The sequence below is a fragment of the Brassica napus genome, chromosome C4 (assembly GCF_020379485.1).
Source record: "Brassica napus cultivar Da-Ae chromosome C4, Da-Ae, whole genome shotgun sequence".
Taxonomy (NCBI): Eukaryota; Viridiplantae; Streptophyta; class Magnoliopsida; order Brassicales; family Brassicaceae; genus Brassica; species Brassica napus.
In genome coordinates, this window is record NC_063447.1 from 2830120 (window position 1) to 2967525 (window position 137406).

Below are 137406 nucleotides of genomic sequence, written 5' to 3' on the forward strand. Positions count from 1 at the left end.
ATGAGAACAGTATTTATAAATAGAAGCTAAGAAAATTCATAGCAAGGTAGTGAGCAAAAGTATGTTGCTAACATGAGCAAATTAAAATCCAAACAAAACGGGAAACAAACATCTTTGGCAGTTCAAACAAAACATAGTGTGCAATCTTTATGAATAAAAGCTAAGTACATTCGTAGCAATTTATTATGGAGTGCATTGTTGCTAATATTAGTATGCCAAAATCCAAATATAAATATGGATAATTCTGGAGAAAAGGAGGATGGCTTACCATGTCTTCTCCACCTGTATTGTCTGTCCGTCACCCTCATGGACTTCTTCAGCCTCACGATTGGGTATTGAAACTTGAAACATTTACATGAATAAAAAAATTTAAAAAATAAAAACGAGCAAATAGAGAAATTAGGGCATACTTGATCCTCGTGTCTTTATCAGATACGTGTTGTGGCAAGATGAACTCATCCATATATTTTATCTTCTCCGCGTGTTGTGGCAAGATGCGAGGATTGTGAGATGTTGGGAGAATGACTGCGCACAGCAATGCAAGTAGGGCATACTTGATCCTCGTGTCTTTATCAGATACGGTCTTCTTCTTTAGCAAGGTAATTACATAGCTAACCGGGACTTCTGTAACCGGGATTTCTGTTACACGGTCACTAAACTGTATAGCTTACAATACTTTATTTAACGCGCTACCATATCTAACAAATCTTCGACACCAATATTTGCTAACTAATTTAATATTTTAACACAGGACCAGTGCAAAGTTTTTTTTAGTTTGTCAATAACTTTTTTAGCATATGCAATAATCTTCTGATATACATGCTAAAAATTCTAGAATATCTATTTAACAATCTTTTTAGCGGTTATTACTTTTTAAAGCTCGTTACCTTAGATTTTTGTTTGCTAACCTAAACCCCACATCAGGGAAAACAACACGCTAACTTTTTGCTAAATTTGCTTGATTTACCTAAAGGTATTCCACCGAAAACATACCGGAGATAGGAAAACGCGACAGAGAGAATCTGGCTTTGACAATAGCTTGATTCAGCACAGACGAAATCAAAAACAATGCTTCAGAACATCAAACTCAGAACCAATCGAATCAAACAAATAAAAGCAAACGAAAGTCTCAAATCCTTGCATGCAAATCAAAAGCTTGAAGATGATCACTACAAGAAAACAGCGATATACTAAGGGAAAAAATCGTCGGTATGTCGTCGGAATAACGTTATTCCGACGACATACCGACGAAACAAGTTCTCGGAAATAACTCCTCGGAATTTCTTTTTTCCTCGGAATTTTCCGACGGAATTCCGAGGAAACAAATTTTCGAGGACATTCCGAGGACCACTAGTTCGTCGGAAAGCTCCTCGGAATATATCGAGGGAGAACGTCGACGGGATATTTCCTCGGAACTTCGTCGATCGATGCGTTTTTGGACATATATCCATCGATCGATCCGTTTATAAAAAAACGTTCGGAATATTCCGAAGAACATTTCCCTCGGTGTAAAAGGATCGATCGATGGTTATATGTCCAAAAACGCATCGATCGATCGAGTATATCAAGTGTTCCTCGGAATTTCCTCGGTATTTCATTTCCTCGGAATGTAAAAAATATTATTTTTTAAAAAAAAATAAAATTTTTGAAATTTAAATTCGAAAATATAAGATTAAAATTAAAATTGAAATCATATTAATTAATATTCAAAGTTTCACAAATAAAAATAAAACATTCTGAGTTTTTGGAAAAAAAAAAAACTACGGGTCTGGCACGTCCGGGAACACCTCGTTCGGGTACATCATCTCCATCATTTGCTGGTTTAGCCCTCCTCTGTGCCTCATAGCCCGCCTGTTGAGCCGCCATCTGGGTCTCCAACAAAGATATGCGATCATCCTTACCATGTTTGACCCCGTACCACCACGACCACGACGCTGTCGAGGCCGGGTCTGATCATCAGGAGACCTGTAAATTAAAAAAAATATATTTCATAAATATAGAAATATATAAATTATTTTTTTTATAGAAAAATCCCAAATAATAGTTTTTAATCATTCTAAAAAGATTTATAGATATTAAAAATATTTAATAAATATATAAAAATAGTTCTAATAAATAAAAAATAGTTTTAATAAATAAAAAATTTATATAATATAAATATATATATATTTTTTTTAAAAAACAAATCCCAAATAATAGTTTTTAATCACAAAAAAAGTTTTATAGATATTAAAAATGTTTTGTAAAATCCAAAAAATCGAATTTATATACAAAAAACATTTTGTAAAATCCAAAAAATTGAATTTATATACAAAAATCGTTTTGTAAAATACAAAAATCGATTTTATATACAAAAATCGATTTTATAAATACAAAAAAGATAAAAAAAATTATAAAAAAATTCTAAATCAATTCAACAAAACAAATTATTCAACCAAATCACAATTCTAAACCTATTATACAACCAAATCACAATCCTAACCAATCACCCTAACAAAAATCTATCAAAACTACACAAAAACCTAACAAATAGAACCTAAGAGAGTGAGATAGAGTCCTTACATGATTTGTGTAAGAGAAGGGGGAGATCGCCGGAGATATCGTCGGAATTCAGGGGGAAATCGCCGGAGAGCAGAGAGGAGTCGCGCATAGGAAGAAGAGAGAAATGGGGAAGAAGAAGCGGCTCATGGTTATAAAACCTAGGGTCCGACGGATACTACCCGTCGGAATTCCGTCGGAATTCTAATTTCAATTTTCGCGAAATATTTGCCCGGTAAAATGAAAATATTCCGAGGAAATACCGAGGAACTAGTGTTTGAGATTTCAAAACATCAATTTTTTTTTGCCGTATTTCATTTCTTATACAATTGTAATGCATACCATTGAGGATTCTTTGTATAGATGAGCATAAACCATGAAATAACAAATTTCAAAACGAATTGAAAGTATTCCCTTTACCGTTCATTAAAGTGTATAAGTGTTTCTCTTATGTTGTGGGATTTCGTTCATACAATCGGAAAAGTGTTTATTATAGGGTAAGGAACAAATTTTTGACTTCATAATGAACGCAAGACACTTAATAATGGTTATATAGGTGTTATTCAAACCGCAAAACGTTGTTTTCGGTTTAAAAACCCTATTTCCTCGGAATTTCCTCGGAATATTCCGAGGAAATACCGAGGAACTAGTGTTTGGGGTTTCAAAACATCAATTTTTTTTATCTCATTTCTTATACAATTGTAATGCATACCATTGAGGATTCTTTGTATAGATGAGCATACACCATGAAATAACAAATTTCAAAATGAATTGAAAGTATTCCCTTTACCGTTCATTAAAGTGTATAAGTGTTTCTCTTATGTTGTGGGATTTCGTTCATACAATCGGAAAAGTGTTTATTATAGGGTAAGGAACAAATTTTTGACTTCATAATGAACGTAAGACACTTAATAAGGGTTATATAGGTGTTATTCAAACCGCAAAACGTTGTTTTCGGTTTAAAAACCCTATTTCCTCGGAATTTCCTCGGAATATTCCGAGGAAATTCCGAGGAAACCTTTTCTTCCTTGGAATTTCCTTGGAATATTCCGAGGAAATACCGAGGAACTAGTGTTTGGGATTTCAAAACATCATTTTTTTTTATAAACGGATCGATCGATGGATATATGTTCAAAAACGCATCGATCGATCGAGTATATCAAATGTTCCTCGGAATTTCCTCGGAATATTCCGAGGCTTTTCCGAGGAAACAAGGTTTTGGGTAACAAAGTGATCGATCGATCCCAAAATGGATCGATCGATCACTAAGATGGACCAAAGCGTAACAATGTGATCGATCGATTAGATTATCCCATCGATCGATGTGGATATCCAATAGATCGAATGAACAAAATCTCGAACGTTTTTTTTATAAACGGATCGATCGATGGATATATGTCCAAAAATGCATCGATCGATCACTAATATTGACCAAAGCGTAACAATGTGATCGATCGATTAGATTATCCGATCGATCGATGTGGATATCCAATAGATCGAATGAACAAAATCTCAAACGTTTTTTTTTAAACGGTTTGATCGATGGATATATGTTCAAAAACACATCGATCGATCGAGTATATCAAGTGTTCCTCAGAATTTTCTCGGTATTTAAAAAAAAAAAAAAAATCAATTGTAGTCTGTTTCCGAGTCATCATCGTCGGAATTTCCTCGGAATTTTGTAAAATCCCCCAACGGCTCTCCAACGGCTATAATATTTCCTTGGAATTTATCGGTTTTTTCCGAGGAACACATTTTTCCTCGGTATTTCATAAGAATATTCCGACGGATTGATATTTCCTCGGAATTCCGTCGGTATATTCCGAGGAAATTCCGAGGAAACCAAATTTTGGGTTTCCTCGGAATATCCTCGGAAATTCCTTGGGAAATTCCGAGGATTTCATTTTCCGTCGGAATGTCCGTCAGTATACCGATGTTTTCTTGTAGTGGATTGAACCCTAACAGAGAGGGCAGGATGAAACAAATTGATCTAAGATTTTGATCCGATTGAAACCTTTCTAAAAGACCCTGTTCTAAAACTCGGCCGCCTAGCCGCCTAGGCGTTACGCGTCACTTTTCCGCCCCGATTTATGCCAAATCGGTTTAAAAAATCGGATATCCGATTTTTTTCCGTCTAGACCGCCTAAATGACCGCCTAGCCGCCTAAATGACCGCCTAGCCGCCTAATCTATTTTTTTTATTATTTATTATTTTTTTTATTTTTAATAATATTTTTATTTATTTATTTGATCTAAAATTTTATAAATATCATTTATATTCATAATTTTGATGAAAATTACACTATACTAAGTTTATATATTCTATTTGTGTGTTTTATACAATCTTAAACATGAAAATGTATTAATGTTATACACAATTAAAGATTAACATGTTTTATAACATAGTAAACCATCTAAAAATTATGCCCCGCATAATTTCCGATTAATCCCCGATTTTCTCTTTAGGCCCTAGGCCCAACCCGACCGCCCGATTAGCGCCTAGCGCGTTCCCGAACAGGGCTAAAAGATAAGCGAGGTTGATTTAGAGAAACTTAAAAAAAAAAAAAAAAAAAAAAAAAAACAGACAAGACATTGCCGAAGACAAACCTGATATACTGGGTGAAAACCTCACCAGATTGATCAAGCATGGGAAATAACGCAATTCCCTCTCTCTGAAAAATAATAGAGGGAAGAAAGAGAGATAGATCCATTGCTTTTCCCCTAATTACTTTTTATTTCATTTAGCTTATGACCTATTATCACCGGTTTTGTCGTGATCTCTTTTATATCGACTTAAGGTTAGTTTTGACATTTTTTCTATGTTGGATCCCCACAACTTTTGTGTCATAGACATTTGCCTAATTAGCGTATATGTCTTGTGTGTATATGTCTTGTGTGTACGGTGCAATTTCTCAAAAATCTATTCAACATAAAGAAAGCTAATGGGGTCTCTCACGTGTCCATGTTCACATCCATGGACGAGCTTTGCTTTTGGATTATCTCCTTTTTTTTTTTTTTGAACTTAACTTTCTTATATAAAATGCAGAAGAAAAAAATAAAATAATACAAGCCCATAAGCCATGGTGTTGTGTTTTCTCCTTTCCATTTTCACTAAGGACCAACTTTAGAACCCCAAAAGAGACCGATCAGAAGTGAAAGCATTTGATGGTGTTAATCTAGAAAAAAGAGCTGTTAGATTACAGATTACAAATCATGTTGTGACTTGTATCTATTTTTTCGAGTAAGAAGTAGTCTTATTTGAATGAAACAAGTTTGTTGCGTACGGATTTCACATACATATATGTGATCTTTACTTTCACGCATCAGTGTGTAATAAGAAAATATCATCTATTAGTTATAAAATGATTAGTTTGTTATCATGGACATTTCTACCTTTTATATTGTGGATGAATACAATTTTGTTGCTTATGATTCAATAGTAGCATATATATAGATGCATGTGGAGAATGCATGTGATTGCGCATACAAATTTGTCTTCTTGTTGATAAACTAAGAAGCAGCTCGAGATTTTAAAACTGTATAGCTAGTAGCTACTCCAACTCAAACGATCTATGTCTCTATATATAGAATAGAGCCTTGGGCACATGAACCGTAGTCTAGTCCCCATATATTAAGGAATGAAATATCAACTCCACGGAGAATAAACATACATCCAAGACAATGTGATAATTGATAAACATATAAGCTAAAAGTTTCAATTTACTAAACAAGAATAACGAACGTGAAAACGTAACATCTAGTTTAGTTCAAAGAGGACTGATATAGAGTAATCAATTTTGAGTGAAGGGAACATGTCGTTCTTTTAGAAAGGCGCTTGTGAATTATTAAAGTTAAAAAGAAGAAGAGGTGCACGAAATTAACGACGGAGATCTAGACGAAGCATCGTTCACACACCTAGTTAGTGACATCACTGTGTCAATCATCTTTGATAAATCTTTTAGCTGTACTCCACTAGGCCTGGGCATAAAATCCGGAACCCGAAATCCGAACCGAACCCGAACCGAAAAACCCGACCCGTTATCCGACCCGAAACGTAAAAATACCCGAACGGGTTTTTTAGGGTGGTACAAAAAATATCCGAACCCGAAGTGTTATTAACCGAACCCGAACGGGTAACCCGAAAAATCTGAAATTAATAGTCAATATAAATATTTTGAAGTATATATAAGTATTCTAATTATTAAATTTAACATTTGTGGTAATATTATATATAATAATAAATACTAAAATTCTAATAAATGATTTAAGTACACAATTAGTTATAAATATGTATTTTATAATTGGCTCATTGAAATAAAAAGTCTACTCTCTATAAGGCAATACATATTGTTTATAAATGATGTTTGTTTTCATGCTTGATTTAACATTTTATTGTTATTTTATCAATTTTATATGTGATAAATTAATTTTTATTTAATTTAGATGTTTTTCTTTATGTTTTACTTCAAAAAATTTGTTTTTTACTTTGGTTATATCCGAACCGAACCGATATAACCCGAATCCGTACGATTTATGATTACTTTATGGGTTTTATGATGCAATACAATTACCGAACTCGAAGTGTTATTATCCGAACCCGACCCGTACTAATAAAATTTTAGTACGGGACCTAGAAGCGTAAACCCGAAAATCCGAAAAACCCGATCCGAATGCCAACGGGTACCCGAACGCCCAGGCCTAAGTATCTCGTTCCCAATGTAATGTCTCTTTCGTCGCGATCGTGTAGAAGCTGCAGGTTGTCCGTGAACCCTAATTTATGAACTGTACCTCCGACAAAGTTTCTTTCTATTTATAGGATGTTTTGTGTTTTTTTAACCATATTAAGAAGAAGATCTAACTTCTGACTTTTCCTTATATTCCGATGGGACAAAATAATAGTACTCGACAATATTAAATGTAATAAAATGCATGAAAGTAACAAAGAATATATGAGTTTGTTAAGGTCATATAGATCTTAAATGTATTATTCGAACGTGAAAATTAATATTAACTGTTGAATACGAAGTCTATGACTGTTGGTTCCTGAATGACGTTTTTCTTGTTTTTAAGTAATTAGATTAAATCTTTTGTGTATAATCGTATATGATACTTTGAACGATTTAACATTAAATATTTTGTTTGTACATCATAAATTTTACATTACGTCACAAAATAGCAATAATCTTATTATACACAAATTTGTTTATATTTGGTGGATGACAAAGTAAAAAACAAGAAATAATATAATAGTGATATATGATAACAATAATCTTATTATACACATACTCAGGGGCGGATGTAGAGCATGAGCAACGGGGGCACATGCCCCCCATCTACTTTTGAAATTTCTTAACAATAAGTTTGATATTTGTACAAGTGCCCCCGATCTTAAAAAAAAAATATATAGTGTAAAATTGTGTGTGCCTCCAGCTAGTTGTGATCCTAGATCCGCCCCTGCACATACTTAACTGTTGTTGCAGTTGTAGAAAAAAAAATTTGTTTCAAAATATGTGTCGTTTTAGAGTTTCAATGCAAAATTTATTAATAATTTTTTTTTACTTTATTTTTCAATTGATTAAAATATGGTTGCGTGTTTATTTTATTAATTTGTGTATATAAACTTCTGGAATGACAATTAAAATGAAAAGGAGATAATATTTATTTATAAGATATTTGGTGGATGTCAAAGTTAAAAACAAGAAATAATATAATAGTGATATATGATATATCAGTATCATCAACATTTGTAGGGAAGCACAAATCGTTACTCACGGGTGACGGGTCCATCAGTATAAAAACTAGGGAAACTTGATTAAGCATATGTATTTACTTCACATACTCTTTTGATGTATTCGAGTATTAAAAGTACGTATTTTCGTCTTAAAACTCTACACTCAAAATACAGGAAAAGTATTCAAAAATATACATTTCTTTTTAAATAAGATAAAGGCTACGTCAAGGGGATCCTTTGTCTCCTTATTTATTTATAATGTGTACTGAGGCTTTAATTGTGAATTTTAAGAAGGCGGAGAGGGAGAAACAATTAACCGGTATGAAAGTAGCGAGAGCTTGTCCGACAATCTCTCATTTGCTATTTGCCGACGATAGCCTTTTCTTTTATAAGGCGAATAGAGAAGAATGTCAAACTATTCTCAGGATTTTAAAAGAGTATGAGGCTGTTTCAGGGCAACAGATTAGTTTTCAAAAATCTTCAATTCAATTTGGACACAAGATTGTAGAGTCCAGTCGGCAAGAGTTGAGAGATATTTTGGGTATTCAGAATCTAGGAGGAATGGGATCTTATCTTGGGTTACCCGAAATCCTTGGGGGATCTAAAGTTCAAGTGTTTGGATTTGTTCAAGAACGCTTGAACAATAGGGTTAGTGGATGGACTTTTAGATATTTTACTAAAGGGGGAAAGGAGGTGATCATTAAGTCGGTGGTTACGGCTCTGCCAAATCATGTCATGTCTGTTTATCGATTACCAAAAGCTACAGTTAAAAAATTAACGAGTGCAGTAGCTCAATTTTGGTGGAGTCCAGGAGGGAGCACAAATGGTATGCATTGGAAATCATGGGATAAGTTATGCATCCCTAAGGATAATGGTGGTTTAGGTTTTAAGGATCTTATGGATTTTAACACGGCAATGCTTGGAAAGCAACTGTGGAGGCTGATTGAGAAGCCAAATACTCTTTTCTCGAGAGTTTTTAAAGGACGGTACTATAGGAATGCTTCACCCCTTGAACCGATCCGATCTTATTCTCCGTCATATGGCTGGAGAAGTATGACCTCTGCTAGATCTCTGGTTTGTAAAGGACTAATTAAAAGGGTGGGAACAGGTTCATCTATTTCAGTATGGAATGATCCTTGGATCCCAGCCACTCGCCCGAGACCAGCAAACAAAAATCTTCACAATAGTTACCCAGATCTCACGGTGGATTCCCTCATTAATTTGGAATCCCGAACTTGGAATCTTGAGGCAATTAGGGCTTTGGTGGATCCTCATGATGCACAAATTATTGAAAGTATTCCCTTAAGTAGAAATCCGATGGACGACAGGAATGGATGACATTTCACTAATAATGGAAAATATTCGGTCAAATCTGGATATCAATTGGAACGGGTTTATCCTGATAAGGAAAAACCACCAGAATTTTATGGACCTACAGTGGATAAGTTAAAAGCTTTCTGTTGGGAAGTGCGGTGCCCGCCGAAGTTGAGACATTTCTTATGGCAACTCCTTTCAGGCTGTATAGCGGTAATGAAGAATCTTCAGGGGAGAGGAATACAAGGAGATATTTGTTGTACTCGATGTGGGGACCCGAATGAATCAATAAATCATGTATTTTTTGAATGCCCTCCAGCACGTCAAGTATGGGCATTATCTAAGATACCATCAAATCCAGACCTTTTTCCTACTTGTTCGTTTTTTGGTAACATGGATCATCTCTTTTGGAGAATTACTCCAAAGATGGACGATCACCAATTCGAGTGGATATTATGGTATATATGGAAAGGTCGAAACAATAAGGTGTTTAGTAATCTGGATATGGATCCAAGGGAAACACTTCGATTAGCAGAACTGGAATCGACACTTTGGGCTGAAGCACAGATAGTCACTGATCAAAAAAGGGAGAGCCTGACCAGACACACATTAGAAACTACAGGACGTTGGTGTTTTATAGATGGTTCATGGAAAGAAAATGAACTATTTTCGGGACAAGGATGGTATAGTACCTTACTGGGTTTTGATGGTTTATTAGGGGCAAGGAATGTAAGGGCGTGTCTATCATCTCTTCACTCGGAGGTGGAGGCATTGATTTGGGCAATGGAATGTATGAAGAACTTACGACAGTTTCAGGTTACGTTTGCAACGGATTGTTCTCAATTGGTGAAGATGGTTTCGGAACCAGAAGAATGGCCAGCATTTGAAAGCTACCTGGAAGATATTAAGCTTTTACGAAGAATCTTCCACAACTCAGATATCATCTATGTACCCCGAACAGAGAACCTACGGGCGGATAGCTTGGCACGTAGTGCTAGGAAACAACCGTTTTTCGTCGTTCATATAGATGCGGAGTTGCCGATCTGGTTTACAGAGTCAATATGAGTCTGTAAATGTCTTGTTGTCAAAAAAAAAAAAAAAAAAAAAGATAAAGGCATTTCCGTGACTCAGCGTCACAGGCGGCTCAAAACGACGTCTTCCTCATCTACTTTACTTTTATATTTAATTTTTCATTTACCTTTTAGTTATATACTTTTTAGGCCATGCGCAACGGAAGTTTTTAACTACAAGTACATTTCGGATTAATTCTGGATATTTTGGATTTAAAAAAAAAAAAAATGACCATTCACGAGCCGCTACGTAGTCGTGAGGACCCGCAAATAGCACAAGTATTACGAGCCGCTACGTAGTCGCGAGGACCCGCAGATAGCAAAAGGATTCAAGACTTTCTCAGGATCCGCCACTATCTTCAGCCATTAAAGTTGGAAGCAGAAACTCAGAAGCAAAAAGACGATAAAAAATATTCATCATCATCTATCCCTCTTCTCTGTTCACCCACCGTTCTTCTTCCTTCTTCTCCTCCTTTCCTTTCCTTCATCCACAAGCTTACATCTCAAGCTGAAATCAAATTTCTCTCGAGAAAGTGACACAACAAGAACCCATCCCCAAAGTTGTTCTTACTGAAACGTTACGAAACAGAGCATTACAGCGAAAGGTTGAGACAGGGGAAGCGAAGCGAAGCTCGTCGCAAGTTGGTTTCTTTAATGGATTCAAATACTCAAAACCATCTCTACGACCCGAATCACGTATCTTCTTCTTCCGGGTCGGGTCTTCTTCGCTTTAGATCTGCGCCAAGCTCTGTTCTCGCCGCTTCCGTAGACGACAACGACGAGACTGTGTTCAACTCAAATGAGTTCGAGAACAAGTCTCCTGCTTCATACGCCGCCTCTCCTCCGCCGCAGCAAGAGCCGTCGAGCTTCCTGGGTCTGCCGCCGCACTACCCAAAACAGAGTAACGGGATGATGATGATGAACACGATTGGTTTGGATCAGTTTCTGAGTATGAATAATCATCATCACACGAGACCAGCTGAATCACATCTTCTCCGGCAAAGCAGCTCGCCCGCCGGGATGTTCACAAACCTCTCCGATCAAAACGGTACCGTTTTGGAACAATAAACAATAAAGTTTGACACTTTGGATCCCAAAGTTCACTCTTTTTAATGGCTTCTACTATATTTACAATCGCAGGTTATGGTTACGTTGGTGAAGAAGAAGAAGAGGAAGAGAGTCCATCTCTTCCCAACGGGTTAAGACGCCATAGCAGCCTCTCTTCAAGGCCACCTTCTTCTCTGGGAATGTTCTCTCAGATACCTGAAATAGACTCGGAGAGTGTTCAATTTAGCCATTGGAATGATCCGTCCAGCTTCATTGATAACTTGTCCTCTCTCAAAAGAGAAACAGAGAACGATGGAAAGTTGTTTCACGGAGCTCAGGTAACTATACTCTGGTTTAGTTCTACCAAAACCGGTTTATTTTGGTTCTTGGGACTATTAGACATTACAAACATGCATTGTAGCTGGTTATTAGAGCAATGAATGATAGTTTCAATTATATTATTACAGATAATGTCGCATCGTTTGAGTCTAGCGAAGTCAGCCTCGGACGTGGGTTCAGTGGATAAGTATCTGCAGCTACAAGACTCTGTTCCTTGTAAAGTTAGAGCCAAACGTGGCTGCGCCACACATCCTCGAAGCATTGCTGAACGGGTAAGTTCAACAATACTTAGTTTTGAATCTATGAAGTCTAATAGTTACTTGAAACAAATTATAATGTCACTTGTCAGGTAAGAAGAACGAAGATAAGCGAAAGAATGAGGAAACTACAAGAGCTTGTTCCTAACATGGACAAGGTACACTAGTCCCGATACTTATTGTAATGAGGATTCTCTTGCATTATTAAAGTTTTTTTTTTGGTATCTCTTTGGTTCGATAGCAAACGAACACTTCAGATATGTTGGATTTAGCTGTGGATTACATCAAAGATTTACAAAGACAGTACAAGGTAACCTAGTGATCATCGTGAAACAAAAGAAAGTAAAGGACCGGTTTGTGATTGAAACTTTTTTTATAATGTTGGTTTACACAGATTCTAAACGAGAACAGAGCTAACTGCAAGTGTGTGAACAAGGAGAAGAATTTGATATAGCGCACAACAAGGCTTGTGTATATAGAACTAAGGAAAGCAAAGAGAGAATGGGATAAGATAGACACAATGTAATGTCTGAATATTTTTTAGCCGAAACAGAACAAACTGTCTTATATGTAAGCTCCTAGCAAAAAATGCATTTGCTTTCACCATATTATAAGCAATTATATAGGACTCCAATCATTTCTCTCTCTTTTTGTTTATTACATCCATCAATTATAGTAATATCAGTACTTTCCAAGATTGTTTTAAGCAATTTTCTTTTTTTATCCGGTGAGATGAAGATATAGCTTCTTATGTCACATTTAAAAATCTCACGGCCTAAAAACATCTCCAATAAAATTTTATTTTTTCTTCTATAATTTACATTAAAATAGAGTAATTATTATAAAGTAACTTTTGCTTCAATGATAGTGTTATTCTATAATAAAATTACTCTATTATAGAATAATTTTTTTAAAAAATATTATATTTTTTCTCTATATTTGGAGTGCAAAAATGACATTTTCTATATTTGAGTCTTAAGATCATTGGAGCAAAAATTACTCTATAATAAACTTATTCTATTCTAATATAAATTATAGAAAAAAATAGAGTGTTATGGGAGATAGTTTTAGCACTGACATCATCGTCTCTTTGGAAGTAAAATTAGGTTCCATTTTTTATATCCAAAAATAAGGTTTCATTAAAAATCTACATGATATGAGCAAAATTCTATGACACCACCAAGCCACTAACTCTAGTGAGTAGTGACATTTTATTTCAAAATTTATAGAACCAAGCACAAAGGCCCAACTCATAAACATTGGGGTCCAAAGCGTCTCTCTCTCCATCATAATGGGTGCTTTCCCTCTCTAAATTTGTGTTGGCTCTATTAGCAGACGCACTCCAAAGCAAACGTTGCTTTCTCTTCACTCCAAATAGCTCTGAAGTAATCTTTCTTACTCCCGAAACACACAGAGATACACTCTAACAAAGAAAAAAAGACTTTCTCCAAGAAACAAGAGAGAGAGAGAGAGATTGAAGCTCTAACCAGTTTAACTAAAGCGAGTTGGATAAAGTCGGTCGGTTCTGTGTTGTTACTGAAATTTAACTCGGTTAAGTCCGGTTTACGCGTTAATTTCCCTTCTTATGAATCATCTGAACCAAATGTTCGGAGTTAGCTCCGGCGCTGGGCCGTACCGAGAGTCACCGATGACCGGACTCGAATCGATCAATTTCAGCGACGAAATCCAGCAACTGGCGGCGACGTTACCGCCGGAGAACACCGGTTCCTTCACAGCTCTGCTCGAGATGCCGGCGACTCAGGCCGTGGAGCTTTTCACTTCGTCTTCTCAGGCCGCCGGAAACATCGCTCCTCCTACTCTCCACCCGTTCCGGAGATTGAATCTTCCCCCGGACCTCTCGGTGATCGCTGCAGAGCAAAACGGAAACTTCTCCGGCGAGTCCGTGGCACCTTCGAGCTTCAGCGGTAGAGTCAAGCCCGAGCCTGATGAGACCGATTCATCTCAGCGGTTCGTTTCTCATCCAACGGTGGAGAATCAGAATCGTAACAAGAGGAAAGAACGTGGGAAGAAGAAGGTGATTAATCAAATCAATCCTGATAGCTTGTAACACAAGTCACTAATACCTTTAACTTTTAGGTCAAAAGCTCGATGAAGAAGACCAAGAGCTCTGAAGAAGAAGCAGAGAAGCTTCCGTACGTTCACGTTAGAGCTCGTCGTGGTCAAGCTACTGATAATCATAGCTTAGCAGAACGAGTTAAGTATACTACTACACATCTCTTAAACGTCGTCGTATTAACATCTAGTTAGTGGATATGTTAACTCTTTGATTATAGGCAAGAAGGGAGAAGATAAACGCACGAATGAAGCTGCTACAAGAACTGGTCCCAGGCTGTGACAAGGTTTGTCCCTAGATTAATAAGACTAATTTAGATCTTCATTTGGTGGTCAAAGTCAGAATCTTTCTTTTTATTTACTATATGTTAAAAAGGTCTTTATTTTCCTCATCTTAAAGCGTATTATTCATTGAGCTTGAAGCTTACTCCATAAATGAAGAAAATGGCTTTATTATGTGTGAATGCTAGCTGGATTGTGCCCTTAAGGTTTTTTCGTAGAGGGGACATGTTTTGGTGGATAGATGGAGATCAGAGTGCGTGTTTGGGGTCCATCTTCTGATATTAAGTAGAAAAAAAGTTGCAGGAGGGTGAGTAGTGTAGTATCGTCTCTAATAAGTTTGGTATCTATCAAATAGAGAGAGAGAGAGAGAGAGGAGTGTGGTATAGTCACTAATATTTTGGTTATATGCTTTTGAGTCCTACTATACCTAATTGGTTGGAAGCATGATGTGACACTCTTGCAGACAGCTAACTAATCGATATGTATGTAAATCTTGGAGTTTAGCCAGCCATTATTGGTGGAGGGAGATGATGATGATAAGTGACAACTCCTTAAAACAGTTTGTAAATTGTGTGGGGTTTTGGGACTTGACTGTTTGTTTATGAACAAGAGGTGTTGATGTTCTGGTTCGTTTAATGGAAATGTTACGTTGAAAAGAGTTGAAATTGTAGAAGCCGTTTTACATGTTAGTTAGGACTATGGTTTAATTTTTTTTTATGTTCTGATTTACCAGAAAATGAGCTTTGTGACCTGCAGATTCAGGGCACTGCATTGGTGCTGGATGAAATCATTAACCATGTGCAATCTTTACAGCATCAAGTAGAGGTGGGAGCTTAATAAAACGATAAGCTAAAATAGTCTGCAAGTAAAATTGGTGGGACAATGTCACGTAACTGTGTTCTTCTTATTTTCAGATGCTATCTATGAGACTTGCTGCAGTGAACCCCAGAACCGACTTCAATCTCGACAGCATATTGGCTTCACAAGTAAGTATCTAATTGCAAATAAGTCTCAATGGTCCATGTGATCTTCCTCTACAAAAATTTAAAGATTCAAAAGAAAGATTCTCTCGTTGACCATGTTTCTCCTTTAGGGTACTCTATCTTTCTTTGAGTAACCTTTTTAGTTGTATCACAAAAAGAGAAAATTTTGGTGGTATTTATTGATACAACATTAGTCGACTCTATTATAGACTAGGCTTAAAGAAGTAGATCAACGTAAATAAATACACATCCAGTACACTAGAACACAGAGCCTATTGTTAACGCAATGACTCAAGAAAGGACTCATTAGTCCTCTCAATAATATCACACAAAGATGGGTCAGGATTCAGAAACAAGGACCACCTCCTGTTCTGTTGTCTTTGATGGTGTCTTTTTTGTTATCTTTTGCACAATTATTTTTTTTGTGCGTGGGTCTAAGTCTTAAGTTCTTGTTGCTTCGAGTTTCACCTATCCAATCTGATAATCAGATTTTGTTTCTCTGCAAATAACTTCTTATTAAATGACCTCCTCTTTCTACAGCTTGTAAACCATTTAATAACCAGGTCCCACCAATTTTAAAATCTTGGTCTATTAAGAATCTAAGATAATGTTCAGTAGATGACTAAGAAGAAATCTAGGATGTTGGTAATACAATCATCTCTAACAGAAGTTAAAAGTTGTTTTATCTCTATCTGCAGAACGGTTCTCTAATGGATGGTAGCTTCAACGGAGAGTCTTATCATCAGCTGCAACAGTGGTCTCTCGATGGTTACCACCAACCAGCATGGGGGAGAGAAGAGGATCATCATGAAGGCAATTTCTTGATGGGTTCAGCTACTTTGCACCCAAATCGGGTGAAAATGGAGCTATAAGTTCCAAACTAGTTGACAATGCCTATGTATATATACATATGAGAAATGTATCTCCTGAGGCTAGAAAAAAATGATCATGAACTTACCTTGGCCTTGTATAATTCAGAACGTCTCAACAACTCAGTGAACTCACTGTGACCGCGCAATACGACGTCGTGTCCCAGTATTATCCATTAATGCTCAACCGATTCGTTTTAGAAAATGATGAATCTAGAGCTATTATTGGTAGATAATTACCGAATCTAAACTTGCTGAACCGAAAAATAAATAAAAACCAAACAATAGACCGAGCTGGGTAAGCTTCTAATCAAACCGACGATAACCAAACCAGATCTCTCGGTCCAGGATTCGAGTGAAGTAAACCATTGGTTTGGTATATAACCTGAACACTTCGACGAATCTGTAGATTCCTCATTTTGTTACATCAGAAACCGAAGCGATGCCGCCGTCGTCGACGCAGTCATTGACCGTCGCAGCAGCGAAGACGCTACGAAACCGGATATTCTCCAGGTCCGGATCCACATCCGCCGGCCCGAGCCGCTGGGCCACGCCGGGCCACGAGGAGCGGCCCAAGGGCTACTTCATGAACCGCACTCCTCCGCCGCCGGGGCAGTCGCGCAAATGGGAGGATTGGGAGCTTCCTTGTTACATCACGAGCTTCCTCACGATCGTCATCCTCGGGGTCGGGCTCAACGCCAAACCTGATCTCTCGATCGAGACCTGGGCTCATCAGAAGGCCCTGGAACGTCTCGAGATGGAGAGGCTCGCCGGAGATTCTTCCGATTGAGCATCACCGGAGCTTGATCACGAAGACTTTGGTGGAGAACTTCTTTTGTTATGATGTCGATAATGATGAAATAAGTTTGTCTTTTAACTGTTTCGACGCATTTGCAATTTCTCAAAGTTTATCACTTTTTGATTCGCTCGTTTTGATACAAATATCATCTGCAATTTGATTTGCTCGTTTGCCTATTGATAAAGAAAGTTTCTGTCTTTCCTGATGATATCTGCTTGTCATTTGTGTAACTAGGATTTTAAGAGTGTTCCTCTGTTTTGTAGACATTGGCATGCTTTAAGCATTGCTCGTTAGTATACATGTTTCTGATTGAGCATTTCTCCAAATGGTGGATAGATATGCTTGATCTGGTATGTCTTTTGTTGTGGCGATCACGAAGACTTGGAGATAGTTAGGTCTACCTGAATAGGAACTTCGTTTCTATATCCTCGTTTTGTTGATAATGATGAAATAAAAGTGTCACATTTCTCAAATTTTGGTCTCTTTTGACTTGCTTGTTTTGATCAACATCTGAAATTTGATTGGTGTTTTTTCATATGGTTCAAGTCGCCTATTGATTGCTATCCAGTGCTTCCTGGTGCCTAGCCTGTTCAGATCCATTTTTAGACATGTAAGTTGTTGATGTAGTCTCACAGGCTGATAGTATAGCTGTAACTAGGAGAAGGTTCCTCTGTTTCGCTATTCATGTTATGATTGTAGCTTTGTGCATCGTTCACATATCAGATTGGTAATGCTTTAAAGTGGTTTAGAGCTCTTCTCGCATCAGCCATTGTTAGATGCTGCAATTCACTAGATTTCCGTTTGTTCGGTTTTTTTTGCTTCAGTGTTGGATCCTGGAGTAGAGTTCTCATTGGTATCATCAGCCTTTATTAGATTTCAGTATCTTCAGTTTTGAAATTTACTAGGATTCTACTGCTCATTGCATCAGTGCTAATTGTTTGAACAATTCCGTAAGGGCTAACAGTAAGAATGCATGGGTGTTGAATTGTGAGCGTTTTTTTTTTCTTGCAAATACTGGGCTGTGAATAGCGTGTGAATGTTGATTTTGATCTTTGGAAATAGTTGTGGGGGAACTGGTATCAAATACTTGAATAGGTCTCTAGATTGGAGTTGAGGATACTTAATTTTGAGTAGATAAGGTTTAGAAAACATGACGGCTTACCTCTTTATCTCCGCAGGTTCTCTGGATTGTATTGAATCACTGCCATTTCAAGTAGTTTCCCAAATCTTCTGATTAGTTTCCCCAAGTGTGGTTTGATAGTATCCTCTTTTAATATGCTCTAGTTTAAGCAGTGTGGGTTGCTCAGCGAGAGTGTAATGGTCTAGCATGTTGAAACGATTAGGCTTTTGGTAAATCAATGTAAGAAGACATCACTTCACATAGCGGAGACCCTAGAAGAGTCCACTGTAAAGCCATGTGGGAGAACATGTTCTCTTATCCATGTCCTCTGTACATGCAGATGCTCTTTGGTAAAACTCAGCAATTCATGAAATATTATATGACAATCGTAGTCGCATCACATCGAGAGGGCTACTGCTGTGGTCATTTCCTTCTCTGTGTGTTTGTCTCCCGAGAGTATTGAATAGCACTAGTAAATCAATGTAAGAACTAAGATGACATCACTTCACTCTTCAGTCTCCACACAGTCTTTTTTTTTTTACTGGAGAACCAAAGAAGAGTCTAGTGTAAAGCCATGTTAAGAACCTCTGTTCCTCTTATCTTTTTCCTCGGTACACGCAGATGTTCTGTTGTAAATTGCACCAATTCATGAAAAAACATGATGAACAGTTGTAGTCGTAGTGGTATGTAATTTGAAGTCGGTGTCGGTGGAGTCAGTGAGAACGTTTTGGACGAAAGCGAAAAGTGACTCTTTTGCTAAAAAAGCTACTATTTCGGGTAATGTGACCGGCTATTTCCGGTGGAACAGTCGAGCCACCGACACAACCTTCCATGTTTTCACGACAATGATCACTGTCCGTATCGCACACGATCCACGTTATTATTTATTTAAAGAAAGAAACCATAATTTCGTGACAAAAAAAAAAGAAAGAAACCATAATTTCCCCCACTCGGCTCTCCCATATGTAAGAGAGAAAGTAGCATTATTATTGGCTTAAAGGTAAAGAACAGCAAATCTGAGAGTAGACTTCACTCTTGAGGAGATCAAAGTAACCCGTCTTGAAGAGAGTCATGACTTGAATGTAAAACACACACTTTGCTCTGTTTCTTCACTGGTAAGTCTTCTTTTTCTTTTGCCCTCAATCTTTACTAAGTTGTTGAACTCTCAAGTGACGTCATGGTTGTTCATGCTCTGCTATTGATATCTTTTTGGATACGTCTGAAAATTCACCAAAGTCCCTAATCATGATTATTGGGGATTTTTAGGGTGGGGTTCTTAGTGGAATATAAGAACCCAACTCTTAACTTTTAACTAAAAAACTAAGAACCGGTTCTTAAAACTCTTATTTAAGAGCCGGTTCTTAACTTTTTTAAAAGTTAAGAGACGTGTTCTTATATTTCGCTAAGAACGCTACGTTAAGATCAAGCACCTTGTTCATATACTACTGTAGACTTAAGACAAAACATAGCAAGTCTGATTATGTCCTTCTCGTCCTCCACTATGTTATTTCCTTTTCAGGAACATGAATACATTCAGCTCTTTTTTTAATCATTTTGCTCATCTTTCTTTCTTCTCCGTAGGGTAAAACAGATCTTCTTGGATCGTTTCCTTATGATGAAGGGGAGAACAACCAACAATGTCCAGTCAAAGCGATCGACCAAGAACGGAAGAAAAGATCAGAAGCTGCAGAAGAAGAATAGCCAGAAAAGATTGTCAGAACAAGAGAAACACAAGGACTTAAACGCTAACGAAGATTCTAACAATCTCCCTACAGTAGTAGCTAGTGATTCAACCACACACTCAGATCCATCTGAGGCTTACGAGACCGTAGATGTCCGTTACTTGGATGATGTAACAGAGAGTAAAGAGAAAGATCACAGTGTAAATGGATCCAAAGATGATGATGATGATGAAGAAGAAGAAGTTAAAGATGCTCGGGAAGGTGTCAATGCCGATGTATGGGAAGATGCTTCGAATGGTGCTCTTAGTACTGGAAGCGAGAACGAGTCCCCTGATGTAGTAACAGAGAACAGTGGTGAACACTTTGAGGAAGAGAAGATCAATCATCTCGAGACAAGAATCGGGAGACTTGAAGAGGAGCTTAGAGAAGTTGCCTCACTCGAGATATCTCTCTACTCTGTTGTTCCGGACCATTCTAGCTCCGCGCACAAGCTTCACACGCCAGCTAGGCGTCTTTCCAGAATCTACATCCATGCCTGTAAGCATCTCACTCGTGAAAAGCGTGCTAGGATCGCTACGAACTCTGTTTCTGGTCTTGTTTTGGTTGCCAGATCTTGTGGGAATGATGTTTCAAGGTATAAAAAAAGACTAATGAGTTGAACATTTTCAGCATCTTGATACTCTCTATAAATACATTTTTTTCTTGTTAGGTTGACCTTTTGGTTATCAAACATCATATCTCTAAGGGAGATCATTTCACAAGCCTTTGGTAAGTCGCATGAGTCAAATGGTGATGCAGAGAAGAAAGGTCTCCAAAAGCTTTTGGAGGATTGGCAAGAAACTGAAACGTTTACTACTTCACTCGAGAAAATCGAACACTGGGTCTTCACTAGAATCGTTGAATCTGTTTGGTGGCAGGTATATTAAAAAGATTGAGAGCTTCTTTCTAAGTTTTTGTCTATTGAAGCATCTCTCAGTTTTGCTTCTGCTATCTTTTTAAGGTCTTTACTCCTTATATGCAATCCCCTGAAAGCAACTCATCTGAGAAGCAAGGAGCCTTTTCTATTAGCCTGTGGAACAGTGCTTTCAGAGAAGCTCTGCAACGGCTTTGTCCTGTGAGAGGCGCGGGGCATGAATGTGGCTGCTTACCTGTTTTGGCTAGAATGGTACTAATCAGATACTTTACATTTGTTTATGTTCTTGACAATGGCATATAAGAGTCTTTTTATTATTTGTCTTTTAAAAACAGGTGATGGAGAAGTGTATCAGTAGATTCGATGTAGCTATGTTCAATGCTATTCTGCGGGAGTCAGAACATCAGATTCCAACTGATCCGGTCTCTGATCCTATTCTTGATTCCAACGTTGTGCCTATTCCTGCTGGAGAGTTGAGCTTTGGATCAGGAGCACAACTCAAAAATGCGGTAACCAAAACAAAACAAAGTTCAGTTTCTTTTATAGCCGTTAGATAGTTGACTAATCCAATGTCACTTTATTATCCATTGCAGATTGGTAACTGGTCTAGATGCCTCACTAAAATGTTCGGCATGAACAACAAAGATGACGATGAAAGTGAAGGCAGTGATAGTAGTAAAGCTTTTGTATTGTTAAATGAAATTAGTGATCTTCTTATGCTCCCAAAAGACATGCTAATGGAGAGTTCCATTAGAGAAGAGGTTTGTCTGATACATATGTAATCTTATGGAAAGTTAGTCCATCCCATTCACAAGCTTCATTGAATAGTCTTCATTGATCTTTTGATTTTACAAAACAGATATGTCCATCGATCAATCTTTTATTAATCAAAAGAATACTCTGCAACTTCACTCCTGATGAGTTCTGTCCAGATCATGTACCAGGAGCTGTCCTAGAAGAGCTCAACTCTGCTGACGTATCCAAATGAATTCAAAAGTTAAGATTCTCTTTACTTCTCTTAAACTATTAAACATCTTTTTTTTGTTTATATATTTTCAGAGCGATGGTGATGGGAAGCTGCTATTAGAAGAAAGCTTCCCTTATGCAGCTTCCTCAGTTTCTTACACGCCTCCGTCGACCATGGATGTAGGAGAGAAAGTTTCAAATCTTACAGGGAAAATGTCAAGGAATGTGTCTATGATACAGAGAAAAGGGTACACGAGCGACGAGGAGCTTGAGGAACTGGACTCTCCTCTTACATCCATCGTAGACGATTCAAGTGACTTTACTGATTCAGCGACCTCAAATGAAAGATACAAGCTTCTTAGACAAGTGTGGTTTTAGTTGGGTGATTCATTGGAAACCAAGTTAAAAGTGTAATTAGTTTGTGTGGTTACTATGAACTTATGCCATATCCAGTAACCAAAAAACACAAAATTTTGCCAATTCTAAAAATAAATCTTTACCTAATAACTGAAAATAAAAATCTTTTGACCTATTCAACGGTAAAGACATTGAATATTGTGATATCTGCTAGAGTCAGCAACCACAATAACTTCCTCGAGCTATTAGGATGTTGTCTTGAGTTTCCTCTTCCGGTTCTGGTGTTTGAGTATGCAGAACATGGTGCTATGGATGAGCAAGGAGGTGTTTGTAGTGATAACAGACAACAACAATTGCCTTGGAGTGTTAGGTTGAAGATTACAAAAGAAGTTGCTAATGCTGTGACTTATCTTCACAGTGCGTTTCCGAGGATCATTGTACACAGAGAGATAAAGCAGACCAATGTGTTCTTGGACAAGAACTGGACAGCCAAGCTGTCTGATTTCTCATTCTCTATATCTCTCCCTGATCAGGTAAGTCATGGATTGAAGATAAAGTGATGGGAACAGCTGGATTCATTGATCCGTCTTATTTCTCTACGGGTATAGTGTCTGGATACACTGATGTGTTCAGCTTTGGAATCCTTTCGTTGGTTATTCTGAGTGGTAGACCTGCTGTGTTCGCTGGATCATTCGGATTTTCTGATAGTATTCATGACTATATGAGAGTTTTACATGAGAAAGGAGAGCTGTTCTTGGAGCTAGGTGATGAGTTTGGTGGAAAATCGATGTATACATTTCTTGAGATGGCTTTGAGATGCTGCGAGAAGAGGAAAGAAGACAGACCAAAGATGATTGAAGTGGCGAAAGAGATTAAGCTGATAGAGAAGTCACTAGATGTTGCATCAAGAAAGTATAAAGACAAAGGTGGTAAGAAAGTTTACTTAGCCTAAAGTTAAAATAGTTTATGAAGAAGGAACACATTGTAATAGCTTTTACTATACAGGAATGACAATATATATTTTTTTTTTGGGTTCTTGAATACTTTCAAGAACAATATTGTATATCTACAAGATACTCAGGTGGTGTTATTGGTTAGTGGTCATATAGTAATCAAATGCCTAACATTACTTGGTCTAGGATCTTTCGATCCTCTTTAGTTCCTTGGACACTTCCATCATCTCCGGAACTTCCCCTCTAAGACCGATGCATTTGAGTGAAAGTACGAAAAAAGCTTCCATCCGACATAGCTCTCCTTCTGCAAAGTCACTTTCCAACATAACTGGATCTAAGATCTCAGCGAGTCTACCATCTTCCACAAGCCGAGTCAGAAAATCTGGATGTAGCTCATCGTCCAGACCTGGAGTTCTTCTGCTCAAGAGAACTAACATGAACACTCCAAAGCCGTAGACGTCAACATTCTCTGTGATCATTCCCTTTGACATATGGTTAGGATCTAGGTACCCGTACGTTCCCTCTAGCTTATACTCACGTACAAAAGACTCTCCTTGTGGTATAGTGACGCAGTTGCGGAAATCTCCTAGCTTTGCAACCCCTTTTACATCCAAGAATACGTTACGAGGGTGTACATTCCTATGGATGAATGTCGTCGAAAAGGCGGTGTGAAGGTAGGCTAATGAGTTCGAGATGTCTCTTGCTATCTTTATCCTTTTATTCCATGTCAGTGTTGGATCGATTTGGTGATGAGCGTTCACCGTTATGCTCTCCGCATATTCACATACTAGGGCAGGGCAAGTGAGTTCGAGACAGCATCCCAACAACTTGAGGAAGTTCTTGTGACCACTCACCATTGATGAAACTGATATGTCTCGGCAAATCTTCCTTACAAGACGCCCTCCGTATGCTTTTTTCTTGATCATAACTAGTCTGTTATCATCATTATCGAGTGTTCCTCTGTAGTAATGGTAATCACAATCATCTTTTCCGACAAGATTGCTCTTGTTGAAGTTGTTGGTGGCTTCAAGGATCTGGTCGGGAGAATAAGTTGAGATGGGATTTGTTTTACCGTTGCAACATTTGATGAGCTCTTCTAGTAGGATGCTTCCGTTCTCCAGGAACAATCTTTGTGGTTCATTGACTTTTTGGATCTTCTTTCTCCTCCAACTCATCTGAAATTAAAGTCTGTGAAACAAAGATTAGCTGAAGAAGAAGAATGCTTTCCTTCAGAGAGATGGTTTTGACCTGGAACAAATGTTGTTGACTTTTTTTAAGATCTGAGCTTCAAAACTTACAGTTTTCAGAATAATCTTAAAGTTTTTTTGTGGGCCCATTCTCCAAGTCTTCTTTACAATTAAAAAAACAGAAGAGACAGCTTTTAATAATATTGTAGGATCCACTTATTTTTAAATTTTTTTTTTTTTCTTTTTTTTAAGATAGCTGCCGTTAATGCTGCTCAAACAGCCAATAACATCAATAAGAAAGGCCTCAAAGTTGACTTTGGAGAGAGTTGACTGTTTCTCATTCTATTCTGTAGTAATTTACTAATTTAAAAGCTATAACGAGATTTAAATTTAAGTATTGATAAGTGATCACTAAATGACTTTCTTACCCTCAGACTATCATCGCTTCGGCTCAATCGTATAAAAGGCTAAGTTCTTAAAGGTCAAAAACGTAAATAACACCGAAGCTTCATCTTCCTCATCCTCCTTCTTCTTCCCTTATCTACCGTGAGATGCTTCTTCACCAGTAAAAACAAAAAAGAGACAATGGCGGTTTCTCTCCCTAACTCGTTTCTCCAGATCAATCCATGTGCTCCTTCTCTCGTAATCAAAAAGGTAAATCTCGAAATTTTTCTCTTATTCCTCCAAAAATCACTAAACTTTTTTTCTTTTCCGAATAGCCGGTTAAGGCGGCATCGATTGGCGCTAACCGGGGAAGTAAACCGGCGGTGGTTCAAGTGACGTGCAGGAAGAAGGATATGCACCCAGAGTTTCACGAGGACGCCAAGGTTTACTGCAACGGAGAGCTCGTGATGACCACCGGAGGGACTAAGAAAGAGTACGTAGTCGATGTTTGGTCTGGTAACCATCCGTTTTACCTCGGGAACCGCTCGGCTTTGATGGTTGATGCTGATCAAGTTGAGAAGTTCCGGAAGAGGTTTGCTGGGTTGTCGGAGATTATGGAGATTCCTGTTTTGAAAGGAGAGATCGTGTTGCCCACGAAGAAAAGTAAAGGTGCTGGTAAAGGGAAGAAGAAATGATGAGAACTTTGTAATGTTGAAATGGAGTTTTCTGGTAAAGCTTTGAGCTTGTCTTTGCTTAGGCTGTTTGAATTGTGTATGTTATGTTTTTGTTCTTGAATGCAAATGAATATATTTTATTTTTTAGAATGTGTTTGGTTTATCTTATGTGATCATGGTTCTTGTTTATTGTTTATTGTTACAATGTATATAGCTGGTGATAATCTTATTGCTCTTATAAGGTTATGGCATGGACTAAATGATTAGTGCAAGTGTGGTTGTAGTTGTTGTTATTGCAAATGACACAAAGGATGTGCCATTTGCCACAGCTGGTGATAGTCTTTTATTGCTCTTATTAGGTTTATGGCATGAACTAAATGACTAGTGCAAGTGGGGTTGCTCTAGGGCCCTTTTTCTCAGTCAGATTTTCAGCATTTGAGCATTGTAGTCTCTGCTCAGATTATCAGCCAGAACTCTGTGACGCAGTGTTTTTTTTTTTTTATCATACATATATTCTCAAGATTTAGTGACTTGCAAACCACAAAGCGGCTTTATTAGCACTATATATAGAATTAAAGATTTGCTTAAGATAACATATAAGACAGTTATTGAAAGCTCAAGAGATTCACGGAACTCAAAAGGGTTGTGTTTGTGGCCGGCCATATAATACATTTTTTTTTTTGACAAACTAAACCCTTACAACTTGTATCAATGTCTAATTAAGTTGATCTACAACATGTCAATCAAGCAACAAAGACTAATACTGACACACTCTACTAAACAGGAACGAGCTTGCACCCTGGTGGTTTTGGAGGTATAATCTTCAACCTCATGGGTCTATGAGAATTTTTCTTAAACTGCAAAGGCTTTGGTGGAAGAATCTTCACTCTTAGTGGCTTCTTTGTACTATCCTTAGATTCCAGCACAACCACCGATTGTCTCTTAACGATCACTTTCTTCTGATCAGAAACATTCCGAAGAAACGGATGCTTCAACAACTCCTCAGCGCTTCCTCTCTCATCTGGATTCCTTGCGAAACACGTCTTTAGAAACTGCCTTGCGTCCCAAGGAAGAGACTGTGGAATCTCTGGTGAGTTCCCATTCAACAGTTCAGGCATAAGATCCTCTGAATCCGCAAAAGGCCATGGCGGCTCTCCGGTGTACATCTCCAAAACAACGCAACCTAACGACCACAAATCCAACGCCTTCTCCGCAACACCCTCCTGAACAGACTCCGGAGACATGTAAAGAGGCGTTCCCAAGAAGGGAGAATCAAACTCCCAAAACTCTGACTCCTCTCCAGCTTTTGTAGACATCCCAAAATCAGATATCTTCAACTCATACGTGGATTGCAAGCCACCAACACGACGCGGGAACACAAGGAGATTCTCCGGTTTAAGATCACAATGAACATAACCGTGACCATGAACAGACACAAGTCCTTGAAGAATCAAGAGCGTAAAGTCTCTGATCATCGAGTCAGACAACGTTCTTGTTTCCATGAAAGAAGCTAAACTTCCACACGCTGCGTACTCCATCGACATCTTGTAAACCCTGACTCCATAATCATCGACACCGCTCGACATCGGCCCTAGGGTTTGCACGATTCTAGGGCAGTTTCTAAGTTTAGAAAGTATCCGAAACTCTCTGCGGAGAGACTCGTAGTCGTGAGCGTAGGAGCTTTTCACTGCATGGTACGTAGCATGGCTCCGTGCCGTTAGGTTTTGTTAATCTCATGAGATCGACTGAACCGTACGAGCCTTTTCCTAAGGACTTCATAAACTCCATCGACGGCAATATACTTTTTACTTCACTGCAACCGAAAACCCTAATTGGAATCTGATATTTGGAGTTTGTTGAAGAATGTGTGAAGTGCTTTCGTATTATATCTGGCGCCGATTGAGTAAAATGGAAACTTTAGAGTATGTATGGAAACAAAAAAAGGAAACTGAATAACGCGCATCTTAACTTACATGGAAAATCTTCATCAAATACATTTTAACCGTTGGATCATATGTTCCATGCTAAACTCTTCAGGTTAATTACTATTTACTACTTAAAAAAAAGTCTGTAGGACAAAATACATAATTGGTTAAATCACTTAAATGCTTTATATCTATCAAGTTCAATGTGGCTATTTAGAATTCTTAGACCTTTTTCTTATGTAAATTGGACTACATAATCAATCACTTAATTCATCAAACAAAACAAAAAAACTTACAGTCATATTCATCAGGGCGATCAAGAGTTTGTTTTATTATTCCTAATAAAAGATATATGCATAGCAGGTTCAATAATTCCTCAGCTAGCGCAGTTTCAACCAAATGCATGACCGGTGAATTTGGTATCATAAATCTCGTTATTGTAAAGCTTGTATGGATGCTGAAGCTAATTAAACATCATATACTCTATTCAATATGTTTTTCCCTATATTCTAATGCAACAATGCTCCCAAATAGCTGGTCCCCCAACAGCATTGTAAGATCACATAAAATAAATAATGTAAACCTTTATTTTCTAAGTGATCTTATAATAATGTTCTCAATTTCTTATATTTCGGTTAATTATAAAATCATTTAGGGTTAATATTTTCATCTATCGGTAATAATGTCAAGAATTGAAGTTAATGAATTATCAGAGAATAGTGTCATGATCTACTCTTTATTATGGTTCGATGCAAACTCATGCCATAAAGGAGGGCATAAGGTTAACAAAAAATGTAAACTGGGTCGGGCCAAGATAAAGTATTATATGACCATTCAGACCAGCATAACAATATGAAGCCCAAAGCCAGTGATATGTACGTACAATTATCTATTTATCTCAACAAACAAACAAATATCTCACATGGAAAACTATATTTCAATGTTTTAAACGTAATTATATGCAAATAATATAGTGTATATTTTAAAGACGTCGTTATAAAATTAGTTTGAAGATAGAATATCTTAATGTTTTAGCATAGTTATATAGAAACAGTAATATTATGTTTTGAAGATTTTGTTCAAAAAATGTTTAAAATATAGTGACCTTTTCCTCGAAGGAATAAAGAAAAAGTTAACGTATGAAAAGAAAAGAGAAAAGTATAGAGTTGAATTTTTATATATTCACAACTTGTAATACATTAACATGTTTGTATACCTTCTTCAAGTCAGACTATATGGTTCCCACACGCAACCTCACTCCAAACCTCAAGTTATAACTTTATATATTTTCGTATATTCTTGACTATGCTCTATTTTACATATCCAGTCGTCATACTATAGGGAATTTGTAATATCTTTAAATCACAACTAGATCTTGCCAGCGCGGATATGAATTTTCGGTTTATGGTTATTTATTTAACTAAATGATGTATTTGTAATAGTTGATGTATTATATCACCAAATAAATAATTTTTTTGGCATCTTAAACCATCTATTTATGATGAATATTCGATATCATATACAAAATTGAACAAATAGACGTAATTAGAGAATTATAGACGATATATAAAAACAATGGTTATTAATGTAAAATATGAAAAAATATTATATCATGACTTAGTATGGCATAAAAGATTATAAATTAGTTATACATGTTTAAAGAAAATAAAATGATTTTTAAACTTTTATGAAAAATTTAACATATAAAAAATAGTGATTAATTAGTCATCAAATTGTAAATAATTTTATACTTTTGTTAATAATAAATTATTTATAGTCTTTGTTTTTCGTCAAGATAATTATTAAATGTCCATAACATTAATATGTTAAAAAGTCCATATTATGAAAGCCCGTGTTGTAACCGTTTTTTTCTGGGAAGTGTAACAAAAAAAAATTACCTTTAACTCTTCGTTTTGTTTAAGTTCTGTGTCGGTAAAAGATTAAAAAAAATTTCTCTATCTTTTTCAATGTTCAATTTGAAGCTTATTATGCGAAAATCATACGCAAATATAGGCAATTGGTTGGAATCTCTATATCTTTATATTCTTATAAATTTTAAATTTATTGTTTCTTCTTCTGCAAGGAAATCAATTACCGAAGTAATAGATCAATTGGTTGGAATCAAATCTATTCTTATAATTAGTGTAATTATGGTTACAGTTTCTATATTTAATAGGTACATTAAAGATACGACTTTGAAAATATTCTGTTTTGATTAATAGAAGATATTGGATTTTGAGTTTGTATTTATTGATTTGTTTTTTTATAAAGCTTAGAAAATCAGTGGGATGATTGGTTGGTTGATACATCCTATAAAGAAAATGAAAACTATAGGTGGTTTGACTATTGTACATCGATCGATGCATGATGTAAGTTGACTATATAAAACTTGAGCATGATCATTTCAAACTAAAGTATAGGTACGTTATATGCATTTGTTATATTGTAGTTAATATATTTTGAATATTACATAAGTCAAGTGATTCACGTTTTCGTAAAAATAAAATTCAAGTTCATTATTGGGATGTACTCGTCTGTAATAAGCTACGTTAAATATGATGTATTTTTAGGTTTATTTAATGACATTAAGTTTAAATTTCATTAAGAAAAATTATTAATTTAACTGGAAAAGACAAGCATTAAAATAGGTAGGTTTATTTAATGACATTAAATTTAAATTTGATTAAGTAAAACTCATTAATTTAACTGGAAAAGACAAGCATTAAAATAGATAGTTTAATTTAATTTTCACTGGCATGGAAGTTTCCGTGTAAATAAATTAGAAAACTTATGAGTATTTTTTAATGGTTACTTCTATTTTAATAATATAGATTCCAATATACTGTCGACATGTTATGTAATTGCAATCCTAAACTAAATTTTATAGACTTGATATGAATTTTTAAGTTAAAACAAATCCGAGTAAAGTCAACGATGGCCCTTGGGTTACTGATAGCATCTGATAATTCTGTCGTAGTACCGCCTGTTTTCCCCCAACACAAATCATTATTCTAATGTATTTAAGAATATGATTAAAAAGTCTCAAAATCATAAAAAGTCTTGCATAAAAAATACAATTTAATTACACAACTAAGATCTCTTCAATCTCCCCATCACTTGTTATTAACATATACCTACACCAGTTTCTGTTGCTGTTACATTTCTTTTGTATTCATCGAAACAAACAAACGGATCATTATGAGCTCTGACAGAAACAGTGATCATGTAATCGAACCCGACCGTTTGTTCTGGCAAAACACGGCTTCTTACAATGGCAGCAGCAAGATTTTACTCGTAACCATCGTAGCTTTCTCTATTATTATCATCATCGTCTTTACTTATCATCTATACGAAAGATTCATCCTCCGCCGCCGTAGATCCACCTTCCAAGGCCGCTCTTTCACAGTTGTTACTCAGCCGCCCAAACGTGGCCTCGGCAAAGTTGCCATTGCTTCTCTCCCTACATTTGTGGTTGGAGTCAACGGTGATGACGTACCAGCTACGGAATGTGCGGTGTGCCTAGCCTTGTTGGAGGAGAAAGATACGGCGAGGATGTTACCGAACTGCAAGCATGTTTTCCATATGACATGCGTTGACACATGGCTCACCACACACTCTACTTGCCCCATTTGTAGAACTGAAGTCGAGCCGAGTCAAAGGCTTGAGCCTGAGCCAAGAGAAGGGCCAGTTGGTGACGGTGCATCTTCCTCGGAGTACAAGAGTAGCGGGTCAACGGTTGTGCGGTTAGATTCGTTTCGGAGGATTTTGACAAGGGAAAGATCTTTGGACAGGAACGATCATTCTCGCGTTGACCAAGATCGTGTAGTAGATCTTGAAAGACAATGAATAATAAGTACTCTTGTTCACGTTACAATAGTACTCTTGTTCTTTTATAATTTCAATCTTCTTACTAAAATCTTTTGTATGTTACTGTACAAAATACACATTAGTTCAAAAAGCTAGTGTTTTAACGTGTGAAAAGAAAATAATAAGTGTTGAACTTGTAAAATATAATTCAGACAACTTGAGCCGTGCTAAAGAACTTTCAAAGCATTGGCTTGGGCAGCATTTTTTTTTATGATTGTAGAGCAGCAAATAATATTTACCTTTTATTATTTATGTCTTCAAAATATGGTATTGTGTATATTTTATAAAGTATTACAATAAAGTATTTTTTTATGATTCTAGACCACTATTAATATCCTTAGATCAATTTTTATATTATTATTATAATTGTAAACAAATTGGTGACCGAAAATTAATAGTAAATATTCCATTTGTTTCATATTAAGTGTTATTCTACCAATTTTTTATTATATAAAAAGTGTCACTTTAAAATTTTAATATAAATTTTGATTACTTTCAGCTTAAAATTAAATACAAAGTGCATTAATCTTATAAATATATAGTTCTATTTATCTCAAATATTATTAGTAAATATGTGTAATTAATAGAAACTTAATTACATTTCATTCACTTTCTTAATCTGTGTGAAAAATGTCAAAGTAACATTTATTTAGAAATGAAATGAGTATTGTTTAGAAAAATTCCCTAGAATAGCTATTTTTAAGTTTTTTATCACAAAATAGCCCTCAATGAAAAAATAACCAATTTCTTTTTTGTTAAAGAATAAAAATATATTTATACCCTAGGATTAACTAATCTATACTTAGGGTTTAAAGTTAAGATGTTGAGTTTTGATGATAGGGTTTCAAATTAAAAAAAAAAAAAAATAAAAAAAAAACTATTTTAGTCATTTTCTTTATTGAAAGCTATTTTTCTGACAAAAACTTAAAAATAACTATTTGAGAGAATTGTCATATTGTTTTTAAGTTAAAAGATGATATTTTGTGTGTTACAGTTTTTTTCTTACAATTTAAACATAACAATAACAATAATTTTTTGGCTAAAATTTTATAAAATTTTTATATCATAAAAATATTGTTTCATTGTAAAACAATTTAATAAAAGATTAAAAATATTTGTTTCATGCCTAGGGCATGAAATTTGCCAGGCACGCTCTGCAGACAACTTTGTAATAGTTTTTTCAATGTGTGTCTACATCGACAACTCTTATTTAAGTCAAACTATGTGGTTGCCACACGTTTAAATTTTAATTTTCTTTCTGGCGATAGACATTCTGTTGGAGTTAAACCTTGAAACTCAATACATTCTACATTATTTCTGGTCATATATTGTGATATGTGAATATCGTTTTTGTTGACGAAAACCTATCATCTTTAAATATTACTGAATGCAATATTATTTCATTAAATGTAGCAATTTGTGTACATTGTACTTCTCATCTATTGATCAATAAAACATAGTAACTTTTGATCATTTCTTCTTGCTTTACTGCATAACTTTTCTGTTTTCTAGTTATACAAAGAATCTTTGATTTATTTTACCGTAACATTTTATATCAACTGCAACCCTAACTAAATTGCATAGACTTGATTGGAATTTATAAGTTAAATAAATCTGAGTAAAGTCAACTACGGCCATAGGATTGCTGATAGTATCTGATAAATTCTGTCGAAGTACTGCCTGTTTCCCCCATCCACCAATCATATAGTAAGACTAAAGAATATAATAAGAAGGTGACAAAATCATCAAAATGTTTACGTATCATAATTTAACTACACAGCTAAGATCTCTTCAATCTCCCCCATCACACTTGTTATTAACATATTTGTGTTGCCCCACTTCTTCATACTCATCGAAGAAATAACAAAATATCATCATGAGCTCTGACAACATAAATAATGATCACGGAACCGATCCCGACTTCTGGCAAAACGCGGCTTCTTACCATGGCAGCAGCAAGATTTTAATTGTCATCATCCTTGTTTTCTCTATTTTCATCCTCGTAGTCTGCGCTTATCATCTATACCCAAGATTCGTTCTCCGCGGCGGCCGTAGATCCACCTTCCAAGGCCACTCTCTCACCCTTGTTACTCAGCCGCCCAAACATGGCCTCGACATAGTTGTCATTGATTCTCTTCCTACATTCGTGGTTGGAGTCAACGGTGATCATGACGTCTCGGCGACGACGGAATGTGCGGTGTGTCTAGCCTTGTTGGAAGAGAAAGATACGGCGAGGATGTTACCGAACTGCAAACACGTTTTCCACGTGACATGCGTTGACACATGGCTCGCAACGCACTCCACTTGTCCCATTTGTAGAACTGATGTCGAGCCGAGTCATAGACTTGAGCCTGAGCCAAGAGAAGGGCCAGTTGGTGATGGTGCATCTTCGTCGGATTACAAGAGTGGCGGGTCAACGGTTGTGCGGTTAGATTCGTTTCGGAGGATTTTGACAAGGGAAAGATCTTCGGACAGGAACGATCATTCTCGCGTTGACCAAGATCGTGTATTAGATCTTGAAAGACAATGAATAATAGTACTCTTGCTCACGTACGATATTACTTTTGTTCCTTTATAGTTTTCTGTGCAGAGGTGTATTTCCGTAAGCGTAGGAAGAAGATCAATGCCGTGGGGCTTACGGGTGAAGAAGAGTTGTTGGAAGAAGAGAATGAGAGCAAAGCCTCGGAGGAGAAGAGAGGGTTTGAAGAGGAATAAAATCAGTCGAGCAAAGCCTAGGAGAGAAAGAGAGGCTTTGCGAGTCACGTATCCTTAGTGATACTTATCTATAAATAACAAGAATAAGAGTCATGGGTTTTCCATGTTTTGTGTGACGTAAGAAGTGACGTATGTGTCCTTCAGGTGATCGTTCGTGATCATCGTCGTTATCTTCTTTACGTGTAATCAGTCTCGTACTTGGATCGGAGAAAGTAATAGAAATGTATTATTCAGTAAATGTTGAGTGATACATAGAGTGGTGTGAGTACAAGGTTACGATCTCGTACTTAACAAATTGGTGCGTTTGTGACTCGATCGAAAGCTCGCTGTGTCACCCATGGCGGATTCAAATCCTTTCTCAGATGCTTACAACGTTCGTATTGGAGATCAAGAGCTTGCGTTCATCCGTACGGAGTGAGAACGTTTAGCGAAGAACGCCGAGGAGATGTTGGCTCGTTTTGGTGTGATCGAGAAGCGTCTCGCGACGTCCGATTCTCGTTTTGATGCGATGGATCGTCGTTTCGATCAACTTACGATGATCCTAACGCGTATGGAGAATAACCAGATCACCGATAAGGCACAAGGCAAGGCGGTGGCGTCGCCTAGTGATTCTCCGGGCCCGGCAATGTTTTCGTCTTCACGGTCGGCGCCGGAGCTACATCCATCGGGATTCGGGGTTCCTCCGTCGGTGTTTGAGAATCGTGAGGGCCTACTGAAGAAGCTCGAGATGCCGGTGTTTTCGGGGGAGAATCCTTTTGGTTGGATTGCTCAGGTGGAGCGTTATTTTCGGATTGGGCAGTTTCATGGTTTGGAGAGGTTACAAATGGTCTCGTTGAGCCTTGCAGGTCATGTGTTGAACTGGTTTAACGGGGAGATGGAGCATGATCCTTTTACTGATTGGCATCAGTTTAAGCGGAGGTTGGTTTCTCGTTTCCGTCAGAGGATTGAGGATGAACCAGGCAAACGTTTGTTCTCTATTCGTCAGACGGGGACGATTGCTGAATATGTTAATGAGTTTGGGAAGCTTCGTTCGATTGTTACTGGAGTTGATGAGCAAAATCTGGTTCACGTCTTCTTCAACGGGTTGAAACCAGAAATGCAAGAAGTTATTAAGATGAAAGAACCTAAGGGTCGTCTTACTGAGCATATTGCGGCGGTGATTGGTATGGAGGGGAGTGCTTTCTGCACCTCTATTAGCCTGGCGGTTCAGAGTAAAGGGGGAACGTCTCGTGGTTCTACAACTCAGAGTGCTCAAGGGTTCAGTTCTGCGTCTCAGTCAGGCTTCAAAGGAGGCCATTCCTCTGGTCATGTGACTGGTGGTTCTTTCCGCCCTCGTTTAAAGTATACATCGTCTGAACTGGATGCTATACGCCGTGATAACATCTGTTTTAAGTGTCGGGGACCCTATTCAAAGACTCATGTCTGTCCTAAGAAGGAGTTGCACATTTTAACTGTGATCAATGGCTACGAAGTGGAGATCTTGGATGAGGGTACAATGAGCAATGAGCAGGCCTGGGGGTTAGGTGATGATACAGAACGTATGGAGCTTTCTTTGAATGCTTTTCTCGGCATTGACACTCCTACTACGACTAAACTGATGGGAGTGCTGGGGAATACGAGCGTTGTGGTGCTGATTGATAGTGGGGCCACCCACAACTTTTTGGCTCCTCGAGTGGTTCAAGCAGCGAAGTTACCATTTTCCAACGATCGATGTTTTCAGGTGCTCTTGGGCACATGGGTGACAGTGGAGTCTATGGGTGTCTGTCAGGCAGTTACTTTCTCACTTCAAGACATTTTCTTTACCAGTGATTTCGTGTCTTTGGAGTTGAGTAAAGTGGATGTTGTGTTGGGGATTCAATGGTTGAGGACTTTTAAGAGTGGTCATTTAAACATCAGGGCAAGCTCGTTACCTTGCGTGGAGACTCTTCTTTGCACTGCGTGACGGTTGCGCATCAGGCTCTCATGGTTTCAGAATTTGAGGATGCTTTGGAATTGGGGACTGCAGAGGCGGCAGATACGGTTACGGTTCCGGAGATTCAACGTGTGTTGGCTGAATTTTCGGATGTGTTTGAGGTACATGTGGGTTTACCGCCTATCAGAAACCGCGAGCATGCCATCAACTTACAACCTGGAGTAACAGCGATATCAGTACGACTGTATCGTTACCCGCACGCAAGTAAGGAAGCAATGGAAACAATGGTGACCGAGATGCTTGACAGTGGTATCATACGCTCGCGCAAGAGCCCTTTTTCAAGCCCGGTGCTGTTGGTTCGCAAGAAGGATAAGACGTGGCGTTTTTGTGTTGATTATCGGGCTGTGAACAGAGTTACAATCCCCGATAAATATCTTATTCCGATGATAGATCAACTCTTGGATGAACTCCACGGGGCCTGCGCGTTCTCCAAGATTGACTTGCGTTCCGGGTATCATCAGATTAGGATGCGTAAAGAAGACATTCCTAAGACTGTTTTTCGTATTCATGAAGGCCATTATGAGTTTTTAGTCATGCCTTTCGGCTTGACTAATGCTCCAGCTACTTTTCAGTCATTGATGAATGAGATTTTTCGTCCTCACTTGCGGAAGTTCGTCTTGGTCTCTTTGACGACATCTTGGTCTACAGCTCGTCACTGGAGCAACATAGGGAACATTTGGCTTCAATACTACTATTGTTACGCCAGCATTCCTTGTATGCGAATAAGAAGAAGTGCTCCTTTGGTCAGCGACAGATTGACTACCTTGGTCATATCATCTCAGAATAGGGTGTTTCTACTGACCCGTCCAAGACTGCAGCAATGAGACAATGGCCTACTCCTCGGTTTATTAAGGAACTGCATGGTTTCCTCGGTTAACGGGCTATTATCGCAGCTATGTTAAGAATTATGGCATCATCGCTCGCCCTCTGACGTCGCTTATGCGTAAGGACAGTTCAGTTGGTCACCTGAAGCCCAACGTGCGTTTGACGACTTGAAGCATGCGATGTCAACAACACCAGTTCTGGCCTTACCAGATTTTCTCAAGTATTCATTGTGGAGACCGACGCCTTGGGTTTTGGCTTAGGAGCGGTGCTTATGCAGAACCAACGTCCCATTGCTTATTTTAGCCACAACCTAACACCTCGGGAGCAACTGAAACCCATTTACGAACGCGAGCTCATGGCCATCGTGTTTGCGGTTCTTAAATGGAAGCACTACCTCACTGGTAGGCGCTTTGTGGTCCATACCGATCAGCACAGTCTGAAGTTCTTGCTTGAACAGCGTGAGATATCAATGGAGTACCAGCGCTGGTTAACACGTTTGATGAGATTCCAGTTTGACATTATCTACAAGCCTGGTATTGAAAATAAAGCAGTTGACGGTCTTTCGCGACAGATGCAGGATTCTGTTCTGGAGGCCAGCTCTACATGGTTCGCACTTATGGTTCCGTCTGTTGTGCAACTGCAAGACATCTATGCAGAGATTGAGCAGGATGAGCACATTCAAAACATATTCCTCAAACTGTGGCCGTATCGCCTGATCGTTTTTGCTCAAGGCTCAGACGTCTATGAAGAAGTCGGCTGATCAGCATCGTCGCGGTCTCTCCTTTGAGGTGGGTGATTCGGTATTCCTCAAACTGTGGCCGTATCGCCAGTCTTCTGTGGCCAAACGTCTGTGTCAGAAATAGGCCGCGAAATTCTACAGTCCATTTGAGGTGCTCGAGAGGATTGGGAAGGTGGCTTATCGCCTTAAGTTACCAAAGGTGTCAAAAATTCACCTTGTTTTCCACATATCTCAGCTCAAACCAGTGATTGGTACACCTCCTCAGGTCACCCCCTTACCATAGTCTTTCGCGACTACAGGAGAATTGGTAGTCCGTCCTGAAGCTGTACTCGACACACATTACACGCCATCTGGGTGTTTGAAGGTATTGATACAGTGGACAGGTCTTCCGAATCACGAGTCTACTTGGAATCTTGAGGACAAGCTGCGTTTCGTTGGGCGGGATATTGATACGTTGCAGCAGGTGTATTTCCGTAAGCGTGGGAAGAAGATCAATGTCGTGGGGCTTACGGGTGAAGAAGAGTTGTTGGAAGAAGAGAAGGAGAGCAAAGCCTCGGAGGAGAAGAGAGGGTTTGAAGAGGAAGAAGATAAGTTGAGCAAAGCCTAGAAGAGAAAGAGAGGCTTTGCGAGTCACGTATCCTTAGTGATACTGATATCTTGCATAATTACATTGTTTTTATTATCTTTTCTTTTGCATATTGGTCTTTCGGAATAGCATTGACGCATGTTTAGGTTGCATTTCCATGCATTAGTCATTATCAGGTGCTGGAGTGAGTTTCATGATGAACTATGTGTTCCAAGGAGTGTTTTGATGCCAAAAGAATGAAAATGAGTCGTTGAAGGCTCCTAGCGGCCAGGCGTAGCGGCAAAATCTGGTCGCTACATAAGATAGAGTTGAGGCGCCTTCTACAGCGGCCAGCCGTTCAAGACTTCGAAAAATCTCTCAAGTATCCTAGCGGCCACACGTAGCGGGCATGGCAAGTCGCTACAGCGCAAGCGCCTTCTGCAGCGGCCAGCCGTAGCAACCTCACGAGGTCGCTATGGGTTCAAGACTTCGAAAAAGTATCCTAGCGGCCACACGTAGCGGGCATGGCAAGTCGCTACAGGCGTAGCGACCTCTGGTAGCGACCTTTTCTGGTCGCTACGGAGAAAATATCTATGTTTTTATGGGTCAACCCAGGCTTGTTGGGTTAACCCAGCTCGAGTTTTAGTTTTCTATAACTACTTTTTAGACCAAAATTTGGGAAATGGAGTTTTTTTAAGAAAGAACACAAGAACTCTTTAGAGAGAAAAACTTGAATCTTTAGTTTCTTTTCTTCTTATTCTCTTGAATTTGCTTGCCTATCTTGATTACTAATCATGATTAACACCAAATCATCTTTGATTCTTGGGTTTATCATGAAGAGTAGTGAGTAGTTACCCTTGGATTCATGGGTTAAGGAAGATTAGGGTGATTAAGTGTAGATCTAGGGTGTTTTGTTGTAGATCCTTCTTATTCCTTGCTAGTAGAGTGATCTAAATGCTATTTTAGAGTTGGCCTCTCTAAAGTTGAGCTCTAGACATTTCGTACCTGAAAAGTGTTGATGAAATGTCTGATCCAACTCTCCTAAGCTTTTAACACTCTTTACCAAAGAGATTTGTTGTTAAAGGTGTTAAATGGCTATTAGACTTGATTTTAATGATTGCTTAGATGATATTCAACCAAAGAGATTTGATGCTTGAGTTATCTTGGTGAATGAACATCCATCTAGAGATAGAGTTTGTTTAGGAGTGTGTCTAAGCCTAAGGTCGATAGATTGATTGAAAGGTACCACCTTTAGATTGAAACTTGATCACCCAAGGTCAATTTTCTTAGCCCATGGGTTCTCCCATCTCATAAAACAAAAGAAAGCTTGTTCTTATTTGCATTTTAGTAGTATTTTAGTCCAAAAACATCTTATCACTTGATTGCACTTAGATTAAGTATGAACTTGTATTCTCTTTGATTCAAAATGCTTAGAAATGGATTGACATCTTAAGTACTACTTTGATTTGAAACATTGGACCCGAGAAAAGTCCATATCAGATACTTATCTATAAATAACAAGATTAAGAGTCATGGGTTTTCCATGTTTTGTGTGACGTAAGAAATGATGTATGTGTCCTTCAGGTGATCGTTTGTGATCATCGTCGTTATCTTCTTTACGTGTAATCAGTCTCGTACTTGGATCGGAGAAAGTAATAGAAATGTACTATTCACTAAACGTCGAGTGATACATAGAGTGGTGTGAGTACAAGGTTACGATCTCGTACTTAACATTTTCTTACTAAAATCTTTTGTATGTTACTGTACAAGATACACATTATTGAAAAAGCCGTTGTTGATTAACGTGTGAAAAGAAGAAAATAAAAAGTGTTGAACTTGTAAAATACAATTCAGACAACTTTGTAATATTTTTTCAATGTGTGTCTACATCGAAGACTTATTCAAGTCAAACTATATATGTGCTAGCCAGAAGCTACACGTATACTCACACGTTTACACTTTTAATTTTCTTCCTGATCATGGACATTTCACATTATATTCGAGTCATATATTGGGATAAACTTGAATTTGTTATAAATTAAGCATTGAAATAATCCTCCACTTCTTTACCAAACTCAAGCACAAGAGTTTATGATCATGGACATCTCACTCTTTTGTACACCATAAACAAGAACAAGAGTTTATGATCAAAGAACCATTACATCTTCTTCTTCTTCCTTATAATAAACTATCTCCCTCATATTAGTGTTATTTGCTTTTTACAGGTATTAAATTCTACTCTTATTTAAATTTCTCGATACTATAAATTATAAGTTATTTTATAACACGTTATCAGCACGATCACTCTGCAATTCGGTAAAATTTATTTGTATCATTTATACCCTGTTATAATGGTCGGTATACCGCCTCTACTATTATTTATATCATGTTATAATGGCCGGAATACCGCCTATATTATTTACTAGTAATTTAATTTATTTATTGGTCGGCCGAGCCGCCTTATATCCTGTTTATTATTTATTGGTCGGCCGAGCCGCCTTATATCCTGTTTATTATTTATTGGTCGGCTGAGCCGCCTTATATTCTGTTTATTATTAATTGGTCGGCCGAGCCGCCATATAATTTATTTATTATTCTGCATTGATCGGCTGAGCCGTCGCATGATTTGTTGTCATATAACATAAATATTTCATTGTCATAATTTTTCACTTTTATGAAATTTTATAGATTTGATTGACCGTTTAATACGATATTTTCAGACTAATTTTTGGTGCACTCGATTTAACCCCAACGGTCACAAAGAAAATTTTTCAAAAATTTCCCCTTTCTCCAACGGTCATGAACAGTAATTTTCATCTATAAATACAACTCATTTTCACTCCATTTCATCATCCAAAACATTTCATCTTCTCTCAAAAATTTCAAATCGCTCTCCTCCGATTTTTCATTTCAAGAAAGATGATTCGCGCACTTTTGTTTTTATGTGCCATTTTTATTTGTGTTTCTATTTATGGTTTATTCGTTGGAGAATTTACTCCGAGTGAATTTAAGATGAATATCGGTTTAATTTTATTTACATCGCTTCTCCTTGTAATTTCTTGTATGATTAATGTAAACGGTTTTTAAATTATGAAGTTCATAATAAATGATTCATTTTAAAATTGCGAAATTCTAAAAAATAAATAAATATATATATATATATAGTCATTTTAGACGATGATATATATATATATATATATATATATATATCAACGCTTGTCTATATGTAAGAATAATAGTTATTTTATGAATTAAATTTTGCTTATTATACTTTAATATGCTTCATGATTTAATGGTATTAAGGAAACATACTTTATGATTCATGGTCTAACATCATAAAAGAAATTATTTGTAATCGGTTAGTTTTGTTGTCGATTAGTCTTTGGTCTAATATCATAAAAGAATTTGGATTATATGTTGATATTTACTAATGTAATGGCCATGTTTATATGAGCAAAAATTTAAAGTTTTCAGGATTGTGTATTCTCTCGGAAAGATATGTACAAGTTATCAGCCAATTCAGAAACGTGAACAGCTGAAACTTTCATCGCCGATATACTTCTGTTTATAAGATAAGTATTTTTATGCTTTATATACAAGTTTAACAAACTTGATTAGATAAATCAATTTGCATGAAGTTGGCAGTGATATAAATTTGTTCATTAAATTGATTGATAGGTTAAACTTTGTTAAAAAGCATGAGAGTAATAATATAGTCTATATAATAATTACTATGAAAGTTTTATTTATTTTCTGATATAATAAGACACCTTTGTTAATACATATTTATATATATTTGAAATATTTTGATTTTATTACCATTTATATTGAGGATTTTAAGTTTAAAGCTTGACTCTAAAAGATCCATAAGTTTTGGAAGATAATATATATAAAAAAGGTATTATCACCTGAAGTGATTACCTAAAGCTCATTTTGTATTTTGCATTTAAAGATTACAAGACCTGAAGTCGGTAAATAAAGCCAACTATGTTGGATGTTAAGTTTAAAAGTAAAATTTCTTCAAGAAATTGTTTTATGATGCATATATATTGAAAAAATATCTATTGATAAATCACGTCTAGTTGATTATGATTCATTCTCCTGAAGAGAATATGACATTTAAAAACTCATAAATTGTGGTTTTAGACGTGAGCATAAATGAGGTCAAGGTCCAAAGAGTTTCTTTATAGAACTCATACTCTCACTTAAAGTTGAGAAAATAAACATGGTAATAAAGAAAAGAAATTATGAATTCATCTGAAGATGAAAGAAAATTTATTGTGTGTACAATACAAGGTAGTAAAACTTATAGAATGCTTAAAAAGAGGATATATATGATGCTCCAGAAGTATACATAGTATTACTGCACATAAAAATTTAATTTAAAGTTCTTAAGAATGCAATTTAAAGTTCTTAAGGTATTGTATTTTTATAAGTATCAAAAGTTAAAAGGATCTACGAAAAATACATAACCCATGTAGGATATGTTGTTGATTAAGAAAATGAGATACATTCGAGATTGATAAACCTGTAGTATTATACTCTCGAGGGGAAGAGTTAAAGAATCTCACTTTTTATGATAAGTCAAACATCCAGAAGATTATGTTTACACTAAAACTAAGATTAATGAATTTTTCTCAAAGTAAATCCGTAAGATTTTGAGACACTTATGTTGAGACAATAAGCAAACGAAATGATATATACATTTCAATCAGAAATAATTCTCAAAGCAGTATAAGTATTTTAGAGAAAATATCTACAGCCTCTTATATATTGTACTACACAAAGATTAGTATAATGAAGATAAATGTATAGTAAACTAGAAGTTTACATTTGGCATGAATCAGTTAGACCATTTTGGTTCATTAATAATGCGAATATATACTTAAAGGTCATATGCATAGTCATATAAGAACCAGAAGATTCTTCCGAATGATTTGACATATGTTGCTTACCCATAAGATAAAAGGGTAATATGGTTTTCACCAGCCAAAATAAGATATTGGCATAAATAACGAAGATGTTAGTGGACTGATCACCCACTATGCATTTTTATAATATTGGTGAATTCACTTCTTAAAGTCTTTAACGACTATAGCACATTCACTGAGATAAGTGCTAAACATTTTGAGCAACATTGGATCGCATCAAGCCAATAAATATTCACTAGTTCTCCCCATCATTGGTATAGAATCAGAAACCAATCATTTTCATCTAAGAATGTTGGATGTTGCTCCGCCACAGAGCTTCAAATGAAGATGTGTTTTCAAATGAGGTTGGAAATATATGTTGGATATAAATCTCTATTGACACTTAAGAATCCAGAGCCATCCCCGAAAACTATAAGTAAGGCTATACATGAATTCTAAAAGTGAGTTAGTACTTCCAACATAAGGGGGAGAAAATAAACAGCTGGAAAAGAAAATAAGTTGAAATGAATTATCATTGATCCTCGGGCTAAACACAATGTGAAATAGAAGTCCAAAAGATAATTCATTTCAAAACTTACTAAAGCAGTTGCCAGACACGACCCATATAAATATAGTGATCAAGTCACATATACCAGCTGTAAATGCTCCAATAAGAATAAATGTTCTACAAGAACAATATCAAACTGCTAGTCACGCCTGCAGCGTGGTAGACAGATTGGTTCCAAAGATAAATCCTCGTAAATGAAAAAGGAGCATATATTGATAATGGTCAAAACGAGGCAATATAGTTTTGTATGATCTCCAGAAGAGAAATTAAACATGACTGACGAAAATTCAGGTACCTGAGACAAATGAAGAGATCTCAATAAGTTATGTCATGTATGAAACAAAATGGAACCGATAAGAAAATTGACGTCGATGATATTATACATGCAAAGTAGCAGTTGATATAATAAATGAGAAAGAGGATCATGAAAGAAAGTCTATTGAAAAGTGTACACAAAGAAATGATTGGCCAAATCAGAAAGATGCAATAGACAAAGATATAAACTTCTTGTGAAATAGAGAAGTATTTGGACCAGTAGTCCATACACTAAAAGGTGTAAAACAAGTGAGATGTAAATGAACCGTTGCACACAAAGAAGGATCAATATGAAATTGATTGTGAAGAGACATAATTTCATATGGTAGATGCAACTAGTTTCAAGTTCCTTATAGTCTGGTAATAAAGGAAGAACTTGAATAAAACAATCCACTTGAAAAATGTTAATCCCTGAAAGTATAATCCATGAAGGATTGATGATATCAAAATCATGTTCCCGGGAACTCTGCATATTCGATCGAATTGAAACAAACTATTTTATGGGATATATGAAATATTAACAAATGTATCCATTTGTATTTATCAAGAGATTATAAATCAATAGAATCATGATTTGAATATAATCAAAACTCCTGAAGAGTTATAGAAAAATTATATTTTGAAAGAAAACTCTTGACAATACTATATTGTTTTTATGTATTCTAAACTGTAGATCTAAAACTGAGATGTTATCATAAATATCCTTAAAGTATTTTATTTAAGACGCTCGTATATGTTTGGTTCCGAAATACCATACGTAAGAGTGTTATTTAAGAAAATTATTAATCTTTTTCATTACTGAAAGATGTAATTTCATATGAAAAGAAAGAAAATCATAATAGTAACTTCTATAGTTACAAATGAATAATTCGTATGTACGAGACGAATTTCTATACGATTATATGTAAGAAATTTGGTTTGAAATCCAAATAGACCAATAAACTATTGTCTAAGTCAAAAGAGAATTATGGACAAGAAGTCTAAAGGCCCTAGATATCATAATAGAAATGAATAGAGTTTATTCTCTTAAGCTTAATTCTCTGAAGAGAGTTGATTGGAATGCATATCCTGAAGATATTGTTTCCAGGGAAAGAAATATGATAGTAAGTGTGGTTGTACTCTTTTTCCTTATCATGGTTTTTTTTTATCCCATTGGGTTTTTCCATGACAAGGTTTTAACGAGGCAACAAAGAACATACAAAAGATAGACAACCAAAGAGAATGTTACAATTTGAGAGATGAAAATCTATCATTGTTCTAAAGGTTCTATGACTACTCATTCGAGGGGGAGCTTACGTAGTTGTACTCTTTTTACTTTTACTACGGTTTTTCCCATTGGGTTTTCCATGACTAGGTTTTTAACGAGGCACCACGTAATACAAGATGGATAATCAAGGGGGAGTGTTATAAATTAAGCATTGAAATGATCATCCACTTCTTTACCAAACTCAAGCACTATGATCATCCACTCCTTTACCAACTCAAGCACTATGATCATCTACTCATCAAGCATTATGATCACCCACTCATTTACCAAATTAAGCACCATCTTTGTTATTTTATGTATTGTTGTTCACTATAAATACCATCACTCATCTCACTCTTTTGTACACCATAAACAAGAACAAGAGTTTATAATCAAAGAACCATTACATCTTCTTCTTCTTCTTTATAATAAACTTTCTCCCTCATATTAGTGTTATTTGCTTCCTACGGGTATTAAATTCTACTCTTATTTAAATTTTTCGATACTATAAATTATAAGTTATTTCATAACAGAATTATCATTTTTGTTGACAAAAAATCAAACTTATCATCTTTAAATTTTCCTGAATGCAATCTTATTTCATTGAATGTACCAAATTGTAATGCATGAGGAAGTCATGACTTTACTGGTCCTGCGGTCCACACATATTAGTTTTTTAATCAAACATCAAAAAGTTAAATATATACAGCTATTATATGTTTACATGTATGAATCTATCAGCTTAGGTGAACCGAATCGCACCATCCAAAATAACAAACTCTCCGTATACTGGATTGATGATAGACAATTAAGCCTACGTAACGAGCAACACCTAATACACTTACATCACAATAGGCAATTCAATCTACAACTTTGATATATTCCAAAAAACTTCCAAACCTATACCAATAATACATATAGTCTAAAATTGAATAATAGACCTAAAGTATATAAAAAATTTCTTGGTTCTTGAATAATACATATTGAACAATCCATATTAAGTCAACAAATGTGAATTTTCTAACCCCCTTTATAAGTATAGCTATCTCCTTGCATATTTTTCTTCACCCACCAACTAAAGTTATCAAACCTTTGAAAAAATATCAAAACAAAACATTTTAAAAATCCCTTTATTATTTATATAATACATGAGAAGTTAGTAACCATTTCTGTTCGTTCACTTTCCTTCCACATTCACAATGAGCTCCGACGATAGAGATCATTACTGGTTCAACCATCATGGTCATGGACACCACTCCTTCTGGCCTAACCCTTCTACTTATGACCGCAACAGCAAGATCATGCTCGCAGCAGTCGTCTCTTTATCAGCAGTCATCCTCTTCGTCTTCATTCTCCATCTCTACGCAAGATTCGTTCTCCGCCGCCGCAGAGAGACTTTCCGCGGCCTCCCCGTCGTCGTACGCCACCCTTTTCAGACGCCCAAACGTGGCCTCGACCCGAAGCTCATCGCTTCTCTCCCTAGTTTCACCGTCCGCGACGTGCCGTCGGCTACCGAATGCGCCGTGTGTCTAAGCATGTTGGAGGAGCAAGACACGGCTAGAGAGCTGCCGAGCTGCAAACACGTCTTCCATGTTGATTGTGTTGACAAGTGGCTCACCGCTTGCTCCACGTGTCCTGTTTGTCGGACTGAAGTTCAGCCAAGGCCGAGACTTGAGCCTGAGCCTAGAGAAGGACCAGTCGGTGGTGACGGTGCCTCCTCACCACCGACTGCTCCTCCGTTTTTGGACGAAGTCTCGTCGGTGGAAGCTGCGGCATCTTCTTCATCGGGTGAGAAAACAGCCGTGTCGTCAGTTTCACGATTAGATTCGTTTAGAAAAATCTTGACAAGGGAGAGATCATCGAACAGGATCAACCATTCTTGTGTTGACCAAGAACGTGTACCGGATCATGTATAATGCATATAACTCATACATACGTCGATAAATTTTAATTTTATACACTGTAGGCCTTGAAACTCTGTTTTTTTTCTCTGTGTGGATATTTTTTGTGTAATGGAACAATATTTATATGCTAGTAAAAAGATACATCGTGATACTAAAAAGGGTTAGCTTCAATTCAACAACGATGTGGTTGCTAAAAGTGATGATTGATCATAACAAGGCCTAGAATGATGAAAGGCAACGACCAGATGCTGCTGAAGATCCGTCCCGCTCGGTTAAAATCTGAGGATTCTTGTGCAGTTGTTCCCTGCGTTGAAGTGGTAGCAGCATCCACTATATTTCCATTACTCACCCTCTTACTGAAACATAGACTTCAAGCGCATGAGTCATGAGTGGACTATTTCTCAATTAAACGAACAACGTGTACATTTCAAATGTTCTTTCCACTTATAGTAAGTTCATTTATTCTAAAACCGTAACTAGTGAAACCCATCAACTAAGAATCATTACAAAACATCAGATCTGAATTCAAATTAGGACCAAAACAGCCTGAAACTAACATTAACTTAATTACCTTGAAGGGAGTTTGCATGTTCCTTGACCTGAAAACAAACGAAAGCACCAAACTTTAAAATCGAACTTTATTTTCCATAACAAAAAAAAAAAAAAAACTATACTTTTGCTGTCCCTATTGACCCATATTTAAAAAAGGTGGAAGGTTTACTAGGATTAAGGGAAGTAACAGCTGCACTGTTACTAAAGTTGCAAGCTTCATCTTCCGGACCATTCTTCAGGTAATAGTTATTAAAAACATACGACGCCGTTTTCACTATATCTGACGGATCGTAGCAAGGCCCACCTTGCTGGATCCCGGCGCAGTCGGTGCCACCGGGACCACAAGCCCAGTCGATTGCTGCTTGAAGAGCCGAATCTTCTGCGTTGTTCTTCGCCACGCACCAGAGATCCGTCTCTGACGCCTGTCCATTGAACTGCGCAGTAGTGACGGTGGTGACGAGGGAGAGATGCATTAGGAGGTAGTGGAAGTGAAACTGAGAAGGAGTATAACCAATCATTTTAAGAGGGAGATTTCGAAGTGGAGTTAGAAGTGAGTGATCGGTTATGGAAAGATCTAACAGTTTCTGTAAGAAGAGGAAGACGAAGAGTAAGTGAATCTGAAAGAGGCAGAGTTTTTGGAGTTTTGACTCTTTTACCGGTTATTGAACTCGGTAACTTCCGGTTAAAATCATTTTGTGCCGTTTTAAAACCCTCTGACCCATATACTTAAAATTGAGTCTTTTAACTCCATAAAGGATTTTGATGAGGTGTAATTGGTTGGACTTCTTTAGACCATGTTTATCCCAGTTTCTTAGCATGGTTTTTAAGGAAAGTAACTGATTTAATTTAGAACTAATTAAAAAACACATTACCGATCTTTAAGTTGGGTCTTTGGCAACTGATTTTTGAGTGGGTTTCATAACCACGTGTCAGCAAATAAAGGGTTCTTTTTTTTTTCTTTTTTTTTCTTTTTTTTTTCCTTTTTGTCGTCTTCTCTATCATTCGGAGAAAGAAACCACGACGTCTTCTCCGTCAGAGACGATCGACGATTCGGTCGGTCCTCACGGCGTCTCGTCCTTCTTCTCTCTTGTTCTCCGTCAGACGATCGATCCTCACGGCGTATCGTCCGTCTTCGTTCGATCGATCGAAACCCATCTCTCTCTCACCCTTTCTCACACCACCATCCTCTTCTGTTCCCCTGTCCTCGCATCAACAGCCCCCTTCACCTCAATCTCCGACCAATCCACCGTGAACGCGTTTCGTAATCTCAAGTTTCTTGGTAAGAGCTCGTTCAGGTTCCGTATAGTGGGGAAGATGAGTCGGGGGTTTTGAAGAGAGTTAAAGGGAGCTTCTCTGATCCGGAGAACACAGTTGTTTGTGTCCTTGACAAGTAAGGAGGATTTAGAGACCAAAAGCTTCAAACTTTTTTTGACATAATTTGACATTGATTCATGTTGTCTTGCGTTGTTGTGAATAGTTTTGATGGTAACTCAACGAAAGTGGTTGAATTGCTGGTTGAGAATGGATTCAAGGAGGCTTAACTTGAAGCTTTCCTACGCAATGTTGTTTGTTTTGATAATTATCAGATATTGTTGATAGTCATGCGTGTTTATTTCTTCAAAGTTTGTGGTCTTACGGATTTCACTTCCTTTTCTACCTTTTCAGTTCTGTTACAGGTATGATACAAAACATAGCATTCATTTCGATGAGCTACATTTTCTTTAGTGTGCTACTGTGGTCATGAATCAAATCATCAGCTTCTCCCTAACTCATGATATAAAGAAACATTTATAGATTAGTAAAAGTATCTTCAAATGAAGCTGTTTTGATTGTTATTTTTACAGAGTCTAATCTGAACGAAGCATTAAAAGTTGTTGGTTAGTGTTGATTCTCTCATATGAAACTCAAATAAACATTAAACTGATGATCTAAACTCTGGAAGGTGAGAATGTGCACGTATCTTTTGCTGGTTTATGGACCTGTAAGGAGCCACCTCGGTTTCCCTGTTTGGAGACTTCGATACACTGAGATAGTGTATGTGCTTTGTACTCTTCTTTTTCTGAAATTCCTAATCATCAACACGTATATATTCAGAGCTAAATCTCATCAAGTTTGTCTTTTCGCGGTATTTGTTTGTTGATGGACATATAGGATCGTTGAAGTATGTGAGATATGGTTCTCTTTTGAAGGTAATCCACAAAAAAGTTAATTTTTTTAAGAACCTCTAATTAGAAAACTACCATTGGAGCACACATTCTAATTGTTTCTTAACTAGAATTCTTAAGTACAACTAAAGTACAATTAATTAATTAAATAATCATTAAGAAACTCATATGAGGTTATAGGGATAATCATGCTCTTAGCTTTAATTTTCTTGGGATCAGAAGTTTTAATTTTTGTTTAATTCTTTAGTTTCTATCTATAGCCATAAAAGTTATTGATTATTATTTATTTAATTTTTAAAGTTACAGTTAAAAATAAAAGTAGTTGTATAAGCCAAATTTTCTAAAATATTATATAGAAAGTTGTTGAAAAAGTACTGATGTGAAAATATTTTTTCTTTTATTCATTTAATTCTTACAGCTACATCAGATATACTAAATACATAAAAAATCTGACTAAAATCCAGTATATTTTGAGGTAAAATAAGACATAACAAGTATATCAGTTATCAATTTATTTTATGAACACTACTCTTCTCAACAATATTTCGATTGTTTCTGAGTTGGAACGTGTTGACTAACAAAGTTACAAAAATGTACGTGAATTCAGGGGTTTACATTGAACCCCAAAAACAAGAAGGCAATGGAATGTGTCCCGTTGTTAAAACTGAATTTCCAGGCGTTGGAGCTTTCTTTGTTTGTAGTTCAAAAAAAAGGAGCTTAATTTCTTTGTTAAAGTTATTTCTCCGTTGTGAACATCTCATATAATAGTTAAAAATAAAATAGTTAAAAATGACACTATATCATTGTCAGTTATCTATTGTCTTCATTGGTCCAATGAGATTCCATGCTACCATTTGCTTAAAGAATCTTCAAACCCAAATCCTGAAAAATACCAAAAAGAATGAGAAAAAGCAATCATGTAACGAGAACGCGTAGTAAAATACCAAAAAGAATGAGGAAAAAACAATCATGTAACGAGAACGCGTAGTGGTCCAGTGCAGGAACACATCACGTGAACTCACAGCTTAGCTAGCCTTCATATGTGTCCACACGCGTTCCTCTTTTTCTTTTGTTTCCTTTTCACTCGATAAGTTTAGCCTTCATATGTGCTGGTTGATAAAATTCATGCATTTATCTTTTCCTTGCATGAGTGGACATGCTATACGATTCTTATTCCTACCATCTAGATTATATATGACATTATCGACATACTATTTTCTTACTTAAATAGTATAATGTCGTTAAATGACATATTCCTATATGTGTAAAAATTGTTGAGACAGAAAAAGGTGGTACAAGTAAGAACCATTTAATAGCTTCATATTATTTTTAGCCGTTCACTTATTTTTTTCAGTTTGTCATCGAAAATTGAGTTTCCAAAATAATTCAAACATTCTAAAGGTTATATCATTGTAAATATGGTTTTTGTTGAATAAATTTACAGTACATGCAGCAAACAAAAAAGAATATTAGTTTCTCTTTTTTAGTTTGTTTAACATATTTCTTGTTTAACCGATCTAATAAACTATCGAAAAACCAATCTAATAAACAAACTGGAACAATGTTTCTTTTTTTTTAGAAGAAATGTAATATAGATAGAAGATGATGAAAACAACTATTTAGAATGAATCTTAATTAGTACACAAATCCTTGTACACTCCAAATATATAAAAGCTTAACAAATCAACTAGTTCTTTGTATAAACAACAATTGATGACTCCCCTTACATTAACCCCACAGAAAAACGACATAGAATAAAAGATAAAATACATCGATATCAAACTGAATTCACCACAACTTTAAAAAATGGTGATAAGAATAAAAAAAATGCCGTCTTCTAATATATATTCTTGACCGAAATAAATTTTATACGGTCAAGAACCTTTTGCAAAGAAAAGTGAGTAGAATATTGTTGATTCTGATGACTTATCATACATTGAAGAGCTCCTCTTTTAATTTTCATTAGACGGCTTGATGTCAACGGCCGAATTAGCTACGGTTCCTGTGGCCTGTAAATGATTTGCATTATCCATTTTCTTGAGGCTTTGTTGTTGATACACTTCTCGAAGCCTTTCTATTTCCCTCTTCAATGCTTCTTGATGCGCTGCAAGTGATATATAAAAAAATAGATAATTGGGTATGCTCATATACTATCAGTGATAATTGAATACCTCAACAGGAAAAAAATGAAAAAAAACATATTTAAAGAATATACATCAGACACGCAAAAACGCATACATCCTTATAGTGATAAAAAGCCACAAAGCCACACAGTTGAGTTATGTATTGGCAGGGAAATATAAACTATTTTGTCATTAATTTCTAGTATATAGTTTTAAATACTATTTAAATATTTCTATCAAAAATTTGTCTTGATATAGTTTTATATACTATTTAAAATATTTAATTTGAATTTTGTTTCATAAATTTAGGGAAATTAATAGATGTATGAAATTAAACCGTATAAAAAATTACCGTCTTTGAAAATTTTGTCTTGGGCTAAAGCAGCGATTCGTTGCTTGAGAGAGCTGTTGTCCACGTTGAGAAGCAAACGCTGATGGTCCAAGAACGCAACTCTTGGCGATAACACTGACACTTCCGCCTTTAATATCATTTTTATAACCAAAACGATTTAAGATTGCAATCATATTAAATTATTTAAACAGGCTATGAAACTGTAAAATGTAAATGTACCTGCAATGAAGTAACGCTACGTTCGAGCTCCGTGATATATTGCAGTTTCCTTACCCTTGATCTCTGTGCTGATTGCCGATTTGCTAATATTCTGTAGAAATATTATTATTGATCGACGTGACGTTAATTTCAGTTAATATCTGTACGTGCATGCATGATCTTATGTTTGCAATAGTAAGACGGTGAATATAAATAAAAATTTACCTCTTAACCCTTTTGGGATCAAGAATTCTGGTGACTGAGCTATCGCCTGAATTGTTATTTGACGCCGCACCGTCCTCAGGCTCCGTCTTGCACTGGCTGTGGACCTCGTCGTTTTTATGTTTCATATTATGATCGGACGGTGGTTCTTTGTCGCCGTTAAAGCTGTTATGATCGGACAACGTGGATGTATTCGAGGAAGAGCCAGTGGTCCCCGCATTGTTGTTGTTATGGGAAGGATTATTATGCAAGTCGTTGTCGTCCTTGAACATGGACATGAATTGCTCATCGTCGAATTTATCGAAGTGGTTGTTTTGGGTGCTACCGTGGCCTCTGACGAATGGAACTTCGAGGAAAGCGATGGAATCACTTATGGAACGACGGTGGTTTCCACGGCGACAAGCTGAGAAGTCGAGGAACTCGTCTACCCATGAAGGGTTTTGTACGGCGGTTGAAGCGGTTGCGGTGAGGTTTTGGGAAGAGAAATCAGGCCAATGTGGTGTCATGTTGGGGATTTTAGGAGGGAGTTGTGCCATTGAAGATAATTTCTATATTTTATCTAATAAAAAGAAAAGAAGATCGACCTTAATCGCAGTTTCTTCAAAAGAAAACAAGCATGAATTTACAAGGATTTAGGAGTTTAATTACAATAGAAAAAACGTTAAAACCCCTAGAATGTAAACAAAGGAAAGAAAGAAAAAAATCTGAATTCGAGGCAAATGGAAAGTGGAATCAGATCAATAACGTACGTCCTAAACCATATGAAGATGGATAAATAAAACTAAAGGAGGAGAGGAAGAAGGGGAGTAACCAAAATGGCTATGTTTAACAAATAGTAGCTATACAAATAGAAGGGAGAGAAGATGTGGGATAAATAATGAAGGAGACATATAGATAGAGAGTAAATGAGATGTATAAATGTAAAAAGAACATAATGAATTGGATGTGATCAAAGTGTTTTTATTACCTCTGAGTAAGGTCACATGGGGGGTGGGGTGGTGGGGGGGGGGGGGGGGGGGGGGAAAGAGAGATGGAGATCAGACAGCTATGGAACAGCTGTCTTGAGACAATGGGCTAAGGTATCAATGGTATTACTGTAAAGTGCAAAGTCTCCTCCATTGATTAAAAATCTATGTAAGAGATTTTGGAGAGGAATCAAAGCAAGCATGTGTCCTTGTGTCCCTTTGTTTTTTTTTTTATAGTTTGCTTAAAATAGTCATTCTCACTATCTTAATGGACCTTCTCAATTCCTCACTCGTCCACCGATTTTCGATACCCGGGCGGATTGTGCTATATATGGTCGGTGTTGCTTTCGATCGCGAGTAAATGTGCAATTTTTTTATAGAAATTTGATGCTTTTCTAAAATATTTTAATATTCTTTTTATAAAATAACTATAGTTTGTGACATAACATATATTTGTAAACCATAGTCAATTATGTAATGAGAGATTATAAACCTAGGTAAATGAAATAGATGATTACATGATCAATGAGAAGCATACAGTTATATATAGATTTCAGTGAAATAAATCAACATGACTTACTCATCACACGTTATATATGGGGATCATATCATCCATCACATTCTCTTAATTATTTTCTCCACCAATTGAATGGATTCTCTTGTCACTAAATAAATATCCATAAAATCAATGATATAATGAAAGGGAGAAACAATGTCGAGAGGAACAGTAAAGTGGAGTATATAGCTGTGAAATCAAAGCAAATGAAGGAGGAAGAGAATATAATGCTGATGTGTGAGTCCATGTGATTTATTTTGTGTACTATTTTTCTCTATATTTGCTTTGTCCCCAGACCATTCGCACAAGTAGGGCACTTGGCCATTATTTCCTTTTCAAGCTTTCGTATTCTTTTCAATCATATAGTTTCGGACTTTCGGTATGTACGTGTTTTAATCTTCAGCTAGTATTCTAGGTCAGGGATAATTACTGAAACATGTTCAGTTAACTCTTTCTCTAAATGTATGTCGAATACTAATGAAACCATTTCTTTTATAAGAGAAAACGAAGAAATAGTGACAATACTTCTCAATATTCACAGTCTATACTTCTCAGTAATATACAAATATTCATCTCGTATTCATGATGGTGAACCTGATCATTGATAGATACTGTATTGTTAAGTAATGTAAATTTTAATGTAACATTTAAATCATACGAAAACCTTCCGTATCTTGTACATTGTTTACCCTTGTACGATAATATACGCGATCACAAATCACAACATGATTTTTGTTCCTTCCAATTCTAATTTTTTAACATATATTTTCTTGTCCGAGCGAAGGCAATCCTCAAAGCAAACAAGACATGAAAACAAAGACTGAAATTGCGTAAAAGATTCAAAAAAACTATGTAATAATCAAAGAGTTTCCCTAGAGTTAGTTAGCTGATCTATTGGGATGCACACTCTTCAGCAGATAACGTCTCCTCTTGGAAGACCGAACACGACGCCTAAGCATCCACAAGATCACCAAGAAACCGATCAAAACAAACTGAAGGGCGAAGACAAGCTTCATACCTGCAGATAACAAACATTTTGGGGTTTTTCGTATGCCATTATCAAACATAACAAATTAGCTTTATGCATGCAAAAAGAGAAACCTTGGAGATTCTTGACCATGTCTTGAAGATTCGCTATAGTTATCGAACTATTCGGATCGGTTGTTGCAGAACCGAGTTGCCTGTCAATAGATTTACGTCCGGTTCTAGGTTTGTAGATGTAGTTAACGTTACCACCCATTACACATGTGTTGGGACAACTAATGCTACTCTCATACTCGTCGCTTCCATCGCAACAATCTGAGAAATACTAATGCCAATCAATGCACTGAACTAAGAGAGCTTAAACGACAGCGTTTTAATTATTTACTGACCACAGATCCGATCGTTCACACGAGAAGAGTAAACAAACTTTGGAGAACTTCCTATGTTCCGACAGTAGAATTTGCCGTTCGGACATGCCGAAGTTCCTGAAGTACAAAACATGACGTCATCAATGGATCTACATGACATGATCAGATCTTTATCTGGGCAGCTATAAAGTTACGTACCAGGCTCATCGGTGCCGTCGAGACAGTCGCAGAAGTTGTCGTTGAGACGGTCTTTAGGGAATGATTTGGAACCATCTTTGCATCTGATTATATCTGACTCGAAGTATTTTTCATCTGCTTTAAGAAGAAGAGCGTGAGAGGAATCAGAGATCTAAAAGAAAAAGTTTCTAAATTTGTCAATCGAAGAAATCAAACCTAATGGATGAACTCCGACGAGGGGAGTGGTTGAGGAGTTGACGGAGACGACGGCGAGTAAAAAAGACGACACGTAGTGCAGCAGTGTAACTTTGTTTCTCGACATGTTTGCTGTTTTCCATTTTCCAGTTTCGTTTATGTTCGGTTACTGAAAAAATACATTGACTCGTTGGTTGACCCGCGTAAATAATTTAAACGCTGTCGTTTTAGTCAAAGTCGCCGGACTATTGATAAGTGGGCTTTTGGCTTCAAATATTTCTGTTGGGCCTTACTACCCATTAATACTTTTATTCCTTGGTTCCGACCAATTCACTGTTGAGTGAAACGACATCGTATAGTCTAAGAACAGAAGAACGTTGGAATACTGAAACATGATACAAGAGAGGTTACAACTTTCTTTTTCTTTCGACGAAACCCCAACGGTTTGGGACGAGAAGCTAAACTTTTTTTTTTACAAAACATCAAGAAAAAAGGGCAAAGATCAGACTTCTCCCTATTAACACCATCAAAGAGGTTAACTACAATGATCCTTATCTATCTCTCTCATCAGATACAAAAACCATCACGTCGCTTGAGTTAGATTGCCAGTTGCTGCTGCTTTAACTCCTTTGGTAGACTTTGCACGACCTTTGGTTGTGGGAGAAGGTTTGTCTGAAGCCGCCTCAGGTGTCAACTTTCCCATCTTCTCCATCTTCTTCTCCAGATCAGCTAGAGGGTCTTTCGCAACTTTTCCTTTGGGACTCTTCTTTCCGTTTGTTAGCTTCAGCTCTAGCCTGTATAAGGCGAACGCATCGGACTCGTTGATCTGGTACTCGAACAGATGCCACTCGAAGGGACCAGGAGGCTGTGGATCCATGTAGTAAGATCTTTTCTGGCCTTCTTGCTCTTTCATCAGCTGTTTTCTTGACTCATGCCACCCTCGTCCGCTGTAGTCTGGAAGTGATCTCTGCTTTCTGTTTCCGCTATCGTATGCTCTTCTAGGTTTGTCGAAGAAGAGCCATTCTCTGATCGTTTCGCCCTCAACCAGCTCAAGATGAAATAGCTCTGCAAGTAAACAAAACGGAGGTCAGGTGAATAAAGAAGTAAAACAATTGGTTTCTCTTTTCAGAGAGACAATGAAAGACAAGCACTCTCACCTGCTGCGTTCCATGGGCATTTTGTGTTGACAGCTCCTTCACAAACCGGGATGCCAACGTTCTTACCCAGAGTCTTTGCACGAAGAGCATCAATCAAGAGATTGTCTTTCAGACTAATCCCGCCTGGTCTTAAAACAGGTGCCGTGCCAGGTGAATCCTCAGTCAGAGCTAGATTCCCATGGTAGTCACTGCAGTAGTCCATGTACCAGTCAGATCCGTGAGCAGGCCTTGTGCAATCCCACAGCGCACACTTTGGTCCCAGAAAGGCAGAAGGAGGCACGCGGACACTTGATGGAGTAGTGAACTCAGATTCGTCGGGAACATCGAGCTTAACCGAAGGGGTGCCGTTGTTGAATTCCTGGCGCACTTCTGAGAGATGATAATCCAGCTGAGAAGTTATATCCAAGTGGCTGAGCTTTTGGCCATGGAAATCAGGAGCGGTGTTTATGCTTGGATCAAACTCTTGAAATGCACAATGTGTTCCCGAGTTATTAACAGCATCCTGAGAAACAAAAAATAAGAACTGTAAGAAATAACAAAGCTAAGACAAGAATGCAAAATATCAAACAGAATACAGAATCAGTGGTGTTACTGTAACATCAATGAGACATATGGTTAAGCAAAACATTATAGAAGACACTTTAGATAGATCAAGACTATCATAATCTTGTGCTACCCAAAGGAACGTTAAAACAATAGCTAAGCTCACCTCAAAACCACCCAAGAAGTTCAAATCAAAAGAGCTTTGATCAAAAGGCTCAGCAGCCCACTCCAACTGTCCCGGAGAACACAACCCCTGATCAAAAGCATCCGCCTTTGATACAGTATGTTCTTTAAACGAGCTAGTAGCATCATCCTCTTCATCATTAAGCTTCAACAGACGAGCAATCTCCTCAGAGAAATCCCTAATACTCCCCCCACCCTGTCGTCATAACATTATCAAAACCAAACAAAAGTCGCAATCTTTTTTTTTTAAGGTGATGGAGGAGTAACGAACCAGAAGAGAAGACTCCGGAGACGGAGCGCTGAGCTCAGCTTGCCACTCGCGGAGATTCTGAGAGATCTGAGCCTCCAGGACCGCGTGATCGTTGACCCTCCCTTCTTTCCTAGCGGCTTGGAGATGGGAGAATCTCTCCTGGAGTTGCATTAGCTTCTCCACCAGATTCTGGTGGGACGAAGACACGCACGTGATCTTCGGATGGTTTGACATCTCAAAACCTAATCGTCGAAAATTCAATCTCAGCCCTAAATTAGAACTCGAATCGGACAAAAAAAACCCTAAAAATTGAAATCAATTCAAGAGACTAACGTTTTTTTTTTGTAATTCAAAGCAAGTTATTGCTCGGAAGGAGAAGAAGGAAGAGGAGTAATCGGGGTGATGATGATGTGGTGATGAAGAGAGTTTATACAGCGACGAAGAAGAAGAGGGAGGAAGGAGTCGTCAGAGGGTCGACGACTATTTTTTTTCTTTCGATGTTTTGGTTTGATTCGGAACTTTCCTGCGAATGAAAAACCCGACGGTTTGACTTAATATTTATCAGGCCCATTTGTGGTTTGCTATATATCAGGCCCATTTGTAAATTCGAAAAATGGAAATATGCCAGTAATATCAGCTTCGGATATATATATATATATATATATATATATATACATGTTTTAGAGTTTTTGAATATATTAAGAACACTTAATTTTTTTTATATTATAAATACATTATTTTTTTGATTAGCTATTTTCCATAATTTTTAACCAATCAAAGTTTAGTAAACACAATTAATGTTTTCGAAGTTTACAATTTATCATTATTACATGCATTGAAAATGTAAAATATGTATCTTTTAAAAACAATTTTTTTAAAAAAAACATAGATTATTTTGAAACGGATAGAGTATCAATTTTTTCAGAAAATAATATTTCAATTAAATTTTAATTTCATATTTTATTAATGTAATCAAATTTTGTACAACTGAAAGAGGTTTAAATGGAATATTACCCAAAAGGTTTGAAAAACAAGTAAGAAGAAGAATTCAGTATTGTAGCTGCAAAAAAAAAGTTGACAAGTGAGAGTGCAGTGGTGTTGTCAAACCCGTTTCTTGATTCCTTTTCCACTGCGGAGGTTAGTGGTCTGATCTTTTCTTTTATTCGTTTACCACTTCAACGGAGGTGAAGATTATAAGCTTTGACAAGCTCACTGGAAGCCAAATATTTTAGAAGTGACATAAAAAGTCTTCGGCGCACATGAAAGAATGAGGTGAATTTTATCTTCTAGTGGTCATCGTTTATGGTTGAAAACGATGTTTAAAGATTTTAGATCCGGATTAGCGGAAGGCATCGGAAATTTGAGTTGAGCTAAGCTATTTTATGAAAATTTTGATTTGGATGATTTTGTTCGAATCGAACTTATCATCGGATCTTTATTCCCGTTATCCGTCTGATTCAATAAAATTGTATATTTTTGAAAGAAAAAAATTCCAAGTGAATTTTGTTTGTGACGCATTAATTTAGTGTTACTGGGTTGGTTAATTAGTTCAACGAAAAATGTAAGTTTGTTAATTAATAGGTATAAGCTGCCATAACTCTTTAAGGACATCAGATGGTCATTGTCTATGTCCTTAAAGCATTTCACAAGCCTTGTTTATTTCCTTTAATGATATACAGTTTCTACTTAATTTGCTTTGTTTTGGCCCTCCACCACCGCAATATACCCATTTCTCAATACCAGAAGAGGAAACGTGTGTTGTTGATGCATTTAACATATAACTATAGGTATATATTTAACTACTCCCTCCTTTTCAATATAGATGATGTTTTAGAAGATTTGTTTTGTTTCAATTTACATGAAGTTTTGAGATTTTAAGGAAGTTTTGAGATTTTAAGGTTAATTTTAACTTTATTGGAAACTGTTCAACCAATTAGATTTTACAGTCTTTTTTATAATTGGTTAACTGATTTTAAAATTATATCTTTAAAATATTTTTCTAGAGAAATGTAATTTTCTTAATTTTTGTGCAGTATTACAAAACATCAAGTATTATAAAACGGAAGGAGTATTTTATATGTGTATACATAATGATTAATGAAGAGAATTGGTGGAGCCAAAATGGAATATGATGAAAATGAAGTGGCAAGTGACATCCTGCAATATATTGTCACATAATATTAATGCAACACAGAGTCTCCATACCACAGTGACATTGGTCTCAAGTAACTTCCAATTATAGTAATAAGCAGACACGTTGTAGGTATGAGCATCATGAGTAAGTAGCCTCCATTCAATTCCTCTCTCTCTCCTCTCTTTGTTTATTAATCATGAAACTACTCTTTGTCTCTTTCTTTATCATTTCTAATCATCAAATCTAATCGATCATAGCTGCCTAGCTATACTCATTATTCTCTAATATATCTGACCAAACATGTAACAGACCCTAATAAATGATCGTCCGTACACCAAAAGACACCCTCAAGTAAAGATAAAACCACCTTCTCGTTTCTTTCCCTTTGACTCTATATAACACAGCTCCTCCATAGCTCTTCTTCCTTAGATCCTCAGCAAACTCATAAATCTCTATCTATCAACGGTTTTTCTTCCTCTACTCTTGTTTTTTCTTACTTCCGAATTTTAGTATATACACTCCTTATATAACATCCTTTGATTATATCTCGCAGGGCAGTATCATCAGCATCTGTTAGAGACTATGAAGAGGACACATCTGGCAAGTTTCAGCAGCAGAAACAAGACCCAAGAAAAAGAAGAAGGAGACACTAATGGTAACGACAGAATCATCATGAATCACTACAAGAACTACGAAGCAGGGCTGATCCCGTGGCCTCCCAAGAACTACACTTGCAGCTTCTGCAGGAGAGAGTTTAGATCTGCTCAAGCGCTTGGAGGCCACATGAATGTTCACAGAAGAGACAAAGCAAAACTCAGACAGACACCTACTTGGCTCTTTGATCCTCACCATCATCACACACCTGTTCGCAACCCTAACCCTAATCTTAACTCTTCTTCTTCAACAACGCTAGCTCATCATGAGCCTTCCCTACTCAACAAGATATCCATAACTACTCGGTTCGATATTTTGGATAATGCTACTAGCTATGAAGGTTTGATGGTGGAAAGAGAGAAGAACAATAACAATGTACGTAGCAGAGATCTCAAGAAGACTGCCATGGATTCATGTCATGCTGCAAAATGTGAGATAAGTCGTGGAGATCTGATGAACAAGAAAGATGGAGTCATGGGGTTGGAGCTTGGGATGCGTTTGAGAAATCCCAAACAAGTTCTTGATTTGGAGCTTCGACTTGGGTGCCTTTAAATAACTTTGATTAATAATTTAACTACAAGATTTATGTAAGATTGTATGTATAGCTGAGCAGTGAGCAAGAGATTGTGATTGCATTTAAACAAGAATCTATTTTCCGTATTTCTCCATGTGCTTTTACCAAGTGTTGATCAAAAATGAATTTGTAGTTTTTCTTATTCGTATTTTCCACATAGTAGAAATTGTATTGATAAACAAACACCAACGGGCTGCTTCTAGGTAAACCTCCTGGCTGTCTCCTAGGTCACTAGGAAGAAGAATGGAGGGAAATTCATATTAACTGCATTGAGTACACTTTGTCTTTTTTATAATTGGTCTTTAACTCTATTTTCAACCCTCCCATACGTATAACATGTAAAAATGAAACTGTATAAGTATAAATATAGTCAGCATATATTAATGGTCCATAAATACGTACTAGAATTACGTGAAGTAGGAGCTAGAAAAGATTAGAGAAAGTGGGTTGCATGTGTATGCGAGTATTAAGGAAAAAGTGATAAAGATTGCATTACTATAGAGATGGGTTGATGAGACACAGACGCATGCGACAAAGTGGTACTATGAAACATATAGAGATGGATGATGATCAATTGACTCAGGAATAGTTAATGTTTTCATCTTTTACACTCACCATCACAAATAGTGCTTAGTTTTGTATATAATTATATTTACTGATTCTCATGCATGTCACCGATTCACTTCATGATGCGTGTGTTAGATTATAAAAGAAAACATTTAAAAAAAAAATCTCTATGTTGTTCCAATACAAACATTTTGTAACTGAGAAATAAATGGGAGTACATGAGGATTGAGGATCAGTAAATATGAAGTGTATTCCTTTTTATGCATGGCTTGTGATTAACACATCAGTGCTTTCTGGCCATGAAACTCCATGTCATCTATATGTATGTATGTACATACGTTATATATTAATAGTGAATGTACATAGTACATGCAGATCAAGAGCCAAGAATGTAGGAGACAAGATTAGAAAATTATAAAACAAGTGATGTGAAGGAAACAAGAAAATGGAATGTTTGGTCAATACATTTGGGATGTTTGTGGTTTCCATAAACAAATTTAATCTGACATTTTACATCTTTCCCAACAATTTTCCAATACATCATTACCTTTCCCTTTTTAGAATCTATCACTTTCCTCTCTAATCTCTACCTCCCGTTCAATTCTTCCCTTATCTGTGAATAATAGTTACAATGAGTTTATTTGTGTTTGAGTGATGTGAAAGGTGAGAGTTTCATGATGTACCTTAGGGGTGGGCGTTCGGGTACCCGTTCGGGTTCGGATCGGGTATTTCGAATTTTCGGGTATCTCAGTATAGGGGTATAGAACCCGTTCGGGTATTTCTGTATTTCGGGTCGGGTTCGGGTATTTTTAGTTCGGGTTCGGATATTTAGATTTTGAAAAAAAATTAAATTTTTTATTTCTCAAATTTCTTGTATTTAAAAATATAACTTTCACTTAACTAATTTTTTATTTTTAATAGATTGAATGGTTAATAAATTTGGACATAACATTTTGAAACTAAAAAAAACATTAATTTGGTTATTGTTTTTAAATTTTCGATGTAACTTTTTGTTAATTCTTGAAATAAAAAGTTTGACATGCATTTTAAATGAGTAGCAAATCATTTTCTCCGTAATTCTATGTATATCATATGAACTTAAAGTATGAGTAGTATCAATATAAATATTTTATATAAAATGAGAGATGTAAACTAGAAATATATGGTTAATTATACATATGTTCGGTTATCTTTGGATATCCATTCGGGTTCGGGTATTACCCGTTCGGGTTCGGATATCCAATCTCTCCTAATTCAATACCCGTTCGGATATTTTGCTATTTCGGTTCGGATTTCTCGGATCGGGTTCGGGTGCGGCTTCGAATATCGGATAAAGTGTCCACCCCTAAGGTACCTGTTATATTTATTTTTCTTACATATATGCCCCCAAGTTTATTATATTTCTTTCAATAATTGCTTTCTTTGTCAATTCTAACTATAATATCTTTTATTTGGCTGTTATTTCTAGTAATAGTGAGGAACTGATTTGAGCCAACCCATATTATTTGGCAAAAACTGTTTAAACTTATAGGATTTGTTAACTGTCCAATCACATTTACTTCTGTCTCCATCTCAAGATCACATGCTTCGAGTTATGTCTTCTCACCCGTTCTTTCCAACCCAAGAATCTCTTTTGTTTTGTCTGAGGTGATTGATCTCTCGAACGTGTGACATACATAAGTATACAGTAATTATAATATACATTTTTTTTTTACTTTCCCCAACATAGATTATACTGCAATCAGATGTGAGAAACTTTGTTAACTTCCACCAAAGAGCAAAAAGAAAATAAGTTGTACTGTTTAGAGTGGAGAGAAGATTAGTATGTAATACACAATAAAGCACAAAGCACCAGTGGTCTAGTGGTAGAATAGTACCCTGCCACGGTACAGACCCGGGTTCGATTCCCGGCTGGTGCATTTTTTGATAGTTACATATTTATTGTGAGCCACGCTACTAACTGCATTTGGAGGTACTTTTCAGTTAGTAATCAGTAACTACTTGCCTTCGCAGAGGGGATATGTTGGAGGAACCTTTGGTGTTTTGTTTTGCGATAAAGGAGTTTAGACTTGTATGTTACCGTAAATTACAAGGTACAGACCCGGGTTCGATTTCCGGCTGGTGCATTTTTTGATAGTTACATATTTATTGTGAGCCACGCTACTAACTGCATTTGGAGGTACTTTTCAGTTCGTAATCAGTAACTACTTGCCTTCGCAGAGGGGATATGTTGGAGGAACCTTTGGTGTTTTGTTTTGCGATAAAGGAGTTTAGACTTGTATGTTACCGTAAATTACAAGGTTTTAACTGCTGACATACTTGCATGTTTCGACTTTAATCAAAGATGGAAAAGATTCTACTAACATATATTAACGAATGTTGTTTATAATTTTCGGTTGATGAATTGGAAAAAGTGGCTAATGAGTAATGCACTATTACTAACTATAATCATATCCACGTAAACTGTAAGAACACGAGCATTAAGTGAAAGTCACATGCACACAATATCCTAGTTGCATCATATCAGACGATCTCTCTCTCTCTCTCGTGTGTACAAAATCCGTAAGTAAATTATATTAATTCTTTTGGCTAGTAAATCATTATTGAACTTCTGATAATCTCCTCAGGTGATTTGAATCCTAGCTAGTCTGTACCAGCTACAGACTCAGTCTATATAACCAAATATTCCTAAGCCACCTAAGCAAATCCAGCACAATCAATCAGTTTTAAGAGCTTTTGTGTTTTGTTTTGTCATAAAGGGAGTTTTTATAGCTTTTAATTATGTTATTAACAATTATACTAACAAAAATGCCCTCCAAATACATTAATGGCATTAGCATTTGTCGGTACACCTTTACCGGCATTTGCCGGTTTGCCCGTTCTCCTCACGTCACGACAAACAGCGGCAGTTCCAATGTCCGGCGTTCGGCGGAAGAACTTATTATAAATGTTTTCTTCTCAGTTGAAAGATTAAAGAAAGAAAGATGATGGAATATAATAGTTAATTAATTGAGTTAGCTTTGATGAAACTCCAGAAATCAAACGTATACGTGTATAAAATAATACGAGCTAAGGTGATAGAAGACCTACGACTGCCACATTACTAAGAATTTGGATATTTTTCTGTGGAAATCCACGAATGAAAAGAATGAGAAGTTGGACTAATTTAATTAATATCCAATAATTGATTAAAACTTACACTATTTTAATAAAAAAATATTAGTCCCATGTTGCAATCTCCATTGTTGATTGTCTCCTTATAATCCAACATGTGACCCTCCATTGTCTACCGTTCACACCCTTTGGCTAACTCGAAAAATTTGGGACATTAATTGCATTCTTTTATTTTAAAATGAAATTTTGTGCAAGCAAATTGATTTTTGATCATACATAAGGAAAATCCTCTTATACATTTGTATGTATACTATCTTAAGTTCATGATCGTTCTACTGAATACATCTAGTGTCTTTATTATGTGGGTTTCCTTTAAAGGTTTTTACATGTCGCATAGATAAATCTTCAATACTATCTGAATTTCAAACTTTCAAACCAATAGCGTTTGTTTGAGACACTGGATTATAAGAAAATGTATAATGTTCATCACATATTACAAATTTCTAAACGAAATAAGTAAAGATGGACATGGTAGACCAAAAAACAAATTAAAATTGTATCATATTATATGTGTTTGTAAATGATCATTGAGTGAACCTACAAAATAAGTCGGCCCAAGGAAAAAGACCTATTCTCTTTCATCAAAATGTCACTATTATAAAATCCACCCAGAGGCACCAAACACTTCTCCATCATCATTGCATTTCTTTTTCTTTTCCCCAACCACTATTTCCTAGTTCGCTCGTGCACATCTCTGACGATCCCAATTCTAAAATCATAACTTCTTCCAATCTTTTCAACATCTTAAGAAACTACAAAAACGATACAGAAAATAACAAAACAAGAGACTCCTTCTTTCTTTTCCTTTGTACAAGATAACATAAATTCATCACTGTTTTGTTTGTTTAGCCGATGGCAACTTCCGGTAACGGTACAACGGCAGGGACAGGTTCACCGTGTGGTGCGTGCAAGTTCCTGAGGAGGAAGTGTGCATCGGATTGTATATTCGCACCTTACTTCTCATCGGAGCAAGGAGCAGCAAGATTCGCAGCTATTCACAAGGTGTTTGGAGCCAGCAACGTGTCTAAGCTCTTGCTCAATGTCCCAATCCATGATCGATGTGAAGCTGTTGTCACCATCGCCTACGAAGCTCAGGCTCGTCTTCATGATCCTGTTTATGGCTGTGTCTCTCACATTTTTGCCCTCCAACAACAGGTAGTATAGAGATATTCTATAGATAATGATATAGAATATCTTTATAGGTAGTAAATTGATTGAGCAATCACTAGTAGTCCATTAATTTTTATAGTCCAGATTTTCTATGGTAGTTGATTGATATGATATTTAGTGCATGGAGCTAGATTTCCAAGACAATCTTGACGTATTTGTATCATCAAAGTTTCTCATAAAAACGTTTGTTTTCACACTAGTTTTTTTTTCAAATACTAAATTAATTTTCAATAAATTTTTATTATAGTTTATAAAAAACGTTACAGCAATCAGGCATCGTTTGAATCAATTTTGTTTAACAATCAGCGTTTGATTTGTTTATACATAGGTTGCTTACTTGCAAGCACAAGTCATGCAAATGAAGGCACAAATCGCCGGCCATCAGACGTCAGCTGCCGGAGATCTAAGAAACAGCTCAGGAAATACTCACGAATTCACGACTTGGCAACAATCTAGTGGCTCTCCGATCTGCTGTGCGTACGCGACACCATATGACCATCATCATCCTTACTACGGTCACGTAAACCCTAATAATCAGGTCTCGCCACAGAGCTCGCTAGAAGAATCTTTAAGCAGCACGAGCAGTAACGTCACTACTACAGCTAACGTGCGAGAGTCTCATCAAACCGGAGGTGGCGTATACGGTCACGGTGGGTTAGGGTTTCACGAAGGATATCCTAACAAAAAGAGATCAGTTAATTATTGTAATAGCGATTTAGGTGAGCTTCAGGCTTTGGCTCTTAGAATGATGAAGAATTAAGATAAGATGGTGACTACTTATGCGCAGAAAAAAATGAGATGTTTTTCCAATTTTGACAACAAACAACAAATCATAGCAATACATTTGGATGTTACATGCTATCATCAATAAACATGTTTGCATGCCTGTTTGTTTTGCACGTGGTGGCGATCGAGGCTAACATTAATGGTTAACGACAGGGAGTAGTATTTAGTTTGTGGTTGCTTGTTTAACGACAGGTTTCTATAGTGATTTGTTCAATATTGATGTTTCTGTTTCAATAATGTGAAATTCACGCGCAATGATTGCTTGTCTTAGATTTTCATAAACGTTAAAAATAAAACGAGTTCAGAAGACGTAGCTAATTGAGGCATGACCACTCGACAATAACCTATTGTTTCTTCCATGAAAAATTACGCAAAGAAGGTAATGCATGTTGCACAAGCACAGGGAAAAGTATGAGGATTCACTAAATTTTCATAATCCCATAACTTGTAAATATAATAAATGCAGACGTGTGTGCCATCCAAGGGTTGACTTCGATTAACACGACACACTTATTCATTATATGCATGTTTATTTGGCTGGTTACGAATTATTTTCTGTGTGGAAGTCTGGAAGGTAATACAGACTTTAATTAGAGTATAGATGTTCTCCATCTTTGGCAAAAAAAAAGGTAAGCATAAATCACAAAATCAACAATGGTTTGCGTGTTTAGTATTTTAACTATTTATCTGTAGCATCTATATGAAGGCTAAAAGGTATATGGTCTAAACGATAAAAAAATAAAAGTCAACTTTATTTTCAGTACAAGAAACTAATTTTATAAGGAATCTATATAAAGATGAAATCAAACTGTTGATAAACAAATCTCTCTAGAAGAACATTTGCAGAACATAGGAGGGATGTATATTATGGTTGTCTGTCAGAGAAGCAAAATAGCAAATTATCGAAAATCATTTCATCTAGAAATTTATTGCTAATATATCAATCGACCACGCATTAATCGTGCATTTAATAAACATGCTTACCTAACATGTAAGCACCAATCCCCCATGTAAATAGTAGTGGCCTTATTCGACAAAATGTTCCCTAAATTGTATGCAAGCTTTTAAATTCAATTCATTTTAATGATTTTTTTTTATTTTGCTTTGCCAACTCTAATCAGTCTCATCCATTTCTAACCCAATTCCCCACCAAGAAGCTTCCATTGTTGTCCACACCTAAGGTCACAAGTGCTCTTTTAGTCTTTTGAGAAAGGACTTTGTGGTTTGTAATCTCGAGGTAACCTAATCAAATGCATTTTAAACAAGTTATTATTAATAGAAAGAAAAAAACAAGTTTAATTAAGAAGCACCTGATCAACACTTCGCGAAGACGTTCATTGATTACTATATCAACATGTTGGATAGATGGAAATTGTTCCCAAACCAATTTTTTGATCAAAAGGTTATTATTGAGACATGTGAGTTATGAACAATAACTCGGCGATGCATATGCTTATTAAATATTATCCGAACTCTTCGAGCCCATTACCAAAGACCAAACTTGTTAATTCTTTCTAATATTATAAAGAACAGATCGAAAGAACTCAAGAAGGTGGTCAAAGCATGATATCACCACTTAGATATTCATCAAGAAACGTATGTTAGTCATTCACATATTTCGATGTATTTTTAGTAAAAATACATTAAAACAACACTGAGAAAAAGAAAAAAAAGTTCATGATCGAAGATTCATTGGATTTAGCATGTATACTACTATTATTATTTCTTAAATAGTAATTTCGCCATCGTAGTGCGTTTATTTTAAGCTCAGTGACGAGTAAACTGACATGGAACAAACACGAACTGTAGTCACTTTGTCGAATACAAATTATACAATAGTGGACTGAAACGGCAGAAATTAGCGTACGCGGGCCCGTAGCTTCAGTGTACGATCAAAGTCTTTGACCGTTGAAATATCACACTTGTGGCTAGGCGTGGACATTCAGATCCTCGGATTAGGTTCAGATCGGATCCGTCGGATCCGGATCCTTCGGGTCTTAAATATTTACCTTCTGGAGATTCATGTTTCACAAAGCCACCTGCTTGAACTTTTTTGTTGGGATTGGGTGTTAATTATGTGTTGAATATGTACATTAACACCCTAACGTGGCATATAACAACGGTTAAAGAGAAACAAAAATGACTACAGACCCCAGATTGAGTTAAAACATTTTTGTATTATGAGGGATGATGCATATTATCCGTTTGTTCGGCACAAACCAATACTAATGCAAAGTATATTCTTATGTAAGTAAAAAAAAGGTAAAACCAACTAAAGGCAGGCAGCTTATCACGAAGCAGTGATAAACTGATGGTTTATTCTTAAAATTGTTTGCATACAAACTGTTATCATTGAACCATACACACTCTTCAAAGTGTAGTAAAACTGACAACTTATTCTTTAAAACTGTTAGAAAAAATTTAAAAAATGTTTGCAGACAAACTAAACATTGCGTTCTAACAAGAGATGATGAGATCACTTAGATCTCTTGTTAAAAATGCTTTCGTCGATGAAACCAGGAAACCCTTTGAGCACATCTCTTAGAGCGTAGTAGTGGCTATCACATTTATGGTCTGTAATGAAATTACCTGAGAGAAGTATCCTCTGAAAATGTTGTCCTGGATCTCTCTTCCATAGACTAAAGTATTCTACTTTCTTCCCTGCCGAGCTTTTCATGTTCCCTCTAACGTTCCTCATCAGATAGTACACCGCGCCAGGTACATATAACTCTTCTGGCAACTTAACAACATCTTTAGTCGTAGGTTCAGTGCTCAAAGAATCAGACTGATGGTTCTTGGATGAAGGGAGTTCTGGTCAGAAACAAGACATAATGAGATTCATGAAGCGTTGATACGTCTTCATGATTCTAGTGATTCAGTGTTCAAGTTGTATTACCTGGAAAGTCGTTCTTGTTTCCAAATTTTGCATACTCAGAAACTTTACGAGCTGCGTCTTGCACAGAGGAGACGACTTGTTTGGCGTTTGTTACCAGGTCTAATACGCTCTTCCACTCTTCCTTCTCGATCACACTTGTCCTGGATTTACAAAATCATGGCGGTAAACAAAGTTATTGTAGATAAGAGTAATGAAGTTCCAAGAAGCAATGTTCTAAAAACTGGTATAAGTTGGTATAGGCTGCGCCTGTACATCTATCATAACCGAAACGATTTTCTTAAATCCGATTTATGTCGGTTTAAACCGATTAAAATAGGTTTAAATCGATCTAGACTAGAGTAATCTAAATCTGTCAAATAAAACTATAATGTTAATGTAAATTCACAAATTTGTCGAATTTCTTCTTTATAGTTCATCAAAATAATTTTATAATTAAACCTAAAAATTTAAATATCTAATATAAATAAATAAATTATCTGTTAACCCATGTTAAAACACATAATAAGCTTAGTAGCTAGTCCTATTCAAAGCGCCTTGTTACCGCCTAACTATTTCTTTTGAACTTGAACCTTGCCAAGAAGTGTTTGCTTACCAATCTGTCTGAAGGATTTCATCTCTCAACCTCGCCAAAGAAGCTTGACTCAGTCTCGGTATAATATCATCCTGAAAACGGCAAAAAACACTGAGAAGTTTCCAAAAAACAAGAGAGTAACTAACTCTCAACAAAACTTAACCAAGAACAGTGTTTACTTCCGACCTGCATCACAATAGTCGTCACAAACTCAGAGCAGTTCTCCGCAAGCTCCTTGGAAACACAAGGAGGCGTCGCATATCCAACCGCTGAAACGATCTCACCGTCAAATCCCAGCTCCTCCCTCGGCATTTTCCTCAGCATAATCGCCATCAAAGAAGCTATAGCACCTCCCAAAGAATGACCAACAAGCCTCAACTTATATCCCTCGTATCTATCTAAGCACCTTCTTATAGTCTGCAACTCGTGATTAAGAAACCACCGTGCAGCCTCAGCGGTTCCAAAGTGCGTTGAGTAGCCTTCAAACGTGACCTCATCATCGCTTGAAGAGACAATATCAGTGATAAGATCATAGATAGTATGCGTCCCGCGTATCCCAAATACCACAAGCTTCCTCCTATGATCAACTCCCACGTAGTAGCCAGGCCTCATAACACTTGAATCTTTCACGAATTTAAGAATGTTGTTCTCTCGTAGCATGGTGTTCTTAGCAAGACCACTCACACTGTCCCTGTAACAACCTTTGGCTAACTCCGCGTTGTATATGAGATCAGAAACCTGCAAAAGAGAGAGTTACTTAAGAGTTTTGGTAAAAGGGATATAGTTATCTTAAGTAGAATAATGTATTTTTTTTTCTTACTGTAGATTCTGAAACAACTTGAACGCCCTTCACGTCTTCAAAGGGAGACAAGGATGCTTGTCTAAGGTAAATAAGATAGAGACCTATTGTGAGATCACCGAGAGTCCAACCTTCGATCCCTAGCTTACTCTTCTGAATACTAGCAATGATCTCAGACAAAGATCTACTACCAGGAGCTGATTTCTCTCCTGGAGAGATCAGAACACACACTATCTCAGCAATGGAACCAAGAATCAAGAATCAAGAACAAGAACTACCTGTTGGAAGAGCCCATCTACGTAGTTGAGTAGCTGGCTCAAGTGCTTTGGTGAGCCAAGCTAAGTCTAGTTTCCACTTTCCATCACTTGTGTCTTCATCACCAGAGCTATCACTGTCCATTCCTGACTCAATTTGTCTCCTATTCTCCAACTCAGACAAGTTTGGCGTTTTGTTGGGCTCATGTGAATCTTCTAACTCCTTGCCTGATGATTCTGGTAAACGTGACTGAAACCGCTTGATTACACTGTAGAGTACTCCTTGGCATAGCTCTCGTCTCTTCTTCAACGGTGAATCATGCACAACTGAAAAATAATAATCCTTTATATAAAAAACTGAAACTTTCTCCAATAAAGTTCAAAACTTTCATATCAAAACATATATTAAAAATACTAAAAATTCGAATTAATCAAGTGAATTTCTCAATGTTCAACACTCTAATGTTTAAGAAGGGTGAGAGTGTAATTAGAGCTTACAGAATTTCCAAAGAAGACGATTCAGTGACTTGTTAGCCATTGGTCGTGGCAAGAGAAAAGTGAAACTCCGGTGGTGCCTGCCGCGTTAGCTAACACGCTAGGCCGAGCATATCGGGAAAACGGAAACGGAGGAAAAGCACTGCTGCACACAACCGACTCATCGAGAGTTTTCCAAGCTTCTAAAAGAGTTATTGGGCTTAATTGGGCCTAGTCTCGGCCCATTATAGTCGGGTAAGTGTACAGAATAGGGGTATTAACGTCTTTCGACTGAAACTTCCACCAAGGGTTATTAGGGTTTGGGTATGTACTTTTAAGAACAGAGGCTCAAAGCAAATCCTCTGTTTTGATAGAGGAAAGATGCAATACTAACTGTAATGTTTTATTAACAGGCGACCAAATCAATCAAACCGCTTATTAGATTTGAAATGCAACAATATTAACAGTTGTGACAAGAGATAGAATCAACTAATTTAGATCTTTACTTTGCATCCCTATATATTAATTGAGAAGCATTTGAAAAATTAGAACTTTAATTTTGTATTAATTAAAAAAAACCTCAAATTCTAGGTGGCATTCTAAATGCCTTCTAAATTTCATTTCAAAGAATTTTAGAGCATCTAATATAAAGTATAATTTAATTTAATGGTGTCACATTATTCCATAATTATATAACACTAGAAAACATTATATTAACCTAAAATATAGGAAGTGTGTATTTTTTCCTTAAATAAAAGCTACGAAATTACCTAATATGATTTACATATATATGACAATTAATGATTATGAAAAATAAAGATTTGATAACAATTTTTTGCATCCTTCTTCATTTTTGTTTAAATTTATAGTATTAAAAAAAATTAAACAATCACATTAACCGTATAATAAAAAAATAGATTTTTTCTTATATGTTATATTTTGAATTTTTTAAAATGACTTTAAAATTACAAAAATGAAGAAACCTTATATGTTATATTTTTTTTAAAACGACTTTAAAATACAAAAATGAGGACATCTTATATGATATATTTTTCTTATATGTTAGAATTTTCTTATATGTTATATTTTGATTTTTTTTTTTAAAACGACTTTAAATTACAAAAATGTAAGTTTTTCTTAAGTATACGACTAAAAACATTAAAATGACATGTATCAATTCGATGGTTGATTTGAAAGCTTTCAAAATCATATGGAAGATAAAATTCAAAATAATTTAACTGTGGAAACAATACTGTTCACTTTTTTCAAGAATGTGTTCGATTGAAAAAATAAGGTTTTTATGTCATAATTTGTTTAATGTCCACTAGAGAACATTATATTATCCTAAAATGTAAGAAATGTGTATTCTTTCCTTAAATAAAAGCTACATAATTACCTATATGATTTACATCTATATGACAATTAATGATTATGAATAATAAAGATTTGATAACAATTTTTGCATTCTTCTTCATTTTTGTTTAATTTTATATTATTAAAAAAATAAACAATCACATTAACCATATAATAAAAAATTAGATTTTTTCTTATATGTTATATTTTGAATTTTTTAAAATGACTTTAAATTACAAAAATGAGGACACCTTATATGTTATATATATTTTTTTTTTAAAACGAGTTTAAAATACAAAAATGAGGAAACCTTATATGTTATATTTTTCTTATATGTTAGATTTTTTCTTATATGTTATATTTTGAATTTTTTAAAATGACTTTAAATTATAAAAATATAAGTTTTCCTTAAGTATACGACTAAAAACATTAAAATGACATGTATCAGTTTTGTGTTAAAAAAAGAATAAGACATGTATCAGTTTGATGGTTGATTTGAAAGCTTTCAAAACCATATGTAAGATAAATGTCAAAATAATTTAACTGTGAAAACAATACTGTTCACTTTTTAAGAATGTGTTCGAGGAAAAAAATAAAGTTTTTATGTCATAACTTGTTTAATGTACACTAGAGAAAATTATATTAACCTAAAATATAAGAATTGTGTATTCTTTCCCAAAATAAAAACTACGAAATTACCTAATATGATTTACATATATATGACAATTAATGATTATAAATAATAAAGATTTGATAACAATTTTTGCATCATTCTTCATTTTGTTTGATTTTATATTATTCAAAAAAAATAAACAATCACATTAACCATATAATAAAAAAATTAGATTTTTTCTTATATGTTATATTTTGAATTTTTTAAAATGACTTTAAATTACAAAAATGGGGAAATCTTATATGTTATATATATATTTTAAAACGACTTTAAAATACAAAAATGAGGACACCTTATATGTTATATTTTTCTTATATGTTATATTTTTCTTATATGTTAAATTTTTTCTTATATGTTATATTTTGAATTTTTTAAAACGACTTTAAATTACAAAAATGTAAGTTTTCATTAAGTATACGACTAAAAACATTAAAATGACATGTATCAATTCGATGGTTGATTTGAAAGTTTTAAAAACCATATGGAAGATACAAGTCAAAATAATTCAACTGTGAAAACAATACTGTTCACTTTTTTCAAGAATGTGTTCGATGGAAAAATAAGGTTTTTATGTCATAATTTGTTTAATGTACAATCCGATCAACCCATGATGTATTAATTATAGTTTTCTTCCATTTCCATTATTTTTAATAAAAATTGATCCGATCCATCGGAAAGAAATTATATAATAACAACAAAAAATATTTTATATATATAAATAAATTGATCAAATATATAAAAAAAACTATCAAAATATATACAAATAAATTCACTTATCCTAGTTGTTACAGTATAATGTGTCTACTAAACATGGCAAGTATATGAACACATGAGCATATAATTTAGGTTTTACAAAAGTATGTAAATTTTTGGATAGGTGCAACGCTCGACTAATTGCAAGAATAAAACGAAACAAATAACATAAGCTAAGCTTGCAAACGTTCGGAACCAGTCTATTCAGAAAGCAGCATTAAAATGAAAAAGGGTAAAAAACTATTGTAGTGTCTTCTAAAAAAAAGACGATATAAACTAATAACTTGATGATCTCTCTGCGTCAAGCAACCTAGTCGACTAGCAGAAACCCATCATCAGAAGTCTTGTCCTTTTTCTTGTCAAGTTCAACTTTGACCTGCGAGATCATCATCTCAATGTTCTTGATGCTTTCCTCGTGTTTTTGGACCAGATAACCATCAGCATCATCAGCTTTCTTCCTCTCTTTGGAGATCTCATCAAGCTTTGTGATCAAGCTTTCCAGTTTGAACCTTAGACCCATGCCATACTTCTCCATTTGTTCGATTCGAGAGTCAAAGACACTAGTATCATATGAAGTTTTCCTCTCCAAGTCACCAAGCTTCGTATTCAAACGCAATTCCATCAGCGCAAGATTCTTGCCACGTTTCTCATCTGTTTTCTTCCTCTCCAAAGAAAACTCATCAAGCTTTGTATTCAAAGAGGCGAGCTTGAAGCCCACTTCCATAAGCTCAAGATTAGTGACACGTTCCTCTACTTGTTGGGCACGGTACTCATTGGCATCATCTGATAAGCTCTTACTAAAGGAAGCCTGATGAAGCTTCAGCTCAAGTTTCTTGACACGTTCCTCTACTTGTTGGGTACGAGACTCATTAACCTCATCAAGCTTCAGCTCAAGATGCTTGACACGTTCCTCGAGTTGTTGGACCTTAGACCCATCAGCATCTGGTTTCTTCCTCTCCAACGTAACCTCATCAAGCTTTAACTTCAACCAGTCCAGCTTGAAGCCTACGTTCATCAGCTCACTCAACTCGCTGCTAGCCTTGTTAAGTCTAGTCTCTGAAAGGCTCTTTGGAGGCTTATTGAGTGTTTTAATGACCCTGAGGAGGACATTCATGTACGCTGTCTTCACTTCTTGTTTCGTTGGTTTGAAATCTAAAGCAATGTCTGGGTGCTCTGTGAATATCTTTCCCACTTTAGTAACCTGCCATGGAAAAAAAATATGTTTATATTACACTATAAAGCAAGTGGTTATTCAAAAAAACACATGCACTTAACTTACCTGAGAAGCAAAAACTTGAAAACCGTTGATGTCAACAGTCTTCTTTTTGTTGGATACATCTTCAACTTCTCCTCCATTTATGTAGACTTCAATGATGAGTTTGTCCTTTTCCAAAAACCCTTCTTCCTGAAACTTGCTTAGAGGCAAGGCCTTCTGGAAACCCCATGCTGGATTTTCAGCGCAAAAGCTGTTTTGTCCTAAACCTATGAAACATTAAAAAAAAATACAATAAACTTATTCACCAATTGCATTTTGTTCAAAAAGAATGAGTTTTAGGCTTATATCCTGTCGCAGCTAGCAACAAAGAGATATGATTATTGTGGTCCTAAAGAAGCTAATTAACTTCAAAAGAGATCTTATTATTATACGTCCCAAACACAAACTAAAGATTCAAACATTGACAAAACTTGGTTGCACAAAAAGGAATAAAACTTCATTACCGGTTTTGTAGAGTTCTTTGCCTGATTGATTCAAAAAAACAAAGTAAAAGTTAATACTCCTTTTCCATCCAGGTTGCAACGTTGTATCATTGGCAACTTGCAGGTACAAAGACAGGTGACCATCAGCAAGGCGATCTCCCTTGGGAAAAACGGCGAAAAACCTGAGATAGTATGAATATGATTCAACAAGACACAGGGTTTAACAAAGCAAGTTAAAGATCCGATTGTTTTCGTTTTACCATTCGCATCCGCTGCTCTCGAATGTCTTAGACGATATGACATTGGCTTTCTTCTCCGAGAAGTTATCTATCTCAAACCTAAAACTCGGCTTTCGATTCTTCATATCCTTCCAAACCTTTCCCTAGTTTTTTTTTCTTTATTAGAGCAAAAGACGAGCTTCTCAAAAGCTCTCTCTGCTTGGTCACGTTCGGTGGTAAAGAAGCCCTTTGTTTATATAGAGGAGGCTCGGATAAAACTTCTCAAAGCCCTAGGTGCAGAAAGGGTAAAACTGAAGAATAACTAATTAAATAAATCCACAACTTAATTAGACCAAAATTAATTTATTTTTACTATTCTTTTAGTAAACTATAACTATTATCTTTTTTGTAGATTTCCTATAAAGATTAAAGAATCCCAAGAGCAAACAATTAACTAAATCTACTACTTTTTTTGCTAAAAAAATTAAAATAATAATTCCACTACTTAATTATACAAAAATAAATATATTTTTTTCTTCAAAAAAGTATAACTATTATAATCATAGATTTTATTTTCCTAATATTCAAAATATATGATATAATTAGTTTCCCATATATATCTTACACTATTAAAAAAAGAATATGAAGTCCTCTTAAGCTGTCCACGTCAACGAAAATATTCGCAACCAATCATTTGTCCATGTCATCATGAATGTTAAGTTGTTGGGCCACGAATATGTGGTGCGTAAATAAGCCATTTAGCTTTGATGACCCATTTGTTTTGCCATCTTCTTACTCCAATCTAATTTTGTTACGACGTCTACAAAAAACCTTCCAAAACTCACTGTCTTCCTATCTCCTCCGTATAACGTCTGCGACGGCTATAATGACAAACTAAAGCTACTTAATTACTCCTCCAGACAAATCAGCATCTAACTCTCCACATCCCTCCTCTTACTCAATCATAAAGATGCCTCCTCAAGTCAAAAAAATCTATTGCTAAAATCCTCAAATCCATTCCTAGCTTTATGGCAAATCAAACGGCAGTCACCACCACCCAAGCTCGTTCTCCACTTTTCTTCAGTAAGGTTTCACCAGCACCTGGAGATTCCCAATTGCTTTTTAAGCTAAATCCATTCTGGGAAGCTCGCAATAATTCCAAAGGAGGCATCCTTCTCGGCGCTGAGATGTTGATGATTGATAAAGAGGTACGTGTCCATATTTCAATATTATGCTTCCTATTTCATACACGTCTCTGATTTTTTCTAACAGAGAGAGAATATGTTAACAAGATTCTATCCCGAAACTCAACACCTAAAAATTTTTAACGTTAAGAGATAATTTTTAAGATTAGTTTAATAAGTGACCATATGTGAATATGTTAATGGTTCTCAATATCCTTTTATGTAGTAACTAAATATAGAATTGTTCATTTTGAAATCTATTACATATTTCACATTTTTATAACAAATAATTATTTACAAAATAATAAATACCAAAAAGTTTAATATTGAAAATAAATTATGGCTTCAAAACTTAAATAATTGCTGAATCATTTTATTGGTTATCAAAATATACAGATTTAAGTATTCAAAATTATTACACATTTATAAAATTATATATTTATATGAAATAAAGGTTATTTACCTATACTTAAAAAAATAATTCAAAATCAATGAGACGATATATAAGAAAATATATAATATACATAATATGATAGAATTTTTTTTTATTTTATTAAATGTAGAGTATTTTAAATTTTAAGAAATATTTAAATATGGTTACGAAAAGATTAATAGAGACATTTAATATGTTAACATAAATTAATGATATTTCAAAAAATAAAATATATCGAAACAAATAAATGATATAATATTTAAAAAAAACAAACTTATTTTTTTAAAAAATCTAAAGTTTAATTTTTATAGACTAACAAACGATTGAAAACAAATGCGAAAAATTTGGCTAGCTATGGAAAAAAACGATTTGTTGGGTCAATTTTGGGATTAAATCAGAACGAAAAAAAACACTTTTGATTATGTCAAATCTACTATAGGGTTTCACAGTGCAAAACTAAAAACCAAAAAACCAAAAAACGAGAAAAATGAAAAGACATTCGTGCTTCTATAAGCCTAGTCGACCAACAAAAACCCTTCAGCAGTAGATTTGCCCTTCTTCTTGTCTAGTTCAACTTTGAGACACAACACCATCAGCTCAATGTTATTGACGCTTTCCTAAAGTTGTTGGAACCGAGTCGACCAACATAGTAGTGTCTTCTAAAGAAGACCTAATAAACTAATAATATGATCTCTACGTCAAGAAACCTAGTCGACCAACAAGAACCCATCATCAGAAGATATGTTCTTTTTCTTGTCAAGTTCAACTTTGAGATGAGAGACCATCAACTCAATGTTCTTGACGCTTTCCTCGAGTTGTTGGACCAGAGAATGATATTCCGTGTTTTTAACGGTTTTAAACTCGTTTTGGAGCAATTAAATGGTCGGTTTTAATTAATGTTTTGGTCTATTTGATGCGTTTTGGTGTTCTTAAGTGTAATATGCAGGTTACTAGATAGCTTGAAAGAAAAGAACGCATTCGGGATTTATTCAGAAGCAAGATGGACCGAACAATGGACCGAATGAAGTATTGATCGCACAGAGCACGAGATCGACCGATCCGGGCTACCTGGATCGACCGATCCCAGGCTTTCATACACGAGATCGACCGATCCGAGCCATGTGGATCGACCGATCTCAGGCGCTACGGGCTCCACACGCACAAACGAGCTTTTCACTCCTTTTTACCCAGTCCCCTCAATAATTCAAGAAAGAACTCGACCTTTGAGACTCAGAAAAGACCAGGGGCGACCAAGGAGGAGATTTACAAGTTCTAGAGAGAAGATTTGAGTGTTTTGTACTTGTTTTGGTGTGATTTGTGAAGATTTGTAAAGGAGTTCATCTCAAAACCATTTGGAGAAGATCTTCTGAACCTTTACTCTGTTTTAATACAATCTTATCATGTTTTCTTCATCAAAATCGTTTTGTTCTTGCTTAGTTATGTGTGAGTAGTCATCTAGTTGGGTTTAGGGGTTCTCATAGGGGATTTCTTGATGTTTTGATCCATAAAACGTGTGTAGACTAAGGGATTACGTTTTGGTTCTTCATCTAATGGATTTCTTACTGCTTGAACTGAATTGATCACTTAGTTCATGATTTCAGATTGTTTGATGCACCGAAAGTGATTGTTTGAACTTCCGAAAATACTTTAGATGAGCAAAGTGTCCTTAACCCTCGGAAGTTGATGTTATTGCGCTTTGTGAACATATTGAACCTGTTCTTAATGCTTGTTTAGAAATTGAAACTCAGCGGAAGTTAGTGTGGAGATTTCTATAACATAGAGAATTAGCGCTACGGAAGTAGGTTAATTCTAATATCGTGTTTGAGTTCTAGACGGTTCTTAATATATCCCTGTGTCTTCCATTAATTGTATCTTGATTAAAAAGAAATCCCTGAGAATTCCCAATGCCCAACGTTTGTTTTAAAATAGTTTTCAAATCGTTTAAATCATCTTTTTACATGCTTGTTTATGCTTTGTGACACTAGAGAAAATTAAATAAAAACCATCAAAAATATATTTTGATTCGCTGTAGCTATTAACTTGTCTGCAACTCTACGTGTGATCATCGGTCCCTGTGGATTCGATCCCGTATTACTACTGCGTACTTTACTGTGCACTTGCAGTTAGATAATCGGGTTAAAACTCGAGACATCAAGTTTTTGGCGCCGTTGCCGGGGACCATTTGGTCACCCTAGAGTTAATGATCAGTTTAAGACTATAGCATTTTCTTTATTTTGTCTAATGTTTCTGTCTTTCTCTTTCTGTTTGTGTTTTCAGGTGAATGAGCGGATTTCATACTAGAAGCAAAGGATCATCGAATTTAATACCTTTGGAGTTAGAGCTCGGCCGCCTAGAGAGACAAGTGAAAAAGAAAAGACTTGAGTCCGCTGAAGAGGTTGAAATGGCTGAACACCAAGAAGACCAATTTCAGGACAACCCGCAAAATCCAATTCCTGTAAATGAACGAGAAGGCAACAATGCTGGTGATAATCAGCAGGCTGGTGTAGCTGCAAGACAACAGGCTGGAGACTATGGCATGCCTAGGATGACGCTTGCACATTATGATACACCAGATGCATTCTATGCCGATCGTTCTGGGATTCGCCCACCTCCCATTGAGAGAAGAGACTTTGAGATCAAGACTGGTCTCATTAATTTGGTGGAGAAAAATCCGTTTCATGGAAACCCGTCTGAGGACCCGATGTATCACTTGGAGCATTTTGAGCGAGTCTGTGACACCAGCAGACATAATGGAGTTCCTCAAGGCGCTTTGAAATGCAGGTTGTTCCCGTTTTCCTTAGCTGATAAAGCTATCAGATGGTTAAAGTCCATCCCTCCAGGATCTCTTACTACATGGGAAGAGACAAGAGCTGCTTTTCTACAGCATTTCTTCACCAAGTCAAGGTCCACATATCTGAGAAGCAGAATTGGAAGCTTTCAGCAACTTGATTCAGAAAGCTTTCATGAGGCTTGGGAGCGTTTCAAGGAGTACACACAGGACTGCCCTCACCATGGCTACACTGATGTGAGTTTGCTGAACATTTTCTATAATGGAGTTCATGAAGAGAGTCAAGATGCCATGGACACAGCAAGTAATGGTGATTTCATGACCAAGACTGTTGAAGAAGCTTACACCTTGTTGAACAACCTGTCATCCAGCAAAGCAAACCGCAAGTCAAGGTTTGATACCAGCCAGAAGGGTGTTGGTTATGAATCCAAGAAGATAGATGAGTTGAATGCCAAGATTGAGATGCTTCTCAAGAGAGATCAGAAATCTGTGAAATTTGTGGAGGAGCAAGGCTATCGTTCCTCACAAGAAGCTGTTGGTGATGATTCAAGTGATATGCAGGCTGATGTGAACTACATTGGTGGTCAAGGAAACTACAACAGAGGCTACAATCAGAACCTTGGGTGGAATCAAAATCAGCAAAATAATCTGTCTTACCGGAGCAACAATGTGGAGAATCCACAACATCAGTCCTACCCTCAGGCAGGAAACAGGCAGAACCAGAATCAGAACCAGAGTGTGTTCAACCAAGGATTTCAGAACAGAAATCAATATCAGGGGAACAACTCGGGCAACTCAGGATTTCAGCAAAGGCAGCAGTACAACAACTATCAGAATCAAGGAAATGCCTCTTCGTCACAGCCTTCTCAGGATAACGAAATTAAGAAGATGCTGCAAATGGTGCTAGAAGGTCAGAAGAATAGCACTGCAGAGATAAACACCAAGGTGGATAACATGTATGGAGAGCTTAATGGGAAGTTTGAAGCTTTGAACACCCATTTGAAAGTTTTGGAAAAGCAAGTTGCTCAAACCGCCTCCAGCAGCAGAACAGCACCTGGATTTCTACCAGGGAAGTCAGAGACGAATCCAAGGAGTTTGTGAATGCTATAACACTTAGGAGTGGAAAAACGATTGAGGAATCGAAAGAGAAAGAGATCGACCGATCTCAAGAACAGATCGACCGATCCAAGGGGAAGGAGATCGACCGATCCGGTCCATCTGGATCGACCGATCCCGTGTCGACGAAGCCAAATTCCTCTGAACCTGAAGAGGTGTATGTGGCGCCTCCTGCTTATGTTCCTAAGGCTCCATACCCATCCAGACCAAGGCAGAAGATCAAAGAACGTGAGTACGAGAAGCTAAAGAACCTTGTTGGGGAGTTACATGTGAGATTGCCATTCGTTGAAGCGGTGAAGATGGTACCTTCTCTTAAAAGGTACATGAAGGAGATTCTTACCGATAAGATGAGCCTAGAGCGGGGTGTGTTGATGCTCAATGAGGAGTGTAGCGCAGTTCTACAAAATGTCATGCCTAAAAAGCGTGAAGATCCCGGAGCATTTGTTCTACCATGCCGCATTGGATCACTTACTTTTGAGAAGAGTCTCTGCGATCTGGGTTCAGGAGTGAGCCTAATGCCTTTCTCTGTCTCTGAGAGGCTAGGCATGACGAACTACAAACCTACAAGGATCTCCTTGGTCCTTGCTGACCGATCAGTGCGAAGACCAGTCGGTGTACTAGAGAACATCCCTGTTGGTGTTGGAAAGGGATACGTGCTTACCGATTTTGTAGTTCTGGAGCTGGAAGAGGAACCTAAAGATCCTCTCATTTTGGGCAGACCGTTTTTAGCTACTGCTGGAGCCATGATTGATGTACAGAATGGGCATATAGACTTACGTCTAGGAGACATGGCGATGAGATACAATGTGGAGAAGGTGCTGAAAAATCCGACTATTGATGGACAGACTTTCTGGGTTGATACATTGACTGAACTGGTGGAGGAAATGGATGAAGAGTTGCACACTGATGATCCTCTACAAGTCGCATTGACCCAAAGGGAGAGTGAGTTCGGGTTCATGAACCAAGAAGTGGTTGGATTTTCTGAGATTTTGGATTCAGCCTCACCGATTGAGAAGCATGTCGCCTATGTCAGCCTTGAAGACTCAGGCACCGATAAAACCGTCAAACCGTCATCCTCCCAACCAGATTGGAGTGAGGAGAATGCTCCAAAGGTGGAACTTAAAGCCCTCCCAGCTGGGCTGAGGTATGCATTCTTGGGACCGAATTCCACATATCCTGTTATTATTTGTGCTAACCTGAATAATGTGGAGACCGCTTTGCTTCTTTCAAAATTGCGAAAGTATAGAAAAGCATTGGGGTACTCTTTGGATGATATTACAGGTATTTCTCCAGATCTTTGCATGCACAAGATTCACTTGGAGGATGAGTCAAAGACGTCCATAGAGCACCAGCGAAGACTGAATCCCAAACTGATGGAAGTTGTGAAAAAGGAGATTCTAAAGCTGTTGAGTGCAGGGGTGATCTACCCAATTTCAGACAGCACTTGGGTGAGCCCGGTTCATGTGGTTCCTAAGAAGGGTGGCATCACTGTCATCACAAATGAGAAGGATGAGCTGATTCCTACCAGAACAGTCACAGGGCATAGGATGTGCATTGACTACAGGAAGCTAAACTCAGCCACAAGGAAGGACCACTTCCCACTTCCTTTCATTGACCAGATGCTGGAAAGACTAGCCAACCACCCCTACTACTGTTTTCTCGATGGCTACTCCGGGTTCTTTCAGATACCCATTCATCCAGACGACCAAGAGAAGACAACATTCACCTGCCCATACGGTACTTTTGCCTACAGGAGAATGCCTTTCGGATTGTGCAATGCTCCTGCCACTTTCCAGAGATGCATGATGTCGATCTTTACTGATCTTATTGAGGACATTATGGAGGTTTTTATGGACGATTTCTCAGTCTACGGTTCTTCATTTAGCGACTGCCTTGCTAATCTGTGCAAGGTGCTGGAAAGATGTGAGGAGAAGAACTTGGTGTTAAATTGGGAGAAGTGTCATTTCATGGTGAAAGATGGCATTGTTTTGGGTCACAGGATATCAGAGCAGGGTATCGAGGTTGACAAAGCAAAGATTGAAGTTATGACCAGCCTACAGCCTCCCAGGACAGTGAGGGATATTCGGAGTTTTCTGGGACATGCCGGTTTCTACAGGAGGTTTATCAAAGACTTCTCTATGATAGCGAGGCCACTCACCCGTCTGCTGTGCAAAGAAGCGAAGTTTGTTTTTGATGCTGACTGCCTCGCTGCGTTTCAGATTCTCAAGAAGTCTCTAGTCAGTGCTCCCATTGTGCAGCCACCAGATTGGGACTTGCCATTTGAAATAATGTGTGACGCAAGTGATTACGCGATTGGAGCTGTTTTGGGGCAGAGAAAAGACAAGAAACTCCATGTGATCTATTATGCCAGCCGAACGCTTGATGATGCTCAAATCAAGTATGCTACCACTGAGAAGGAGTTGCTGGCAGTAGTTTATGCTTTCGAGAAGTTCAGGTCCTATTTGGTGGGCTCGAAAGTAATTGTGCACACAGATCATGCAGCCTTGAAGTACCTGATGACGAAAAAAGATGCTAAACCGAGACTCTTAAGGTGGATCTTACTCCTACAGGAGTTTGATATTGAGATCAGAGACAAGAGAGGAGCAGAAAATGGAGTGGCAGATCATCTTTCCCGAATGAGAGTGGAAGCTGAAACACCACTGGATGATACATTACCCGAGGAGAATGTCTATGTGATCACCTTGCTGGAGGATGAGTATTTGGATCAGGCTGATTGCTGTGCCATGAGACAAATTCAGGATGATCTCCCATGGTTTGCAGACTTTGCAAACTACCTATGTGCTGGAATTGAACCACCGAACCTGAAGGGATATGAGAGGAAAAAGTTCATGAGAGATGTGAACCACTACTACTGGGATGATCCCTTCCTCTACAAGAGATGCTCAGATGGTTTATTCAGGAGATGTGTTCTGGAGAATGAGATGCAAGGGATTCTTTTCCACTGCCACAGTTCAGAATACGCAGGCCATTTTGCAACATTCAAGACGGTTTCTAAGGTCCTGCAGGCTGGTTACTGGTGGCCTACACTTTTCAGAGACGCCCATGAGTTTGTCTCAAAGTGTGATGCATGTCAGCGGAAGGGCAACATCAGTAAGAGAAATGAGATGCCCCAAAATTTCATCCTTGAAGTTGAAGTTTTTGATGTATGGGGAATTGATTTTATGGGCCCTTTCCCATCTTCTTATGGAAATGAGTACATCCTGGTTGCGGTTGATTATGTCTCCAAGTGGGTGGAAGCAGTAGCCAGCAAGACAAATGACTCTAGTGTTGTCAAGAAAATGTTCAAGACAGTCATTTTTCCAAGATTCGGGATCCCGAGAGTGGTTATTAGTGATGGAGGCTCTCACTTCATCAACAAGACGTTCGATAAACTGCTGAAGAAACATGGAGTAAAGCATAAGGTAGCTACACCTTATCATCCTCAGACAAGTGGGCAGGTTGAAATATCGAACCGAGAAATCAAGGGATTTTGGAGAAGGCTGTAGGCAAAACAAGGAAAGACTGGGCTGTGAAGCTTGATGACGCCTTATGGGCGTATAGAACCGCCTACAAGACTCCCTTGGGCACCACTCCTTTTAATCTGGTCTATGGAAAGTCTTGTCACCTACCTGTGGAATTGGAGTACAGTGGTTTTTGGGCAACGAAGTTGATGAACTTCGACATTAAAACCGCAGCAGAAAGGAGGATGGTTCAGTTGAACGAGCTGGACGAGATTCGGTTGAACGCCTATGAGAACACCAAAATCTACAAGGAAAGAACTAAGGCATGGCATGACAGAAAGATAATCCCGAGAGACTTCGCTGCTGGAGACAAAGTCCTTCTGTTCAACTCTAGACTCAAGCTATTTCCTGGAAAGCTTAAGTCTCGTTGGTCCGGACCTTTCACCATCACAGAGGTTAGACCTTATGGAGCTGTTGTCTTGGAAGACAATGGGAGGAAATTCACCGTCAATGGGCAGAGGCTAAAACCTTACTTCACAGATGCAAAACCCGAAGAAGGAACCAACATTCCTTTAACGGAACCCGATCTCGCCTAAGGACAACAAAATAGTCAGGCTCGCGACTTTAAACAAGCGCTGACTGGGAGGCAACCCACATGGTTTGATTTTCTTTCTCTTTTGTGATTATGTTTTCTTGTGTGAATTGATTTTTGGTTGTGTTTTTAGATGATTTTTAGGCATGTATCACGATCAGGCATAGATCGATCCGAAAGAAACAGAACGGCGATCCAGGTAAGCGATCGGTCGATCCGTCATACTCAGATCGGTCGATCCATGTCACGGATCGGTCGATCCTTACGCGTGAGATCGGTCGATCTAGGTAAGTATATTCCGGTTTGATTTCACTTAATTTAAACCGGAAAACACCCATAAAATTTCCAACTCGCGAAAAATCGATCAAAACACCATAATTTCATCTTCCTCTCCTCTCAAACTCTCTCAAACCTCTCAAGAACATGCAAATCGATTTTCATCATATCTCAACCGATTTTTGTAATTCTTGGTGCTAAACTCATTAGTTTTTCAAGCTCTATCCATTTCTACCATCAGTTTTCATCAAGACACAGGTATGACTCTCTAAATTGGAATCAAAAATCGCCCTAGGGTTGGATTTAGGGGAATCTCCGAATTCTAAATGGAATAGCATCTAGGATGGTTTATTTGTGATGATTATACTCATGGGTTACCTAGATTGCCAATTTGTAGGATGAATTGCGATTTTGCCTAAAAAAAAAAAAAAAAAAAAAAAAAAAAAAAAATTAAATTTCGAGTTTAATTGAAAAACGAAAATTGGAATGGAGTGTGATGTGTTATTTAGAGTTTAGAGAAGAGATGTGTGCTAAATTTTTACATGTTTAGGAGGTTGATCAGAAATGATTATATAAGAGTGTTTTTCTATATGTCTCTTACTTGGGTTTTGATGAATTAATTTTGCAGATAATGCCTAAGAGACAGAAGAAGCAGAGTGAGCGTGGGGATTCCTCGGTACAGACTGCTAGGCTCAGCACAAAGGGCAGGTTCCGAAAGACGGATAGGTCTCATCCTGCGAATCGAGAGATAACCCAGCAGTGGGATATACATGATGATGATTTCTATGAGCAGATGAGGGGAGTGGAAATATGTCCGTCGCGCTTCGCTCACAGAGACACTACAGATGCATTGGGGATAACCGAGGATATTGAAGCCTTGTTCGAGAAGATTGGCCTGGGATACATCTTCGATCTTCACTGTGATTGCTATGCTGACTTGACCAGGCAGTTCCTCGCATCAGCCCGCCTCTACCATCCTGACGAGGACAACCCAGTTGCTGATAAGGCGATGTTCTCCTTCATTGTGAACAGGCAGTTCCACTCCATGACCATCTTTCAGCTGTGCGACGTCTTTGGGTTCGGGAAAGGACGTCAATCTTGTGTTCCTGACTTCCCGGAACACAATGATTTCTGGACATTCATCGCTTCAGGAAACTTCATCTCTCGAGAGGCCAAGCAAGCTAGAATTCGTAGCCCTGTTCTGCGATATGCAGTGAGAGTGATCAGCAGTGTTATCTATGGGAAGACGGAACCCGCTGCAGTGACAAAAGATGAGCTAGCTCTTCTGTTCATCGGGGCTGGACACCTATGGCCTCAAGGCGCGGACATTACCTATGTTAGCGGGAAGGACATAAACATAGGAGCTGTGATCGCGGAGAAGCTTGCGTACTTCAAAGTTTCAGATACGAAGAGATGTGGGTTTGGAGCGGTTATCACACAGATCTTAAGGCATTGTGGAGTGTTTCTTCCACCTGTTGACAGAGTGGTGGATAAGAAGGGGATGTATCAGAACTTTTTCGACATGAGAGCACTCATTAGCAGCCACTACCTCACCGGCCCTTGGCGAGGAAGCATCGACAAGTCCGCCCCTCATATCTACCAGTTCCAGAACCAACAAGGGAGAGAGCAATTTGTCAAGCTACCCGATACCGCCATCACCGAGCTGACTGATCCAGGTGCCCTCATATTTCTACCACCGCCTCCATCTCTCTGCACCAGACCCGCGACACTGAAGAAGAAAGGAGTCGCATCATCATCGACACACCAGCAGGCACCACATGATGATATAGAGGAGGAACCTGAAGATGAGGAAAGTCTTTTCCCCACGGATTTCACTCCGTATATGCTGCCACCAGCACCTCCCGCTACTGCATCCGCTGCTGAGATCAACGCTTGGTCCATCAAGAGCCATCAAACCAACAACTCCATACTGCTGAAGATGTGGAAGGGAATCTGCAACATTAAGAAGGGATGCGCATCACAGCCAGCTGTTTCTGGAGATAGCGATGACGACTCAGGCGCTCACGACACCGCTGCTGGACCTGAGGCAGCGGAGGACTCTGATGATGATGGAGCCTTGGAGAGGCGCTCCAAGAGGCGTACTGACCGCAACGCCTGATCGGTAATCTCTCTTGGAATTATTTTCACACCGAGACGGTGTGAAGTAAGTCTGGGGGAGGATGCTACTTATGTACCATATTGCTTTTATTTCTTTTATTTTCTTTGTGTTTTAAAAACTCTCTCCGTATTTTTCTCAGACCCTGTGATGATTATTAGACTATTTCCTTGTGTGTTGTGCATTACATTTCATATTGACCATTTTTCAGGACTGTTAGCGCAGACAAACCGAGGAACCACTTGACCAAGCAACCTCTCCTTAAATCTTTTATCAAGTCTCGGTGAATTGTAATCGACTCAACTATTTTTGACCATTAATGAATTTAATTTCTTTTGACCAGGAATCAACATCAGGAAACGGTACACCATATACACATTCAGGATTTTCTTTACCACATTTTACCACTCTTTAATAATCCTGAATGGCCAGACTCATCAATAGTTTGGTACCACACCTACACCTTACCCTTTTATTTCATCTCCATGCATTCTTACACACTGATTATATGTGCATACATGTGCAAAAACAATGGAGAGATTAGGGTAGACATGGTTCATCCGACTGCTTAGGTAGGATCGGAACATTTAGGTGGTTAGACACGGACCTGTGTGTCTAGAGGTGTAAATGGAAAAATTGGGTTTTGTAAGTGTGTGATTGCATCGCAGTGTATATATTCGATTTCGGTTTGTATATATTGTCTTCAAAAAAAAAAAAAAAAAAAAAAAAAAAAAAAAAAAAAAAAAAAAAAAATATGATTCGATCGATTACCACAAAACATTTGCAAGTAATCGGTCCAAAAAAAAAAAAAGAGTTCATGTTTATATCTCATTCAGTATATTTGATTTAGACATTTTATTTTTATTTTATGTACTAGAGATGATGCTTTGTTTAAATTTGGGGTTAGAGTTTGAGATTTGTTGGGTTTTGATCATTTGAGACTTGAGCAGTTCGAAAACATGGTTATCAATATACTCGGTCTCTCCAGCGATTTTGCATAATGTTTTGCATTTTTTTTGTTATCGCTGATACCCACAAACACTTGAGCCTCACCTAATTAAACACTAAAACAGCCTCCCAAACACCGAGCCCGTTATACCTGATGGAGATATCTTTGGTGGAAAGGTCACGCCCTTTTTAATGAATGTAAAGAGTTGATTACTTGAAACTGAGACTTGCAGGTCTGAAATATGGAAAGGTTTGCGCGGTCTTGGTGGGGATTTGGAATGAATGCCTTGACAGTCTCTGATTTAAGTGGTTAGCGAAATCACAAGGTAAGGTCTACTGAGGGTTAGTGAGCTCCCAAATTTTAATCCTCTTTACTTGAGGACAAGCAAAGATTCAAGTCTGGGGGAGTTGATATTCCGTGTTTTTAACGGTTTTAAACTCGTTTTGGAGCAATTAAATGGTCGGTTTTAATTAATGTTTTGGTCTATTTGATGCGTTTTGGTGTTCTTAAGTGTAATATGCAGGTTACTAGATAGCTTGAAAGAAAAGAACGCATTCGGGATTTATTCAGAAGCAAGATGGACCGAACAATGGACCGAATGAAGTATTGATCGCACAGAGCACGAGATCGACCGATCCGGGCTACCTGGATCGACCGATCCCAGGCTTTCATACACGAGATCGACCGATCCGAGCCATGTGGATCGACCGATCTCAGGCGCTACGGGCTCCACACGCACAAACGAGCTTTTCACTCCTTTTTACCCACTCCCCTCAATAATTCAAGAAAGAACTCGACCTTTGAGACTCAGAAAAGACCAGGGGCGACCAAGGAGGAGATTTACAAGTTCTAGAGAGAAGATTTGAGTGTTTTGTACTTGTTTTGGTGTGATTTGTGAAGATTTGTAAAGGAGTTCATCTCAAAACCATTTGGAGAAGATCTTCTGAACCTTTACTCTGTTTTAATACAATCTTATCATGTTTTCTTCATCAAAATCGTTTTGTTCTTGCTTAGTTATGTGTGAGTAGTCATCTAGTTGGGTTTAGGGGTTCTCATAGGGGATTTCTTGATGTTTTGATCCATAAAACGTGTGTAGACTAAGGGATTACGTTTTGGTTCTTCATCTAATGGATTTCTTACTGCTTGAACTGAATTGATCACTTAGTTCATGATTTCAGATTGTTTGATGCACCGAAAGTGATTGTTTGAACTTCCGAAAATACTTTAGATGAGCAAAGTGTCCTTAACCCTCGGAAGTTGATGTTATTGCGCTTTGTGAACATATTGAACCTGTTCTTAATGCTTGTTTAGAAATTGAAACTCAGCGGAAGTTAGTGTGGAGATTTCTATAACATAGAGAATTAGCGCTACGGAAGTAGGTTAATTCTAATATCGTGTTTGAGTTCTAGACGGTTCTTAATATATCCCTGTGTCTTCCATTAATTGTATCTTGATTAAAAAGAAATTCCTGAGAATTCCCAATGCCCAACGTTTGTTTTAAAATAGTTTTCAAATCGTTTAAATCATCTTTTTATATGCTTGTTTATGCTTTGTGACACTAGAGAAAATTAAATAAAAACCATCAAAAATATATTTTGATTCGCTGTAGCTATTAATTTGTCTGCAACTCTACGTGTGATCATCGGTCCCTGTGGATTCGATCCCGTATTACTACTGCGTACTTTACTGTGCACTTGCAGTTAGATAATCGGGTTAAAACTCGAGACATCAGAGAACCATCAGCATCATCAGCTTTCTTCTTCTCTTTGGAGATCTCTTCAAGCTTTGTATTCAAGCTGTCCAGCTTGAACTCTATACCCATGACACGATCCTCGATTTGTTCAAAGATAATACCATCATCAGTTTTCTTACCCTCTAACTCATCAAGCTTCGGCTTCCAACACATATTAAGTTCCAATTCCATCAACTCAAGATTTTTGACACGTTTCTCTACTTGTTTGGCACGAAACTCATTAGTATCATCTGCTTTCTTCCTCCCCAAGGAAACCTCATCAAGCTTCAGCTCAAGATCCTTGACACGCTCCTCTACTTGTTGGGCACGAGACTCATTATCATCATCTGATAACTTCCTCCCCAAGGAAACCTCGTCAAGCTTCAGCTCAAGATTCTTGACACGTTCCTCTACTTGTTGGGCACGAGACTCATTAGTATCATCTGCTTTCTTCCTCCCAAAGGAAACCTCATCAAGCTTCAGCTCAAGATCCTTGACACGCTCCTCTACTTGTTGGGCACGAGACTCATTATCATCATCTGATAACTTCCTCCCCAAGGAAACCTCATCAAGCTTCAGCTCAATATGCTTGACACGCTCCTCTACTTGTTGGGCACGAAACTCATTATCATCATCTGATAACTTCTCACAAAGGAAACCTCATCAAGCTTCAGCTCAATATGCTTGACACGTTCCTCTACTTCTTGGGAACGAGACTCATTATCATCATCTGATAACTTCTTCCCCAAAGAAACCTCATCAAGCTTCAGCTGAAGATGCTTGACACGTTCCTCGAGTTGTTGGACCTGAGACCCATCAACATCTGGTTTCTTCCTCTCCAAAGAAACCTCCTCAAGCTTTGACTTCAGCCAGTCCAGCTTGAAACCTACGTCCATCAGCTCACTCAACTCGCTGCTAGCCTTGTTAAGTCTAGTCTCTGAAAGGCTCTTTGGAGGCTTATTGAGTGTTTTAATGACCCTGAGGAGGACATTCATGTATGCTGTCTTCACCTCTTGTTTCGTTGGTTTGAAATCTAAAGCAATGTCTTGATGCTCTGTGAATATCTTTCCCACTTTAGTAACCTGCCAAGGTAAGATAATGTTTATGTTACACTATAAATGTTAAAGTGAAGAAGTGAATAGTAACCGCGGATGAATAGTGATGCGGAAGAATAGTAAAAACATATATTTATTTTCATTTTAGCTTCTATAATTTCTTGTAGTCACAATTGTGAAGACTAAAGTAATTAAGTTTCTCTCTTTATTTTCTCTACAATATTTTCGTATTCTCTTTATTGTTCTTCATTGTATTCAAGTTGATCTCATATTTTTACAATAAAGTAAATGGTTAAACATAAAAACAGATCCATTTAACTTACCTGAGAAGCAAAAACTTGAAAACCGTTGATGTCAATAGTCTTCTTCTTGTTGTTGGTTACATCTCCACCTTCTCCATCAAAAGCTTCAATAACTTTAATGTGGAATTCAATGATGAGTCTGTCCTTCTCCAAAACCCCTTTCTCTTGAAATTTGCTTACAGGTATGGTCTTCGCGAAACCCCATGCTGGGGTCTTAGCGCAAAACAAGTTGCTTGATAGTGAAACTGTGAAACATAAAGAAATAAAATAACAGTTACACATAAACTTCTACACTAATTGCATTTTGTTCAAACATGAGTTTAGGCATATTTCCTGTCGCAGCAACAAAGCAATATGATTAGCAAACCAAGCTAACTAGAAAATAGATCTTATTATATGTTCCAAACACAAATTACATTTCAACAAAAAAGAGTCAAACATTGATAAAACTTGATTCCACAATAAAAAAAGGAATAAAACTTCAGTACTTGGTGATCTGTGGAGTTCTTTGTCGGATTGATTCAACAAAACAAAGTAATAGTTAGCATTCCTTTTCCATCCAGTTCGCAACGTTGTAGAATTTGCAACGTAAAGGTACAAAGGCAAGTGACCATCAGAAATACGATGTCCCTTGGGATTAATTTGGAAATACCTGAAAGAATATGAACTATGAAACAAAGATTAACAAATCAATTAAAAAGATGCGAATATTTTCGTGGTACCATTCGCATCCGCCGCTCACGAATGTCTTCGACGATATGAGAGCTTTCTTCTCCGAGAAGTTATCTATCTCAAACCTAAAACTCGGCCTTTGGTTCCACATATCTAACCAAACTTTTTCCTAGTTTTTCTAACTTGGAGCAAAAGATGAACTTCTCAGAAACTCGGATGGTTGCGTGGTGATCAAGAAGCCTTCTGTTTAAATAGAGGAGGCTAGGATAAAACTTCTCAAAGCCCTAGCTCAAAGGTAAAACAGAAGAATGAATAATTCCTGTAGAATGAATAATTAACTAAATCCACTACTTAATTATATCATAAATATTATTACTACATAAACTTTATAAATAAATTAATTTCTTCCGTTCTGAGTTGGGCCGATTCAAAATATAATATAAATCGATAAAATAATAAAATAATATTTTTTTAAGAAAAATTTAGGTAAATATATAGTTCCATTAAAATTATAAATTAGTACATATTAATAATTAAAAATAAAATATTGTATTCTTTGTTTTATATTCACAATAAAATTATATCTATTATTTTCTGATAGTTCAAAGTATTTTAATAATATTTAATAACACTCTATCTAAAATCACATTTAAATTTTATATACCTAAATAATATAATAAAAAATATGAAAGTGAAATTTTTATAATTTAACTAAAGTATATATGGTTGATGACAAAAGAAAAAATAAATTATATATATGGTAAAATCAACTATTCTCTTATTTTATGCAAAATAATATTATAAATATAAATATAAATATAAATATATATATATATATATATATATATATATATAATTTTTTTTATAAACTAATAATTCTATAAATTAATAAAATATCATAATAAATATTAGTATTGTATTCTTTAAAAAAAAAAAGTATTAAGTATTATCGTCACTGATAAGGAAGCCCTCTTTTATATAGAAGCCCCTAGATAAAACTTCTAAAAGCCCTAGCTCAAAAGGTAAACTGAACATAAGTTAGCTTGCAACGTTAAGCAACATAACCATGCTGAATCGCTAGACTATTAGGAATTCAGAAAGCAGAGCATTAAAATGATATTAAAAAACTAGTGGAACCGCAGTAGTGTCTTCTGAAGAAAACCTAATAAACTAATAACTTGATTCTAGGTCAAAAAACTTAGTCGACCAGCAGAAACCCATCAGCAGAAGATATGTTCTTTTTCTTTTCAAGTTCAACTTTGAGATGCGAGACCATCAACTCAATGTTCTTGACGCTTTCCTCGAGTTGTTGGACCAGAGAACCATCAGCATCATCAGCTTTCTTCTTCTCCTTAGAGATCTCTTCAAGCTTTGTATTCAAGCTTTCCAGCTTGAACTCTATACCCATGACACGATCCTCGATTTCTTTAAAGAAAATAACATCATATGATTTTTTCCACGCCAAGTCATCAAGGTTCGACTTACAACACTTATTAAGTTCCACATCCATCAGCTCAAGATTCTTGACACGTTTTTCTACTTGCCTGGCACGAGACTCATTAGTATCAGCTGCTTTCTTCCTTTCCAAGGAATCAAACTTCAAGCTCAGTTCCATCAGCTCAAGATTCTTGACACGTTCCTCTACTTGTTTAGCACGAGAATCATTAGTATCATCTTTTTTCTTCCTCTCCAAGGAAACCTCATCAAGCTTTGTATTCAGAGAGTCATACTTCAAGCTCAGTTCCATCAGCTCAAGATTCTTGACACGTTCCTCTACTTGTGTAGCACGAGACTCATTAGTATCATATGCTTTCTTCCTCTCCAAGGAAACCTCATTAAGCTTTGTATTCAAAGAGTCAAGCTTCAAGCTCAGTTCCATCAGCTCAGGATTCTTGACACGTTCCTCTACTTTTTTGGCACGAGACACATTAGTATCATCTGCTTTCTTCCTCTCAAATTTCTTGACACGTTCCTCTACTTGTTGGACCTGAGACGCATCAACATCTGTTTTTTTCCTCTCCAAAGAAACCCCATCAAGCTTTAACCTCAACCAGTCCAGCTTGAAACCTACCTTCATTAACTCACTCAACTCGCTACCACTACAAGAAAACAGGGGGATTCTGATGGCCGAAATCGTCGGTAATTCGTCGGAATCGGTCTATTCCGACGAAATTCCGACGAACCTGTCCGTCGGTATCGTTTCGTCGGAATAAAAACGTTCGTCGGAATTTCGTCAGAAATTCCGACGACTTTCTGACGAATACCAAGAAACGTCATTCCGACGAACTTCCGACGATATTACGATGCGGCTACAAGACCAGAGTTCATCGGAAAACTACAATTCCGACGAACGTGGTTCCTCGGTTTATTCCGACGAACTGTAGGCGTCGGAATTTACCGACGGACAACGGTCGTCGGAATATACCGACGAACCACGTTCGTCGGTATATTCCGACGAACCACGTTCGTCGGTATATTCCGACGGAAATGGGTTTGTCGGTAAATTCCGACGGATATATGTCCGTCGGTATATTCCGACGACCGTTGTCCGTCGGTATATACCCTTTTTTTTTACAAATTAATTTTGCATTTTTATATATTTTTTGATATTAATAAATTTAAAAAATTGGAAATTTAAAACTAATAATATTATAAAATTTAAATTCATAAAAACCGAAATAGGAAAAAAACATTCATAAAGTTTAAAATTCATACAAACCGAAATAGAAAAAAAAACATTCCGAAAGTTTTATAAAGCCGAAATAAACTAAGAAGAACTCGAAGACATCAAACGATCTAGCTTCTGCATAATCTCGGTGTTGAACTTCTTCTGGGATGCCAACTCAGCAAGGATAGTGGCATTCTCCGAACGGATAGTGGCATTCTCCGAAAGGATAGTGGTGTTCTGCTCCTCCAATGCCCCAATCCGTTCATCTTTGTCATGTAGCTCCTCGAGAATCATGGGATCGGCATACGGAGCTTGCGAAGAAGATGCCGGATACGAAGAAGCACGACGGGCCAACCCAACTAAACGGCCTCCTTTCCTTTTAGGAACCGCCTACAAAAATATTTAAAGTAAGTAAATATGGACAAGTAAGTAATCGACATTAAAAAAAAAATATTAATAAAAAAAATTACCTTTTCAACCATCTCATTTATTTGCAATAGAGACAGGTTGGTTGAAGCTCCCGTGGAGTCGCCGTCATCAGAGAGAGGCTGAGATTGAGAAACTATCTCAGCTTCCACCAAATCAACTACACCTCTGATCACGGGGTCCTGAATTTGACCCGTCGTCTTGTTAGTGTGAGCCACCTTAATGAGTTGGAGACGATCAACGGGATTACCGTCATTTGCTTCGATCTAAAAAAACCGCCATTATTAGCCAAAAAATATATAAAATATTTATTTAAAAAATATAAAGATAAATAATAATAAAAAACTTACAAGTTCATCCTCCTTAGTAGACATGGAGCAAGCGCCGAGGTTGTGCACATACATACCTTTCCCGCCACGATCGCTCTTCCGGTTCCTGGAGTTCCTAGAAGACGTCTCTGCAGTGTCTTCCCTCTCCCAATGAGCTATCAACTGCTCCCACACCCCCCCGTTGATGAACCGTGGCTTCTTGTTCTTCTGCCAAACTGTCTTCCACGCGTTTATCTGCTTTGTGTAAGAGTCCATGGCCTTTTCGTTGAATTTCTTACGGACTGTTTCCGTAAGATCGGAGTGCCAGTTGAACTCTTGCTACAAAACAAACACAATTTAATAAGTAAATATATGTAAAAAAATGTAAAAACTTAAAAAAAATGAAGGGTTACTATACCGCAAACTGACGAAACCACAACTCTCGTTCGTCGGAAGGGATCACACTCCACTTTGGATATCCAAAACGGAGCATGGAGTACATCATCTGGTTGATGCTCCGGCTAATGCCATTTTTCGACTTGGTGAACCTTTAAAAAAAAATACAAGTTAGCAAGTTAATTAAAGCAAAAAATATAACGGTACAAATAAAAAAAAATACTAACCAAGTGCTATGGCCTCGTCGTGGGTTGGGTGGAGAAACGGGAGATGCTCTCGACCTGGTTGTTGAACCAATAGATGAACCGGCATGACCCCCGGATCCTGTTGAGCAGCAGCGTGAGGGGCAGCGTGAGGGGCAGAGGGAGCTGGAGCGGGAATATATGCGGGAACCGAGTCATGAGACGATACCGATGCACGGGAACCGCTCACCGAACTACGTCGAAGACGGGCTGCGGGGCGGGCTTCATCCTCGGCCCTAAAAAAAAAAATTAACCCATCAAACATATTTTCATTTATATATTTACAAAAGGTTTTATAAACGTTTTAAAAAAAACTATTAAACCTTTTATATATATATATATATATATGTATTCAAAATTATAAAAAATTTATAAATATAGAAAAATGTTGTTAAAAATTTATAAATGAAGAAAATGTTGTTAAATATTTATATTTTTTAAAAAAAATGTTGTTAAATATTTATTAGTGGAAACTTAAAAAAAAATATTAAAAATTTTAAAATTTACTATACATGATTTACATATATATATATGTATACAAAATTATAAAAAATTTATAAATATAGAAAAATGTTGTTAAAATTTATAAATGAAGAAAAATGGTGTTAAATATTTATATTTTTTTCAAAAAAACGTTTTTAAAAATCAAAAAACGTTTTTAAAAATCAAAAAACGTTTTTAAAAATCAAAAAACGTTTTTAAAAATCAAAAAACGTTTTTAAAAATCAAAAAACGTTTTTAAAAATCAAAAAACGTTTTTAAAAATAAAAAAAAACGTTTTAAAAAATCAAAAAACGTTTTTAAAAATCAAAAAATGTTCCAAAAAAAACTAAAACAACAATCCTAACTTATATATCCTAAACTATCCATTCAATCCTAAAATGTTCAATCAAACAACCTAAAATCCGAGATCAACTTCCAAAACCCTAAACAATTGAAAAAAAAAAGGTTTGGGATGATTCTTACATGATTTGGGGTTTGGGGAAGAGATAGGAGGGTGAGGAGAGGATTCGCCGGTGAAGAGAGGCCGGAATCGCCGGAGAGTCGCCGGAATCGCCGAAATCGCCGGAGAGGATTTGAGAGAGGGAGAGGCCGCGGAGATAACGAAGAAGAAAGGAGAAGGGTTTTTATTTCCGCGGATTCCGACGGACACGGGTTCGTCGGTATTCCGTCGGTATATTTAAAATATACCAAATGCCGATTCGCGAAAATTTTCAAGCGGTTTGGTTCTCCCGGGCTAATTGAAATTCCGACGGAACGTGTCCGTCAGTATTTTCCGACGGACACATTCCGTCGGTATTTTCCGACGGAATTCCGACGACTTAGTGTTTAGGGTGTTATTTTCAAGTTTCTAAATGCAAAATCCAAACCTTTGATAATATATATAGTATTTGCATAAAGATTTAACAATAAAAATGTTTTATAACACGATTTTACACAACAATATTTTTTGTAGTGTAAGCTTATATAAATATGATTGTATAAGTACATAATGTTAAGATGAGATGTTATGAAAACAATGATATGCATACATAAATATTTTAATGAGTTGTTATATTTGAACGGTTGCGATCTAATACTATACTAAACACTTATTATGTGTTATTTTCATAGTTTTGGCATCTAAATTTATAGATTTTTATGATTGAAACTTTATAGAAAAACATGTCGTCGGTATTTCGTCGGAAAATACCGACGACATTCCGACGAACTTGTCGAGTTCGTCGGAATGTCGTCGGTATTTTCCGACAAAATACCGACGACCTTTCCAATTTTCAATGAAACCCGTTGTCGTCGCTATGTCGTCGGTATATTGCGAGGGATTTCCGACGGACCATTAAAAAAAAAAAAAAAAAAAAAAACTAATCAGAATCTTCTGAATCTTCATCAAACTCCCCAACCTCGGCTTCCGGCTCTGAATGTACGACAGCATCATGTCCAAACACAGTCAAATTCTCAACGAGTTGAACATTTTCCAAATCTTCAACTGCCTGGGCGTTGCTGGTAGACTCTGGTTGCAATGGTTCATCATCATCAGAAGTTCCATCCACTCGTCCTCTTGGGTTGATTTGCGTTACAGTAACCCATGGATCGTCTCTGTACGTCACCCGAGGGTAACTGATGTAGCACACCTATACATATCAATTATACAAAGTATTAGTTCAATATATAACATTAATTAATTATATTGGTAAAAAATTATGAATATATTGACATACCTGATCAGCTTGCGAACCAAGAATGAAGGGATCATAATATTGAAGTTTCCGCCGCGAATGAACTGATGTAACACCAAACGCATCAATCTTCACTCCTCTATCTGGGGTGGTGTCATACCAATCACAATAGAATACTACACAACGCAATCCAACCATTCCAGGAAATTGGATTTCCAATATTTCTTTTATGTTGCCGTAGTAGACATCGTCACCAGAAGAAGATGAAACACCAGCATCATATGTTGTCTTAGAATGACCTTTCCTTGTGAATGCATATCCTCGCGTACAAAATTTAGGATATGATTTGACCACATAGTTTGGTCCCTGCACAAATTCGCGTACCCAATCATCGAACACAAGACCTCTGGCCAAACCATCATTCACCTATAAAAAAAAACATATATGATTGCAAAATTAATTAGTTTATATATATTAAATTTAAACTAATCATTTGCATAGGGTAATAGGATATATGACTCACATAACTACGAAGCCACGCAGCAAATCCGTTATCTCTAAGTTGTCGAAGCTCATCTTCTGTTGCATGCCTGTGAGTCATACGCAACTCCGCCATATATACACTATATACAAAAATATTATCAATATGAAATAAATTTATTGAATATTAATCTAACAATAAATGAATAAATATTTTTACCTCTCATATTGTAGAACATCTTCACAGTTGGTGAGCAAATATGTTTGCAAATGAGCGTTCTCAGTGTCCGTAAGTCTCCGCTTCGTGAATTTTCCACTAAGTCGTCCTATTTCCTTGAACATGCTTGGGACAGTAACATGATATGTTGCTCTCTCCCCTCTATCATCATGCCGAGCAGGTCTTCGGTGTTTTGTTTGCACTTCTGGTGGAAAATAATTTTCAGCAAAGATTGCAGTTTCTTCATTGATCACCTGTGCCACTATAGATCCTTCCACCCTGCTTTGATTTTTGACCATCTTCTTCAGATGATGCATATAACGCTCAAAAATATACATCCATCTGTACTGCACAGGACCACCAAGTTCCAATTCTCTTGCGAGATGAATAGCAAGATGTTCCATTACATCAAAGAATGATGGAGGAAATATCTTCTCAAGGTTGCACATGCTGACTGGTGCGTTTGTCTTCAAATTATTAATTCCCTCTTCAGTCAATACTCTGCTGCATAAGTCACGGAAAAAAACACTAATCCCTGCAATTGCTTCATGAACATTACGTGGCAATAATGCTGAAAAGGCAAACGGAAGGAGGCGCTGCATAATTACATGACAATCATGACTCTTCAAGCCAGTAAACTTTCCTTCGCTTCTATCAACGCAGTTCCCCAAATTTGATGCATATCCGTCAGGAAATTTCACTTTCTCTGTAATCCAATCAAAGAACTCTTCTTTTCTAGCACCATCTAGCCGATAAATGGGAAAAGGGGCCGTACCGTTCTCATCAACGTGAAGTTCAGAACGATCACAAATATCGACTAAATCCAACCTTGACTTCAAATTATCCTTCGTTTTACCTTGGATGTTAAGGACTGTGTTCATCAGATTATCGAAGAAGTTCTTCTCAATATGCATGACATCTAAATTATGCCGCAATAGATGACTCTCCCAATATGGTAGATCCCAGAAAATACTCTTTTTGTGCCAGTTATGTAGCTCTCCAACCGCATTGACTCGAATGTTTTCATGTCCACCTACATCTGGCGTCCTTTCTGCATCAAAATACCTAAACTGCTTCAACAAATCTTTCCCACTAACTTCCTCAGGTGGACCATCAAACACCTGCTTGTTCTTCGTAAACGAAGTCTTACTCCTGCGGTATGGATGATCAGGTGGTAGAAATCGTCTGTGACAGTCAAACCAACACGTTTTCCTTCCGTTCTTTAGTTGGAAAGCATCTGTGTCATCTTGACAATATGGACATGATAGCTTCCCATGTGTTGTCCATCCAGATAACATACCATATGCTGGAAAGTCACTTATTGTCCACATAAGTACTGCCCGCATCTGAAAGTTTTCTTTGCGCGAAACATCGTATGTCTCAAAACCATGCGCCCATAGTTGTTGCAACTCATATATTAGTGGTTGAAGAAACACATCTAGTGATCTTTTAGGATGATCTGGCCCGGGGACTAGAATTGAGAGAAACAAAAACTCTCGTCGCATGCACAAGCTCGGCCGTAAGTTGTACGGTGTCACAATAACTGGCCATAGAGAATACTGCCTTCCATGCTTTCCAAATGGGCTGAAACCATCAGTAGATAATCCAAGATAAACATTTCTTCTCTCTTCCGCAAATTCTGGATATGTTGACTGGAAATGTTTCCAAGCCTTTGCATCTGAAGGATGTCTAATCTCACCATTTGTGGAATGCTCTGCATGCCATCTCATTGCTTTTGCTGTGCGCTCACACTGATACAACCTCTTCAATCTTTCCGTCAAAGGCAAATACCACATTCTTTTGAATGGGATCGGAACTCTTCCCCTCGTCTCCTGATAACGAGGTTTCCCACAAAATTTGCATACATTCCGTGTCTCATCCGCTCTCCAGTAGATCATGCAGTTGTCAATACATACATCTATCACTTCATACGGTAGTTGAAGACCTGCAACAAGTTTCTGAACCTCGTAGTATGAACCCGGTGCAAGGTTATCCTCAGGTAGAATACCTTTGACAAAATCAGTAATCGCATCCATACATTCTTCAGCCAAATTATAGTCTGTCTTAATACCCATTAATCTAGTTGCAGATGATAAGACTGAATGACCATCTCTACAATTTTGATACAAAGGTTGTTTTCCTGCATCCAACATGTCAAAAAATCTCCTAGACTCGGGGTTTGGTTCTTCCCCTCTATAATGATCATGTACCATCTGCTCAGTACCTACACCATAATCTATATCCGTTCTAGATTCTTCTAACCTAATATCAGGCTGAGGTTCACTAACAGGCTGAGGTTCGCTAGTACTACCATATTCATAACCAGTTTCCCCATGAAGGTACCAAACTTTATAATTACGTGAAAACCCTTTCATATACAAATGAGTCCAAACATCAAATTCTTTTATAACCTTATTATTATTGCAAGAAGAGCAGGGACATCTTAACATACCACTTTTTGCATCCGGTTGCTGTTGAACAAGCCTCATGAATTCTCCAATCCCTTGAACGTATTCTTCCGTAAGCAAATTGGTGTTCGGATCCAAATGAGGTTTATCCATCCACGAACGATAATAAACTTCTGAAGACATGATTTTCACGGAATTGTTATGACTAAAGAGAATGAAGAGAGAATGAAGTGTGAATGAGTTGAATGAGGAGGGGTTGTATTTATAGGAAATTGCTTACGGACCTCCGACGACTTTCCGACGAAATTCCGACGGATGTAAAGAAGTCCGTCGGAATTCCGTCGGAATTGTCCAATCCCAAACGGCTATACAACGGTCATATGTATTTGTCGGCAACGGTCACATGGTTCGTCGGAATTCCGTCGGAATATACCGATGGAATTCCGACGACTTTGCTATTAATCGGAATGTCGTCGGAATTTCGTCGGAATATACCGACGAACTTCCGACGACTACAACGGTTACATTTTTTATCGGAATGTCGTCGAAAAGTCGTCGGAAAATTCCGACGAACCGTATGTCGTCGGAATTCCGTCGGAAATGGCCGACGGAATTCCGACGACTTAATTTTTTTGGATTTGGTCGGAAATTTGTCAGTATTCCGTCGCAAATGTCCGACGACCTTGGTGTCCGTCGGAAGATCCGTCGGAATTCGGTGTGTTTTCTTGTAGTGTACTAGCCTTGCTCAGTCTAGTCTCTGAAAGGCTTTTTGGAGGCTTATGAAGTGTTTTAATGACCCTGAGGAGGACGTTCATGTATGCTGTCTTCACCTCTTGTATCGTTGGTTTGAAATCTAAAGCAATGTCAGGGTGTGCTGTGAATATCTTTCTCACTTTAGTAACCTGCCATGGAAAAGAATATGTTTATTTTAAACTATAAAGCAATTGGTTATTGAAAAACATATCCATTTAATTTACCTGAGAAGCTAAAACTTGAAAACCGTTGATATCAACAGTCTTGTTTTTATTCTTCTTGTTGGATACATCTCCACCCTCTCCATTAAAAGCTTCAACAACTTGAATGTAGAATTCAATGATGAGTTTGTCCTTCTCCAAAAACCCCTTTTCCTGAAACTTGCTTAAAGGCAATGTCTTCTCGTAGATCCACCCTTCTGAATTCCAACCGCAAGCCATGTTGCGTGCTTGTAAATGTCCAGCTATAAGAAAATAAAATAACAATCACACAAACTTCTTGACCAATTGCAATGCAATGTATTGTTGCTAGCTCGAACATGAGTTTATGCTTATTGCATGTTGCAGCAATTAGCAAAAGAGATCTTATTGTACGTTCAAAACACAAATTACATATGAACAGAAATATATATATATTTTTAAAAGAGTCAAACATTGATAAAACTTGATTGCAGGGATAAAACATGATTACTTGTTGATCTGTAGAGCTCTTTGTTGGATTGATTCAACAAAACGAAGTAAAAATTAAAACTCCGTTTAACTCCACCTCGCAGCGGTGTAGAATCTTCAAGTTGCAGGGACAAAGACAAGTGACTATCAGCAGCACAATCTCCGTTGGGGCCAACGAAGATATACCTGAATTAATTAATATGAATCATGAACAAAAAGATTAAAACCTTTCGAATTAGTGCAATAAATACTGATAGATCCAAATCAGGTTATTCCTCAAGACAGGGAGATAAAGAGATATGAACAAACCATTCGCATCCGCCGCTCACGAATGTGTCAGACGCTATGATATTGTCCTGCTCCGAGAAGTTTTCTATCTCAAACCTTAAACTCGGCTTTTGATTCGACATATCTATCCAAACTTTTTCCTAGTTTTTTCTTTATTCGAGCAAAAGACGAACTTCTAAAAAAACTCTCTGCTTGTTTAGGTTCGGTGGTAAAGAATCCCCTTGTTTATATAGAGGGAGCCTAGGATAAAACTTCTCAAAGCCCTAGCTACAGAAAAGGTAAACTGGAGAATAAATAATTAACTAAATCTTTCATTAGTTTTCCTATTCTTTCTAGTAAATTAGGCTATTATCGTCATAGATTTCCTAATATGCAAAATATATAAAATAATTAGTTTCCATATATATTGATAAAGATTAATAGAAGCCTAGGATAAAACTTCCCAAGCCCTAGTTCAGAAGGTAATCTGAAGAATAAATAATTAACTAAATCCACTACTTAATTATACAAAAATAAATATTTCATGTAAAGTATAACTATTGTCGTCATAGATTTTATTTTCCTAATATACAAATATACTAGGTGTTTTGCCCGCTCTTGCGGACTTAATAATTTTACAAAAATTGTAAATAGATGTATTATCAATTCAAAAACTATTAGAATAAATTATTTTCATGCTTTTGAAATATTTAATAATTAATTAAATATTTAATTTTTATATATGATAAAAATATTTTAATAAAATATATTTAATTACGTAAAATAAAATTGAAAACATTCATATATACATAAAACTATATACATAGATTTATATTTAATTAAAAAATATTCTGATGTAAAATATTTTTGGATAACATAATATATAATATTTTTAGATAATGATGATTTTTAAAGTAATGAAATTTGTTTTAAATTTATGGGTAATTATATATTAAAAATATAATCTAATTATGTATTATGGATAATAAAGACTATAAACATTATAACTTTTAACGCGAGAGCGAAAAAACACTTCAAAAATATTAATATAAATATTTTTAAATTCTTTGTCAATTTGTTTCCAGAAATTATCATAATGAGTGATTTTGATTGTTATAAAAAATCATCTTAAAAGATAGATAATTCATTCTATCTTATGTGTTATGTATTTTAAAATAGAGTCGGTTTAATATTACTAAACCAAATATAACTATACATATATAATATTTTAATATTAATAAAGTAAATATAATATAAATTTAACTATGATATTATCCTTAGAATTGTTTAATTATTATCAAGATAATGATAAAAAATCAGCTAATCACTAAAATTATTTGTTAAAGTTAATAATTAAGTTAAAAATATGATTAAACCTAAAATTATGGAAAACATGATAAATCAGCAAATTTATTTCTCAAATAAAATATTAAATTAATAATTAAGTTAAAAATATGATTAAACCTAAAATTATGGGGATTATGACAAATCAGCTAATTCACTTCTCAAATAAAATATTAAATTTTTATATATGATAAAAAATATTTTAATAAAATATATTTAATTACGTAAAATAAAATTGAAAAAATTCATATACACATAAAACTATATACATAGATTTATATTCATTTTTAAAATATTATGATGTAAAATGTTTTTGGATAACATAATATATAATCTTTTTGGATAACATAATATATAATCTTTTTAGATAATGATGATTTTCAAAGTAGTGAAATTTGTTTTAAATTTATGGGTAATTATATATTAAAAATATAATCTAATTATGTATTAAGGACAATAAAGGCTTTTAACGCGAGAGCGAAAAAAACACTTCAAAAATAATAATATAAATATTTTTGAATTCTTTGTCAATTTTTTCAGAAATGATCATAATGAGTGATTTTCATTGTTATAAAAAATCATCTTAAAAGATAGATAACTCATTCTATCTTATGTGTTATGTATTTTAAAATAGAGTCGGTTTAATATTACTAAACCAAATATAACTATACATATATAATATTTTAATATTGCTAAAGTAAATATAATATAAATTTAACTATGATATTATCCTTAGAATTGTTTAATTATTATCAAGATAATGATAAATAATCAGCTAATCACTAAAATTATTTGTTAAAATTAATAATTAAGTTAAAAATATGATTAAACCTAAAATTACGGGGAACGTGATAAATCAACAAATTCACTTTTCAAATAATAGTATATAGATAATATAATTAGTTTCCCATATATATAAATATATAAATTAATGTCAGGTAGAAATTAAATGTGAAAATTTAGTTAGATACGAGAAGAATCGATTTGTTGATGAATTTTGGGATTAAATCAGAACGAAAAAAATATTTTGATTATGTCGAATCTCTAGACTATAGGATTCACAGTGCAAAACTAAAAACCAAAACAGGAGAAAAATGAAACCACATTAGTGTCTTCTATAAGAACCCATAAACTAAAAACTTGATCTCTACATCAAGCAAACCTAGTCGACCAACAAAAATCCTTCAGCAGTAGATTTGTCCTTCTTCTTGTCTAGTTCGACTTTGAGACACGACACCATCAGCTCAATGTTCTTGACGCTTTCTTCAAGTTGTTGGAACCGAGCGTCATCAGATTTCTTCCTCTCTAAGGACCTTTCCTCAATCGTTGTATTCAGACAATCCAGCTTGAATCCCACTTTCCTTGACATGTCCTTGACACGTTCATCGAGTTGTTGGACTAGAGACTCGTCAGAAGTATCAAGCTTTGTATTCACACAGTCCAGCTTGAATCCTATATCCATCAGCTCAATATTCTTGACGCGTTCCTCGAGTTGTTGGACCCTAGAGTCATCAGCGTCATATGATTTCTTACTCTCCAAGGCAATCTCCTCAAGCTTCGACTTCAGTATCTCAAGTTTAGATCCTGTTTTCATTAGCTCAATCTTCTTGAGACGCCCCTCGAGCAGTTGGGCCCGAGACTCAACAGCATCATGTGATTTCTTCTTCTCCAAGGAAACCTCCTCAAGCTTCGACATCAAACTCTCCAGTTTCAACCCTAGTTCCATCAGCTCAAGATTCTTGACGCTTTCTTCAAGTGTTTGGAAACGACACTCATCAGCAGCATGTGATTTCTTACTCTTGGACTTTGACTTCAAACAGTCCTTCTTGAAGCCTGATCCCATTAGTTCAAGATTCTTGATGCGCTCCTCGAGTTGTTGGAACATAGACTCATCATCAGCAGCACCGTCTGCGTTCTTCCTCTTGAAGGAAACTTCATCAAACTTTGACTTTAACCAGTCCAGCTTGACTCCTACTTCGGCAAGCTCACTCAACTTGCTGCAAGCGTTGCTTAGAGTATTCTTGTATTCTGTCTTCGCCACGTGCTCTGCGAATGTCTTTTTCACTGAAGCAACCTGCCAAGAAAACGTGTTTTTGTTACTCATCCATATAAATTGATATGTTTTTTTATTCAAAAACAAAAAGAAGAGATGTATCCTTTTTTGACTTACATGAGCAGCAAAAACTTGAAAACCATTGATATCCCCGCCTTCTCCATCAAAAGCTTCAACAACTTGAATGTAGACTTCAATGATGAGTTTATTATTCTTCAAAAACCCTTGTTCCTGAAAGTTGCTTAGAGGCAAGGTCTTACTGACACCCCATCCTGGATTGCTAGCGCAAAAAACCGTACTTTTCTTTCCACCCTATACTGTGGAACATTATACAAAATAACAAAAAGTTAAGTTCATCATTCAGATCCAAATATGAGTTTAGGCCTATTGCATTTATCAGTGAGGCCTATGTAAGCTCATCACAAAAGAGATCTTGCAAATCAATAGGTTATCTCTAGTCAATTAGCGCTAAACGTTTGTAAATTCCAAACACATGAAATTCCAAAAGAAAACAAAAACAAAAGAATAAAAGAAAAGAGCCAAACAAGAAAAGATATAACTTCATTACCTGATGAGTTATAAAGCTCTTTGTTGGACTCATTCAGCAGACGGAAGTAATATTTAGCACTTCTTTTCCATCCAGTTTGCAAGGATTTACGATTTGCAACGTAGAGGTACAAAGACAAATCATTATGTCCCTTGGGATGAACTCTAAGATACCTGAAAGATTATAAAACAAAGATGAAACCGATTTGTAATCAGTGCTAGGTACAAAAACAATCAAATAAATCAATCTCCGAGAACATGAAGACAGAATTGTATGTTTTACCATTCGCATCGGCCAGCCACGAATATCTTAGACGCTATGGCAGCTTCCTTGTTTGAGAAGTTATCTATCTCAAACCTTAAACTAGGGTTTTGATCCCACATATTCGGGTTCCAGAATCTGGTAGATTTGGTTATTTTTTAGCAAAGAAGAATTTTTTAGAAACTTTGTATGATAATTCGTTCAGGCATAAGAAGTCCTGTATTTATAGAGGACGCCAAAAAGAAGAAAGGAAAACTTCCTTAAAACCCTAGCCCAATAGGGATACTCAAAGTAAAATCTATTATATTAAAAGAGAACTAGATTTTGACCCGCCCTTAAAAGGGCGGGTATATTTTTTGTTTTGCGTTTTTGTTGAAATTTAATTTTTATATTTGTGTTTTTAGTCATACATATATTTTTCTTTGTATAATATTTATCTTAAATGATTAATAAGAGGTTTTAATAATTGTATTAAAATAGTTGGACCACACTTTTATCAATTGGGCATGTTCCTAATTTAATAGTATTGATCACTCTGAAAAAATCTAGTTATACAAAGTTGTTTGGACTATTTTCTAAGAGTTAATAATTTCATGGTCCTACTTAAATTCTCCTAACAATATATTTTCATAAATTTCTCTGATTTTCTTTAGGTATTATAAGTGTGTCACTCCTATATTTATGGTAACTACTATATTACCTTCTATAAATCTCACCCTTTGATTATAAATTTCTCCATTTAGTTATTGATATCCCATTTACTAACCAACATTTTTTTGATGCAATAATATATAAACTCGTGGGTCCATAGACTAATCTATTATGTATGTGACCATATATATATTATATAATGTTTATTTTAATTCTTAAATTCATATCTATATAAAACGAATGGTATGGTGCATATCACCATTAAATAATACATGTCATTTGAATTAAAATAGTCTGGTAAGTAATACATGTATTTTTTATAAAATGAGTTAATGAAGTATGATAAATAATTATCACAAAATCATATTTTACTATAGAACCGATCAAACTTAGTAGTATATTATATTATTTTCAGTTCATAAAAAACGATATTAACATATAAGTACTGAACAAATTTGAAAAAATGCATATGAAGTTAGTTAAAAATTATCCTCGGGCCAACTTATTTAATTGAGTTTTTACTATAATTCAGATACAACCACTTAAACTATATTATGGAAAATTAAAAAATACAAATAATTTAGAAAATATTGCTCCATATTCTCTCTTTTTTTTTATAAAAAAATAAGTTGACTTAATTTTTACTTATGAAAGCACAATTACTAAAATCCAAAATAATGATTAGTATTTTTTTTTGGGCAACAAATAATGTTTAGTATAAAAATGGTCAAATACAAGTCCACTTCTGTAATTCAGTTTAAATAACAAAATAAATTTACAAATATAATTAGGTCCAGAATTAATATTTATGTTATTTAAGTTTCAAGCTTGCAGGTTTCCGCGGGTTATTCAATCATATATTATATACTAAACACATTGAGATTGGTATAAACTCTTCACTAAGTTTGGAATACCTAAGTTAAACAAGATTTTTCTCTTTTGAAAAAGTATTAACCTCGTGTTTCGATTCAAAAGTTTGAATTGAGTTTTGAAAAAATATCATCCAATTTATATGGGATTTTATTGGGTCAACCAATATTGGACAGCGGGTTAATGATAGTTTTTACGTTTTTACCGATTTTTATCAGATTTTTATATATAAGGTTTTAACAAAATTCAGGCCATATTTATATGAATCACCTGATTTACTTCTGAGACTATAGGTTTGGTTCGGATATGAAAACACTGCTAAAACTATTAAAAGTTCTACAATATATATACTATTAGATTAGCCCAAAATCTGCAAGTAAATTTTTTGTTTCATCAACTCAACAAATATAACTCTTACAAAATACACACAAAATGCAACGATGACGTTGTAACATAAGAATACACATATAAAATCTAAATTAAACTATTTGATAAATTATATAATTTTAAACTAAAATTCTTTTACTTTTTTGATATAATAACACTTTATAACTTAATAATATACTTCAAAACATCAAAACCAAAATAATAATTCATATCAAACAATATTCTTAATCGGAAAAAAAAACCCGCGCTTTTGAAGCGCGGATCAAAATCTAGTAATTAATTAAATTAAAATATTTTCCCTTTATATGATAAGACCAGAATGTAAAATTCCGAGTGTTTTTCCATAATACTTATCATTAAGAAATTTTCCAGTATCTTGTCAAAATATTGTATACTCCGTACTAAAGAAATACTCCCTCCGTTTTTTAATATAAGTCGTTTTAGAGAAATTTTTATGTTTCAAATTATATGTCGTTTTCGGTTTTCTATGTAAGATTTAATAACAGTTAATGTTATATGACCAATGATAATATATCTTCTATTTTATTATTGGTTAATTTGTGGTTAGGTAAATAATTAATGATGCTTTTGTTTAGAAAATATAAGAAATTAATGATTTTCTTAATCTGTGTGCACAATTCTATAATGACTTATATTAGAAAACGGAGGGAGTATTAATTTGGAGAAACGGGAAACTTCACGCTCGCCGTCTTTATTTCCCGGGGAGGAGGCACGCGGAAGGAAAGAGGTCAGCTGACCCCACTTTAGTTTTAGTTATCGAAAGTGTTATGGCAAAATTTATAGCATTGACCCCGTAATTTTTCTAATAACTGACCCCTATTTTATCTGAAGTTAATGTTACTCCAACTAAATATAATTATTTTATCATTTCAATTTTAAAACAAAATATCATTTATATGTATTCATTTTCCTTGTTTAAATGTTGTGCATACTAAAAATTTAAGAGATTGGTAACGTCAACTGATGTTATGCATTTGTCTTTTTAGATAAATTATTATAGTTTTTTTATTTTAAAATATATTAAAAAAATCTAGCAATTCAGATTTTACACAAGTAAAAATTGTATAAAACAATAACTTATTAAAAAGTCAATAAATGATATTTATACATGTTAATTCTACAAAAATTATAAAATTTGTCTCAGCAATAGTAACTACGTTTTCTTTATTTTTAATTATATATAATAACAATAATCTAAAAATATTTTTGATATTAATGTTTTGGTGTTATTTCTACAATTAATATTTTATATAATTGACCCAGTTGAAAAAATTATAGCTCCGCTATTGTTATTTCCTACCAACGATTCGGCTTTGGATACCACTTAGTTGTTTGGGTAGCACGGTCTAAAAGAGCCGATTACTAGACACATCCTGTTTTGAAATCGCCATAAATAATGATAAAAGTGTTGTTTGTGTAGACACATCCTACTTTACATCCATGTGCCCCTTCCATATTGATGGTGATATTATTCAATTGAGAGATAAAGATTTAGAGAAAGAGATTGTTTAGTAATCAAGATTAGACTAAGAAGGAACACATTAACCAAAAACATGATCCAACGAAAACGTAAGTGATTTAGATACAGAGAATGAAATAATATATCGACGTAACCATGTCGTTTTATTTAGAAGCCGAATCTCTACATCAAGCAAAAAAGCCTAGTTGACCAACAAAAATCCTTCAGCAGTAGATTTGTCCTTCTTCTTGTCTAACTCAACTTTGATACACGACACCATCAGCTCAGTATTCTTGACGTTTTCCTCAATTTTTGTGTTCAAACAATCCAGCTTAGATCCCACTTTCATCACCTCAAGATCCTTGACGCGCTCCTCGAGTTGTTGGAACTCATCATCAGTATTACCAAGCTTTGAACTCAAACAGTTGATAAAGAGTCCTAAATCCAGTAGCTCAATATTCTTGATGCGTTCCTCGAGTTGTTGGGCCCGAGACTCACTAGCATCACATGATTTCTTCCTCTCCAAGGAAATCTCCTCAAGCTTGGACTTGAAGCTGTCCAGTTTATAGCCTGTTTCCATCAACTCAAGCTTCTTGACGAGTCCCTCGAGCATTTGGGTTCGAGACTCATCAGCATCATATGCTTTCTTCTTCTCCAAGGAAATCTCCTCAAGCTTGGACTTGAAGCTGTCCAGTTTAAACCCTAATTCCATCAGCTCAAGCTTCTTGACGCTTTCTTCAAGTTTTTGGACACGAGACTCAGAAGCATCATAGGCTTTCTTCTTCTCCAAGGAAACCTGCTCAAGCTTTGACTTGAAACTGTCCAGTTTAAACCCTATTTCCATCAACCGAAGATTATTGACACTTTCCTCAAGTTTTTGGACACGAGACTCATCAGCATCATACGACTTCTTCAGCTCCAAGGAGATCTCCTCAAGGTTCGACTTCAAACAGTCCTTCTTGAAGCCTGATTCCATCAGTTCAAGATTCTTGATGCGTTCCTCTAGTTTTTGGAAACAATACCCATCAGCAGCAAGTGATTTCTTCTTCTCCAAGGAGATCTCCTCCTCAAGCTTTGACTTTAAACAGTCCTTCTTGAAGCCTGATACCATTAGTTCAAGATTCTTGATGCGTTCCTCTTGTTGTTGAACCAAAGACTCATCAGCATCATATGATTTCTTCTTCTCCAAGGAAACCTCTTCAAGCTTCGACTTCAAACTGTCCAGTTTAAGTCCTAATTCCACCAGCTCAGGATTCTTGATGCTCTCCTCGATCTTTGACTTCAAACAGTCTTTCTCGAAGCCTGATACCATTAGTTCAAGATTCTTGATGCGTTCATCTAGTTGTTGGACCAAAGACTCATCATCAACACCGTCTGCGTTCTTCCTCTTGTAGGAAAGTTCATCAAACTTTGACTTCAACCAGTCCAGCTTGAATCCTACTTCCACAAGCTCACTCAACTTGCTGCAGGCTTTGCTTAGAGCATTCTTGTAATCTGTCTTCAAGACCTGCTCTTCGAATATCTTTTTCACCGAAGCAACCTGCCAAGAAAAGGTGTTATTCGTTGCTCAGTAATATAAATAAAATGTTTTATAAAAAAAAACAAAAAAGAAGAGACATTACATAATCAGCAAAAACTTGAAAACCAGTGATATCTCCGCCTTCTCCATCAAAATCTCCGTCTTCTCCATCAAAAGCTTCAACAACTTTGATGTAGACTTCAATGATGAGTACGTCCTTCTCCAAAAACCCTTTTTCTTGAAACATGCTTAGAGGCAAGATCTTTCGGATACCCCATGTTGGATTCCAAGCGCAAAACAAGCTGCTTGCCTTTTCAACTACAAAAAGACAAAAAGTTTAGTTCAATGCTTATGTATAGTTGCTACCTCTTCAAGATTCAAACATGAGTTTGTGGGATATTTATACAATCAGTTTGCATCTCTTTGCTGAAATGAACTATCAACACTACTTTCTCAGCAGACCTCTCAATTCATATATATCCAAGAGGTGCTCTCTAGTCTCTTAGTGCTACACGTTTGTAAACTCCAAACACATGAAATTTCAAAACAAAAAGAATTAAAGTAAAAGAGTCAAACAGGGAAAGATGTAACTCCATTACCTGGTGATCTATAGAGCTCTTTGTTGGACTCATTCAGCACAAGGAAACAAAATTTAACACTTCTTTGCCATCCAGTTCGCAAGGATTTACGATTTGCAACGTTGAGGAACAAACACAAGTGACCATTAAAACGACCAGAAACTCCCTTTGGATGAACTGAAAGATACCTGAAAGAGTGAAAGAAAGTATAAAACAAAGATGGTACAAAAATTATCAATTAATCAATCTCCGAGAACAAAAAGACAGAGAGACTTTAACAAGTAAAGTTTAAGTTTAGATTCTTCTTTGTTTTACCATTCGCATCCGCCAGCCTCGAATACATTCGACGCTATGACAGCTTCCTTGTTCGAAAAGTTACCTATCTCAAGCGTGAAACTAGGTTTTTGATCCCACATAGTTGATCCAAAAGAAATCTGGTAGATTTTGTTATTTCGAGCAAAGACGAATTTTTGAGAAACTTTGTATGAAGATACTTTCACGCATAAAAAATCTTTTATTTATAGAGGACGCAGAAAGAAGAAAGGAAAACTTCTTCAAAACCCTAGCAAAATATTCTCTCTTTTTATCATAAGACTAAAATGTAATTTCTTTAGTGTTTTTCCATTATAGTTATCATTAAGAAACTTTCCATAATCCTAAAAAAAAAAACTGTTAAGTAATATTATTTTTTCATTAAAGAATATTAATTTTTAAGAAATTTCACGACCAATTAAAACACAAGATTTAGATACTGATCAGGGTGGTCTCAACTCCTGCGGCAGAAACCAGTTTGTTTCCTGCCAACTATTCCGCTTTGGATGCCATGAAGAGAGCTCGAGATTGTTTCTCAGGATTGGAATCAAGATTAGACCAAACAGAGGAGGAACATCTCACATTGATGATCTGGGCATTAACCTAAAACATGATCCAACGAAAACGTCTACAAGTGATTCAGATACAGAGAATGAAACCATTGATATAACCATGTCGTTTTATTTAGAAGCCAAATCTCTAGATAAGCAAGAAAAAGCAGGAAGAAATAGTAGTGTCTTGTCAAGAAAATCTATAAACTAACAACTTGTTATTTACATCAAGCAACCATGTCGACCAACAAAAATTTACCAACACTCAAGATTTGGCCTTCTCCTTTTTCAACTTTGAGATCCGTCACCAATCTAGTTTGAAGCTTTATTATGTAAGTTCGCTGAGCTAAGCTCACACTCCGAGACACTCTGTGGACGCTTGTTTAGTGAATCAGTGAGGCCGACGAGTAAATTCATGAATGCTGTGAATAAGTTTGTTGTGAATAACTACCAGAGTTAGACGCGAATAAACCAAAACTTGTAGAATTTTTAGATCAAATCAGAACTTATAGAATTTTTGTTACAATATGATTAAAAGCTCGGATCCAGTTAGGCCGCCAATCATAGAGATATGAGATGTTATCGTATCTTAGGATTGAGAAGCAAGAAAAAAAAAACACAAAACAAACCATTTTAGAGTCTTCTTAATAAACTAACAACTAGATTATTACATCAAGCTGCCTCGTTAGACCAACAAAAATGTTGGGGAAAGTCACACGGCGCAGCGGAAATACTAATGGTCGTGTTCCCCTGACCTTGTGCCAACCTGTGAGGAAAATACTTCGACGATGGCAAGATATCAAAATTGCGATAACTAAATGAGACACACAATTTTTACGTGGAAAACCTCCTCGATGTGAGAAGGAAAAACCACGGGACCGTAGTCCACTCAAAAATCCACTATATAAATGGTATGAGTACAACCACGTCCTCCCTGTTCAACAGCCTGAACAGAACAGAGAGTCTAGCTACAAATAGCTATCTCCAACACAAACAACAACAACAAGAGAGCAACACAACGCTTCAAAACCGGCAGCAACCAAACGACCTCAGCTCACAAAGATTCCGGCTTCCAGAAACTAATCTAACCGTACAAATCCAAGATAAACAAGTCGAAAATACCTCTGCCAAATTTCAGCTCAAGAAGAGAAGATCTCACCGTTGGATTTACCAAACACCCAAGACTGCTCTGCTGAAGAACTATGGCGACCAGCTTCAAGAAAACCCAGACAACAGAAGATCCAACCGTTGAAATCCAAATCCCTTCGGTGAACCTCTAACCCACTGACTGAAGAAGCTTCCCACAAAATATCAGCCCGATCAGGATCCGTTTGACCCTCCAAATCCAGTCTTGAAATCACCTTACGAGTTTTCTCCTTCTCTCTTCTTCCTCTCTTTTGTCTCTCTCTCTAAACTCTATTATTGTGAGTAGTGACAAAGGGGAAACATTATTATTTCTTAAGTTCACCCCAATTGGTCCTCTCCATCTAGGAGGGACCCAACAAACTCCCCCTCCGACTAGATGGAAGAGACAGCCATTCCGGCTATCTCTCGGCATACTTCAAGCTTCCCCCTCGGTAATGACTTCGTCATCATATCAGCTCCATTATCATCCGTATGAACTTTCTCAAGTTCCACTTCCTTGGAAGCAACCACATCACGTATCCAATGATACCTCCTCTGAATGTGTTTTGACTTCGAATGAAATGTAGAATTCTTCCCGAGACAAATAGCGCTTTGACTATCACAAAGCAACACATACTTTTCTTGCTTGAAACCGATCTCTTCACAGAAGTTCTTCATCCACAACAACTCTTTACAAGCTTCAGTTGCGGCAATGAACTCTGCCTCAGTGGTAGATAGTGCAACACACTTTTGCAGCCTTGACTGCCATGCCACAGCTCCACCCGCAAATGTTACCAAGTAACCCGAAGTAGACTTGCTAGAATCAGCATCTCCAGACATGTCAGAATCAGTGAAACTGACCAGCAAAGGCTTCTTACCTTCAAAGGTAATCTTCAAATTAGAAGTCCCTCTGAGATATCTCAAAATCCACTTCACAGCATTCCAATGTTCTCTTCCCGGATTGGAGAGAAACCTGCTGACAACTCCAACGGCGTAGGCTAAATCCGGTCTTGTACAGACCATGGCATACATCAAACTACCCACTGCAGAAGCATACGGAACCTTCGCCATATCTTCCTTCTCCGCATATGTCTTCGGACTTTGTTGACTGCTCAGTCTTAAGTGTGGAGCAAGAGGAGTACTCAACACTTTAGACTTGTCCATGTGAAACCGCTTAAGTACTTTTTCAATGTACTTCTCCTGAGATAAGTGAATCAGCTTCTCACCTCTATCTCGAACAATTCTCATACCAAGAATCTGTTTCGCTGGACCCATATCTTTCATGGCAAAGGACTCACTGAGCTGCTCTTTCAACTCCTTAATTTTGTCCATGTTCCTGCCCACAATCAACATATCATCGACATACAGCAACAAGATGATAAAATCATCCTCACCGAACACCTTCACAAATACACAATGGTCTGAATCAGTCTCTGCATAACCATGCTCCCCCATAACAGACTTGAACTTCATGTACCACTGCCTTGGTGCTTGCTTCAATCCATAAAGGCTTTTCTTCAAGCGGCAAACCAAATTTTCTTTGCCCTTTTTCACATAGCCTTCCGGTTGTTCCATGTAGATCTCTTCCTCCAAATCACCATGAAGGAAAGCAGTCTTCACGTCCATTTGCTCAACCTCTAGATCAAGGCTCGCTGCCAATCCAAGTACAACCCGAATGGATGACATCTTCACAACAGGAGAAAAGATTTCATCATAATCAATTCCCTTCTTTTGGCTGTAGCCTTTCACAACCAATCTAGCCTTGTGTCGAGGTGGCAAATTGTCATCCTCATGCTTAATTCTGTACACCCACTTATTAAGCAGAGCCTTCTTGCCCTTAGGCAATTCCACCAACTCAAAAGTATGGTTCTCCTCAAAAGAATCCATCTCCTCATCCATGGCTCCAAACCACTTATCCTTGTGTTCATCCTCCAAAGCTTCATCATAGCTTTCAGGCTCTCCCCCATCAGTAAGTAATACATACTCACTAGGATCATACCTTGTCGACGGTTTAAGACCTCTCTCGGATCTTCTAACAATAGTAGGTTGGTTCTCAGCAGCTGGTGTCTCACCATGATCGTCACCATGATCACCACTACCATCTTCATGTGCGGGAGCATCTGCACTGGGTGTATTATCCTGAACCTCAACCTCAACCTCACCGTGAACCGATGTAGAAGGAGTAGCCTCTGTATCGATCAAACCCTCAAAAATCTGAGTTGGCTTTTTGGACTTGTCAATGTCCTTAATCGTTTGATCTTCCATAAACACAACATCTCTGCTCCTTACGAGCTTCCTCTCAACGGGATCATAAAATCTGTACCCGAACTCATCATGACCATAACCGATGAACACACACTGCCGCGACTTCATCTCAAGCTTCGATCTATCAACCTTGGGAATATGAACAAATGCCTTACACCCAAAGACCCTCAAGTGACTGTAAGAAACATCCTTACCAGTCCAAACCCTCTCTGGAACATCACCATCCAATGGAGCACTTGGTGACAAATTCAGCACATGAACCACCGTGTTCAAAGCTTCTGCCCAGAAAGTCATCGATAAGCCTGACTGTGAGATCAAACATCTCATCCTCTCGACAATCGTCCGATTCATCCTTTCAGCCAACCCATTCAACTGTGGAGTATGAGGTGGCGTGAACTGATGCCTTATTCCATGCTCTTTGCAATAAGCATCAAATGGTCCAAGATACTCTCCACCATTATCACTGCGGATACACTTCAGCTTCTTCCCCGTTTGTCTCTCAACCAATGCCACAAAGTGCTTGAAATATCCCAGCACCTGATCCTTCGTCCTCATAGGAAATACCCACGACTTCCTTGAATGATCATCAATAAAAGTCACATAATATGATGCGCCACCAAGAGATCTTGTCTTCATTGGACCACACACATCTGAGTGTACCAAATCCAGTACCTCGGGTTTCCTAGAAGGTGCGGAAGACTTGAAAGATACCCTGTGTTGTTTTCCCGCAAAGCAATGCGAACACTTCTGTAGGTGCAAACCAGAGATTCCTGGAATCACCTCATTCTTAGACAACACAACCATTCCCTTCTCACTCATGTGACCGAGTCTCTTATGCCATAACTCCATGGCATTATCATTCTCCACCGCATTAACAACATCTTTGGAGACCTTAGCCTGCATCCAATAGAAAGATGAAGACTTCTCACCTCGAGCCACAATCAAAGAACCGCGAGAGAGCTTCCATTTACCACCACCGTGCAAACTGAAATAGCCCTCATCATCAAGTCTTCCCGTCGATATCAGATTCATCCTAATATCAGGAACATGCTTAACATCCTTAAGCACCAGCCTAGTACCAAGACTAGTCTCCAAGCAAACATCACCAATGCCAGCAACCTGAGCCATCGCATCATTCCCCATCTTCACAGAACCATAATTACCCGTAGTATAGGTAGAAAACAAATCCCGCTGTGATGTAGCATGAGTAGTAGCTCCACTGTCAATCACCCAACTGGTGTCCTGGCATGCGACATTAATGGCATCACCCTCAAGAAGAATGAGAAACTGATCTTCGGTGAGAGTCACCCGATCCACCTTTTCTTCTTGATTTCCTTGCTGCTTGTTTTTCAACTTCCAGCAATCCTTCTTCATGTGCCCTTTCTTATGACAGAAATAGCACTCCATATTAGCAAATCTATTAGACTTGCTCCTGCTCCTGTTCTTGTCTCTCTTGGGATCTCTACTTGTACTTCTCCCCCTTGACTCAGTAACAAAGACATCTGAACGCGAACTGCTAGCATTCGACTGCCTTCTTGCTTCCTCATTAAGAACACTGTTCTTCACTGAATCCATCGAAATAACACCTTCCGACGCGGAGTTACAAAGAGACATCCTGAAAACCTCCCAAGAGTCCGGTAAAGTACCGAGAAGCCACAGACCGTGAATCTCATCATCAAACTTGATGCCCATATCAGACAACTTGTTGAGCAATCCCTGAAACGCATTCAAGTGATCTGTCATCGGAGTCCCCTCCTGATACCTCAGCTCAATCAACTTCTTGATCATGTACATCTTGTTGTTTCCGGTCTTCCTAGCATATAACTGCTCCAGCTTCTTCCACAAAGAACGAGCATCCGTCTCAGTCTCAATATGATGCAACACATTATCATCTACCCACTGCCTTATCAACCCACACACTTGGCGATGCTGCAGCTTCCACTCTTCATCCGTCTTCTTCTCAGGTTTCTGCTCCTCGAAGACTGGAACATGGAATTCTTTAACAAAGAGCAAATCCTCCATCTTGCCCTTCCATAGATGATAGTTAGCACCATTCAAGCTTATCATCCTGCTCATATTTTCCATCTTTCACACAAGCAAATAACAACCCAAAGTTATCAAAACCAAAGCTCTAAAACCAGAAGCTCTGATACCACTCTGTTGGGGAAAGTCACACGGCGCAGCGGAAATACTAATGGTCGTGTTCCCCTGACCTTGTGCGAACCTGTGAGGAAAATACTTCGACGATGGCAAGATATCAAAGTTGCGATAACTAAATGAGACACACAATTTTTACGTGGAAAACCTCCTCGATGTGAGAAGGAAAAACCACGGGACCGTAGTCCACTCAAAAATCCACTATATAAATGGTATGAGTACAACCACGTCCTCCCTGTTCAACAGCCTGAACAGAACAGAGAGTCTAGCTACAAATAGCTATCTCCAACACAAACAACAACAACAAGAGAGCAACACAAAGCTTCAAAACCGGCAGCAACCAAACGACCTCAGCTCACAAAGATTCCGGCTTCCAGAAACTAATCCAACCGTACAAATCCAAGATAAACAAGTCGACAATACCTCTGCCAAATTTCAGCTCAAGAAGAGAAGATCTCACCGTTGGATTTACCAAACACCCAAGACTGCTCTGCTGAAGAACTATGGCGACCAGCTTCAAGAAAACCCAGACAACAGAAGATCCAACCGTTGAAATCCAAATCTCTTCGGTGAACCTCTAACCCACTGACTTAAGAAGCTTCCCACAAAATATCAGCCCGATCAGGATCCGTTTGACCCTCCAAATCCAGTCTTGAAATCACCTTACGAGTTTTCTCCTTCTCTCTTCTTCCTCTCTTTTGTCTCTCTCTCTAAACTCTATTATTGTGAGTAGTGACAAAGGGGAAACATTATTATTTCTTAAGTTCACCCCAATTGGTCCTCTCCATCTAGGAGGGACCCAACAAAAAATTCATCAGAAGAAGATTTGGCCTTCTCCTCGTCCAGTTTCGCTTTGAGATCAGACACCATCGTCTCAAGATTCTCGACGCTCTCCTCAAGTTGTTGGACTCTAGACCCATCAGCATCATCTGATTTCTTCTTCTCCAAGGAAACATCCTCAAGCTTCGACTTCAAACAGTCCATCTTGAAGCCTGACTCCATCACCTCAAGGTTCTTGACGCGTTCCTCAAGTTTTCCGACCCGAGGCTCATCAGCTTTTTTCTTCCTCTCCAAAAGAACCTCATCAACCTTTCTCTTCAAAGAGTCCATCTTCTCTTCCATCTGCTCAAGATTCTTCACACGTTCTTCAAGTTGTTGGACCCTTGAACCATCAGCATCATCTTTCTTTCTCTCCATGAAGACATTATCAAGCTTTAACTTCAAACAATCAATCTTCAAACCCACTTTTTCCAGCTCACTCAACTCGCCTGAGAGATGAGTAGCTCAGCCTCTGAGTGACTCTCTGAAGGCTTGTTTAGTGTGTTGATGAGGCCAAGAAGAACATTCATGTATCACTACAAGAAATATGAGTATTGGTAGCAGTTCACCGTAGCACGAATTCACGAAGTGCTACTAATACAGTCAAAATTGGATCATAATTCTATGGTAGCACTAAATTCGTGCTAGCAAAGATTTTCATTAAGCTGAGACCCAAAAATGACTTTTATAGCGGGATATTTATGTTGGAGCCAAAACACTTAGCCAAATTTTCTGATTTTGGCGGATCTACACTTTTTTTTTTTTGCTAAAGTCATTTTTTCGTTCATCACCCACCAAAAAAATAAATTATTCTCATCAATCTCTCATCGATCTTCTGTTCTTTCTATTTTCAGATCTCATCTCCCCTCTGTTCTTAATCATCTGTCTCTCTATCTTACTCTCCTAACCTCACTCACACCCACACGATTTCTCAACACAGACATCTCTCTCTGTTTCACTCTCCTAGTCTCGTCTTCATCTTGTTCGAGCACTGGTATGTTGCAGAAAGTTCGACGAATTCGACGGATCTAACCGCGCTCGCACCGGATTCGTGAGCCGTCTCGAAGTTCCCAAAGTATCCGACTGTAACAGTCGTAATCTCTCTCTCTCTCTCTCGTCCCTTTTCTCTCGATAAGCCCTTAATCGAAGGTCTTTATTGATTTGTTATTTTGCAGAGAGCAAGTATGAAAAGGTGACCTTGAAGCATAACCACATGTTCCTTATAAAGGTTAAGGAGCACCAAGAAGGCAAAGGATGCTAAGAAGCTCGGGCTTAACCGTAACCATGTGTAATCTCTGTCTCAGATTGAGATTGTAGTCAGCTTGACCCTTGACTCAAGCGTAAACCTTTCTCCGGTTTGTATAATCTCTGATTGAGATTTTAGATGAAGGGTTTGCTGTTCTGATTCTATAACTCTCGAAAGATCTCTTCTTTTGCTCTCTTGATTAAGGATTCGTAGATTATTGAACCATGGAGACTCGGTGATGGATATAAGGAGTTCTTTCTTGATGCCCCAGACTCGGTGAAGGTATATACATTGATAACGAGATGATTTGTCTTTGATATATTCAATCATATCTTTGCTGTGGGAATGTTTGTAGTTTACCTGCAGGGTCCAAACAATCAAGGTCATTGGCTTGTTAAATCTATTCAGTGTGTACTTGATATTCTAAAGAATGCTGATAGCAATGCTGAGGTTACTTTGGAGTTTTGACTCCATTACTCTTTGTTCTGTTTAATTGAATTGGCCCTTGTGTTCAGGGATGCTGGTGTCTCAGCCATTGCTTCCCACCTTACCCGTTCCATGGCAGTCAGTACATCGTTTGGTGGGGACTTCAAGGTAGTTCTTAAACTGATTTTATATTGTGTCTAAAGTCTATCTTTGCAAGATTGCTATTGACATCATCACTTTTTATCGTATCAGATTTGGGTTTGCAACAGTGAGAAGAGCCAGAAGGCTAAAGACTCTAGCTGAATATGTCATGCAGTTGGTTCTTATATGTAATATCTTTTATAAGCATTAGGAATCTTAAACATTCACAACTGATTCACGGATGGGAGTAAGACCACCTCCATCGGAGGGTGTTAATGAGAAGTTCTTAAAAAAAACCAAAAAAATAAATGAAAAAAGACAAAAAAGGAGAGAACCGATGTCTAAAACAACATCTTTAGGATCGGTAAAACAACATCTCTCTCTTCATCTTCATCAATGTTTTTCTTTTTGGTTTGAGAAATCTCTTGATTGATGTTGGTAGATTATGGGGTAAGACGACAAATTGGGTCGGATTTAGGGTTTCAGTGGTGTGGGAAGGGAGGCATCTTGTAGATGGAACCGTGGTTGCTATCAAGGAGATCGCCATGTCGGAGATTTTCATCTTGAGGAAGATCAATCACCCCAACATTATCCACTTCATCGACATGATCGAGGTTCGTCTTCTTTTTCTTTTTCCCATTCGTCTTCGGGTAAGTCCAGACTCGACTTGACGTTTCCCCTGATACCAACGTTGTTGATTAAGACGTCGATGTTTCCAAAGATGTCCCAAGCTTGCTTGACTAATTTTTGGATGGTGGCTGCGTCTGAGGAAACGTCTAGCTCGAGAGGTGCGGCTAGTTTGGTTTTTGTTGGAGAGAAGGTGTTGTTGATTTCGGAGCAGAGGGATTGGAGACGGTCGAGACGGCGAGCCTGCGATGATCTTGCAGCCGGCTTTGGCTAGATCGAGACAGATCTCTCTTCCTTTACCGGAAGAATCTCTGGTTAGAAGAACCACTTTGTCTTTAAGCTCGCACCATGGCTCTAGTTGCTTCAACACCTAATCAATAAAAGACAGAAACATATGAATGGTGTTACAAAATGAAACACGAGATCATATTGTTTCTCAGTGTGAAGCTGTCTTTTTCTCTGAAGTCTCCAGCTGGTTCGTGTAAGCACTAAAATAATTAGGTTTTCTGAATTTTATTATTATAGTATAAGAGATAGGACTCCCATAATAAGTGGTAAGGTAGTTGACAGATAATGATGATATCGAGTTTGAGTTGGATCCAACTTGATGTTTGATGTGTGATAAGAAGCATAAGATGATAGATAAGTGTATGGTTCATATGCATAAGTTCCATGGTTTCTTCATTCCTGATATCGAGTACTTGAAAGATCATAAAGGGTTTCTAACCTACGTTGACTCTAAAGGGATGTTGTTCTGTCTCATCACTTCAGCCTAAAGATCTTTGTTTTTTATTAACTCCTTACATTGTTTCTCTTACAGGTGAAGAGGGAATTCATTTGTCTGTTACTGCAATGAACTGTGCCATCCTTTCACTAGTTTGGAAGCTGTTCGGAAGCACATGGAAGCCAAAAGCCAGTGCAAAGTGCATTACGGTGATGAAGAAGATGCAGATCTAGAAGAGTCTGAACTCCTACTGTCAGAAAGCAGTGCCTTTCCATGTCTGAACTCCTACTGTCAGAAAGCAGTGCCTTTGCAATCATTCAGATTTCAGAATTGAAAAAGAAAATTTGGATTTTTATTAGCCTTTGGTTGACTGCAACTACACATCTTTGTTTTCTACTACTTCATGGATCGCCTCTGCATCTTATGTACACCTGCCTTCCTTCACATTGATGCAGGTCTTGACCTTCTGCTTGGTCTTCTTCGTGAAGGGGAAGGTGTTGCAGCTCGTGTCCTGGAGAATTTGGGTGTAGATGCTAGCAACATACGGACACAGGTAATGCCGAGTCTGTTTTTTAGAAATGTCGAGTCTGTTTGTTGTTGTCTTTGTTTGTCTCTCGTCTGATCACGCTTTGTAATTCATCAATCGTTTGGTTAAGTTATAAAACTTGAACTTGTTGTTGTCTTGGTTTGTCTCTCGTATCACACTTTGTAGTTCATCAAACCTTTGGTTAAGTTATAAAACTTGAACTTGTTGTTGTCTTGGTTTGTCTTGGTTCATCAAACTTGTTAAATCATTCTACTTTAAAAAAAAAATATTTAAGAACCCCTATAAGGTTCTCCCATTGAAGGAGAAAAAAATTATTTGTACTAACAAAGGTTCTTAACTTCTCAAATTACCTTATTAACTATTAATTTAATCATAAGAACCTATTAGAGGTTCTAATGGATGGACTTGCTCTAATGTATTACACGTTGGGGAGGTTTATGTATATTTTGGTGCACTCTACAGCACTTGAGATGGTTTAGTTTATTAATTATCCAAGAACATACAAGATATATAAATGTATATCTAAAATACTATTAATCATACTATAAACCCTTAATTTTTAATATTTCATCATAAAATCCAAAGATACCAACAAATAATATGATATAATTAAAATCTAACACTAATAATAAACTAGAAAATTTTTTTTGCTTCAAGTTCTAAACCCTAAACATACCATAATTCCAACATCCAACACTTACAATAAACTTCAAAATGAACATTTGTAGAAATATATAACTAAAACAAAAGCATATTACTTTAAAAATATATAAATTTTCAACATGTAATTTTAAAAAAAAAACAAAACCTAAACCTAAACCCTAATGTTTGATGTCAGTGTAATACTTGGAAAGATTCTATGTAAGATGTATCTATTATGAATTTAATGCAATATATGTTTTAGTTATAAATCAATTTGCAATTTGCAATTTATAATTTATAAAATATAATCTTAAATTTAAATTCTAAATCTCAAACACTAAATCTTTAATCTACCCCCTATATCTAATACCCCAAACCTCAAACCTATGATATAAATTTAAAAACCAAACTCCAATTATATTCAAAAACTCAAACCATATACTTGATCCTAAATCTTAACCATGTACCTAATAGAACTTATATCCAATATATAAAAAAATTTAATAGTTAAAATCCTATTTTTAAAAAGATTAATTTCATATTCTAAATATATACTTTAAACAATCATCCCCCAAACTTTAAACCCTGAATGATAAATCTAATCTCCAAATTTATTTATTTTCATTTTAACTCAAAATCTTAAATGTAAACTTTAAATCTATTTCCAAACTTTAATTTCTGATTTTCAACTTAAACCCTAAACTCTATTTCATATACCTCAATATCAATAACAAAGTTTAAAATTTAAAATTTAAAACTATAAATTTAATTCTAAAGATTAATTTTTAACATTTAAATTGTGAAATCTAAATCTTATTTTTTTCTCAAAATTTTATCATAAATATTCTATATATTAAACACACAAAATAGAAAAGGAAAAAATGGTGTTCCAAGAAAAAAAGAATAAAAAAAGAATTAACAAACCATATAGGTTTGTGGGGACTTTAAATATAGGTTTTGTGGGGACTTTAAATATAGGTTTTGGAATTTAGACTTTGAGTATATATTCCAAACCATATACAATAACTCTAAATCTTATACATCAAATCATAAAATCCAAACATCAAATTTAACCTTTTCAAATTTAAACACCAAAACCTAAACATAGATACTAATCAAAAAAATTCAAATTGTATTCTCAAATTTTACTCTAAACCCCAAACCTAAGACTCCAAATAAACTTTAATCATGAACATTAACCTTATATTTAAAACTTTTAAATTAGACTAAACTTTTAACTTTAATCATAGTCATTAATCAAATCCTATATTATAAATCTATTATTTAAATTTAAATTCATTTGTTTAAACCCCATATAAACCCATTCATATTTAAGTGAATTAGAAGCTTATTTGATGACCAAAGAAAAAGAATTAACAGCTTAATTCTGATTGGACCAAAAAGTGAGGCGTGGATCACCATTTTTCGAATCTCTGCCGTTGGTAATATTAATCTTACGGCTCAGATTAATTCACTATTAATATTTTATGTTTGTTTTATCTCTTTCTTCCTTACTTCCTCCTCCACACGATTCTATACTTCTTATTTTCTTCTTCTGTACCTCTTCGATCTCCTCATCTAATCTCATCTCTCTTATCCTCTTCCCATCTCTCTTTCTCCTCTGCTCATCTTTCATTTACTTTTCTTCTTTCAAGCAAATGGATCTGAACGAAGAGGATTACCACCGTCATGCTTCTCACCACCATGCTCCTTTCTATTCGGTTTCGCCCTTCACCACCACCACCACCGCACGCTCGTCAACACCACCACCAGTCACGTCTCCCTCTCTCTCTCTCTCTCTCTCTCTCTCATCTGATTTTTTTTTGTTCTTGGTAAAGGAAAGTGGAGGAGGCACATGATTGATGAATGAGGCACAGGAGATTGATGGAGGAGGTAGCAGTGGTGGGTCGTGAGCAGAGCCGGCTTGAATGTTGAAGACGAAGAAGCTCGGTGAGGAGGCGGCAGGCGGCGGAGAATATACATTAGGTTTAGATTAGGGTTAGGTATATTTTTAATTTGGTTTAGTATGCTAAACCGATTTTATTTATTAATAGTTTGAATCTTTTTTATGTTTGTGTTTTGAAATCTGGGTTCCGCGGAGGAGACGGAGGGAAGGAGTTAGGGTTTTCTTAGATTTTGTTTTTAAACCTGGTTTGTATGTAAACTGGTTTAGTTTGTAAACTGAAATTTTTTGTAATCTGGTTTAATTTATAAACCGATTGTAAACCAAGATTTTAATATAAACCAAAATCATTTATAAACCGGTTTAAAATATTAGCTATTCAGTATTACCTAGAATATAAACGTCATAGCACAAGTAAAACGCTGTATTATAATATTCAATGGCACAAAAAAATTGCTATTAAATGTTCAAAAATCCAAAAAAAACTGAGTTACAAAAAGGTATTCTATGACAAAAAACAAATGTCATAACAAAATATTTTATGGCACACGAAAAGTGCCACATAAAATATTTAAATAGCGAAAAGAAATCGCTATAAATAGGTATAATATAACATAGGACCAACGCTATAATATCTGTATATTGTTACAGCACGCGAAAAACGCTACGCTAGAGGGGGATCTATTATAGCTGCGGCTGTCACGGCGTTCTTCGAAACGCTATGAAAACGATATGATAGCGTTTATCGGGTGCTATTAATACCGATATTTCTTGTAGTGTATGCTCTCTTCACCACTTGGTTCTTTGGTTTGAAGCCTAATGCAATGTCTGGATGCTCTGCGAATATCTTCTTCACTAAATCAACCTGCAAAGGAGACTATGTTTAATTATGCTACTAAAAGAAGGAACCTAAATTTATACGTCATGAAGACACCCTACAACGCATGCAAAGTTTTTTATACAAAAAGCAGATTCTTGTAACTTACATGAGAAGCAGAAACCTGAAAACCGTTGATATCCACAGTCTCTTTCTCTGATACATCTTCGCTGTCTCCGTCCACAGCTTCAATCACATTAATGTAGACTTCAATGATGAGACTGTCCTTCCCCATAAACCCTTCCTCCTTAAGTTCGCTAAGAGGAAATAACTTTTCGTATCCCCATCCTGGATGCTCAGCCTCAAATGTGCCTTGTAAAACTGTGAAAAAAAGTTATTCACAACTTATATTTTTTTTTGATAAAATGTGAATTTTATTTACCAAAAAACTGGAACGGTTTCATACAACTGCTCGGCGGAGCTAAGAGTAAAAAAAAAAAATACGATGTTTATGTATATACAGTTTCTACTTCCTGAAGATTCAAACATTCTTACGTGTTTACCATCGATCTGCGCACATAAACAAATCTTCACTATACACTTCTTAAAATTTATACACTAAAACTAGCTCTCTAGTTTATATATTGGTTTGTATATTCCAAACAAAAATCACTAATAACAGATGGAAAAAAGAGAGTCAAGAAGGATAAAACTTCATTACTGTTTGATCTGCAGTGCTCTATATTGCGATGATTCAACACGATGAAGTAAACACTAACATTCCTTTTCCATCCAATTGGCAATGATTTAGGTTTTGCAATGCGCAGAAATACAGACAAGTGATCATCAGCAAGTTCACATCCCTTGGGATAAACGTAGAGGAACCTGTAACAAATATTAATTAAACCCTTGTTAATAAATGCTACGTATAAATCGAATACATCAAATCTTGGAGAAGAGAATTAGGTTTTGAAGAGTCTTCTTGTTGTTTTGCCATTCGCATCCGCCAGCAACGAAAACCTTAGACAATATGTGATCAGCTTTCTTCTTCCGAAACTCCTCTATCTTAAACCTGAAACTTGGATTTTGACTCCACATGTTTGATCAATGTGATTTCAAGAGTTCGAGAAGAAACTAATAACTCTCAGAAACTATGTTTGAGACTTTCACACATGAAGCCCTCTCTGCTTATTATATAGGAGGCAAACGATAAAGCAACAAAGTCTGATCAAACCCCTAGCTCAATAGGAAAACCAAATTCTTCTTCAAAAAATAATTAACTAAAAGCTATATCTATAAATAAAGAAACTATTTCTAGATCTTTATCTTTGTTTTTATTTATTATTTCTATATATCCATTAATTTAAAATTTATTATACAAAAAAAGTTCATGAGGGAATTACCAGAAGAATTCAATTGAATTCTAGTATAGGGTAATTAACTAATTACTACATTGCTGTGAATAATCATGTTGTGAATAAACCAAAACTTGTAGAATTTTTGGATCAAATCAAAACTTATAGAATTTTTGTTACAATATAATTAAACACTAGATTTTGATTTGCGCTTTTAGATTATTTTTATTAATAAAATTATTAACATGTTTGTTAGTTCATAATAGAAACCTAAGCATGATTAATGGGATTCTTAGAGTAGGGTTCTTAGCGGAATATAAGAAACCGTCTCTTAACTTTTAACTAAAAAAACTAAGAACTCCACCTAAGAACCCCCATTAATCATGCTCTAACATATTTACCATTGAAACCTAACATCTCCTTCTCAGTTACCTCTCCTTCATGAACAATTTCAATCACTTTTACTCAGTTTGTAATTATCCAGAAACTCTTTTTCCTTAAGTTGCTAAGCGGCAACCTTTTTGAATAACCCCATCCTGGGAACTGATTGCAGAACAAGTCCATTCTTATTTAGGAAAGAAACATATTGGTAAATATATTTTTTTTTCTTTTTCAGCAAAAATCATGTTGTGAATAAACTACCAGAGTTAGACGCGAATAAACCAAAACTTGTAGAACTTTTGGATCAAACCAGAACTTATAGAATTTTTGTTACAATATTATTAAAAATTTAGATCAAGCTAAGCCGCAGGTCAGGAATATATGAGATTATGTTATCGTAGCTTAGGATTCAGAAAGCAAGAAAAAAACACACAAAACAAAACCATTGCAGTGTCTTCTTAATAAACTAACAACTAGATTGTTACATCAAGCTGCCTCGTTAGAGCAACAAAAAAATCATCAGAAGCAGTTTTGCCCTTCTCCTGGTCCAGTTTCGCTTTGAGAACAGACACCATCATCTCTAGCTTCTTGACGCTTTCCTCGAATTGTTGGACTCTAAACCCATCAGCATCATCTGCTTTCTTCTTCTCCAAGGAAACATCCTCAAGATTCTTCACACGTTCCTCACGTTGTTGGACCCTCGAACCATCAGCATCATCCTTCTTCCTCTCCAAGAAATTATTCTCAAGCTTTGACTTCAACCAGTCAATCCTAACCCAGTTCTTCCAGCTCACTCAACTCGCCTTGAGAGATGATTAAATCAGCCTCTGAGTGGCTCTCTGAAGGCTTGTTTAGTGTATTGATAAGGCCAAGAAGGACATTCATGTATGCTGTCTTCACCACTTGGTTCTTTGGTTTGAAACCTAATGCAATATCTGGATGCTCTGCGAATATCTTTTTCACTAAAGCAACCTGCTTAGGAGACTATGTTAATATTACTCAAAGAAGGAACCTAAATCTATACGTCATGAAGCAACCCTACAACGCATGCAAAGTTGTTTATTCAAAAATCTGATTCTTGTAACGTACCTGAGAAGCAGAAACCTGAAAACCGTTGATATCGGGAGCCTCTTAATTTCTCTGATACATCATCGCTTTCTCCGTCTACAGCTTCAATCACATTAATGTAGACTTCAATGCTGAGACTGTCGTTTCCCATAAACCATTTCTCCTTAAGCTGGCTACGACGAAATGCCTTTGGGAAGCCCCATGATGAAGTCTCAGCGTCCAACACTTTGCTTTCCACAACTGTGAAAATAAAAAACATCAACCGCATATTTTTCTACGCATATAGTTTTTTTTTTTTTTTGATAAATATGTGAATTTCATTAAAATGAAGCTAATTTGTACAAACAAAAAGTTAAGCAGTTAAGCCAAATGATGCCAAAAAAAGATTAAAAAACATCAAAAGACTTATAAGTTGCGATTTTAAATCACCAACTATCGGTTCAAGCATATAGTTTTTTTACTTCTTGAAAATTCAAAACATTAATTCTTACGTGTTTACTCTCGATCTACACATAAACTAATATTCACTATACACTTCTAAAATCTATATGTATACACTAAACCTAGCTCTCTAGTTCATATATTGGTTTGTATATTCCAAACAAAAATCACGAATAACAGTTGAGAATAAAAAAGAGCCAAACATGGAACTGGAAGGATAGAACTTCATTACTGTTAGATCTGCAGCGCTCTATATTGCAATGATTCAACGCGGTGAAGTAAAAATTAACATTCCTTTTCCATCCAATTGGCAGTGATTTAGGGTTTGCAACTCGCAGGTACACAGAAGAGTGATCATAAGCGTGAAGATGTCCCTTGGGATAAACGTTGAGAAACCTGTAACAAATATTAAACCTTGTTCAATTAGTGCTACATATATAATCGAATAACATTAAGAGAGGTTTTAAAGAGTCTTCTTGTTGTTAATTTTACCATTCGCATCCGCCAGCAACGAATACCTTAGACTATATGTGATCACCTTTCTTCTTCTTCCAGAACTTCTCTATCTCAAACCTGAAGCTTGGATTTTGACTCCACATGTTTGATCAATTTGATTTCGTGGTTCGAGAAGAGACTAATAACTTTCAGAAACTGTGTTTGATACTTTCACACATGCAGCCCTCTCTGCTAATATAGGATGCAAAAAGAAAAAGCAAACAAAGTCTGAAACCCTTAGCTCAATAGGAAAATCAATTTGTTTTTCAAAAAATAATTAACTAAAAGCTATATCTCTAACAAAGAACTATGTCTAGATCTTTATCTCTGTTTTTATTTATTCTTTTAAAAGTTATATATATATATATATATATATATATATATCCATTAATTTAAAATTTATTATACAAAAAAAATCGATGAGATATAGGGCTGGGCAAAAAACCTGGATCCGAAAAACCGAACCGAACCCGATCCGGACCAAAGTATTTCGGGTACCCAATTATATCCGAAATTGATTTATATACCTATATATATATATTATATATTTTTAGATTTAATATATATTAAGAAAATCAAAATATATAAGATACTTTTAAGTTGTCCAAAATACTTATAAATATATATAAATAGTCAAAAATACATGTCTAAAATAGCTAAAGTATATTCAAAACACCAACAATACTAAAAATATCTATTGATTCTCAATCCAAATATTCAAACCAAACCAATTTATATGTTAATTTTAGGTATTTTGACATATGCTATTCAAATTTATATGTAATATATTGTTTTGTTTATAGATTTTGAGAAATTTAAAGTATATAATGAACTTTAAAAATTTAAAAATAATTTAAATGGGTTATCCGAACCCGAACCGAACCCGTAAAGATCCGAACCGAACCCGAACCAAAATTTAGAAATACCCGAATGGGGCTGAAATCTTTGAACCCGAAAACCCGAAACCCGAATAGATCGGAACCAAACCCGAATGGGTACCCGAACGCCCACCCCTAAGAGGAACGGTCGAGAGAAAACTTAAACTCAATTACCAGAAGAATTTAATTGAATACTACTATAGGGTAATTAACTATTTACTACATTGCTTTGATCAATTTTTTTTACTACATTGCTTTACATTATAATCATTAAAAAAGATTCAATAATTCTTTTTCAGTCTGTTGCTGTATATCAGTAATGATAGTAAAGATATTTTTTTGAAATAACATAATTTGGCTACTATTTATCAGAAAATATCAATCAAAAATAATATAACATATGGATTTAGGGTTTATTGATTATTGTTTATGGTTTATTATTTAGGGGTTGGTCTGATTTTATAAACTTGTATAAATATTTTATAAATTATTGAATTTTTTGTTTCCATAATCTTTAGTTGATATGCATTCACGAGCTTCCAAAAATTTACCAGTTATATGTATGTAACTTCTTATTGATCATTGCTTCATTTTCTAATATTTTTTTTTAAAAATCAACAGATATCAAGTTGTTAAAACTAGTATGAAAATACATGCACATTTAAGCGATAAATAAAACTAATTTGATTTGATTTAACTAGAATAAAAATAATTATACTTCAGTTTGAATTTAAAAGAATATATGTAACTTAATATACTCAAAAATGAGTGATTGTACTAATTCAACTTATATCCAAAACCAAAGATCTAACTACAATAAGAACATATAATTTTATAATATATATATTACATGATAACTCAAAACATATTAATAAAGAAAAATAAAATATTAACTAATTGTTATAGTTTAACTCCTTTGTAAAATTTATATATATGCATGAGATTTCAGAATGTTATCGTTATATTCATTTTGAACATCTCCAATTCCGTAAATGCTTTGCTGTCAAAAAAAAAATCTCCAATTCCGTTCTATTTTTCTCTCTAAAATATTAAAATAGAGTTTAGAGTAAAAATGCTCCAATGGTACTCTATTTTTAACTCTATAATAAAATAAAAATAGGCTTATATATAGAGTAAATTGTTTATTTTTTGTTCATCACTATATTTTTCACACTAAAATATACCCCATCCGTTCCCGAAAGTAAGATTTTTTAGATATTTTCTTGTTCCACAAAGATAGATTTTCTATATTGTTAAGGTACTTTTTTATACTTTTGAGGAACATTAATTGAGAATATTTGAATTGATTAAATTTCATTGGTAGAAAGTTATTGGAAAGTGTATAATAAAGTAAAAAAATAAATTAAATTATAAACATTTATCAAATTATTAATAAGCGTGCATACTTTAAAAAATCTTACTTTCGGGAACAGAGAGAGTAGTACCATTGGATCAACATCCAACTCTATTATTGAGTTACTCTATTTTAGAAAAAAAAAGTAGAGTAAACAATTGGAGATAGTCTTATGTAATTTGGAATCACATACTCCAGTTCATTTTTTACTTCATTCTAAGAAAAATATAATCTTAACAAAATATATTTATATATCTAAAAACACAACCAACTTAAATGCAAATAAAAAAAATTTAAATTCTTTTAAAATTTAAATATATTAGCATAAAAATATTATAATTAAATTCGGATAAATAGATGCAATCCAATATACTTAAAGGATAACCAAATCGACTATTGACCCAAAAAACAACCACAACGAATAGATATAAAATATCATAAATCATTTGTCTAATTAAATCATATAATATTATCATTATAAATTATACATATAAATTATAAATAATTTAAAACTAAAAGTAAATATCAATCAATTTTTATAATATATTTTACTTTATAAATATTTATACCGTGCATGAACACGTGAAAATCATCTAATATTAGTACAACAAAATGCATCAGTTCTTTTACATCTTTTAAGTTTTATTTTGGTCATTTAAATGATATCTCCTATATATTAATTGAGAAGCATTCGAAAAATTAGAACCTTAATTTTGTATTAATTAAAAAAAAACCCAAAATCCTAGGTGGCACTCTAAATGCCTTCTAAATTCAATTTCAAAGAATTCTAGAGAATCTAATATAAAGTATAGTTTAATCTAATGGTGTCACATTATTTCATAATTATATAACACTAGAGAACATTATATTAACCTAAAATATAGGAAGTGTGTATTCTTTCCTTAAATAAAAGTTACGGAATTACCTAATATGATTTACATATATATGGCAATTAATGATTATGAATAATAAAGATTTGATAACACTTTTTGCATTCTTCTTCATTTTTGTTTAAATTTATATTATTAGAAAAAAATTAAACAATCACATTAACCATATAATAAAAAAATTAGATTTTTTTCTTATATGTTATATTTTGAATTTTTTAAAATGACTTTAAATTACAAAAATAAGGAAACCTTATATGTTATATTTTTTTTAAACGACTTTAAAATACAAAAATGAGGACACCTTATATGTTATATTTTTCTTATATGTTAGAATTTTCATATATGTTATATTTTGATTTTTTTTTAAAACGACTTTAAATTACAAAAATGTAAGTTTTCCTTAAGTAAACGACTAAAAACATTAAAATGACATGTATCAATTCGATGGTTGATTTGAAAGCTTTCAAAACCATATGGAAGATAAAAGTCAAAATAATTTAACTGTGGAAACAATACTGTTCACTTTTTTTAAGAATGTGTTCGATGAAAAAATAAGGTTTTTATGTCATAATTTGTTTAATGTTCACTAGAGAACATTATATTAACCTAAAATATAAGAAGTGTGTATTCTTTCCTTAAATAAAAGTTACAGAATTACCTAATATGATTTACATATATGTGACAATTAATGATTATGAATAATAAAGATTTGATAACAATTTTTGCATTTTTCTTTATTTTTGTTTAATTTTATATTTAAAAAATAAATAAAAAATCACATTAACCATATAATAAAAAAATAGATGTTTTCTTATATGTTATATTTTAAATTTTTTAAAATGATTTTAAATTACAAAAATGAGGAAACTTTATATGTTATTTTTTTTAACGACTTTAAAATACAAAAATGAGGACACCTCATATGTTATATTTTTCTTATATGTTAGATTTTTCTTATATGTTATATTTTGAATTTTTTAAAACGTCTTTAAATTACAAAAATGTAAGTTTTCCTTAAGTATGCGACTAAAAACATTAAAATGACATGTATCAGTTCGATGGTTGATTTGAAAGCTTTCAAAACCATATGTAAGATAAAAGTCAAAATAACTCAACTGTGAAAACAATACTGTTCACTTTTTCAAGAATGTGTTCGAGAGGAAAAATAAGGTTTTTATGTCATAATTTGTTTAATGTCCACTAGAGAACATTATATTAACCTAAAATATAAGAAGTGTGTATTCTTTCCCTAAATAAAAGCTACGAAATAACCTAATATTATTTACATATATATGGCAATTAATGATTATGAACAATAAAAATTTGATAACAATTTTTGCATCCTTCTTCATTTTGTTTAATTTTATATTATTTAAAAAAATAAACAATCACATTAACCATATAATAAAAAAATTAGATTTTTTCTTATATGTTATATTTTGAATTTTTTAAAATGACTTTAAATTACAAAAATGAGAAAACTGTATATGTTATATTTTTTTTTTAAAAAACGACTTTAAAATACAAAAATGAGGACACCTCATATGTTATATTTTTCTTATATGTTATATTTTTTCTTATATGTTATATTTTGAATTTTTTAAAACGACTTTAAATTACAAAAAATGTAAGTTTTCCTTAAATATACGACTAAAAACATTAAAATGACATGTATCAATTTGATGGTTGATTTGAAAGCTTTCAAAACCATATGGAAGATAAAAGTCAAAATAATTCAACTGTGAAAACAATATTGTTCATTTTTTTCAAGAATATGTTCGATGGAAAAAATAAGGTTTTTATGTCATAATTTGTTTAATGTCCAATCCGATCAACCCATGATGTATTAATTATAGTTTTGTTCCATTATTTTTAATAAAAATTGATCTGATCTATCGGAAAGAAATTATATAATAACAACAAAAAAATATTTTATATATATAAATAAAATGATCAAATATATAAAAGAAACTATCGATAATATATACAAATAAACTCACTCTGCGCAAGAACATAGAAAACATAAATCTTTATTACATT

General features: G+C 36.1%; 24 protein-coding genes, 2 long non-coding RNA genes, 2 other non-coding genes and 3 pseudogenes across 33 annotated transcripts; 15 read left to right on the forward strand and 16 right to left on the reverse strand.

Moving 5' to 3' along the window:
• Positions 1–10879: 10879 nt before the first annotated feature.
• Positions 10880–12939, forward strand: LOC106431535 (transcription factor bHLH130). Its single transcript, XM_013872327.3, has 6 exons — positions 10880–11700; positions 11793–12037; positions 12167–12310; positions 12388–12453; positions 12537–12605; positions 12690–12939. Exons 1-6 carry the CDS (start codon positions 11307–11309, stop codon positions 12747–12749), a joined length of 978 nt encoding a protein of 325 aa, XP_013727781.1. The 5' UTR covers positions 10880–11306; the 3' UTR covers positions 12750–12939.
• A 656-nt stretch (positions 12940–13595) lies between these two features.
• Positions 13596–16651, forward strand: LOC106431571 (transcription factor bHLH48). The gene is made up of 6 exons (XM_013872365.3): positions 13596–14330; positions 14393–14509; positions 14590–14655; positions 15407–15475; positions 15565–15636; positions 16332–16651. Exons 1-6 carry the CDS (start codon positions 13881–13883, stop codon positions 16503–16505), a joined length of 948 nt encoding a protein of 315 aa, XP_013727819.1. The 5' UTR covers positions 13596–13880; the 3' UTR covers positions 16506–16651.
• Positions 16652–16667: 16 nt separating this feature from the next.
• BNAC04G02600D lies at positions 16668–17509 on the forward strand. Its single transcript, XM_013872366.3, has one exon. It carries the CDS (start codon positions 16945–16947, stop codon positions 17290–17292), a length of 348 nt encoding a protein of 115 aa, XP_013727820.1. The 5' UTR covers positions 16668–16944; the 3' UTR covers positions 17293–17509.
• A 1775-nt stretch (positions 17510–19284) lies between these two features.
• Positions 19285–22502, forward strand: LOC106431537. 2 transcript variants are annotated; one of them, XM_013872331.3, is made up of 8 exons: positions 19285–19536; positions 20003–20737; positions 20813–21020; positions 21104–21268; positions 21352–21525; positions 21610–21777; positions 21876–21992; positions 22076–22502. In XM_013872331.3, the coding sequence occupies exons 2-8, from the start codon at positions 20034–20036 to the stop codon at positions 22358–22360; spliced, it is 1821 nt and encodes a 606-aa protein (XP_013727785.1). In that variant the 5' UTR covers positions 19285–19536; positions 20003–20033; the 3' UTR covers positions 22361–22502. The 2 variants fall into 2 exon arrangements, with proteins under 2 accessions (XP_013727785.1, XP_013727786.1); XM_013872332.3 differs by having other exon boundaries at positions 19304–19536; positions 20013–20737.
• A 145-nt stretch (positions 22503–22647) lies between these two features.
• Positions 22648–23291, forward strand: LOC106431545 (serine/threonine-protein kinase ZRK1-like). The gene is made up of 2 exons (XM_013872339.1): positions 22648–22756; positions 22873–23291. Exons 1-2 carry the CDS (start codon positions 22648–22650, stop codon positions 23289–23291), a joined length of 528 nt encoding a protein of 175 aa, XP_013727793.1.
• On the reverse strand, positions 23267–24749 carry LOC106431550 (serine/threonine-protein kinase ZRK4-like). Its single transcript, XM_013872342.3, has one exon. The coding sequence runs from the start codon at positions 24465–24467 to the stop codon at positions 23475–23477; it is 993 nt and encodes a 330-aa protein (XP_013727796.1). The 5' UTR covers positions 24468–24749; the 3' UTR covers positions 23267–23474.
• Positions 24750–24930: 181 nt separating this feature from the next.
• On the forward strand, positions 24931–25684 carry LOC106431549 (50S ribosomal protein L31, chloroplastic). Its single transcript, XM_013872341.3, has 2 exons — positions 24931–25133; positions 25199–25684. Exons 1-2 carry the CDS (start codon positions 25065–25067, stop codon positions 25556–25558), a joined length of 429 nt encoding a protein of 142 aa, XP_013727795.1. The 5' UTR covers positions 24931–25064; the 3' UTR covers positions 25559–25684.
• LOC106431546 lies at positions 25556–27375 on the reverse strand (annotated as a pseudogene).
• A 2864-nt stretch (positions 27376–30239) lies between these two features.
• LOC106431561 (RING-H2 finger protein ATL40) lies at positions 30240–31540 on the forward strand. The gene has a single exon (XM_013872352.3). It carries the CDS (start codon positions 30661–30663, stop codon positions 31306–31308), a length of 648 nt encoding a protein of 215 aa, XP_013727806.1. The 5' UTR covers positions 30240–30660; the 3' UTR covers positions 31309–31540.
• A 912-nt stretch (positions 31541–32452) lies between these two features.
• Positions 32453–34404, forward strand: LOC106431562 (RING-H2 finger protein ATL40-like). Its single transcript, XM_013872354.3, has one exon. It carries the CDS (start codon positions 33206–33208, stop codon positions 33857–33859), a length of 654 nt encoding a protein of 217 aa, XP_013727808.1. The 5' UTR covers positions 32453–33205; the 3' UTR covers positions 33860–34404.
• Positions 34405–46241: 11837 nt separating this feature from the next.
• On the forward strand, positions 46242–47140 carry LOC106431566 (E3 ubiquitin-protein ligase ATL41-like). Its single transcript, XM_013872360.3, has one exon. The coding sequence runs from the start codon at positions 46384–46386 to the stop codon at positions 47098–47100; it is 717 nt and encodes a 238-aa protein (XP_013727814.1). The 5' UTR covers positions 46242–46383; the 3' UTR covers positions 47101–47140.
• Positions 47122–48431, reverse strand: LOC106431568 (PLASMODESMATA CALLOSE-BINDING PROTEIN 5). The gene is made up of 3 exons (XM_013872361.3): positions 47810–48431; positions 47660–47687; positions 47122–47444 (listed from the first exon to the last, which is right to left on the reverse strand). The coding sequence occupies exons 1-3, from the start codon at positions 48156–48158 to the stop codon at positions 47279–47281; spliced, it is 543 nt and encodes a 180-aa protein (XP_013727815.1). The 5' UTR covers positions 48159–48431; the 3' UTR covers positions 47122–47278.
• A 182-nt stretch (positions 48432–48613) lies between these two features.
• On the forward strand, positions 48614–51452 carry LOC106431569. Of its 3 annotated transcripts, XR_007321892.1 has the most exons (5): positions 48614–49030; positions 49118–49517; positions 49583–49674; positions 49792–49829; positions 50413–51452. XR_007321892.1 is itself a non-coding variant. In XM_022702170.2 (4 exons), the coding sequence occupies exons 1-4, from the start codon at positions 49242–49244 to the stop codon at positions 50568–50570; spliced, it is 363 nt and encodes a 120-aa protein (XP_022557891.1). In that variant the 5' UTR covers positions 48665–49241; the 3' UTR covers positions 50571–51452. The 3 variants fall into 3 exon arrangements, 1 of the variants encoding a protein (XP_022557891.1); XM_022702170.2 differs by having other exon boundaries at positions 48665–49316; XR_007321893.1 differs by lacking the exon at positions 50413–51452 and having other exon boundaries at positions 48626–49030; positions 49118–49316; positions 49583–49825.
• LOC106431548 (basic leucine zipper 34) lies at positions 51409–53664 on the reverse strand. The gene is made up of 4 exons (XM_013872340.3): positions 52704–53664; positions 52500–52590; positions 52281–52407; positions 51409–51909 (listed from the first exon to the last, which is right to left on the reverse strand). Exons 1-4 carry the CDS (start codon positions 53234–53236, stop codon positions 51758–51760), a joined length of 903 nt encoding a protein of 300 aa, XP_013727794.2. The 5' UTR covers positions 53237–53664; the 3' UTR covers positions 51409–51757.
• Positions 53665–54937: 1273 nt separating this feature from the next.
• LOC106454492 (glucosidase 2 subunit beta) lies at positions 54938–56122 on the reverse strand. Its single transcript, XM_013896611.3, has 5 exons — positions 55967–56122; positions 55772–55885; positions 55595–55690; positions 55323–55520; positions 54938–55239 (listed from the first exon to the last, which is right to left on the reverse strand). Exons 1-5 carry the CDS (start codon positions 56070–56072, stop codon positions 55100–55102), a joined length of 654 nt encoding a protein of 217 aa, XP_013752065.2. The 5' UTR covers positions 56073–56122; the 3' UTR covers positions 54938–55099.
• Positions 56123–56400: 278 nt separating this feature from the next.
• LOC125585028 (transcription factor VOZ2-like) lies at positions 56401–58618 on the reverse strand. The gene is made up of 5 exons (XM_048753333.1): positions 58412–58618; positions 58100–58320; positions 57812–58024; positions 57103–57604; positions 56401–57010 (listed from the first exon to the last, which is right to left on the reverse strand). The coding sequence occupies exons 2-5, from the start codon at positions 58310–58312 to the stop codon at positions 56529–56531; spliced, it is 1410 nt and encodes a 469-aa protein (XP_048609290.1). The 5' UTR covers positions 58313–58320; positions 58412–58618; the 3' UTR covers positions 56401–56528.
• Positions 58619–58839: 221 nt separating this feature from the next.
• LOC106454491 (zinc finger protein 11) lies at positions 58840–61582 on the forward strand. The gene is made up of 2 exons (XM_013896609.3): positions 58840–60677; positions 60766–61582. The coding sequence occupies exon 2, from the start codon at positions 60795–60797 to the stop codon at positions 61416–61418; it is 624 nt and encodes a 207-aa protein (XP_013752063.2). The 5' UTR covers positions 58840–60677; positions 60766–60794; the 3' UTR covers positions 61419–61582.
• Positions 61583–63169: 1587 nt separating this feature from the next.
• On the forward strand, positions 63170–67236 carry LOC106454489 (LOB domain-containing protein 16). The gene is made up of 2 exons (XM_013896608.3): positions 63170–66336; positions 66680–67236. Exons 1-2 carry the CDS (start codon positions 66034–66036, stop codon positions 67109–67111), a joined length of 735 nt encoding a protein of 244 aa, XP_013752062.2. The 5' UTR covers positions 63170–66033; the 3' UTR covers positions 67112–67236.
• Positions 63856–63926, forward strand: TRNAG-GCC. The gene has a single exon. It is a non-coding gene; the product is annotated as a tRNA-Gly (tRNA).
• A 2174-nt stretch (positions 67237–69410) lies between the features above and the next one.
• On the reverse strand, positions 69411–72350 carry LOC125585030 (diacylglycerol lipase-beta-like). 2 transcript variants are annotated; one of them, XM_048753335.1, is made up of 7 exons: positions 72156–72350; positions 71682–71984; positions 71425–71612; positions 70791–71342; positions 70626–70696; positions 70034–70173; positions 69411–69948 (listed from the first exon to the last, which is right to left on the reverse strand). In XM_048753335.1, exons 1-7 carry the CDS (start codon positions 72193–72195, stop codon positions 69614–69616), a joined length of 1629 nt encoding a protein of 542 aa, XP_048609292.1. In that variant the 5' UTR covers positions 72196–72350; the 3' UTR covers positions 69411–69613. The 2 variants fall into 2 exon arrangements, with proteins under 2 accessions (XP_048609292.1, XP_048609291.1); XM_048753334.1 differs by having other exon boundaries at positions 71425–71633.
• Positions 72351–74917: 2567 nt separating this feature from the next.
• On the reverse strand, positions 74918–79281 carry LOC106450621 (MATH domain and coiled-coil domain-containing protein At2g42480). The gene is made up of 4 exons (XM_013892315.3): positions 76869–79281; positions 76630–76790; positions 76190–76392; positions 74918–76111 (listed from the first exon to the last, which is right to left on the reverse strand). Exons 1-4 carry the CDS (start codon positions 76970–76972, stop codon positions 75221–75223), a joined length of 1359 nt encoding a protein of 452 aa, XP_013747769.2. The 5' UTR covers positions 76973–79281; the 3' UTR covers positions 74918–75220.
• Positions 79282–81354: 2073 nt separating this feature from the next.
• LOC125586698 lies at positions 81355–81461 on the reverse strand. The gene has a single exon (XR_007323234.1). It is a non-coding gene; the product is annotated as a small nucleolar RNA R71 (small nucleolar RNA).
• Positions 81462–86818: 5357 nt separating this feature from the next.
• LOC125585031 lies at positions 86819–88922 on the forward strand. Its single transcript, XM_048753337.1, has 2 exons — positions 86819–86934; positions 87305–88922. The coding sequence occupies exon 2, from the start codon at positions 87308–87310 to the stop codon at positions 88793–88795; it is 1488 nt and encodes a 495-aa protein (XP_048609294.1). The 5' UTR covers positions 86819–86934; positions 87305–87307; the 3' UTR covers positions 88796–88922.
• A 465-nt stretch (positions 88923–89387) lies between these two features.
• LOC111205230 (MATH domain and coiled-coil domain-containing protein At2g42475-like) lies at positions 89388–92042 on the reverse strand. The gene is made up of 3 exons (XM_048754076.1): positions 92021–92042; positions 91479–91979; positions 89388–89407 (listed from the first exon to the last, which is right to left on the reverse strand). Exons 1-3 carry the CDS (start codon positions 92040–92042, stop codon positions 89388–89390), a joined length of 543 nt encoding a protein of 180 aa, XP_048610033.1.
• On the reverse strand, positions 91375–92845 carry LOC125585032 (MATH domain and coiled-coil domain-containing protein At2g42470-like). The gene has a single exon (XM_048753338.1). It carries the CDS (start codon positions 92466–92468, stop codon positions 92076–92078), a length of 393 nt encoding a protein of 130 aa, XP_048609295.1. The 5' UTR covers positions 92469–92845; the 3' UTR covers positions 91375–92075.
• Positions 92843–93653, reverse strand: LOC106436661 (MATH domain and coiled-coil domain-containing protein At2g42480-like). The gene is made up of 3 exons (XM_022700756.2): positions 93553–93653; positions 93319–93482; positions 92843–93075 (listed from the first exon to the last, which is right to left on the reverse strand). Exons 1-3 carry the CDS (start codon positions 93651–93653, stop codon positions 92843–92845), a joined length of 498 nt encoding a protein of 165 aa, XP_022556477.2.
• An 11715-nt stretch (positions 93654–105368) lies between these two features.
• LOC106436667 lies at positions 105369–111524 on the reverse strand (annotated as a pseudogene).
• A 676-nt stretch (positions 111525–112200) lies between these two features.
• LOC106436668 (MATH domain and coiled-coil domain-containing protein At2g42480-like) lies at positions 112201–115851 on the reverse strand. The gene is made up of 4 exons (XM_022702289.2): positions 114518–115851; positions 114224–114390; positions 113728–113942; positions 112201–113645 (listed from the first exon to the last, which is right to left on the reverse strand). The coding sequence occupies exons 1-4, from the start codon at positions 114616–114618 to the stop codon at positions 112308–112310; spliced, it is 1821 nt and encodes a 606-aa protein (XP_022558010.2). The 5' UTR covers positions 114619–115851; the 3' UTR covers positions 112201–112307.
• Positions 115852–121966: 6115 nt separating this feature from the next.
• Positions 121967–127792, forward strand: LOC106436669. Of its 2 annotated transcripts, none has more exons than XR_007321894.1 (3): positions 121967–124352; positions 124692–127556; positions 127623–127792. It is a non-coding gene; the product is annotated as an uncharacterized LOC106436669 (long non-coding RNA). The 2 variants fall into 2 exon arrangements; XR_007321895.1 differs by lacking the exon at positions 127623–127792 and having other exon boundaries at positions 122633–123608; positions 123687–124352; positions 124692–125354.
• A 121-nt stretch (positions 127793–127913) lies between these two features.
• Positions 127914–129653, reverse strand: LOC106436664. Its single transcript, XR_007321896.1, has 3 exons — positions 129226–129653; positions 128674–128885; positions 127914–128552 (listed from the first exon to the last, which is right to left on the reverse strand). It is a non-coding gene; the product is annotated as an uncharacterized LOC106436664 (long non-coding RNA).
• A 978-nt stretch (positions 129654–130631) lies between these two features.
• LOC106436666 lies at positions 130632–132348 on the reverse strand (annotated as a pseudogene).
• Positions 132349–137406: the final 5058 nt, after the last annotated feature.

Excerpts from the sequence above, each read along its gene's own strand:
- LOC106431535 (XM_013872327.3), top strand. The coding sequence starts at position 11,307 with ATGGATTCAAATACTCAAAACCATCTCTACGACCCGAATCACGTATCT. Across the intron at positions 12,311-12,387 it reads CTCGAAGCATTGCTGAACGG|GTAAGAAGAACGAAGATAAG; the intron begins GTAAGTTCAACA and ends GTCACTTGTCAG. Across the intron at positions 12,454-12,536 it reads TTGTTCCTAACATGGACAAG|CAAACGAACACTTCAGATAT; the intron begins GTACACTAGTCC and ends TTGGTTCGATAG.
- LOC106431571 (XM_013872365.3), top strand. The coding sequence starts at position 13,881 with ATGAATCATCTGAACCAAATGTTCGGAGTTAGCTCCGGCGCTGGGCCG. Across the intron at positions 15,476-15,564 it reads CTTTACAGCATCAAGTAGAG|ATGCTATCTATGAGACTTGC; the intron begins GTGGGAGCTTAA and ends TCTTATTTTCAG. Across the intron at positions 15,637-16,331 it reads ACAGCATATTGGCTTCACAA|AACGGTTCTCTAATGGATGG; the intron begins GTAAGTATCTAA and ends CTCTATCTGCAG.
- BNAC04G02600D (XM_013872366.3), top strand. The coding sequence starts at position 16,945 with ATGCCGCCGTCGTCGACGCAGTCATTGACCGTCGCAGCAGCGAAGACG.
- LOC106431537 (XM_013872331.3), top strand. The coding sequence starts at position 20,034 with ATGATGAAGGGGAGAACAACCAACAATGTCCAGTCAAAGCGATCGACC. Across the intron at positions 21,526-21,609 it reads GAGCACAACTCAAAAATGCG|ATTGGTAACTGGTCTAGATG; the intron begins GTAACCAAAACA and ends TATCCATTGCAG. Across the intron at positions 21,993-22,075 it reads AAGAGCTCAACTCTGCTGAC|AGCGATGGTGATGGGAAGCT; the intron begins GTATCCAAATGA and ends ATATATTTTCAG.
- LOC106431545 (XM_013872339.1), top strand. The coding sequence starts at position 22,648 with ATGGATGAGCAAGGAGGTGTTTGTAGTGATAACAGACAACAACAATTG. Across the intron at positions 22,757-22,872 it reads TGCTGTGACTTATCTTCACA|GTAAGTCATGGATTGAAGAT; the intron begins GTGCGTTTCCGA and ends CTCCCTGATCAG.
- LOC106431550 (XM_013872342.3), bottom strand. The coding sequence starts at position 24,467 with ATGAGTTGGAGGAGAAAGAAGATCCAAAAAGTCAATGAACCACAAAGA.
- LOC106431549 (XM_013872341.3), top strand. The coding sequence starts at position 25,065 with ATGGCGGTTTCTCTCCCTAACTCGTTTCTCCAGATCAATCCATGTGCT. Across the intron at positions 25,134-25,198 it reads CTTCTCTCGTAATCAAAAAG|CCGGTTAAGGCGGCATCGAT; the intron begins GTAAATCTCGAA and ends TTTTCCGAATAG.
- LOC106431561 (XM_013872352.3), top strand. The coding sequence starts at position 30,661 with ATGAGCTCTGACAGAAACAGTGATCATGTAATCGAACCCGACCGTTTG.
- LOC106431562 (XM_013872354.3), top strand. The coding sequence starts at position 33,206 with ATGAGCTCTGACAACATAAATAATGATCACGGAACCGATCCCGACTTC.
- LOC106431566 (XM_013872360.3), top strand. The coding sequence starts at position 46,384 with ATGAGCTCCGACGATAGAGATCATTACTGGTTCAACCATCATGGTCAT.
- LOC106431568 (XM_013872361.3), bottom strand. The coding sequence starts at position 48,158 with ATGATTGGTTATACTCCTTCTCAGTTTCACTTCCACTACCTCCTAATG. Across the intron at positions 47,688-47,809 it reads TGTTACTTCCCTTAATCCTA|GTCAAGGAACATGCAAACTC; the intron begins GTAAACCTTCCA and ends GTTTGTTTTCAG. Across the intron at positions 47,445-47,659 it reads ACATGCAAACTCCCTTCAAG|TAAGAGGGTGAGTAATGGAA; the intron begins GTAATTAAGTTA and ends TCTATGTTTCAG.
- LOC106431569 (XM_022702170.2), top strand. The coding sequence starts at position 49,242 with ATGCGTGTTTATTTCTTCAAAGTTTGTGGTCTTACGGATTTCACTTCC. Across the intron at positions 49,675-49,791 it reads CTTCGATACACTGAGATAGT|GATCGTTGAAGTATGTGAGA; the intron begins GTATGTGCTTTG and ends ATGGACATATAG. Across the intron at positions 49,830-50,412 it reads GATATGGTTCTCTTTTGAAG|GGGTTTACATTGAACCCCAA; the intron begins GTAATCCACAAA and ends ACGTGAATTCAG.
- LOC106431548 (XM_013872340.3), bottom strand. The coding sequence starts at position 53,236 with ATGGCACAACTCCCTCCTAAAATCCCCAACATGACACCACATTGGCCT. Across the intron at positions 52,408-52,499 it reads GTAGCGTTACTTCATTGCAG|GCGGAAGTGTCAGTGTTATC; the intron begins GTACATTTACAT and ends ATGATATTAAAG. Across the intron at positions 51,910-52,280 it reads AGACAAAATTTTCAAAGACG|CGCATCAAGAAGCATTGAAG; the intron begins GTAATTTTTTAT and ends TATCACTTGCAG.
- LOC106454492 (XM_013896611.3), bottom strand. The coding sequence starts at position 56,072 with ATGTCGAGAAACAAAGTTACACTGCTGCACTACGTGTCGTCTTTTTTA. Across the intron at positions 55,886-55,966 it reads CGTCGGAGTTCATCCATTAG|ATGAAAAATACTTCGAGTCA; the intron begins GTTTGATTTCTT and ends TTCTTAAAGCAG. Across the intron at positions 55,240-55,322 it reads CATGGTCAAGAATCTCCAAG|GTATGAAGCTTGTCTTCGCC; the intron begins GTTTCTCTTTTT and ends TGTTATCTGCAG.
- LOC125585028 (XM_048753333.1), bottom strand. The coding sequence starts at position 58,312 with ATGTCAAACCATCCGAAGATCACGTGCGTGTCTTCGTCCCACCAGAAT. Across the intron at positions 57,605-57,811 it reads ACTTCTTGGGTGGTTTTGAG|GATGCTGTTAATAACTCGGG; the intron begins GTGAGCTTAGCT and ends TTTGTTTCTCAG. Across the intron at positions 57,011-57,102 it reads ATGCCCATGGAACGCAGCAG|AGCTATTTCATCTTGAGCTG; the intron begins GTGAGAGTGCTT and ends GTTTACTTGCAG.
- LOC106454491 (XM_013896609.3), top strand. The coding sequence starts at position 60,795 with ATGAAGAGGACACATCTGGCAAGTTTCAGCAGCAGAAACAAGACCCAA.
- LOC106454489 (XM_013896608.3), top strand. The coding sequence starts at position 66,034 with ATGGCAACTTCCGGTAACGGTACAACGGCAGGGACAGGTTCACCGTGT. Across the intron at positions 66,337-66,679 it reads TTTTTGCCCTCCAACAACAG|GTTGCTTACTTGCAAGCACA; the intron begins GTAGTATAGAGA and ends GTTTATACATAG.
- LOC125585030 (XM_048753334.1), bottom strand. The coding sequence starts at position 72,195 with ATGGCTAACAAGTCACTGAATCGTCTTCTTTGGAAATTCT. Across the intron at positions 71,634-71,681 it reads TAGATGGGCTCTTCCAACAG|TGTGTGTTCTGATCTCTCCA; the intron begins GTAGTTCTTGTT and ends TTGCTGAGATAG. Across the intron at positions 71,343-71,424 it reads AAGTTGTTTCAGAATCTACA|GTTTCTGATCTCATATACAA; the intron begins GTAAGAAAAAAA and ends TCTCTTTTGCAG.
- LOC106450621 (XM_013892315.3), bottom strand. The coding sequence starts at position 76,972 with ATGAAGAATCGAAAGCCGAGTTTTAGGTTTGAGATAGATAACTTCTCG. Across the intron at positions 76,393-76,629 it reads CAAAGAACTCTACAAAACCG|GTTTAGGACAAAACAGCTTT; the intron begins GTAATGAAGTTT and ends AATGTTTCATAG. Across the intron at positions 76,112-76,189 it reads TTCAAGTTTTTGCTTCTCAG|GTTACTAAAGTGGGAAAGAT; the intron begins GTAAGTTAAGTG and ends TTTCCATGGCAG.
- LOC125585031 (XM_048753337.1), top strand. The coding sequence starts at position 87,308 with ATGCCTAAGAGACAGAAGAAGCAGAGTGAGCGTGGGGATTCCTCGGTA.
- LOC111205230 (XM_048754076.1), bottom strand. The coding sequence starts at position 92,042 with ATGAGGTTTCCTTGGGGAGGAA. Across the intron at positions 91,980-92,020 it reads GAGGTTTCCTTGGGGAGGAA|AGGAGCGTGTCAAGGATCTT; the intron begins GTTATCAGATGA and ends CCCAACAAGTAG. Across the intron at positions 89,408-91,478 it reads GAAAGCTGATGATGCTGATG|ACACACAGGTCCGTGTCTAA; the intron begins GTTCTCTGATGT and ends TTACACCTCTAG.
- LOC125585032 (XM_048753338.1), bottom strand. The coding sequence starts at position 92,468 with ATGAATGTCCTCCTCAGGGTCATTAAAACACTCAATAAGCCTCCAAAG.
- LOC106436661 (XM_022700756.2), bottom strand. The coding sequence starts at position 93,653 with ATGTGGAACCAAAGGCCGAGTTTTAGGTTTGAGATAGATAACTTCTCG. Across the intron at positions 93,483-93,552 it reads GTGAGCGGCGGATGCGAATG|GTATTTCCAAATTAATCCCA; the intron begins GTACCACGAAAA and ends ATATTCTTTCAG. Across the intron at positions 93,076-93,318 it reads AGAACTCCACAGATCACCAA|TTTCACTATCAAGCAACTTG; the intron begins GTACTGAAGTTT and ends TATGTTTCACAG.
- LOC106436668 (XM_022702289.2), bottom strand. The coding sequence starts at position 114,618 with ATGTGGGATCAAAAACCTAGTTTCACGCTTGAGATAGGTAACTTTTCG. Across the intron at positions 114,391-114,517 it reads GAGGCTGGCGGATGCGAATG|GTATCTTTCAGTTCATCCAA; the intron begins GTAAAACAAAGA and ends TCACTCTTTCAG. Across the intron at positions 113,646-113,727 it reads TTCAAGTTTTTGCTGATTAT|GTTGCTTCGGTGAAAAAGAT; the intron begins GTAATGTCTCTT and ends TTTTCTTGGCAG.